The following is a 144,179-nucleotide window of genomic DNA, read 5'->3' as shown; positions in this document are numbered from 1 at the left end:
TACAGCACAGTGCTAACATGGGCAGCGAAGAAGAGAACAGACTGCAGTTCTTTCTGGAACATCTTGAACAAATGCCCTTGCTTATGTTCTAATCATTCACTTTGCCAAAATACCTAACGATGAAGAAAAGGTTGTGAAGGCATTACTAGCAGTATCATATGGCAATGTGTGGGTGTGATTGATCAAGTAGCATTTGTATCACATAGATGATACTTGGCAAACAGCAAATTAAGGTTTTTGGGGGTTTTTTTTCAGAAATAAGACTGATGTTACATGTCAGTAATTTAATAAAAAGATAACGAGAATGATATTTTTTGACTCAGTGAACATGAAACTTAATTACACCCTTACCATGGACATCTGAATATTATGAATGGACAGTGTCTGGTTTAGAAAAAATAGAGAGTTATCACAGTTTAAAGAAACATGTGACCATAAACATTTTGCTCATGGAACATAGCCTATTCATTGGCTGAAAAGAAGCAGGTAGACAAGATACATGAAATAATTTTTTGAGGATCAAACATTTGTTTTCTAAAGTCATGCTGACAGATGGTGAACTCACCAGCTTAGATATTGCACAGTAGATAAGGGTACATAACTTGCTCCACTTCCCTGAGGAATCATCATCCAAGGGGATTTTCCCCTGCATCTGTGAAAATGTGCCTACCTTTTTCACAATACTTTTGCAGAAGCATTATTAGGCCTCATCAGCTGGCATGGAGGGTGAATTATCAGCAGCAAGAAGGTGACTGGCCAGAGTAATTTTTTAAAATGGATTTTAATCTACAAGATATTTTTGAAGATCTGCTTCAGGCCTGGTTGTCAAACACAGCCTTTAAATGGTGCTAGACAATTGTTCAGGCTGTGGATCACATGAAAAAGTACTTTCTGGTGCCTGTACTGGGCCATATGCTCTTTATTCTCTCCCTCAACTTCTCCATCGCCTCTCATCTGTTTCACATGAGCTATGTTCAAGGTCCACAGGATGCTTTTCACAGAATCTTGAGGCCTGGTGCAGTAAGAATGATGAATATATCACACCTGGAATGAATTTAACAATTTGGATAAAACATATTGTCCAGACAAATCCAGTGAGAAGGTGTTCCCCCATCTCCTGAAAAACCTTCACTAGCACTAATGTTCTACATAAACCGTATTTTAGTCTGAAATTAAAACTTTTTCTGAGAGTGTCTGAGAGATTTTTATGAAGCACGGATTTGACATTTGCATTTTTAAATATCAGAGGAAAAAGGAAATTGCAAGAAGTTTTAATTTTACTGGTTTTAATTTTAAATTTCATGCACTTGTTCATAAAGGGTCAAGCTCAAATGCCCAAAAACATATTTTAGTACTCTCTAAGTTGTTGTTAATATAAAATGTGTTTAAAATCAAAATAGTTTCAAATATTTCCTCAAAGTTTATATGCCTAGATTTATTATTTATGACATATATTAGATAAAAGGAATAAATTTTTTACTGTGGGGGTGCTGGAACAATGGAACAGGATGCCCAGAGAAGTTGTGATATACCATCCCTGAAAGTGTTCAAGGTCAGGTTGGATGGGGCTTTGAACAGCAACAAATGACTCTTGATGGTAGAGAAACAAAGTTTGAACATAGAAGAAGTATAGGAGCAAGTTTTCTCTCAGCTGTTGGTGTAATTTCAAAGTTGTACAAAATTGCATTTATCTGTGATTTTCACTACTGTAACAGAAAGCTTAATGAAAACTAAGCAGAAGATATCAAATTTTAAAATCGATAAGAATTATAAAATACATGGGATGGGTTTCAACATGAGACACGATCAAAGAGAAAATCTCTGTATTTCAACGCTTTATCATGTTAGAATTTCATGAAGTGATCAAGAAGAATGCAATATATCATTCAGGACATTATTTCCTGTAGTTCAGCCTGGCCATTAGTACTAATTGGTGTTTTAACTAATGTAGATATACCACACACATTTTCCATTCACTGAAAAAATACTGTTTACCATGAATAAGCAATGAGGATCAAAATTTATTGAAACCATCTTAAAAATGTAAAGTATTTCATGGTAAATGATCTTTGATTAAAATACCTATTCCATCTTAGTGAGGGACAAATAAATTCTTCGGTATCATTATGGTTTAAAATTGTATAAACCAATGTTTTATTCTGAAAATATATATTTTTTTCTATTTTTAGAAGAAAATATTCATAGAATATAGCATGTGAGAATTAAGTAATTTTAAATAAATTAAATGAAAATATTCTGCAGATAAAATTAAATAAAAAGCTGTATTTTAAATGTGATGTAGATATTAAACAGAATTTTTATACCAGATATTTGAATGATTGTGCCAGATATTTTGCACAGGAAGAGACGTATTTAGCATTTTCAGTCTTTTTGAAGGTGTTAATGATCTGCTATGCTGATCTCTGTGTGTGCCTGGGTGTGTGTGGAAGGGGGTGCATGGGAAGGGGAGTGTGTATGTTTGCTTAACTATTGAATCATTTGAAAGTAACTGTATTCAGAAACTTGAGGATAATAAATAAGTGCTTTTATTGTTGTTTTGCACTGAAAGTTTATTGCACCAAGGACTTCAGTCAACTTAAATACAAGCTGGTCAGCTCAATACCCCCAAATCAATTTGTCTTAGTGGGCAATTAGCAGAATCAGTCCTACAGTGAATGGAATTACTGCTGTTCAGGTTAATAGGCATTGCTTCCCCTCTCACATTATTTTGGATTAATTTGGCATATTGATACATTTCATTAAGCAATTATAAAAACCCCATGTTTTTGCTTCCAGACCCAAGACCTGCTGAAGTGAGAGTGGGGTTTATCCAATTAAAGGGAGAAGTCTGCATCATAGCTAGTTGTTCTCAGCTTTTGCTTATAGTTAATGACAGAAAACATACAGTTGCATTGTGTGATTCTTCTGAATTAAGATATCTACTTAAGGTGAGATAAACCACAGCCTAAAAATTCCTGCTACTCTGTATTGATTATATATAAATCCTTGTATCAATACGTCAAAGAGACAAGCAGACTGCCTGTGTCTGAAGTTAGATGAGAAGTTGAAGGCTTTTCACTAATTGCTATGCTTTGGAATAAGCTATTTGCTTTCTCAGAGCAGAAATTCATTTGGATTCTCTATAATATCTGTTTTGCTATTGTTTTTATCTTAGTTTGGATGAAAAACCCCCAAACAACAAAAACCCATCTTTCTCACCTATTTTAGACTCCAAGTCTGTTTAGATTAAGGTAGCCTGAATTTTAAAAATTCAGTATTTCCTTTCCCCTTCTTTGTCTACCAAACATGCAATGTTACTATTTTTAAATTATCTGCTCTTTGAAAGAAATTGTGTATACATATTTGAAAATCCATTTCGCTGTTATTACTGAGTATTTTGTATCATATATGAAATGCTAGGGATCATGAAGATTGAAATACCTTAAAAGTAATTAATCCAATATTGCACTTATTTTTCCTTTTAAAATTGAGCTATTTTTTAATAGTAATTCTATAAATTAATTCAGATCTAAATGTATATACACCACACATGCATAAATGCAATTCTTTTGTTAACTAACATATCATACATTTTTTGAATTGAGACCAACATTAGTTTCAAATTAAATACATCAAAGAAATCATTTGCCTAATGGTCTATAAATTCTTTAATAACGCTCCTTAATTGGATATTTTAAAATGATATTTTTAAGCCGTGATTGCTCACCCTGGCAAAAAGAAGAAGGCTGGGGGGAAAGAGATCTTAAAAGATTTAAATGAATTTAAATATCTGAAGCAGGGGCAGTGTAAACAGGATGGAGCCTGGGTTTTTTCAGCAGTGCCCAGTGAAAGGACCAGAGGCAGAAACTGAAACACAGAAGGTTTCCTCTGAACATCAGGAAACCCTTCTGTACAGCAAAATTTTTATCTTCTTGATTTCTATTCATATTCTGAATAGTTCTATGAAAAGAGCATTTATTAATATCAGTGGGAGCCCTGTATACAGGGCAGCAGGAGAATATACCATTAAGAACTGTAGTGCAAATTGTAGAAAGGAATTTTATCCCTTGTTAAGGTCTAAACTGAAGCATTTCTCATCATTTAAAAGAAACTTTCATATGAAATTATTTTACTCTTGTCGTGATTTTCATCATTGTCTAATTTTGATCAGTGCATTCAATTTAGCCCTTTCTCTCCACAGTTTCATTTTTCTTGCACTCTTCTTTGATCAGCTTTTTTCTGTTCTCTATCACACCCAAAACTGCAGACCAATAAATAATGGTCAATCATCTTTGATCAGACTTGAAAAAAAACCACATTAAAGCTCTTCTATTTCAGTGATTCTGATAAATCTCATGTTTAAATTTTTTAATGTATATTACTGCACTTGCTAGTCATATTTTTGGATTATGGTATAGCTTTAAATATATATTATTAAAAAATGCATGTTGTCTATTCTGATGAAGTTTAAAAATGTTGTAGAGAAGAAAAATGTTAAAATAACCTGAACATAATAGACTGTTCAAACCAAAAAAACAACCTGTGATCATCCTAGTCTATTTAAAGTGAATTTCATGTTGTTAACTGAGGAAAGGAAAAAAAAATTCTCATTTCATCATCATATTAAGGATTTAATATAATTATAATTTGTAAATTAGAGCAAAATTTGGCACTAAAAAGTATCAGAGCAGCAGAGAGAGAATAAGAAGTGAATCATTAGGAAAAAAAAAAGTTTTAAATAAGGGATTCATGGCTGCTAAGAGTGCAAAAGAAATTAAAACACAATTAAGGAAATTTAAATCTTTAAAAAAGGTGGGGTCTGTATTTCATAAGTCTTCTGTAAGAAACTCAAAAAAGAGAATTAAAAGAAGCCTTTAGAATAGTAAGAGATCTTTGGAAGGTGTTTACAATCTCAGTAAACAGTGTTATAGTAGTAATTTGAGACTCCAAACTGAGGGAAAGGCTGTTAAGAATCTGGTTTAAAGTTAGAGAAAGTATTTTGTTTTTTCTAAGATAAAAATTATATCAAATCTTCATCATACATCCAGAAGAAAAAGAAAACAGAACAGAAAGAGATCTCACAGCAAAAACAAACCTAAATGGCCACAGATAATATCTCTAAGAAAAAAACTGTTTTGCAAAAACCCACAAAGAAGGAGTGGTGCTATCAAAGAAGAAATACAATATAAACATATCTTTTATAGTGAAGATCTTTCATGGGTAAATGCTGAAGCTGCAGCTTAATCTAATTAGATTGTTTCTGACACAAGTGGAATTCTTAGCATTCATAAAATGGATCCTAGGGAAATAGATAAGGAAATGTCAAAAACTATGCTAAAGTTTTAGAAAAAAGAAAGGATTATTTAACCATAAGCAGAGTTCAGATGATACAGTGAGGAAATTATTCTATCTCAAAATACTAAAAAATTGTAGAATAAATGTGCCAAAACACAATTAAGAAGTTTATGCTTCCCAGCCAATTTCTCAGTAGGAATTAGTAAAGAAATGATTGATCATGGTGAAGTGCTCAGAATATATAGTTCTATTGCAGTACCTAAAACATATGTACATTTTTTACAAATATGTATTAAACTTGTTGCAAAGAACATTTTATATTCAATTAGAGCTTCAATTAGAGCTTCTGAGGAGAATGAACCATTGCCTTTTCTCTTCCTTTTTTGTCTCTCTGTGTCTTTGAAAGCAGAAGCAAAATGTAAGCAATTTGAATATAAAATCTTTTTTTAAAAAGGAGTTGGTTTTGGTTTTGCTGTTTATGAGCCAATTAAGTACTATTTTTTTTAATTAAAGAAAAAAGTGCTTTTTAAAATATCAAAGCAGATTAAAAAATCTGGTTAGGTAAAATCTCTTCAGAAGCCTATATTGTCTAAAATTAATTAAACTGCATAATATGAAATATATTATCCTTTTAATGCAAGAAAATAAACACTATAAACTGGAGACTTGAAAAAAATATAAAAAAAGGATTCCCTACAGTCTGAAAGACTCGTGAATGATTAAAGCTTAGACAGATGAATGTAGACAGTTCTGGATAGACGCATTGTGTTATATAGTGTAAGTCCTCTGAACCAACTTGGCATAAATGAGCTTGATTCCAGTAGCCAAATAAACATTAGCATGTGCAGGTCAATATATTTGAGGTCACAGGCTTTACCTGCTGCAGATTGTCAGATGCTCATCCTGCTGGCACAACAAAGCAGCCAAACATAGGAAGCCCTGTGTAGAATACAATATTTTAACAAATCTAAGCCTAAGTTAACATTCCTTGCCTCTTAGCAAGCCTGTCAGCCTGAATACAATGACAGTGTCATTATTTTTAGTATATTCATAGCACTACTTCTAGAAATTCATGAAGACATTTTTGTCAAATACAGTTTATGTCATTCATTCTTGCTTATAGGCAACATTAACGAGCAGCAGGCTGATGCAAAGCATCTAAACAGGATAATTTGCATTCATATAACATTTTTCTTTTCATATCATGAACAATACTCTACTAAGCCTTCAGAAAAATCACACTGAATTAGATAATATCAATCTAAAGTAAACTGAGCCAATTAAATCGCGGAAAAGTGTGAGGTTGTGGAGCAAATCAATAGCAGAGAAAATTAGAGCTTAGGAACTGTGAATTTGAATAAACCATCCTTCAGCAGCAGTGGAGGTGGTTCTGTTAGAAAGATTTTATGAAATTTCTTTACTGTGAAGGTTGTGAGACACTGCAAAAGGTTGCCTAGAAAAGTTGTGGATGCCCCATTTCTATGAGTGTTCCAGGCCACATTGGCTGGGGCTTTGAGCAACCTGGTCTAGTTGAAAGTTTTCCAGACACGGCAGAAGGGTTGAAACTAGGTGGCCATTAAGGTGTCCCTTCCAACCCAAACCTTTCTATGATTCTATGGATCATTTTCCAAGAGAGGACAATGTTTTACAAATATTGAAATAAGAGTCTGCTGGGTAGAATTACTTCACTTTAAAGGTCAAATACAAGGACAGCAGGCAATCTCTCAATAGAAAAGAAAGGTTATTGAATAATAAAAATGTTGTGAATACAAAGTACTAGCTAGCGCTGTTATAATGGCAGCTATATCAGGGCAGTAGATGAGGCATAGAAAAGGATGCTATAGAGTCTGAGCAGAAGAATATTTAGCAGTTTCCAACAACACAGAAAAACATATGCTTTTCCAAGGTGACCCCAGGATCCATGGCAACATGGGCAGTTCAGTCTCTATGTGACGTGTTTCTGTATGGATAGAAAATGACGTGAGCGTATCTGCCACATTCAGACTCTTGAAAGGACAGATCTCAGCTTTCAGAGTTGTAGCCCATATGGAGACAATACCACAACACATAGAGGTAGATCTGGTGTTATTGTCTTGGTTTGGTCTTCTGTGCACACTTGATGCATTCAAAGACCCATTCAAAGACCTTGGGTATGATCATTGACACAGACTGCAAAGCAAAAGAATCTTTTCTCTCAGTTTGGCATGCTCTCCACCCTCTTAAACATGCAGGAAAAGATTCTTGCATATTTACAAATTCTTCACTTCTTTAGGGTTTTCCTGCTAGCAAAGATTTTGGCAACTAATTTCAATAAAAGTAACACATTCATTCTAAACCTGTTATTTTCAGTAAGTAGTAACAATAGCATCATAGAATTAGTGACAGGTCTGGGTTTTAAGAGACGTTTAAAAATCATCTAGTCCTACTCCCCTGCAGTGAATAGGGACATCTTCAGCTAGATCAGGTTGCTCAAAAGCCCTGTCCACCCTGAATGTTTCCAGGGATGGGGCATCTACCACCTTTCTGGGAAAACTGTTCCAGTGTTTTTCTTCTTCAATTTTAAAAAACTCTTTCCTTGCACCTAATCTGATTCTATGCTCTTTTAGTTTAAAACCATTTTCCCTTGGCCTGTCACTACAGGCCCTGCTAAAATAGTCTGTCCCTGTTTTTCTTACAGGCACCATTTATATATTGAAAGGCTGCAATGAGATCTCCCTGAAACCTTCTCTTTTCCAGGCTGAACAATCCCAACTGTCTCAGCCTCTCCTTATGGGAGAGGTGTTCCTCTGATCATTCCTGTGGTTCTCCTCTAGACACACTCCAAGAGGTCCAAGAGGCCTTTCCTGCACTGAGGACTCATGGGCTGGGTGTAACACTCAAGGTAGAGTCTCACAGGAGCAGAGACCTGCTTACTTCCTTCGAGCTGCTGGTCACAGCCCATCTTAACAGTGTTACACTGTTGTTATGCATTTGCTATAAAAATAGAGAAATCTTTGGACTTAGTTATTAAGAACATTCGTGTTACTATCTATGTCTACTTACTTTAAAATTTTATTTTACATAGTAAAAAAGTCATTGAGTTGTATTTGAAATTCTTATTGAGCTGCATAGAATTGTTAATTTGATTTTTTTCACTAAAGAAGAACAGAAATCTGGATGCAGAGGATGAATTCACCCATCACAATGGTACAAGAAAGAAAATAAATCACCAATAGATACTTTAGGACTCAGTCCCCAATAGATGCTTCAGGACTCAATTGTTCAAGCAAAATTAATTAAGGTTGAGTTGCATAAGCTAACCAAAATCACAAATACCTGGAAAATTATTTTTCAACACATATTATCCATTAAATTATGTATCTTATATTTAAACAGTAAACTCTTTGAAAGTTATTGTTAAAGTAAGACAGAAGGCAGATTTTAAAAGTGATTGGCAGACAAATACCTCTACATCTGGAAGAAATATATATTCATTTGCTAAATATCTTGCATTTGCTCCTGGTGCAATTTTGTTTATTATTTTCTTTATTTGACTTTTTGATTATAAGTTATATATATTTATTTTTTTATTTAATAAAATATTCTCCTTCACATAGCTTCTTTGCTACACAAACCAAACTCAATTCTTCCTCAGCTCATCCGCAACACAAACATATTTTAACTTGGCTATAAGAAAAACAAGTAGTTGATTTTGAATGTGTCAAAAAAAGAAAGAGATTTCTTTCCCCTTTGGATCAGCTCTAAAATGTAGTCATTCATTATGCATACTATAAATATAAAAGTGGAACCCAGCAGTAGTAGGGACAGAATTAAATTGCAGGGTGCCATGTGTGGTTCTGTTTATAGCTGCATTCATATTGATTACATGTAATTTTTATAGCAGACCTCTTTTAGCTATATAGGTAAAGATGGCAATTAGGTGTCTGCTGTTTATGTAGCCATGAGATATCCAGGGTATTTAGATTTTCATGGATTTTTTTCCATTCTCTAAGCCTTTTATCCTTCAGATTAAATGCTAAACATTTTTGATTCTTTCCACAGCACTTGAAAAGTGCATATGAGCTTTTTTGGGTTTTTTCCTAGTAGATTACAATATATCTAAAAATATGCTCATATGAATGATAGTTTTAAATAAAAATAATTTGGGAATGGTTGATAAAAAACTTTTTTGCCCATAGATAATGCGGAGCCAGCAGTACAATATCACAATTCTTAGATAACTGATTAGTAAACTTAATACTTTACTCATGATGAGGACAGAGCCAGAGGAGAATCATGTGTACTTGCATGTGTTCTATTTGAAGCTGAATCTCTATTACTTGTGTCCTCATTGAAATTAGCAAGTACAAGTATTTTTATTGTCACTTGTGTTCATCAAGTCCACTTTTATTTTCAGCTCAGGTGTGAGCCCCATGTTAGAGATCTTCAAGATCCTGTGTGTCAAATCCACATTTAAAACCTACACTGCTTGTTTGAAGCAGTGTAACTTACAAAATAAAGCCACAAAAAGATAAAATCCAGAGCGAAAGATAGTTAAGACAATTTAAAGAGATTCAGATAATAGTAGCATTTCCAGTTCGGCTGGAAAATACTACGTGTTTATTTGTGTGTGTGTGTGTGTGTGTGTGTGTGTGTGTGTGTGTGTGTGTGTTTTTGTGTACATGCAGTCCACAAAACTTTTAATAATAATTATTTATTTCTACACTATCTATACCATAAAAATATAAATTCAAAGCAGTGCTGAAACAAACAGGTATTTCATAGGAATATCTATGGGAGAAAAAAAGGCTTAGGTCTGTGAAGCCCACTAGGAGAATTTATTCTCTGTCTAATTTATCTGGGAAACACCCAAATATTGATTCATATGTGTTACAGAGAATTTTAGAGCATGTGAAATCATGCTTTGTTTCCTAATAGCACAGATCTCTTGGAATGGTCTGCAGCTTTTATTAAGATTTTTGCAAATATGTTAAGAAATACTTTTTTCAATGCCTCAGTCAAAACTGTGACTGTAAGTATGCATATATTTTGCTCCTAGCTCAGTCCCTCTAGGTGTTTTAATCATTTGTCTCAGCAAATAAAAGAGACACTGTTAGGAATATTCTGAGCCCAAAATCTCTCCATTTTCATAGGTTAATATAATTTATGCACAGCTATTCTCTAGATATAGGTTTTGAACTTTGGATTTTTTCACATTGCTGGTAGGGGATTTCTAATCTACTGGAAATACTGTACTTTAAGGCCCAGCATCTGTTTCTTCTGATATATTTGTATATTTTCTCATTGATATCAAGACTGTATACCTAACATGCAAATCTTTTTTGTGGAAAAGGTGAAAGTCCTGAATGCTTTCTTTCCCTCAGTCTTTATTAGTGAGATCAGACTTTGAGGATCCCAGGTGACAAAAACGAAGGGAGGAAGTGCCGGAGCAAAGAAGGTGTACTCTTGCTGGAAGATGATTTTCCCTGCTATCCAATCTAAATCTCTGCTGGTACAATTTGGGGCTATTTCTCCTGGGAGCCTCTTTTTTCCCAGGCCTAACAGCACCAGCTCCCTCAGCTGCTTTTAAGGCTTGTGCTCCACGCCCTTCATCACCTTTGTTACCCTTCTCTGGACACACACCAGCGTCACAATATTCATCTTTTGTGGAGGGTCCCAGAACTGAGCACATAACTTGAGGTGCAGCATCAACACCTCAAATGTGCTCTGCTAAGTCCTGCTGGCCACACCATTGCTGATGCAGGCCAGCATTCCATTGGCCTTCTTGTCCACCTGGGCACACTGGCTCATGTTCAGCAGCTCTCCATCAGCCCTCCCACTCCCTTTTCTGCTGGGCAGCTTTCCAGCCACTCTTCCCCAGGTCCTGCAGAGGGTTCTTGTGGCCAAATTGCAGGACACAGCACTTTGCCTCATTGAATGTCATGCAATTGGCCTCAGTAAATTGATCCAGCCTGTCTAGATCCCTCTGTAGTGTCTTCCTATCCTCCAGCAGATCAACATTCATGTCCAACCCTGTGCCATCTGCAGATTGGCAAGAGACTGCACCTGATCCTCTCTTCCAGGTCATTGATAAATGTATTAAACAGGGCTGGATGCAGTAATGTTTGCTTTTCTCATTAAAAAGGCAAGGAGGATTCCCTGAAAATGAAATCAGGGTCTAACATCTAGTGCTCTAAATGACAGGTATACCTGTAGCTTTGTAAGAAGTGCCTCTGTAAAAAGCTGCCTTTTTTAATTTGATACTATGTTTTTGCATATTGTGTTTCACAGTCTAATTTAAGATATTGAGAAGCTGTTTTTGTAACTAGTAGGTAGCTGCAAGCAGACAAGGAAAGCAGTGGGCTACTGTCAGCACTGCAGCACATTAATTTATCCTGGTTAGTCACACCTCAACAAGACAGCAAGTAAACAGAAAAAAATATTCAAACATAGGAACTGGTCAAACAAAAGCATTTCCAAAGGACTGTGAACCATAACAGATGTGCTAATATCTTGCATGTGTTTGTTTCCTAGCAAGCTTGTGCTAATGATGTATCTATTCTGAACTGTGTATTATTTTGTGTTTTACAGCAGTTCAATAGAAGCTTCTCTAAGGCTCATGAAGTAGAGCCAACAGGTTAACAGAGAGAAAACAGGAACCATTTGTTTAATGTGAACAGTAGGAATTTGAAAAAATACATAAATTAAAAAAAAAACTCATAAGGGAAGGAAAAAGGTCTAGGCCAGTAACAAGGCATGAATACATACACACAACAACAGATTACATCAATTAAAAAATAGTGACCTCACCAGAGACAAAACTAAGTGTACACTAAGTACAACCCTCAAAAAGTCTGCATATAAATTTTACATATCATTTCTATGGGGATAAATTTAGGGCCGGGTTCTAAAACTATATTTAAAAGGTCAGAGGCAGCCTAAATAGCTATCATTTCTTCCTCTGACTTCATCCTTACATTCTGGTTTTATTAGTTCCCTCTTGGCTCTTCTAGCCTTGAGGTGAATCATGATGTAAGGCAAAAGAAATGCTTTTGTCTTTGTACCTATTACCATTGCTTCTTTCCCTGAAGGTAAAGGAAATATAAAGTATCTTTTTCAGGAGGTATTGGGAAAGCAAAGACCTCAAAAAAGCCACTCACCATTTTTACTGATGCAGAATATAAGGAACAAGGAACATAAGGAACAATCTCTAAAATCAGTGTAACTGTTGTTGGCAAGTCAGCTAAATCTGAGTAAGGGCTTATAACTGTCCTCTAACTAGCCTTAGCATGTGGATCAAAGAATGTGTAGGCTTATGGAAAAATCTGCCTACTACTCCTGAAATATCTGCTTTGGGATTCCCTCTTGCAGAATCATATTCCATCTCATTAAAATCCTTTTCTCATAGAATTATAGTTAAAAGTCTTCATACTGTAGAGCCTCTTCCTTATGTTAAGTCCATTGTCAGTTTTGCTGATGGTCTGACTTCTATTCTGCCAGAATTTTTGGAACTTTTAATCCAGTTATGCAGTGTTTAGGTAGATCTGATACACAAATGTCTTCACAGGGAAGGACATGAAATGAATTCCCATTCCACTAAATTACTGCTGCAGTGCAAGGGCACTCTAAATTTCTCCTCATATTTTGGTATAACAGATCATGCTCAATTAACTGTAAAAAGCAATAAAGAGGAATTATTTTTTTTCCCCAAAGGATTTTAATTAGATTAATTTACTACGTTAAACAATTGCTTATGAAATGCAAACTAATACAAACACCTGATGCTGAGAATGATGCAGTGGATCTTCTTCTGCTTTTAGGCCAATAAAAATTTTCAAAGACAGCAAAAATCCTTGACATAGCTTTGACATCTGTTAAAACAGATGTCAAAATTTAAATTCTCCTGAAATCTCAGATCCTGGCCTTTCATCAAGAAGTTTCTCTGGTTGTTTCCTGGAACAATAATAAATGTGTCCTTAGCACCTATTACACCCTTGACTGTGGGGCTTCCTCACTCTTGGAAAATTTTGATAGCCTGAACTTGATCTCATTATTTGGATTTGTCAGGTCAAAAGAAACTGGTTAAAGGTTTTTTTGGAAAACATCAGAACACAATGAGGATGTGTATTCAGATTGCTTTTGATCCAGAAATGCAAATTCAGATATCATTTCAGTGCAAAAAAACCTGAAAAGGCTTTGAAAATTGTGTTTTGGAAAATCTGTGCTGAGCTCTCTTTGTCTGCTTGAAGATGGTGATGTCATTTACACCATTCTGATTAGGCCCTCACATCGGCCTTGCTGGGGCAGCTGTGAATGTTTCTTTCAACACCCAACTATAAATCCAATATTATCAGAATGATGCCCTTTATGCTGACTTGAAGTTTTCTTTGTTATGCTTAATGTCATTCTGTCATCATGCAGTATCTCTGGAAGGTAGGGCTGTTAGCATACATGGCTGTTTTAAGCTAGTGTTGAAATGGTGAAAATCTACATAATTTTTAATCTAAATGTTATTAAGCATTCCTTAGACAAATTAGGGACTCCCTCTGCTTGATGAATGAGGTAAACAGTGGATAGCAAATCACAGAATCAGAGAATTACTTACGTTGGAAAACACCTGTAAGATCATTGACTCCAACCATTGGCCTGACACTGCCAAGTCCATCATTAAATCATACAACTGGCCTCATCCTATAGATCCAGGCTGTCCATATCCCTCTGTAGCACCTTCCTTTCCCAAAGTAGATCAACACTCTTGCCCAGCTTTGTGTCATCTGCAAATTAACTGACTGAGTGTGCATTCTATCCCCTCTCCCAGATCATTGGCAAAGTCATTAAACAGGGCTGATCTCAGTGCTGAGCCCTGGGGAACACCCTGGTGACCAGCCACCACCTGGTTGTATCTCCATTCACCACCACACTCTCAGGCCAGCTGTCCATCCAGTTTTTTACCCAGCAATGAGCACACCTGACCAAGCTATCAGCAGCCAGTTTCTCCAAAAAGCATGCCATGAGAAATGGCATGTGTTAAGAGCTTTACTAATGTCTGGGTAAAAATCCACAAATCCAGGTGATGATCTCAGGACAGTAAAAAAGCAGGGGATCATAAAGAATTTTTTTTTTCCATATTAAATACATATATAGCTCTGTAGTTTCTTGACTGCCAGGGCAATTCCAGATAGAGCAAAATACCAGAAAAACGTGACTTCTGAAACTTCATGGACACTTAGTCATCTGACTAGGCTTTTTAGCTGGCACAAAATTAACTTGGGGTTTCTAAAACCTCCAATATAACCAGTCTTCTTTTTCTGAGATGGCAATAGAAAAAGAGGAAATCTTGAGTTTTGGGGGTTTCAAAACCTCAGAGATATCATATCTGTTTTGGAAGTGAAACTGGGATTTTCATCAGAAAATTACATTTTTCAGTGTAATTAGATTCTTGGCTCCTTACCATGAATGACTGGATTATCACACCTTTGCCTGTTTAGACCTCTGGCCCTGACCAGCCTGTGCTGCAGTTCCCCCAGTCTGACAAACCATGAAATCTCTGTAACATGGAACCTGCTTGCAGCAATATCCTCCATGTAACAGAAAATATTTTAGTTAACATAAGAAAGCTGAAAGTGATGCCCCTTAACACTGCAGAGAGGAAGAAAATAATTCTTCCAATTTCTCTATTAGGTTGCAGGAAAATATATCTCTGCACCTACAGAAAATTTAGTTTAGCGTATCATCTCCTTATGCCTAAGGTAACACCTGTTTTGCCTTGCAATTATCATATAAACAAAATGACATCATGTTCTGGAAAGGCTTAATATTCCAGTCAGAAAATAGTTCTAAGCTTTAGAACAGATTTGTGAAAGTTTCAAGTGCTCTACAGCATTAGATGGACTGTGATGTCAGGCTTGGAGCTGGGACCATGTGTCCTTCTGTCCCATAGATGTCATTTTTTCATGAGGCTGCAAAGAACAAAGTGAATCCTGCCTTTAATCTTGCATAAGAGGTTTCCTGTCAAATGAGCTCCCTTTATCAATACACCCCGAGGTAGAATGCTCTGTTAAAAAAAGGGATAGATATGTAGGATGCCACAGTAAAAGTAGGTTAAGAAGCACATACACAAGCTAGAAAGAATTTTAGAAAGAGAATATAATGGTTGTCACATCTGACTTTTTTTTCCTTACACTCTCAGTGAATTACACAGACTACCACAGAATGTAGCTTCTGGTTTGACACAAGCAGTTCATCCTAAATTGTTCAAAGGACTTTTTCTATCTTCCCTTGCAAAAGCAACTTCAGAGTTACTCTTCTGCCTGTACTGGTTTAGCAGTCTTCTCAAAGTTACTTTTTACCACTCTGTTACTGCATGCAAAGAGCACTTTATTGAATTGAATATATGCTATTTTCTTTTTTCTTTCACATTAAAAAACTTCCTTTAAAAACCCAACAAAACAATTTAGGGGCAAGATTTCATAACAGGCTTACCTGCTTGTTCTTTTGAGGGGATATTCAAGTTTTTGCGAAGTAAAGGAAAAGCGTGGAGTCTTGGTTCTACCATTACTTTAATTCATAGGTTACACCTGCTGCTTGTCATTCTTGAATGACATTCTTGAATGTTATTCTTGACTTTTCATTTCCTCTTCCTCTCTTTACCCAATATCATCTCCAGAATTCCTTTTTTCAATGTTTCTGTGGGGTTTTTTGTGACATAATGATATGAATTTGATGTTTTTTCCAAATATTACCACAGTTGTTTCACACATAGCAACACTGTTGCAAAATATTTTTTGACCCGAACTTTGACTTTTGCCACACTTCAGAACAAAAATAAATCAATTATTTATGTCAATATATGATATATACTTTGTATATGGTTTAAGTCAGAAGTTAACTAGTTGATCTCTGTATAGTTGTGTTGCCCCTACTAAGGATTTCTATTTTTCCCACAGTCCAGTGTGATCATTGGAAGAACAATCACGAGTATATTGAAATGGGTGAAGTTCTAAACTTTTTACTCCTGTAATAGTCTGACAAATATATATGCATCTTAACCTATAAGGATTCTTGCTACATTTTGTCTGCCAGTCTGACCCTCATAGAGAACAGCTGAGCAATATTTTTCTGTTATTCTTATTAATTTGCCAATACCATAATATTACCTTTTATAAAAAGTAACATATTTTTTGCAGGGATATTGCTTTGGGATTGGGAAAGGGAGACAAAAAAGTAAGACAAAGTTAGAAGAATCACCTGGAAGGACCTACTAGCAATAGTATTGCCAAAGTAACCCAGCAGGATTCAACCTGCTTTGCCATAAGAGCTTCTTTAACTCCTCTGAAAACAATTCTTGGAAAAAGATGAAAACTGGGAAGCATATATTCAGTTCTGCCTCTCCTAGGTATCTAACCTATATTAATATTAATGAGACGAATTGGAATGCATAAAGTAACTTAAAATTCTCCTGATTTCAGAAAGTGTTGCGACTGTTCATAACTTTCAACTGAGCCCTTTGCACCTTCACTGTTTAATATGCAAATTTTATTAAAATATCTTTATTCTATTAGTCTTTATTCAATATTGCACTAACATGTTAATTTAAATAATTTTATGATTATATAGCATATTTCTTCCTTCAAACATTAACTCATAAACTTTGATATTTTGTTGGCATTCACAAATAGCAACTTTGAATTCTAATCTCATTCAAATAAAAGGTGAATTTGACCAGAATTTTTAACTACTTTTGGGATAAGATTCAAATTAGTTAAATTTCACAAAGGAGGAAATTTTATCTGTTGCATTAACATCTACCTTGTACTTAAGTTTATGATGAAACACAGTGTTGCATATAAGTCTTCAAGGTATTCCAATAGGCATTTTTTTTTCCTAGTTGCTTAAGTTGCTTGGTTTAAGACAAATTTTAGGAGGTGATCACTCCAAAATGAGTTACCTCTTCTTTGTTTTAACCAATGCCTTTCCACAAATAAAAAATTATGTCCAGCAATGTGCTCTTATGGCCAAGCAGGTCAACAGCCTACTGGGTTACTTTGGTAATATTATTGCTGGTTGGTTCAGGAGGGGCTCTTTTCCTGGGGAGACACATTTCAACTGCCAGACCTAGTTTTGAACTCTCAAATACAACAGAGATATGAATATTGCTGTTAAAGGCCACAAAGTTGAATAGGGGATGAAGCATCTGTTGGTACAAAGAGATGCTGAATGTGCTGGGACTACTCAAGGTGGAGAAGAAAGACACAAAAAAAACTTATTAGTATATAACTGATAAAGAAGGTGGAGGCATACTCCTCTCAGTTGTATTCAGTAAATGTAGAAGAGACAATGGGCAGAAACTGAAATACAAGAAATTCCATCTGAACATAAGGAAAAAAACATTTTTTTTCATGAGAGTGCTGGTCAGGTTGCTCAGAAAGTCATTGCAGTCTCTATCTGTGAAGGCATTCAAGACCCTACTGCTTACAGTCATGGACAACCTGCTCTAGCTGGTGCAATTTTAGCAGGGCATATGGAGTAGGCAGTCTCAAGAGACCCTTTAATCTAATCTCAGCTTTTCTGTGCATCTGTATTTTTATCTATTTTATTCAGAGCACTATGAATTTCACACCACACAGTAGCAAGATTTCTAGTGCTAATATCTGCAACAGTGACTTTTGGGAACCAGTTTCACCGTGATTGTTGGTTTGTGGGGTTTTTCTCCCCTTTACTTCATAAACAGTTCTTGTCCATCTCCCTTCAACTAATAGTGGCAGTTCATTTTAAATTTCAGTGGAGCATGCCTTCATGTTCATTTGCTGTTAAACAGTCTCCACAATTAAATAGTTGTAAAGAAGTGCCCTCTCAAATAAATCTGTTGTATAGCACAAAGATCACTTTGTCTGATATCCTTTAAGGGAAAATAAATGAATAGTAAGCCATAGTAGTTTTTGGAAACTAACTAGTTTTCAAACACCTAACATGTCTAAATGCCTTTTTATTGTTTTTCAAACGAATTCGTAAGTTTGTACACTGTCAAAATGGAAAAGAGATTCTGCAGGCAGCAAGCCCTGTCTCATGTGGAATCTGTCAGACATTGAATTATAGATATAAATAGCTTGCTATGCTTTTGTGTACTCTAGATTGCCAAAGTTTTGAAATTGCCCAGTGACATAGAGAAGGAGATTATAGATTAAAAGCCGTGAAGGAAGAGACAGTTTTTGAGAGGAGGTGAACACAGCAGATAGGAAACTGGTAAAGATATATTAAAAAAAATGAACACAAAGTTTAAAGCTTACACAAGAGCAGTGAAAAATTGGTACCATTTCCTTCCAGTGATGAAGCACAAACTTTACTACCAAATCAGCATTTTTCCGTCATCTCTCCTTAATTTCTAAATTGCTTTGAAGAATGATTTGGTAAATATATTTGAGCAGTAGCCTTCACAGTGTCTGATTTGTGTAGCTTCATGTTTTCCATACTGACATTCATTATTTATTTTATTAATACTAATTATTTAATTAATGACTGCTGTTAAAAGGTATGCCATAGTTTGCATTTTAACAGTCCCCCCTCTTTTTTTTTTACATATTAAAGATCTCAACTTTCAAACACTGGTACGTCTTTCACTAATTTACTCATCACTTTTGTAATGTCTACTTTCACTGTTTACAGATGCAATATTCATTATTAGATATTAAAAATCTATTACTGTTGCTATAACTATTACTATTACTATTACTATTACTATTACTATTACTATTACTATTACTATTACTATTACTATTACTATTATTACTAAGATAGTAATTCCTTACCACTAATTTTATCTCTGTTTATCTCACACCTTTTGACCTTATGTGTGCTTACCTTTTTAACATATATATTGAGTACAGAGTGGAGTTTTGGCTGATGGGTTGGTCGTTACAGTTGGGACTTGGAGTGGTGCTGAAGTGCTGTACCTTTCCCCACGTCCATTAGCAGACTGTACTATCTTGATGTAGCTGATGTTACCACGTGGAATAGGCCAGCAGTCTACTAGTGTTTTCTCTCTGGGATTCATTACTAGACCTGAAAGCCTGAATCAATGTCAAAAAGTTTGCTTTAAAACTGGAACATTTCAACATGTTTTGATTTTTTTTCAACAGCAACAGTAATTGTAGTTTGAACTCACAGAGATTGCATGTTGACATGGGATTCATTGGAGGTCAGTGGAAAGGCTCCATTGATTTTGGCTGACCCATTGTGAAAGAACTGCAATAACTATTCAAAAACTTATTTTGATCTGGTTTGTCCATGAATATCACAACTGAATGGGGTTAGTAAATATGTATTACTCAAGATGAATATCTTTACACATATATAAATATATGTATAGAGAGAATACAAATAGACTAACACACACACACATATGTAAATATTTCTATACACCTACGCATGTTATGTCTGAGATTTAGGAATCACTGTGACAGTTGTCTGATTCACTTGGCTTTTTTAAAATATTTGAATGAATTTTGTTAGGAGCACAGTTTAAAAGTTACTGCTATTACTAGGCAGTTCATATACACAGCTGTTAGTCTTTAAAACTTATATCCCAAATAACTTGTATACACAATTGATGCCTTATAAATAGTAGTGAGGCCTGTCGTCCTTGGTTATTCTTAATTACTAAGATTGAGGTTAGCAATATTGAGAACAAAGAAAATCAGAACAAAGCAGAACTATTATTTTTACCTGGATTCTCTGATTCAAGACTGTGTTTTCAGGCAGCTGGTCCATCTTAAAAGATGGGGAATCTCATCTGTTCCCACTGCTGATTATCCTGGTTTTCATTTTCCTTTTATCCTCCTCACACATTTATCAGGGTGTTTTGCTTATTTGCAACCCCTTATGCCAATCTTATTTCTTATGTTCTCTGTCTTCTATATCTGTTGTTGTGTCATTGTTTGCAAGTTTTACCATGCCTCCCAGAGAAAATGACACACTTCTTTGTCCCTTTGTTGGTCAAACTATTCACATCCTGAAGTACAATGTGCGTATGTATATGTATTGTTCAGCAGTCTTTAAAAATATTTATTATCATTGGTTATCACAAATATTTTCATTGGATGCCTCTCATAAATGACAGGAGTTGGCAAGGGCACCATCTGCTATACTCAGGACGTTAAGGAAAAGTTTAAAATTTTCTGGTCAATGTCCTTCTGGAAAATCTGTCTTTCATCAGAGCATTGATTTTAACAGCAGTTCATTCACTTAAGAACTTTTTTACTTTCAACTTGCGGTAATCAATTTTGGCTTGTTTGGCTATCCAATGATATTTATTTTATTAAACAGAAAGATTTCCAAATCTGTCCCGAAGTGCAATTTCACCCATTTGCTGCACTGTATTATTTGCAAAGCTTTTTAGTTTGTGTATTCAAAATTATTTTTAATCAGTGTTAAAAAAAGATATTTCTAGCATCAAGTAGCTACTGAGCACTTGTTCTCATTGTATTCATATTTTGAGCTCACTGGTGCTTCATGCACCTTATTCTATGTAAGTTCATTTCCTAAGTAACTTGTAAAGACTGAACTGAACTGAATAACCACTGCAGAAAAGGTAAAGTAGGGTGTGGAAAACATGCAGTCTAAATTGAAGCAGAAAAAGAAACCAGACATGAGTTGCTATACTACATGATGCTAAATACAGCATGTGGGCAGGACACTTGGAAAGAACATGGAGAAACACAAAGCCAGAAGCTAGAATGTCACAGTATGACAGTGGTTACTTTTATATTCACAAATAAATTCAGTGCCTACAGACAGAAACTGTAACTTGCCTTTATTTCAAAATGTCACTGGCCCAATTTAGTCCAATCACAGAGTTACTGCAGAAGACCTAAGCATTGACACTTTTCACAGTTTCTAACAAAACAGCTGAACTGGGTTTTTTCTTGTTTTGTTTTGGTTTTTTTTAATATCATTCCACTGTCAGTAAATAAAAATGGTATCATCTCCTCAGAGAAATTTAGTAGTTGTCATAATGTCAATGGAAATAAATCTGTATTGATTTATATTCAGACTTGTAGCCAGATGTACAAAAATTCAGCATCTAAACTGATTCTGTTTGGTCCTCCATTTTTTTCTTACATGAGTAGTGTTCCCACACCACTGTACAGGACTGCTCCCTTAGCATGAGACATTTCAAGGTTGAATGTGAAGAAGTGTATACTTATTTCAAGTTTTACACTGCAAATTCATTCTGCTACTGACAGGAAATTTGGAGAAAGCAAATGCTCACTGAGGCTGATGAGTTATTTCTGTAGTCTTCATAAAACTTGACACCCTCAGCAATTTAAGTCACTGTCTTATTTCTTATTATCTATATGTAAGTAATTGCAAACCAAGACTATAGATTTTTATTCACTAATACTCTACAAAATTGTTTGTAGTGTAAGTTGCACAATCAGATTTGCTGCCTCTTAATTTGTTTTTGTTATATTCTTTCCTAAACATCCATTTTTGACTATTGTCAGGCTTTTGTGCCAGATAATTCTTTGGTCTCTTCCCATACAGACATTTTTATGTTCCTTAAATACGCAGAACTTTCTTGCATGGATTAATAATTTAGTAGATTTTGCATTCTACTATATGGGCGTCAAACACTTGCAGAACTTCTATAAATGTCAAGAAACTTAAACAAATAAAATATTTTAAATCATTAATAGTCAGAGATTTTTTTTTCCCTACAGAAAATCATAGTAGGGTAATTTTTTGACAAATTATTTTCCCTATTATTTTGTGCTAGTTTATTCCATGAGGTTAAAATCCTCATCAATTAGTGGGATAGTGATAGGAAGGAAAAACTGTAAACTCATGAATAAAGGAGAAGTTTTCCCCATCTTTACCCTATTAAGGTGTTTTTTATCAACTCAATGTGGAATGCTTAATGCTTTTTCTTAAAAGTGCTGTGCAAGCATTGTGTAAATAGTTTTCTTTGAGGCTGCCAACTAAAAGCCTTTATTTGTGACTTTATTGTTAGTAACCAAAATATATTGCTCCACTGCTATAACACAAAGTAAGCTTTAGGTTTATTACTTCAACACATTAATTAATTTATTAAATATTAATGATGAAGAAAAACCATTCAAGGCATGTTATATACAGCTTCAGCATTGTTAATGTGTTATTGCCCCATTTATCAGCAGCTATGCATAAGATGTACAAAGTAATATAACTGGTTGATGAGGTATGTTCATACCATATGTTATTAATCTAGTTAATGGAATAACAAATACATGGATGGGCCTGTTAGATGTCGGACTTAACAATATAAATATATGTTAAAATATTTTATCTTCAGACAGGATGATTACACTGCCTGTTTGATCTCAGGTAAAGAGTAGAGCATGAATAAAAATCTTTCTAGAGTTATAATTATGCCAATTTCAGTTTACTGTCCAAAATTTTACACTGAGGAAACATCTATACTTAACAAATGCATAGATATACTTTTTTAAAGAAATATAGGATAAAGTTATAGGAAAAGTAACTAAAGCTTTAAAATAATTTACATCTCTTTGCACACATAATTTTATTTAATCCTTTTAATTTTCTTGTCTTCTATTTATTGTGCTGCATCAGTATGAATTCTCATCTTCCTTTTGTTTACTGAAAAAGATGTAACATAATGTCAATCTTCTGAGATGAATGTTTACTTGAATGTCAATTTTGGAAGTTGAAATTTGCTTTTCTAACTTCAGTATGTGATGGTTATTGGCCTAGACCTCAGGCTGGAAATTTAAAGATTGATCAATTTTTTTGTTCATAAAGCTTCTTGCACAATTCTTAAACCCTGCTCATTTATTTTCCTTTATCAGTTTTGTCTTTAATTAGTTTTAAAAGTGACATATTTATGAAGCAATGATTTATAAATTAACATCTTCAATTTAACATACCGTCAAATTATTTCCTTTGTTGTTTTAATAATTTAAGCTTTAGGCAGTCAATTCTAATACATGGAAAATATGATGTTTAAGATTTCAGATTGCAGCTATCCTTTTGAAAGCTCCTGTAAAACTTTAATTAATTTAAACAAATAAACCATTCAAAAAGAATATCAAAACTAATGCTGTAAATATTTAAAGGGTAATTCTTTGTTCTACATATTCCAACTAATTACTTCTGCCTATCCTATTTTCTACTGGAATGTTGCATGTATTTGTAATGTGACAAGTTTATTACTCTCATTTTATTTACATTCTGCAATGAAATAAAAGTAAAAAACAAAATGTGGGCATGTATTTTTAAAAGCAATGGTTTTCTTTTTCTAAAATACATTGTCTATAATTTTAGATTATTTTACTTTAGTTGGAATATTATTTATTCTTCAATATCATTCTGTATGATTGATAGAATTTTATGTTGCTAAGAATACATTTTATATTTCCAAATAGATACATTAAAATCTCCCCCACTCTTGCATCTGTGAAAGTATCAACACACATGAAATGGAGAGTTAGTGAAAACATGGGTTTGAATGTCTTAGGAAGGCTGTTGCTTCCAAAAGGAGTATTAATGTTGTGTGAGAACTCCTGTAATGGCGGATTCATGTTTCAGCTCCATAATTTTTTTTTAGAAACCTCACAGAGAGTGGAGACCAAGTTTAATATCAACAAGAGATCAATTCCCAAATCATCCATTTTAGTCTACCTTATAAATAATATGCTTTGTTGCATTTTTTATCAAATATACTTTCAAGTCACGTAGAGAATTCAGAATATGGAGGATTCCTGAAATGCCTTGCAACTTTTATGCAAATAGATTATCAAGAAAATCATCATTTCTATTTTAAATACGTCTGGGGCAGGCAAGATGGTGGTGTCAACCTGTTGGAGTTTTTGTTGCTAGGAGAAGTTGTACAAAAGGATTGGGTATTACATTGACCAGTTACTGAATAAAGTGCATGAATACATTTGAAATGCAACTTGGGTTTCCTTGTTCTAGCAGACTACTTATAGAACAAGTTTGCAGATTCAAGCTCTCTCCTTTTCTCTGTTTTTGTTTCTTTCTTATTTTCTTGGCTTCTTTGCCACTTTATACACAATTTTATAACTTTTTTACGAACTAAAATTGTTTCATAGTCTGATAATTATGACATATTTTTTACAAGGAATTTTTGTTAGAGTTAAGAATATGAAGGGCTTAGGTCTTTTTCTTCCCTTATGAATATTGCAATGAAAGTGTTAAGTAAAGGCCAATTCTTTATTTTTATTTTGAACACAGGTAAATAATTACCATACATTAATACATTTTGTGGACCAATATTTGCCAATATGATGTAAGTTGTCACTTCTTACCAATTTACCTTCTATAGCTATGTTGACAACAGTTTCTGTGAAGATCCTAAGTGGAAATAGGGAGAAATTTGCTCAGCTAGTATCAGTCTTAAGCATGTGTATCAGAAGATCTTTGCATACCTGAGAAATTTTCCCATGAAAGGGATTCAGTTATGGAAGAAAGAATTATCCTATAGTTTTACATTCTTCTTGAACACTACTTCAGGAACTTAAATCCCAAGTCCATTCAGATCTATCTCTGCACAGGAATTTGTAGTGCCAGTACTTGAAATGCATCTCTAAGAGAATTCACTAGCACAGAATGAATGAGGGTGGAGGGGGTCTGTGGAGTTTACCAGGTCCAACCCCCCTGCTTAAACCAGGATACCTAGAGCCTGTTGCCCAGGATCATATCTGGGCATTTTTTTAATGTCTTCAAAGATCCAGACTCCACAATCTTTCTGGGCAACCTGTGCCATGGTTTATTACCTTCACATTAAAAAGCCAATTACTGGTGTTCACAGGCAGTCTCCTGTATTTCAGTGTGTGCCCACTGTCTCTGGTCTTTTCACTCAGCATCATTTAAAAGATTCTGGTTCCCTTCTCTTTGCACTATTCCTTCAGGTATGTATGTGCACTGCTATGTTGATAAATGTCAAAAACCTCCCTGAAGCCTAGGTAGACAATATTTCCTGCATCAGGCAAGTTGATTCCTCATAGGAGTTTAAAAAGTTGTCAAACATGAGTTTCCCCTGGTGAATCTATGCTGACTACATTATTTTCTCCTTCTTCATATGCCTGGCTATGTTTTCCAGGAATAGCTGCTTCATAAACTTCCTAGGGATAAAAATGAGGCTTGTACTTTTTTGAGTCCTCCTAGTTGCCTTTCTTGAAGATGGGTGACATTTGCTTTCATGCCTTTCTTGAAGATGGGTGACATTTGCTTTCATCCATGGCGACTTTCCTCAGTCACCATGATCCCTCAAACATTATTAAGAATGACCTTAGAATAACATCTGCTGGTAACCTTGGGACCTGGGAATCCATCTCAACAGGGCCCATGGACTTAATGGAATTCTTATGAATTCAGTGACTATGCCCATACAAATATGCATGGGATAACAGGTACCTGAAGAGTGAGTGAAAAGCTATGGAAGCAGTCCAACAGGACAAAGACCTGAGTTCCCTCTTAAGACAAAGCAGCCTATCATGGAGCTAAGCAGCTTTAGATCCAGGTAGCCTTCCCCTCTGAAAGGACCCAGAAGACATGATTTTACCTTATCCAGTAATAAAACGTATTGACCATTCACTTGCAATATAAAAAATTAAATTATTTCAGCAATTACTGTCTCCTAACTAGACAATAATGTACTGGCTGGGTATTCTCCTAACAGATGAGAGCACCTGCTTGATGTCTCTTATGCATACAGACTATTCTAATTAGGCCATTTGAGTGGGGATTACTGGTCTTTGAACTTTCTTACTGATGAATTTTGAATATTCACTGAAGCAACGACCTGAACATGAAAATTTCATTTCCCATCAGTGCACTCTAACATCCATGGCTGCAAAGCCATTGTTTCTTACCACCTGAGTCAATAATTTATTACTACAAAATGGAACAGCTCCAAGAGGAAAGATAAAGGCTGGATAACATTCTCTCTTGGTAAAGCTATTTATCTCAGACAAAGTGACCAGCTTCTGATCACTCACAGGCCTGAAGCTACAAGGAGGGGGAGATGGAGCAGGTTTCCTTCCACTGCCGTTCTCTTTGTCACCTCAGTGTTCAGTATGGGTATGAAGACATTCAAAAGGATATCTTTGCTGAGTTAGTAAAATTCAGTCTAAAAAAAAATAATTTTTTTAGCAGCTGAAGCTAAAATAACAAATAATATTTAATTTATTCCATGGAAGATTGAAATTATTATTTATTAATTTTGCATGCTATGATGTATATTGTGAAAGTTTGTCTTGCATTGTTCTACAGGTTTTTTACCTAACACACTTTTCCTTATGAAGGCACGGTCCTTACCTAAATACTCTTATATGGAGGAATATGCTTCTGATAAGCAGAGCAGTAAGATGTCTTGACTTTTTTATTTTTACTGATGCTTGGTCCTCTGAAATTAATGATTTTTTAAAATTGAAATGTGTTAATACTGTTCCCATGGGGTAATCCTCAGACTCTTCCTGTCAGAGCTGTCACTAGTCAGCTATTCTCCTATCTGCCTTTAAGTAGTTGAATGTTCTGGTCTAAAAGTAGCGCCTTCTTTGTAGCCATGCTCTTAGTTTCCAGTGTCAGCTTGAATCCAAACACCCTCCTGCAAAGTACCATCAGTTATTTAGTCAACTAAGAAAAAAGTTCCATCCATGCTTAGTAGTTTAAAATATTATGGTATGGTGTCCCTAAACAATTCTCTGCAGTTGAACACTACTTATATCTGCCGTGTTCTTCAACTCACTTGTAAGTCATTTATGAGTTAGGTTATTGTGAGAATTGCTCAGTTTGAAGATGATTAAAAATGGTGTGGGGATGTTCTTGTGGCTCTGGTATGAGGATACTTTTCAAATCCATACAAACTTCCTGCAAATGCAAAAACTTGCATCCTGTATATATAGTGAACTGCATAAGAAATAATGGAACAAATTATTATTTAAATTTTCTAATGGCTAGAAGACATTAGAAAAGTGCATAGCAAGTCTTCAGAGCCTCTAACTTTGGAGGCTTTGCAGAACAGGAAGGCCACTCTGCTTCTGCTGAAGTAGACAAATTGACATTAAAGGAAGAATGAAGTTAAATGTGTTTCAGAAGGGAACCAGTGAAGATGAATATAAATTCTTTTAATCAAAAGACATTTCCAGAACCTCTTCTTTTCTACCTGAATAACCTAATTGTTTGAATATATTTTACACTCTGATAGTATATTTTTCTCAGGTAGAAGACTTTGTTGCATGCAAATGAGGTAAAATATGTATGTATGTATTTATTTATTTATTTCCCATGGCAACAGTAATATTTTCAGTATACTCCTGTCCAGAGAAGAGCTTTTAAATGTTGTTTTTTGAGTTCTTAATTGGAGGAAATGTGTGGACTGACAACAGCAGATAGAGGTGAAATGAAGATGTCCAGTGTACTGATGGAGGGTACGTTTGGAAACTGGGATTTAGACAGCATTAATAAGATGGGAAATTTAACTTTTTCAGCAGCTAATTTATACAGAAGAATGGTTCTACCCTTCTATTACTTAAGTAGTCTGTGTATTCTTCTTTATAAATTTCTAAGAAATCAGAAATAATATTAATTATTAAGCAAATTAGACATAATAAAAGCTATTAGAATTCCTAAAGATTGGAGGCATGTCTCCCTATTATGCGCAGATTTTTGATGCACTGAACTGATGCTGCAATGCAGCACAACCGACTACCATTTGTGCAATAGATGATTAGAAAAGAATGACTTTGTAGATACAAAGTAATCAGCATGTTTCTTCAAGAAATAGAATTTGAACAATGGAAATAATAACTTAATGTAGCCCATTGAACTGCAGAAGAGAATGTAATTGCTAGTTACAGGATATTTTTAAAAATTTCTGAAAATATACCATAATATATAAAATATAAAGATATTTTTGATATCCTTTGTATAACCACATTAGTTTCATCTGTTCCAACTTCCTTGTAATTTTCAGATTCCCCTGATAAATTTAAGGCAGTATCAGGACATATATATGTGAGGTGGATGAAGTGTCAAGGTGAACAGTACCCTATTCTGCCAAAGTCAGATATGTCACACTCTGCAAAGTATTTATGACACCAAGATCTGATTAGCACAGCACTGAAACCTAAGTTACAAGCCATAAAAAGTGTCAGTTGACACTAAAAAAAGCTCACTGCTGAACAAATTGAGCCATAGTGAACATAGTTGTGCAATATATGCATGTGGACGCCAGTTCATTTTCTTAATTTACATTCTTTCCCAAAGCTGTCTTTTCTTTGTGGCTGCATCTTCTCTCAAACTCCCATAACTTTTAGAGGTGTAAATGCCAGCTGAGATGATTAGTCTTACAAGATCAATAGGAAGTATATGGATCTGTAATTTGCTATGTATTCCCCATTGTTCTGCCACTACATGTATTTGGAAAAAGTTCCTTTCTAGATTTCTTGTAGATCCCCTTTAGATACTTGAAGAGTGCTATAAGTTCTCCTCAGTACCTTTTCTTCTCCAGGCTGAACAGACCCAACTCTCTCAGCCTATCTTCATAGGAGAGGTGTTCCAGACCTCTGATCATCCTCGTGGCCCCCTTTGGATTTATTCCAGTGGGTTCATATCTTTCATGTCTTGGGATTCCCAGACCATGACAGCTCAGTTTAGGCAACCCACTTGAGTCTATCCCTTTCTTAATTTCTGTTCTCCATGTAGAGTACTTCAGTATTCAAAGAGGTTTCTGGGAATCACAGTTTATGCAAACTTAATCATTTGCATTGTAAATTCTACTGCTGGAACTGAGCAGTTACATTTCACAATTTTGAGGATCATATAACTGAAGTCTTTTGGTTGAATGCCTGCCTAGCTCTGTTAGTTTAAAATGCAACTGCACCACAGAATGCTAGTGCTGGAAAGAAAAAGTATTTCAAAAACAACAAATAAGTCAATATGAATCCATAAAGTAAAATCACATTTCAACACAATACATCATTTAATAAAAGTAATGGTTTTAATTACTACACAGTATAGAAATATAACCTAAATGAGAAGAATGTATTAAAAGTGATATGCTATAAATGATAAATCATAAATCATAGGGGAACCGATAAAACAATTGCTAAACTCAGAGAGAAATGTCAATGAATTAATATATACTTGTGATGTTTTAAACTCATAAACAAAAACCTAGATACTTCCTTAAAGAAAAAAAAAAGGATATTTTTCCTGTGGTGATACATATTGGCTGATTCTTTACAACCCTACTATTTATTATGTGTAATAGTTCTATTATCTTCAAATTTTTCAGAGCACTATTTGCATACCAATAAAGTAGTCTGCTTCATCTATTGCAAAGTTTTACTGCATCTTGGTTAATAATCACTTCATTGTAGTGATTATTCTGTGATTTTTTTTTTCTACTAATACTCTTTTTTCCAGCCTTCTGACTTCAGAATTCAAAGACCAAGGTATGCAATGTGCAGGAATCCCCTGACAACTCAGGTATATGCTCATGGGACAAGATGACTTTTATATTTTCTTTTGGTATCCCCTACAGGTGTACTGCTGTGAAGACTCCTCCATGACACTGAAGATCTCAATATGGCTCTTGTGCTTCTTTGGCTGAGTTCTGAGTCCTATTGAATGTTAATAGCAGAAATAGCAGTTTAATGGGAAAATATTAATATTCTTTTCAAATAACATAATTTCATTGCTTCAGTGAATATACCATCTCCTTAAACAGTATAACTAATTACACTACTTTGCTTGTTTCACATAATTTTATCTCTTTATTTTGATTTTGGTTTAGGTTTTGTGGTTTTTTTAATCCTAGTAACAGGGAAATAAATGTCAAACTTGTCATTCAAACTAAACCATTATAAATATGCTTTGTGATAATGCAATGAGGCAATGTGTAATTTTCCATCAATTCATAAGTCATATGAAGATGAAAAACCTGCATAAAAATTCCAACTCCATTCCGTGAGGACTAGGGCAGAATTTTTTCTCACTGTTATCATTACTTATTAAAACTTATGTCTTCCAAAAATAGTGGGAAAGCATTAGTGGCATTAACATCTTTCTATTTGTTGTAACTGCAGTGTTTCCTAATGTAGAAACCTTCAATCTCACTTTAGGCACCTGGAATATCTGGAAACATGATCAAAGCAGGCTCCCTAGAAGAATCAAAGGAGACAAACTAGCATATCTGATTAATAAACTAGGAATTCTCTATTGGCTACAGAATTATTGGGCAGCCTGCACTTTTAGATGAAATTTTTTTAGGACACCAAGCATACACTGTTTTCTCACCAGTATTAAGCATTCTTATGTGAATTTTGCCAATAAAGGACCAAAGGACCACCCCTCTCTAGTCTATGATCACAGGGTGTGCACATGCATGGGAGCTGAAGGATCTTTCTGTGGATACTTACTAAGAACAAAAAATAAATAATTTTTAATAAAAATCAAATATACTACTGAAAGCTGATGTTGAATAATGACACCTTCCAAATGACAAATGATTTCTAATTGCAGATTTTGCTCCTTCTTTGAATGATCATTAATCTCTCATGAGTATAAGATATGAGTATGTATTGCTAAATATTAATATTTACCATTAATCTTAAAGTGCAATTATGATTTTCAGTTAGATGGAATAATATTATCATATGTATCCTGTCAGATTATCTATTGGACAGAGCTAGTCTCTTCCTTTTTTGATAGACTACTTTGACTCTTTACCCACACAGATCTTTATATTTTCTTTTTATTAATCAAAATGTGTGATTTCTTCAAAGATAAAATTCACTGATATTTAAATAAACATAAAAATCACTTTATTTAACCTCTTGCACCTTTCCCCCGTTGTTTTGTTTTTGTAGTTTTTTTTTACTGTAGGTTATTAGTATTTTTCTAGAGTTAATGACTAGAATGTGCCTTTTTTTGTAGATGGGATTTATGAAGCATAAACAGCTCAGTGACTTGCTAAATAGGTAATACCTGCCTGCAGCACGAGAGTACAGGAGTCTTTGTTCCCAAGTGCATATTATAATTTTTTACCATCTATTTTCTTCGAGGTATAGACTGTAAACTAAGAGGAATTAATTTCATACATAGAGAAAATATTTTCCATGCACCTTAACTTTCAAAAGAAAAGTACTGAGAGTGTGCCTTGTATTTAAGTAAGGGATAATGCTGACACCAGTGACATTAATAAACATCCGCAAGACACTGAGGCTATTTCTGTGTGTAAAAGTAGCACAGGGACAGGAAGAAGGTTTGCCATTATTCATGCTTAATTGCCAGCACCATCTACAACATTGCTTTCTGTGTGCCAGCTCTTCCCCAGGAAGCTTCTAGGCTTGGACAGCACATCCCCCCAGGCAGTAAAGAAGAAGAAACCCTGTGTGGTGATGAGAGAATTTAAGCAAGACTACATAATAAGGCTTTGCTACCTAAGCCTGGGATCAAAGAAGTGTCCCTTGCAGAAAATAACATGTAACTGCATCAAAATTGATTTCTTTAAAACTGCTGTATCTTTAACCATGAATCAATGTGTTTGTCTATAGAGTTATTTTACTTCCTGCAGTTCTTAGACTGCACTGAAATAAATTTCCTTGAATTTCAGAGGGTCAAACATTTTATTACATCTGTAGGGCAAACCGTATTGCTAGGTACAGACCAGCATCTATACTGGACACAAACCTTGTTTCTTTTGAAATTTTTATTGAAATCAAATGCATCCCTTCTTGATATTTAGAATGTTCTGTATGAGTCATGAAATAATGCCATATGGTATCAAATTTTACTTAATTTCAGACATAGTGAAGGAGAAAATGAAGTTTCTACTTTTCATCTTAAAGTGCATCTGACTTGGTTGCCATGCTGTTTCAATGGTTTTGTCTATGCCATTTGGTTGAACATTTTTGTCCCTGTGAAATGACATATTTTTTATTATCTTTAAAGCCTCATTTTAGTCCAAACCACACTATCTATACAATTTCTGTTCAGAACATAGGCCGCTCTTTCACTGTAGTATAGAACAAATAAGTTATTTTTCTCCTTTTTATTACAGGAAAGTACATGGTTGGAGGTCCAGCCTCTCAAGATATGGAAAAGTATTGAACTGGCATCATCATCTAGTTCATTGAATAGTAGATTCTGTGAATGCAAATACTTCACTGCAGTTTCCCAAAACATTTAGCAAAAATTTTTGGGTTTAGGTTTTATCCCTCCATAAAGGTAAAACCAGTTCAAATCTTTCGTCCTGCTTCAGGGTAACAGTCATTCAACTGAAGGGTAAGGTTTCTCAAAAAGCATAGATTCATTCCAGCTGCCTTTTTTTTCTTGCTGTTATTACTTCCCTTCTGGCAAACAATCAGCTAGTATCAGAAGTCCAAATCGGATTTGTGCTGGGAAAAATCCTTGTACATACATAATAACAAATAATAATAAAATTATTTCTTACAATTCCATAACCTATGACTCATACAGTTAATATGAAATCCCAGATTTGAAGTTCATAAAACAGATATTTATAAAATTAATTAAATAGAAATAAATATGATGATGTTTGTTATCTTAATACAATATTCAAAGCTACAAAGTGAAACTCTTAACATTCCATGTGGGTTTCCATTCCTCTTCTCCCATATTCAAGGAAAGACTGTGCATTCCACAGGTGTATTCTGGATGTGGAAAGAAAATCTTAGAAATGGTGACTTAAATAGTTCTAAAATTTCTCAACAGTTTCATGCTGACTGCCTACCAGCTGCAATTCCTTTGATTTCTGTCTCCATTCCTTTAATTCCTTTTATTCTGAACAGCACAAAGATACTGTGCCACCATTTATAATGTAAAAAGGGTAGGACATTTGCAATGTTTCCTCAGTAACAAGAACACCGCATAGTTCATATTTGCTGAGATAAAGTAACAAAATGCAGTTCAGGACTTTTGCCAGCAAAATAGGATCAAATTCAAAGAGGCAGTTTTCAAAACTCCTTATGCATACTGTCTACCAGGCATCATCATTTTAAGTACTTTTTTTTCTGAAAAGAAATGTCTGTATAGTACTCCATAGCTGTTTCTCATGGGTCAGAGAAATTGCTAAATAACTAAACCTTCAAATTATGAGTGTCATTCAGTACTAACAAAATCATAAAAGGGCTCAAAAAAATGTCCTGAAGATTTTATGAATAAAATCTGCAGAGTGGGGATAAAAACCACACAGGGCAAGTTCATGTTTTTAGTTTTAATATCATCTTCCTTACATGCACAGGTCAGCTACTGTCTGCATTGTAGCAAGGGTGTAGAACCAGCAGTGTGTTTCTGGCCTCGATATGCAAACTTCTGCCTATTAGACTGTGCTATCCTGAATGTCAAAATCTTGCTTAACTTTTTTGTCCCCATTAATAAAGATTTTTTAAGATTTTCAGGGTTTTTTCATAAGAATATAGTAATAATGAAGTAGTAATTTTATCCCTGCTCCAGTTCAGAGAAGAGGTGAGTTCATCTATTTGTATATTAGTATACATTCATTGCATAAATACAACAGAATATGAGATCTAGACAAAAAAGATCAATCTCGCACTTTTTAATTTTATAATTGTTAGGTGCACAGTGATTGGGTTTTCTATTTATCCACTAAAATTAGCAAAAATTTCTAATTCTGGATAAATAAAATTAGCACTTTATTTAAATGCAAAATCTACTTACTGTATTGTAAACAAACTCTTCACATGGTGTTTAATAAAAAACCAACTGAACAACTTTTTCCTTTATTTAAATCTGATTTAGGCTTTATTCAAATCTGATTGTCAGCAAGAAATATCTGCAGTGCAGATATAATTATTTTTTCTCACATTTGTGACACTTGTAGAGACTTGTTTATACTCATGCCACTGTGACTCAACAGGAACTAACTCAGTACAACCCATATATCCTTCAAAGACTGAAAGCATGCTTCTTTAATTAAATATGTATGCGTGCATGCTTGCAATGACAATGTATGTGCTGATTGATTTTTTCTGTGCCCTCACGTCTCATTCCACTTCTATTCAGCTGTTAATTGAATGTGTTTGCCTCACTAACCAGTAGCCTCCTATTGCACCAGTGAACAGAGGTAAAGCTATAAATGTCATCTATCCAGACCTTTGATAAGGTCCTGCACGATGTTCTTCTGTGTTGGAGAGGTATGGATTTGTTAAGTGGACTTTCAGATAGATAAAGAATTGGATGGATTGATGAATGGAAGGATGGATGGATGGATGGATGGATGGATGGATGGATGGATGGATGGATGGATGTTTTAAGAGTTACAGTCAATGGCTCAACATACAAGTAGAAACCAGTAACAAGAGGTCTCCCTCAGGTGTGTGCACTGGGACCAATACTATCTAATATATTTGTTGATGATGTAGACAGGGGGATTGAGAGCACCCTCAGCAGACTTGCAGATGACACCAAGCTGAGTAGTGCAGTTGACATATCTGAGGGGTGGGACGCCATCCAGAGACTGGACAGACTGGAGGAGTAAGCCCATGTAAATAAACAAAAGTTCAGCAAGGCAAAGTGTCAGTACAGATTGGCTGATGAAGGAATTAAAAGCAGCCAGACAGAGAGAAGGAGTTGGAGATACCGTTGGATGAAAAATTTGACATGAACTGCCACGCACTTGCAGACCTAAAATCCAACTGCACCAAGTCTGGCCAGCAGGTTGGGAATGTGAATTTCCCCTTCTAATCTGCTGTTCTGAGACCACACCTTGAGTGTTGCATTCCGCTCTCGGGTCTTCGGTAAAGGAAAGAAGGAAACCTGCTGGAGTGAACCCAGAGGAGGGCCATGAAAATTATCAGAGAAATGGAACACCTCTCTTATGAGGAAAAGCTGAGAGATTTGGTGGTTTTCAGCCTGGAGAAGACTGTGAGGATAGCTTATTGCAGCCTTTCCACATATATATAAATGCAGCCTAAATATACAGGAAAGATGGAGGAAGACTTTTTCTCATTGGTCTGTTGTGATAGGACAAGGAGCAATGGTTTTAAACTGAGAGAATAAAGGTTGTGGATTCCCCATTAGTGGAAATGTTCCAGGCCAGGTTAGAGGGGGCTTTGAGCAACCAGATCTAAAGTCAAGAGTCTCTGCCTAAGGCAGATGCTTAGAACTAGAAATTCTTTAAAGGTTCCTTCCAACCCAAAGCATTCTATGATTCTGTGATTGCAGATATGAGTGAAATCATCTCTGGTTGTATTGATAGAGGCATGAGAATAGTACAGAGACAATTTAAAATCTGTTTACTTTTAATTGAGTCATGTGATCCTTAATATATGTTCTATAACAATGTGTTTCTAAATTTTGTATGTGCAGCATTGAATAACACATTTTCAATACATTCAAAATAATGATGAAGTACAGAATAGAAATGGAAAATCTTTTTAGCCTTTAGGCATTACCACATTACTTATATAATACAAAGAGTTTTTTAAAAAGCCAAACAGTTTTGCAGACAACTGTGTGCTATTATTTTAAGTGTGATGTAGTAATTGATGACACTGTTTTCAGAGATCTGTGTTTTTTCAAAAACAGTCAAGTAGCTATAGGTAAATATGTGACTAATGGAAATTTTAGACCTTTGTAAAAAGTTAAATGATGTCTCTGAAATTCAGTTTATTAACACTCAGATCTTGATCTTTCTGAGGTATATCGCACCTAGTGTACACACAACTACCCCCACTCTCCCCAACAGACATGTCAATGCCAAACAAGAGTAAATTTCAGATTCCAGAGCACAGTGAGGAAGCAGGGACCAGATGTGTCTATGGAGACAGAAGCTTAATTACAGACCTCAATTGTACTAGTAAGATCCTGCTTAATTGTGCATCCTCCTTTGATAATTTAGCCCAGCTGCTCTGCAGCTATAAGAGCCATATGACATAATATGTCTCAGAATACTTTATGCTTTTAATAGAAAGATTGACAGCAATGTGCAAAATAATGCTTAGTCCAGCCCAATATATAGTTATACATGGTAACAGAAATCAGTTTGTATTTATTTATTTTGTCTTCTGATAAATGCAGATTCAGTGACTGAAATGATAGGCTCCTTTAGATTATACCAAAGTCACTTGGTCCTCCAGTAATGTCAAGGCTCTGGTTTATTAAAGGATGAGCTGCTTCAAAATTTACATTTTTAAAGGATCACCTCACTGAAACTAGACAAGAAAACAGGTTTTAGTGTATTTTCCTATAACAGGAAAGGATTTAAGTACATATGTCAGCATAAAGATGTGATTTTACCATATATGAGTACATGCTGCTAAAATCTTTAATTAAAAGCTAACCTCAGTATTGCCAAGCTAAATATCATTAGAAACTTGTGATATCCCTGAAGAAGAATTATAAAGTTCTTATTAGATGAGAAATTGGTGTTTTCCTCTAGCATGCACCACCAATAAATGATTAACAGAAGCCAGTTAATCAAGAAAAAAACCTGAAGTCATGTAAAATTTGGACTTATTTACTTTCCCTGTCTCTTCTTCCAGCCTCAATATTAAAACTGTACCAGGATATTTAGTCTTTTCTGCTTGCTCCTGTGCTTCATAAGTTCCTGGCTGATCAAAATGTCCATAAAGGATGCTGATAAAGCTTGGAGCAACCCCATGTCTGTTTTGCCCTTGAGTTCAGCCTCAGCTCCCTGTAAGAAGGAGTCAGAAAATTTACTTGAAATAACTTTGTTTGCCCTTCCCTCTGTTTCTCTGCATTGAATTCAGATCATTCAACCTCCCAATTATGCATTTTTAAGTCCTTGTTCTCACTTTCTCCAGCTTTCATATTACACAGGGGAAAACATATAGAAGGTGAAAATCATGAACAGAAGTGCCTTAAGGCTATGTCAATACCATTAAGGAAACTATAGCTGGTACTGCACTAGGGACCATGTACACATTTTATCAAGATAGCCTAAGATATGTTTTTTCTACAGTCTGAGTAGCATTTTCTGAAGCTACCTCAAAATGGTGTGGGATACAAAATTGCAGGGATCATTACCAAAGGGCAGTACAGCAGAGTAAAGCACACTGAGGGGTACAGAGTTTGAAACTCATGAAATGAAGTGCTCCGTGGCACTTGATCTCAGTACCAGAGAATGTTTCTTCATCAATTTTATTTATTAGCATGCAAAATGAAAACCCATACAGGAAGCTACTGGAGGAACAAAGTCAGCAATGCAGCTTAATAGAAAGCACCCAAGGATCCATCCCTATTCCTGAATTCAAGGGGCACCATGTATTTAAAATGCAAAGGGTTTGCTCATCTCTTAAGAGACAGAGGAAGCAATCTGCCCACACAATTCACCTAGTCTACCACCTTTTGTTGTCCCTGTGAATTGTTCTTTGCCATATCAGGATGTCCAGAGTCAATCTTCTTTGCTCTCTTCAGTAATGTGGCTGAAATTCACCTTCTTGGTTGGTTTGTTTTGGTTGTTGGTTGTTGAGTTTCTATTTTTTTTTTTGGACAAACTCGGAAACTGACAGTAGCAGAATGGGAAATCTACAATCCAATTTTCTATAAATGCATCCTATATCTTCCTATATCCCTTCTCTGAGCTTTTTGCCTCTTAGGATATTATATTTTTTATTTTGTCTTAAGAATAATTTCTGTTGAATTTTTGTGACCAATGAGCAACTTTGTTTTGCTATTACTGTTCTTATTGTCCCTTAGTAATTCCCACCGGATTTTCGCTTCCAACAGCAATAACAGTGAAGGAAAACTGGGAGGGAAGAGATGAGGTACAGTGTTTTATAAAGACACTACATTTGTTATGAATACACATTTTAGAAGGGATGCTGTAAATTCTTTTCTTGATGCAACTATGTACACATCTTTTTGTTACAGGAAAGTCTGTCAGGAATATTTGAAAATATAAGTTGCAGTCTAGCAGTCACGGTTCATATTCCTCACTTTGATTCCTAACTTCACCCCACTCTTACAATGTAAGCATGGAGGCAATTAAAATGATCCAGATACAGATTTGTTATTGGAAATAATTCATATGTTAGTGAAAACCTCTCAGTGCAACGTCAATGAAGATGATACTTCAGTTGGTAAAAATAAAATGCTTTAAAAAAATCAAATGTTCTGAAATAGGATATTTAAGTGGGATGGTTTATTCAAATAAGACCTCATTTGGATCATTGAAAGTATTAGTTGCAGTAATTAATTATTTAATTAACTATTAAGTAAAAAATTTTAGTGAAACAATATATCTGCAATCTAATTATAAGCAACCTTAACATATCACATTGTTTTATTTTGTTCTTCAACAGCAGAGTATCTAAATCCCTTCTTAAAAAATATATAACTCCCCTCTGCTGTGTGTTCCTAATATACAAAGTATATATTTCTGAAGGAATGAAGATTTAGAGAGAGACATGAGACACAGAGAAAATAAAGGGGGCAATTTGGAGGAAGGTAAAAAGTATGGAAGGAGTAATGGAGCAGAATGTCTGTAGCAAATGGACATAAAATTTGCAGGCTGCAAAATTTCCTGACTCAGTGAAGGGGACACAGAAAAAGGGAAAGACAGAAAAATAGAGTCTCAAATAATATTAAGGAATTCCCCTGTGGCCATTTGCATGAAATCATCCTTTGAAATGTGTCCTTTGAAATACCTGGATTGGAAAGCATTTTATGAGAAGAGGTGGTAATTTTATTCTAATGAAAATGCATATTAAGGTTACATCACCAGTGGATCAGGAGTAAGTTGATGCTTAGTGTCAAATTCTGGAATTGCTGAATACTTGTAAATATTTTTGTTTTTATAAAGTTTACTTATAAGCATTTTAATTTCCTTTTTTTTTTTTTAATTAATCTCTTTATTTGAATAGATCTGTAGTTTTCAGGCTTTTATTCTTCATATTTGTACCATTTTATATCACCTCACCTAATAAAAATATTACCTCTAATCTCCATCTTACACTTCCAATGGCAAAAATATTAAAATAAAATTGGAACCAAATTACATCCTTTAACTGATTTTATTCGGGAATATATAAAAATATCCAAAGCCAAAATTAATAAAATTAATGTTAATTTAATTTTTCTTTACTTTTAATAAATTTCATTTTAACAATAGAAATCAGTACCATTTTATTTCATTAATGTTATCTTCAATATTTTGAGCACTACAGAAGTTTCTTTTTGTGCTATACAGTTAAATAAAGAAAATGAAATAAACACTATTTTTATTTTCCTGCCATACACCAATGGAAGGGAAAACCCCTTTCAGTTTAGATGATGTATTTATTGACTTAAATTGGGCAAACCTTATAATTTTTTTCATTACTGGAAAAATTTGAGCAAAATCAGTCTACCACATACTTGCCACAGCCAAAGCAATTTAAACCGAAGAGCATCAAAGGAGAAAATCACCATATGCAGCAGGTCTTTTTAGGACTCATGAAGAATTTATATTCTGCTTCATTTTCAAGATGCCAATGTTTTGAAGCTGTGTCCTGAACATAGTACTTAAAAAAACACTTTTAGCAGTAGAGGGCTATGATATCCTACATAAATCAGTATTTCAGAACTGATCATATAAACAACTAAATTCAATGCTGACTTTTACTACTGTTCTTATTAAACTTTACTGCTGTTTTGATGTGTTATTGGTGAAGAAAAGAAAAGAAAAGAAAAGAAAAGAAAAGAAAAGAAAAGAAAAGAAAAGAAAAGAAAAGAAAAGAAAAGAAAAGAAAAGAAAAGAAAAGAAAAGAAAAGAAAAGAAAAGAAAAGAAAAGAAAAGAAAAGAAAAGAAAAGAAAAGAAAAGAAAAGAAAAGAAAAGAAAAGAAAAGAGGAGAGGAGAGGAGAGGAGAGGAGAGGAGAGGAGAGGAGAGGAGAGGAGAGGAGAGGAGAGGAGAGGAGAGGAGAGGAGAGGAGAGGAGAGGAGAGGAGAGGAGAGGAGAGGAGAGGAGAGGAGAGGAGAGGAGAGGAGAGGAGAGGAGAGGAGAGGAGAGGAGAGGAGAGGAGAGGAGAGGAGAGGAGAGGAGAGGAGAGGAGAGGAGAGGAGAGGAGAGGAGAGGAGAGGAGAGGAGAGGAGAGGAGAGGAGAGGAGAGGAGAGGAGAGGAGAGGAGAGGAGAGGAGAGGAGAGGAGAGGAGAGGAGAGGAGAGGAGAGGAGAGGAGAGGAGAGGAAGGAAGGAAGGAAGGAAGGAAGGAAGGAAGGAAGGAAGGAAGGAAGGAAGGAAGGAAGAAAGAAAGAAAGAAAGAAAGAAAGAAAGAAAGAAAGAAAGAAAGAAAGAAAGAAAGAAAGAAAGAAAGGAAGGAAAAGATTGTCAGATTGTCCCAGGGTGATACCCGAGGCTCTACCAAGTGAGCAAGCCCTACCCAATCTAATCCACTACATACAATAAATAGAAACAAAGTCCCAGTAGTATATATTGGCTGAGCTCCAGCCCACAAAAAAGACTTTTTAAGTTTGTTATGTTTTCAGAACAACAAAAAGTTTTCTCATTCTTCAGAATAACAAAAAGTTTTCTTATTTAATATTGTTCATTTTTATGCTACTAAATACTTTACCTATTAATTAAGTGAAGGAAACTATTTCATTTGTCATTTCAAATAGGATGCCAAACATGAATGGTTATTTTATTGATGAAAAAGTAAATTTATAAAATTTTGATATTTAATTCTCATTACTGTATTTCTACACATGGCATTAACAAACAACAAGAATTCACCAAGAGCTAGAGGGGAGAAACTTTATGTTCTTCTCACTAGTTTCTCTTGCCCAGAATTGTATGGGAAGTTACATATCAGGGTGGAAGAAGTGTAGCTTTACTGTAAAGCAAGTCTGAAGTGCAAAGCTGCTGGGTGAAGAATGTAAAATCTGTTGCCTCTTCCCCTCTGTTGACTTTTTCTGCATCTTGTGCTTTAAGGAGCAATGCACAATATATCCCATTGCCAAATACATCATGGTATGAGGTGTATTTTAAGTGTTTCAGACTGGAGGAAACCTTTGCACTTATGAAAGTATGTGATGTGAGTACAGAGTCTGATAAATGAATATTCAAATAACTTTAATAAAAACCAAGATATTGCCATGCAATTGGAACTATTTCCTTATACTCCAAATATATATATATTTTTAGGTCTCTTATACTAAATGAAACCTAATGAATTGTATCTCAAATGCTGACTAAATACTTACATATTGATTTTGCAATTTGACAAGCCAGCTATCTTTGATAAATTTTGGTTTGAGCTTAATAAATGCCTATTCCTAATAAAAGAGCTTTTTGTGATTAAAAGGATTTTGCAAAACTTGCTGATGTGATAATATCTTGTGGGCTTTCTCATACTGAGTAATTAGGATTATCATTAAAATGAAAAATTAGTAATTAATTTTTCAGGGGGTACAACATACTTCTGTGATTTTTAAACCTATCAAATTTTGTCACATATTAAAGAAAATGCTTTCTCTTTTGAAATTTATCTCATAAAGTACATGACTACAGGAACAAAAACATTAAGTACACATGCAATTCATTCAGTGTCCATCACAATCTTCCAGTTTTATTGCTCTTTCTTTCTTAACATCAGTAGCAGGTTTTTTCCACACATTGGTTTGGTTGTGCTGATTTTTTTCCTGGTATTTCCACAACACATTTTTGAATCAATTTTTCAGTAATTCTTTACATGAATCTGTATCCAGCTGAGAGCTCTCATTCTGCAGGAATCTTTCTCATTGTGTGTAAATGGTCCTATTTTAAGTGTTGATGGAGAGCTTGGTGAGATGTCCAAATGGGGATGCATAATATTATTTAAAATGCCACAGTGGTTTTTTTTCCCCAAGAGGTGCAAATAGAGCTATAATTTATTACACTTCTGGATTGTTTGGAGGCTGGGTAGTGTGCCATTGGGCAAGCTATTAAATAGGGTCTGTAATAAATAGCATTCTTTTTTAACTATATTGAAACACAAATCTGTGGAACTAATAGTCTCAGAAATGTCAAGAGTTGCACTTTAAAATATTGGTGTCTGACATGGTAGACAATATTTATGTTTTCATCCTATGAAATAAAAGACAATTTTTAGAGGCACAAAAATAAAGAGGTTTTTCAGCTATCCACAACAAAAATCTGAACTTCAGAATATCTATCACAGGTAAAAATTTCTAAGTTCAGGTAATTTAAACATAATCGTGATCTAAGTGACTTATTGATCTATTGGTGACAAGTAATTAACAAGCGATTTGTGAATACACAGTCAAAATCAATAACAACAATACAGAAGATAAAACACTGTACTGGACATTTTAAAAAGTCAATAAACACATATTTCTAAACACGCTTCTGTAGCCAACGACCTTCTCTCTATTTCTCTGTCACATACACACACACACACACACATACACTCATTCACACAAAGGTACAGGTCATGAAGGTTATCAGGGTACCATTGCCCGGGAGTGGGGAAGTCCCTCTGTGTCCAACCTTTTGTGGGAGATGAGGAGATGAGGGTGCCCTGACTTTGAGTGCACCTTGCTGGCAAATGCACAGCTGAGAAAGCACTTCATGGGCTCATGCTCACACAGCCAAGGTGTGGTCCCTGCCTTGTCACCCTGAGTACTGCACCCTGCAGTGACACCTCACTCAGCAGAGCATAACTCCTAGCTCCTCATGCTTTAATTTCTTCCTCATGTTTATTTCAAGCTGTCTCATTATTTGTTTCAAAAGGCATTTTTGAAATTTTGTTTAACTGAAGCAATGAGGACTTCAGAAGGAGATATTTAGGAAGTGCAATTTACTTCTAAGAGGTAAAGTCCTCACACTTTCTGTCTATGCTTTCCAAGATGCCAGATTACTGGCAGAATTTATATTCACCTTGAATTTAAAAAGAATATTATTTTTAGGCAAAACAGAAAGTAGTTGGGAAATCAGATGGCTAGAATAGGACTACATTTCAGATTCCAGACATCTGTCTTTGAAGCTGGGATTCAGCTCTCAGGTGTGCACAACTGTCTACAGACCTCATCTAAATCTCTGTTTTCTGAAGTGAGCTCTGTGACTAAAAGCTGAGTATAGTCAAAGGAAAAACAACGATACAGTTAATGGATTTGATTCAGTTGTGCACGCACAAGGTACCGATCGTCACTTGAGGGCACCTTGGTTATTTACCTCTCTAGTAGCTGCCGTTAAAAGTGAATACAGATCTTATATATGTCCTCTGAGAAAACTGTCAGTCCACGTAGTTGATGTCGATAACTTTAAGGCATACTGTGACATTAGGTTATTACTTGTAGGTCACTAATCCAAACCAGTGGAATTTATAGAGCTGTTAAGCAGATGTGATCTATAGAAATAATACATTGTATTATGTACATGCCCAACAACAGACCTTGGAACATAAAGCTCAAAGAGCTGTAGAAGTGTGAGGATAAAAAAAACAAAAGAAAAAAATCCCTAGAAAACAACAATAAAAACAACATCCAAAACCCCAAACAAACAAACAATAAAAACCCCAAAACAAACAAAAAAACCCAATGAAAAAACATCCCCCTCCCCCCACAAAAAAATACCACCAAAAAAACCCTAAAACAAAACAAAACAACAACAACAACAAAAAAAAAAAAAAACCTGGAACTTGTTTCCCAAGGAGGCTATGAATTTTTTCAAATCTATGGTGAATATGACCTGGGGAATCTGACCAGATTTCACAGTTTGACCTGGAAGATTAGACCAGCATTGGCATCCAATGTCCTTTCCACCCTATGGTCTGTCTGTTTTGTGTATCCACTTGAGACATTTTAGGGAGAAGCACAAACAGGGGACAGCGAAGGCAAGACCCATCTCAAAAGTGACAGCATAAGCAGGGCCAAGAGGCCTGGTTCTGACTTAAAGCAGCTCACTCTAATTTTCTTCTCAATATTATTTAAGAAGTTGTTCATATACCTGTAATCAGAAAGCTGAATTTTTTAACAGAACCAAGCAAAATTCTAGAAAGGTGCTCTGAGATGACAGGAGAGAATCTCTAAGTGCAGTTCTTCTTACAGCTATATCATTAGTATTTTTATGACAACTGTAATTTAAAAATGCATGCACACATTAATAGTCTTGAGTGAAATTATATCTATAAAAGTTATACCCAACATTACATTGGAAAAGAAGGTTAGAGTCTTTATTGCTGTAGGACCTGTTAATCCTACTGATAAATGTGTGATTGATCTGATAAAGTCTGTACAGATTTCCAAAAGGAATTTGACAAGATTCATCTCCAAAAGATGTTCAGTAAACTAAGCAGAACTGTGCTATTCTCATTTTAGCTCCCAATAATCCCATCTAGGCTCCCTTTCTGATAGTCTTATCTAGGTTCTCTTTTCTATGACAGGCTGGACCAGATGGTCTTTTGACTCTACACCTTATTTATTTATCTGATTTTATCCAAAATCAATCAGAGTCTGTCCACTGATCACTTTTTTTTTGTTTAAAGAATAGACTGACTCTGATAACAAATAAGGACCTTCTGTGCTGTAATTTATGATGGCTCCAATCTGAATGCAATTTTTAGCAATGATTGTGAGGTCTAAAACACAGAATCCTTCCTGAATAACCAGGAATCAAGTAGATTAGAAAAACTTTTCCTTCATGTTTCATATATTCCATTTTGATTTTTTCTATATTTTTGAATATTTTTCTATTGACCCTTTAATTATTTTATAGGAGTAGTTTCTGAAATAGTAGGTGGAATATAATAGCCAGAGTAATTGCTATTTTAGGGAGAAATAGAAGTCAACCGAAAAGTTTTAAAAATCCTGAGATTATAGTAATTGCTCTTAAATATCGTGTTTCACCTAAGTATTTCTATGGGGTTTATCTTTTGAACAACTTTAATGGCTTTAAAGTGGCCTTCTTTACATTACATTTAATTCAAAGATTTTCATAAAGTCTAATGAAAGGTAATAATGAAAAACAATTCATCCCATCCCCAAAACCTAGGATGCGCTCTTGAATGTTTTGAAAGATGATACAGCTGATGCAACAAAGAGATAGGAAGGTTATTGCATGTATAGTTTGGATAGTATCAGTAACCCACAGTAGCACATTCATGGTTTTGTAATACTTAAATAGTAAGAGCTGCACACTAGAATACTGTGAAGAGTGCACCTTTAGAAATTAATTCATAATATGTGGGGTAACGATGATGTAAGTCCAGGAAAAAGAATGGTAGTAGAAAAATTCCATTGCGTGTGCTTTGCAGAGGTCTGCATTAAGAAATTTCACTAGGCTTTGAAAAGATTTTCAGGCTCCTGCCTGATGTGTTTCAGTGGGAGCATTTCTGGCGTTCTGTTTCTATGGGCAACTGGAAAGAGAAGATGGCAGTCCTAAAAAAAAGTGCTTTTAAATTTGTCTAAATGTTATTAAGACTAGATGTCTCTTTTTCACAAGCTGATCATAATGTCAGCTTCCACTGTGGAAAATCATAGCTTTGTTTCCAAGCAAGAAGGTTTTGTTATGATAAATTTAGTGATTTATGCGACCCTAAAATATATATATGTATTATTTAAAGGACTTATTATCCTCTTGGAAATTAATTGATAGACTGACAAAGGAAATAAGTTGATGGCAAGTGAGGTCTTAAGATGGTATTTTACCGATACATAAAATGTATACAATGTATTGTCTATTCCCAAGATGTAGAGCATATAGAGATAAACGTATTTACAGAGGGTTTGATTAGAAGCATATCTGCTTGCTCTCAAAACACAACTATCTTCAACCTGTCAAAGGACATCTCACCTCCAGCTGTCACCTTGCATTTACAAAGAAGGCTTTTCCTTTTCAAAGACAGGTGGCCTCATGTGAATGCTCACAAGAGCTGGTGTCAAAATTTGCAAAAACTGCAAGGCCACGTTTAATAATACCATGCAAATCTAAAATTTAATTTTTCATCTCTAGCTAAAATATATTAATTTTATTTTATTTAGGGAGATAAATTGTGTTCTGTTGGGATATTCAGGATGGAAATATAAAAAATACTGAAGAATAAATTGGTTTTGTCCATTTATTTTGATTTAGCCTGCAATGATTATCAGAATTCCATTCTACTAAAAAATCTGAATACCTTTAAGAAAGAGCTTCTGCTGGAAAGACATCTGCCACTAGATATTAAGTCCAAAGGAACTGGATGCTCTAAAAACCGAGAGAACTATTTTCCACTAATAAAAGATCCTATCCCAAAACTCCAAACAATATCTATGTCCACAAACAACTATATGGGAGGAAAAAATGTTTTAGCAGATTACAGAAAGCAAGTAGCTTTTCTAATAGACCTGTAAATAGCAAGAAAGCATTGGCAGAAATATAAGGTTTTATGTGACTGAACATGTTTTTAGGAAGTGACAACAGAAGAAATCATAGGGAATATAGACATGATAATTAAAAATGTTTAAAGTATATCAGCAAATGAGAAAAAAAAGTCCATCTTGAATAATAGTAGGAAGTGAAGTAGGAAGTGAGATTAACAGCCTTAGTTAAGTATTTGCTAGGCTAGTAGCAGATTGGTTTCTAGATTTCATTCTAATAGAAAAATATTTTTAATAAATGTGCAAAACCAAGGCATGTGATGAAATGTTAGAGCAAAAATTTGCTGCAAGAAAGCAAATGATACCCAAGGGGAGGAAGAATCCAGTAACTGGGATGATAAAGATTTATTGGGATGATGGTACAACATTATTTAACTTCTGACTCAAAGGATCTTAGGTAAATATATTAGCTGTGCTTTAAACGACCTTTCTGACAAAAAAAACCAAAAAAACAAAAAAAAAACCAAAACAAAGGTGCAAAGAAAACCAATATTCCCTCATAATCCCTAGCAAGGCTGGGGAATATTGTTACTATTATTATCTAAGACAGGACTCTTGTAAGGCTAAATAAAATTAGCCACAGAACATCCTTTGTCTTTCATTTCTGTGAAGACTGATTCTGTAGAATTTCAGTTGAGGATCTGGCTGATTTATGTATTGTCTGGTTCTTCCATACTCAACAAGGAAATTTAAAACATATTTTACCTGTGAAGAAATTAGAAAAGACCAAGGACTACATGTCTTCCAGAGATACTGAGGGGGAAAATGAGAATGAACCTGGAAAGCTAAAATAATGACCTTTCTGGTTTTCTGTGTGTTCTTTCTTTCTTTCTTTCTTTCTTTCTTTCTTTCTTTCTTATCACTGAATCACTGTTGCTTCTGATAGATTACCATTATGATAGAAGCTGTAGAATTACATGCTGCATTGCCTCCAGAAGGATCACAATGGAAATTCAGTGAATGAAGCTAAGACTCTATGTAAAAAAACCACCAAAATAAAAAAAAAAAACAAAACCACCCTAATTTTCCTCCAAAAAGCTGTTTTATTAACGTCTTAATTATTACAAATAATAATGTTCATGTGATATTGACCAAATGAGGATGCCTTACATCTGAAGTAGTAAAACTAGGCTGCCTTCCTAGTTAGAGAAGAGAAAAAGAAATTGTTTATTTAAGCCTAAAATACATGTTGATATTTGATCAGATGAGTTAGATAACATGCATCTCATATTCTGTTTTATTTTTATATTATCCCATGTGCAAGGATTAGTGACATATGATGCATCTCAAAGATTTAGACAAAGGTTAAGATTATGAAGATATTGGAGACATCTACAAATTTTCAATGTAATTTTGAAACCTTTTGAGGATAATATGAATTACATGTTAGTAAGGTCTCTTTTCTTAATCCTCAGGAAGAAAAACTAGGACAGCTAGCTGAGTTTGATTAGTTACTAGTAGGGTAGTTTAATTTGCTTAGTCTGAGATTAAATTAACACCACCTGTTATGTCAAAAAGTACCACAACTTAAACGCTTAGTGTTACAATGCAATTACTGAGAGATGTCTCAGCCCAAATTAAATCAAACTAGACCATATGCCAAAGTCAATAGTTCAGAATTTATTTTACAATGAATGTGAGGCAGAAAGACAGGAAGAAATAGAAAAGGTAGAGAGAATTCAAGCAGAAGACAGCCACCACCAGCAGTGTCTAGTTGGTCCTTCTTCTTGGGCTTCTAGATGGCAGAGGTTATTCAAAATTTTTTACTATTTATACATTTTAGTAAACAAAGGAATTAATGTTCATTGGCTGCACAGCTTGCTTATTCATTGGTTAAATAATTTCCTCATTTTTAATGCTAATTATTCCCCTTCCCATTCTTTCTTTCCCATTGAGTTGGTGCATTTCTTTGGTGGGTGGCTCCTGAGTCAGTGGTTGTGATCTCCCCTTGACAGATTGCTCTTCATCTATTCTGAGTGGATTGCATCATAGTTCCTCAGTTGGCTTTGCTTGTGGCCCATAAATTCTGCATTTTTGTGTCCATTATCAGTGATCCATTCTTCTCTCCCAGCTTCTCCCTCAGCCTCCATCTAGGAGGTAACACCTGGACAATTGTGACACCTTTATCTTATCTCATGTTCCCAGCTGTTGTGGCTTATCTTCCAGTTCACTCCAGCTGTCCAGGGAAGGATATCTGGGGGAGCCTCCTTGGTTTTTGTTGGTCTCAGACGACATCTGTCTCATAACTTGGGGTGATCTTTGTTTGACCAGAAATACATGTATGAGCAGTTGGTTCTTTACACAGTTTGCCAGCGTGATAATTTTGTCTGAATGCGTTGCCCAGGATGTGCTGACCAGATCTAACCTCTGCCAGGTCTAGAGTTAGCAACATCCTGTCACTCCCTTCTGTGCTTACCTCATGGCAAATTCTTTCTGTGGCCTTAACAGTGCTTGAGACAGGCAACTGGGATCTTGAAGTCCTTACGCTTGGGAAAATATTTTTTTAATGCTATATTTGTGCTGAAATGGTAAAAAAGAACTAATGATTTTTTTATTATTATATTTAGATTGCAACTATATCTGGCTGCAAAAATGTGTAGAAAGGAAAAGGAAAATTATTGAAGCAGTTAGTCACCATGGCATAGAGAGATACATGGCTCTCTTTTCATGCAACCTTTGCTACAACACATGAATAATTTTCTCTACTGGGAATGAATTGTATTGTCTGATATCCCAATTAAATGTATATCAGGATTTTTGTCCTCTTTTAGATCTCTCTCATTTGAGATTCTATCTCTTTTGTGACTCTTCATCATTAACAAAGCTGAAAAAGTAGACCTTTCTGTTATAAAGAATAAACTCATTTCCTATGAGCATTAAATTATACACTGAATGCATTGATCTTTTGCCATACCTGCACCTAATAATCTTTCCTCTCTTCTGCATGGTGATATACAGAACATTCCTGTTCTGTCTCAACTTAGAATGAAGATGAAAGTTCTTAATATATTTTCATTAATTTACAAGTGAATGAGCACAGACTTGTCAGTTTACTTCTCATTGAGATTCAAAAGCAAAAGAAAAAAAGGGAACAAAGATTAAAAAGTGTATCATTGTCTAGCAAATAAATTGCTCTCTTCTTCTGTTAATGTCTCTGCTATAAGTAAGAGTGCTGGAAAGTAAGCCAAAGTATCATTTCCTGACCATGCATTTACCTGTTAACTTTATCCCTGTGTCTGTTTTGGACCACCACATCTAGCTATTTCCAGGAGAAAGACTAGCATAACTTGAGGGGCTATTTAATTGTAAATTCTTCTCCCAAAGCCAGTATGGATGAAAACTGCTTAAAGTTTAGGTTCCCTCTACCTACAAAGTATTCCAAAGGTTCCATTTCAGGCTTTAGAACCCAAAGGCATGCAACAAATTCATCAGAGTTATAAAAAACATTGACCTACAAGTAAGGTAACAGTGCACCACTACCAGTGTTTTGAATTAAAATAGATGTATAATCAAAGTGTCATAGAATCATTAAGATTGGAAGAGACCTTTAAGGTCACCAAATCCAACCGTCAACCTAGCACCACCACCATCCTCAAGTATAACAGGTTTTGGACTCTACCACTTCCCTGGTCAGTCTGTTCCATTACTTTACCATTCCATGAAAAAAAGAAAAAATTCTAATTTCTAATGCAATGCTCCTATGGTGCAATTTGAAGCTATTTCCTCTCATTCTGTTAGTTGATAATTGGCAGAAAGGACAAACACCCACCTCACTACAACCTTCTTTCAGGTAGTTGTGGAGAGTGATGTCACCCCTGGGCCTCCTCTTCTCCAGACTGAACAACCTCAGCTCCCTCAGCTGCTCCTCATTGTGTTCCAGTTGTGTTGCCCTTCTCTGGACAAACTCCAGCACCTCAACGTCCTTCTTGGAGTGGGTGGCCCAAAAATTAGATGATCCTGCCCCTATAGTCAGCGCTGGTGAGGTCACATCTGGAGTGTTGTGCCCAGTTCTGGACTCTTCAGTGCTAGACATCCATGGAGCTCCTGGAGCAGGTCCAGCAGAGGAACACGAGGATAATAAAGAGCTGGAACATCTCTCTTACAAGGAAAGGCTGAGGAGCCAGGTCTGTTCAGCCTTGAGAAGAAACTGACTGAGAAGTGACATCATCCATGTCAGTAAGCATCTGAAGGGAGGGTGTTAAGAGAGCTCTCTGATCATTTCCTCCTGCATCACTTCCTCCAGATCATTCTCCTCCCTGTCAGTCTTCCAGCTAAGGGAGCTAGGTAACCTGACAACAGCTGGTCTTGGTCTTGTTATTAACAAGTCAGGTAAAGAAGATATTAAGTTTCCCACCTTTTTCTCATCCTTTGTCATTATGTTTTCCCCTACATCCAGAAAAGGATGAAGATTCTCCTTGGCCTCCTTCATGTTTCATAGCGTATCAGATATTACTCAAAGGAGACCAAGGGTCAAGAATAACAAAGAGACTGTCTGAGAAAATCAGATTCTTCTATTTATAAATCCATAACTGCCAGAGAAAGAGATTAAAATCTCTGCAAAATTTCAGTTAAAAAAAGTCTGACAGCAGAGAAACTGGAAAGCCACAACAACAGGCTTATCTTCTTTGTGCTCCTCTTCAGAGGCACACCTGATTCACAGACTGGAATAAGCTCCTGTCTCTTGGGAAGCCATGTTTGAGATAGCAGCTGAAAATAACATGACAGCTTGAAGTCTACTAGGCTTTCTAAGATACTTTTAAAAATTCTATTTTTATGAGGAGTCCACTCTTGGCACTGATGCTGCTGTAATCCTGAAGCCTAATAATCCAAATTAATGTCAATGATCCTTCTTCGCCTATATTCGTACTGTATTTTCTACCTGTATTCATACTGTATTCTCCTCACTGCATATTACTGATAAATTAGATGAGTCTTAAGGTTGAGGTTACAACAGTTATTTATGTAATAGGAGCAGAAATTTGGACTATATTAATGAATCCCAGCCCAAAATTCAGGTTTTACTTCTAAAGCATTTAATTCTATACATTGTTTAACATTACTTAGTCGGATGGATTTTTTACCTAGTCTATGCCTCTCTACAGGTTGCAGTCACATATTGGGTGGAGATGCAGCCCATGCAGGGCTGTGTTGGAGCAGATATGCAAACTGTAGCCCATGGAGGAGCCCATGCTGCAGCAGGTGGATTTGTCCTGAAGGACACTGCAGCCTGTGGAAAGTCCAGGCAGAAGCAAGATCCTGGCTGGAATTGTGGTCTGTGGAGGGGAGCCAATGCTAGAGCAGATTTTGTGGCAAGAACTGTGGCCTGCAGGGGATCCAGGCTGCAGCAGCCTGTTCCTGAAGGACTGCATCCTACGGGAGGAAACTCACATTGGAACAGGAGAACAGTGTGAGGAGGAAGGGACAACAGAAAATGTGTTATGGGTTGACTGCAGAAAATGTGTTATTGATTGACCTCCAGTCCTCTTCTGCATTGCTCTCAGGGAGGAAGTGAGAGAATCAGGAGAGACACTGAGCCTGGGAAGAAGCAAGGTGGGAGGAAATTTTGGGTTTATTTCTCACCATCTAAACTCTTATTAATTGGAAATAAATTAAAAACCGTCTTCAAGTTGCTTCTGTTTTGCCCAGGACCATAATTGGTAAGTGAACTTCCTCTCCTTATCTCAACCCATGAGTCTTACATCCTATTTCTTCCTGCTGATGGGAAGTGAAAGAAAAAAAAACAAAAATAAATCAGTCATAGGAAATAATGTATTGCCTGTTTTAAAGAGGTAATTTAAAATTTTTCCTCAGGATTTCTTTTGAAAACTCTTGTCAAAATGGATCAGGTTTTGTTTTAAGTCTAAATTCAAGCTTTCATTAAAGTCATGTAATAGAATTCTTGAGCTTTTGTAAAAAATATTTTAATAGTGAAAAATTACTGACTTGCGTGCTACTGCTGATTATGTTTGTTGTTTCCCAGCTGACCTATCTTTCATGTTATACCTCTGATGATAAGCTGCAAACACAGTCACAATTCAAAAGATCAATGTAGGAGTTGAACAGGTTGGCTGTATCATAGAAAAAAATGTACAGCACGGAGAGTCAGAAAAATTTATAAAAGCCGCTGGTAAAAAATTAGAAACTGAATAACTCCTTTGCATCACAGAAGTTGCATTTCTGGAACATTTATTTTTTCTGTCTCTCTTTTGTTGCTCTTGTTCTTTAATAAATAAGATGAAGAAGCAAGATCTAAGTTGGATTTTCTCCAAAACATCTATGGCACTATCTCTTCTTCAACTTTTTGCTCCTCTAATGAGCTGAAAACATGCCTTTCAGCCACCTCAAGTACTTGAAGTATTTATGATACATGATGTTCATGGAAGGTAAGGAAAGCTCTCCAAAAATTATGAAGGAAGTGCCAGCTCTCTGTTGGGAATTCTGCTCTGCTGGAACTGCAGTTTCCTGACTGTTCTTAGTACTTTCTCAGTAAGCCAAAAAGAAAAAAAAAAAAAAATTATTGTGTGCGGAGGTTGGGGAATTCAGGAGTATGTGCAAAGGAAAAAAGAAAAAGAAAATGAAAGAGGAAAAATATGTTCGACAGAAAATAAACACAGAGGAGAAAATTCCATTAACATGGGTATCTAAAGGAAAGAAATAAATTAGATAAATGTTTGTATTTAAGGAAAGGAATATGCAATTAGAAACAGAACAAATGGAGTTGTCAAAGTTTATCATAATTCCAAGTTCACATGCTGAAGGGTGGTTCGCAGCAGAATAGAACTGGACTTCTAAAATTTGCATATTTACATTTGAATATGCAAGTCAGATAATACTTTGTTCCCTTTGGCTTGTCACTTCTGTTTTATCAGCTTCCTACTTGGTGAGTGGCTTTTGCAGACTGTATTACTATTCTCAGTGTAGCTTCTGTCTTTGTTCAACTGCTACTCAGTATACACAAGGAAGGCTTGAGAAGAATAAAAATCTCAGCCTTTTTTTCCCACCTTCCACCTTTTTCTATTGATCTGAGAGATACAAAGAAGCTATCAGCTAATCAAAGATGAGTGTTTGACCCTTGGTACCAAGTAAAATATAATAATTAATTTATGCGTCTTGTTTGGATAGATTTCTTGAATACACAAATATGCAGACTGAGTTGCTCAAATCTGAAATTATAATGCCCTTCCCATAATTATGAATTCCACTTCTAGGAATAGAAGTAGACTTCTGTTTCAAAAACAGTACATGTAGGGAGAGGAAAAAAAATCTAAGTTTCCTGTGGGGAGCAGTTCAAGTGAAAACAAATAGAGAAGTAGTGCTCTTTCAGGCCAGCTGGAAAATCAGGCCCAGCTGCTGTTTTTTGAGTCTGTGAAGTTCAGCACCTGAAGGAGCTAGAAACATAATTATTATTTATGTACAGGTGAGCTTTTGAGGGTCTAGGGAGCTCTCAGACCTACACATTTGAATTTTTTGCTCCTGGACTCACACATTCTGCAGAACTTACAGTGTTGCTTGTTGACTTCAGGACCTCTTTGTCAATTTCTGCTTCTCACTAACCAGTAGAAAATGGAATATATTGTATTTCTCTAAGCTTCACTTTCAATAGAGCCTCCATCCATACTCACTGCTTCTCGGATCATGAAGACAATAACAGCAGTAACAAAATACTTCTTCCCTAGGACTGAGCCAATTCTTATTTTGCTCTTGCTGAGCTCCATGCAATGAATCACAGCCCTAGTTACCAACCTCCACACAGCTGTCTGTTCATACTAAGCACGTATCTGTTTCCAGCCTGATTGGGGTTCAGTGTTTAATCTTCTGCCACCCAACAGAGCAGATAGATATTTCTTTAGGCAGCTGTAGTCCTGCCCAGCTGGATCAGAAAATGAAGTGCAAAAGACCATACAAGTACTTTCAGCCATTTTTTGACTGTCTGAGATTTTTTTTTATCACATCATACTCCTGTTAAGTCAGAATGATAAGAATGTCTACCTGCAAAACCCAGGCACACTTGATGAGGAGGAGCAGTGTGCCAGCTGCAGTACATTGCAAGCAAAATCTGAGGCTCCTGAGTTACAGAAATTCTAATTGGATACATGGAAATGTAGTAATGATAAGCCTACAGCAAGCAGAAGATATTATTGATGGTGTTCTGTCCAGGAAAACAATTTTTGTGTCATTCCTTCAATAAATTTCTTCTGGTTATTGTTTGATAAAGAGGAAGTGGAAAGAGGGAGAAGCTAAAGTATACCAAAAGATTCCGATAAGCAGCAAAAGAAAAACAATTGCCCAAATCATCCACATTAACATAATACACTGAAGAATAGGCAGCTGTAATGATTTTTAAAATACTGACATGCTGAAGGGAATAACAGCTACCATGTCAGCCGACAGCAGCTGCCAACAGTGTGTGTAATAATTTTTTAGACTCTGTGGTGCCTACAATAGGCAGCAATTTTGTGGGTGCTAGGAATGCACCAAAGAATTTCAAACAAAAAACCTTTTTATTTTTCTCCCATAGCATTCCATCTTATTATGACAGCCATAGCAACGGAGTCAAAAGCTTGATCATAGAAGTGATGGCTGCATATTTATAAGGTCCATAGCTCTTGTTTCCCAGTGGATTTTGTGTCATTTCAGTGAGAAAATTGCCTCCAGACAAATGCAATAATAAATTGGAGAAATCATTTTCTGCCTTTTCTTTCACTGTGGTGAGCCTGAACATGTAGAAAAGTGAAAAGATAATGGTCATCATGAAATGCTTGCTTTGGTAGCACTAAAATAATCTAGACAGTGCTTGTTTTGTGACAAAGCTGAGTCTTCACAGGAAAACCACCCCACCAACAATTAGTGCTTGCCGTGACGTAAGAGAATTATTTTTTACTTCGAAGTAAATTTAAAAGTACTAATGTCTTGTATATGTTAAAATTTGTAAACTGTAGACACATTTCTGAAAGATTTAATTACATACATTTAAATTATCTGAAATTGTTAGTGCAAGATGGAATAACTAATTGCATGTCTATAACATGAGATTTCTAAAACTTGGAGTAGGTGCCTAGATTTTTTGACATTTTATGATTAATGATTAATAATCATCCGTCAATAGATAGATTAACAATAATTTTAAATTATTGAGTTCAGACTTACATTCAGCTGATCACAAAGTAGTGCCAACCATCATTATTTCACCCCTTTCTGGTGATTGGGAAGCTGAGTCAGAATTTCAAGTTTCTCTACTTTACAGTAGAGAAAATTATTCTGAAGATAACATTATAAATGTGTCTTAGAAGAAGGGATTACGGTCACAGTCTTGTTAGATACTCGTCAGTTACTTCTATAAACAAAGAATAACGGAGCGGAAGAGCTGAAGAATATTTTTTTTTCCTCAGGTACATTCAAGTATTAATTTAATTGCATTCCTTTACTCTTTAGCAAACATTGTGTCTAAACTCCTGGTCTTCCGAAACACAACTGCCAAGGGGTGGTAGGTGGGAGAGTTTTCATAACGAAGAGTGATTAAGTATTAAATACCTTAGTGAGATCTCATTTCTCTGGCTACTGTCATAGGTTAATAGTTTGTAATACCTGTTTCCACAAAATACCATATTAATAAAAAAAAAACCAAATAAAATAGAGACTCACCAAGGTGAGATATAGCCCTAGACATTTTGTTAAGTTTTTTTATTTGTTCTCTGAGGGATAGACTTCAACAAAATCATTGTAGACTATGTTTACTTTGTAAAATCTATCTATATGTGGAGTTGCTTTGTTTGGTGCATCATCAGAGTTCTGCAGGACTGCTGTCTTGGGAGTTTTTATTTGCCTTATGCAAAAGGATCATGTTCAAAATTATCTCAATGGGAAAAATCATTGTATTTATATTTATACTGTCTAGATTCAAAACTGTGATTCTTGTTTGGACTGTACTTGTAAGTCAAAGGTATCTAGCCATCTGCTTTCATGATTAGGAAAAACAAGGATAAAGTGTTTCTTTGGTATATTTACAAGAACACAATAAATTCCAGTCTCTGATAATACAGGAAAAATGAATTAGATGACACTGTTACTTTTCTCCACATCTAAGCCTTGCTTTTTGGTATTGTTTTACAATATAAATCTTTCTCACATTTTCCTTATGAGTCAAGTTAGAAATGCCTTTCTCACTTCATCTTACTTTGGTAGGTGAGATTTTAGTGAAACAACTTTCTCTGTCATCGATATATCTCTTTCTGTGTCAGGAAATAGCACACTTTTTATTTATTGCTTTTCTGTTCTATGATCCTTCTGCTCTTGTATGAATAATATACCAAAAATATATATATATTTTTGTATAACTTTTTGGACTGCTTTGAGAAGATTCATTATTTAGCCTGAGTGCATAGATACAGTTATGTAACTAATTGCCAGCAAATCCATGTAAAGGCTTTTCTTGAACCTATTGAAGTTAATAGGAATTTTGTCATTCACTTTGGTGACACCAGAATTTTACTGGAAAGTTGTTTTCTGTATCTCTGGGATAATGTTTCTTTCTGTTGTGAAAGAGAAGATCTAATAAATAATAATGCATAACTGTTGCTTAATGAAGAGCTATCATTTTGAAGTAAAAAGTCTTGTACTAAAATATATTTCTGCAACTAAGGAGCTCTATCTGCTTTAGTCAGAGATTAGATTTTTTGAAATATATTGATAAAATCTTTTTTATTTCCAAAAATTTTAATGACTAAAGCTTAATTCAGGGAAAAGGCTCTTCAATAACAGTCTGTTAATTCATATAGCCCGTGCTGCCTAGTTATACAAATATATATATATATAACATATATCATATTCTGCAATGGGCTAATTATTATGCAGCTTGGTAAAAGTTTATGATTGCTTTTGTTAGTATTAAAGGATATTTAGATATTCAGAAATCAAACAGGCAGACAATTATACCTCATCATCATTCCCATATGAGTGATTGCTAAATCCATCATTGGCCCCATGAAAAGTGTAAAAGAGGAAGCCATAAGGATTGGAGATATTTCCACTTTTGGAATGAAGAAAACAGAAATCATTGGAAGTACACGAGATGAACACTTTGTAATGTAAAGCAGTTGTCATCATTCTCTTACCTAGGGCAATGTGAAGTGCTCTGTGTTCATTGCTGATAGGGAAACCACTTTCAAAACACTGAGGCAACAAGTGCAAGAAAGCAAGAAATCAATCACTGACACTTATTTTTGGAGTCAGCTGCTTGCTGACCATACTTTTATGTCACCTTTTAAACCATGCAGCAGGGAAATTTGGGAAAGGCTGAATGTATCAGGTGGTACTGGGGATGCCTGAAGAGGCGTGTATTCAAATATGCTACATGTAGCTCATCACAGGGCTGAACCATTTATGAGTAACTCAAAGAATCCAGATCATATCTTTACCTTACATGATAGGCATATCTGCCTAAGAGTAGAGATTTTCTAAACATAGCCAGTAATTAAAAATTTTATTATGCCTGACATACCAGTGATAATGGGTTAATTTAAAAATAATGTAAAGGAGATGGATTGTAACTTTGTGTTCGGGCTTCAGCAAAAGAAATACACTGAAATGACGCTTCACTGAAGTCAAATTTATGCACATTTTCTACTGGCACCAATCTTGTAGTAGAGGCTGGTTTTAACAACTTGGCATCCCCAGGGAAAATGCAGGTATATGAGTCACCTGAATGACACAGAAATAGCAGATGTTCAGTGAATACCTAGTCTCTTTACTCTGTCCTACTCTATGTGTTAATTTTAAAATAATTTTTCTTTAAAAAATCAAACCAGCTCAATTTTGTGTTTGTGCATCATACCATGACATCTGCTCTCTCAGATGCTAAGATATGAAATTCTCTGCTGATTTCTACATACTAATCTGTTTTCTAGGATTCATTATACATTCCCTGCTTTGACATTTTAGTTTTAGGGAACTAAAGCATAGAGTTTGATTCCTATAGCTGAAACAGTATTTTTATGTTTTGTGAATTCTTGACCCTTGAAATTCAGTGCAATATTCCGGTGTGTGCTTTTTAACAAAAAAGTGTCTGTTCAAAATACCTTCACTTAACACATATGTAGGGAATTGTCACAGTGCATGATTATTTTTGTTCTGTCCCATTATTCTACTGCAGTCCAGGACAAGCAAAAGAATCAAAGTCTCCAAGTTATTTTTCCTCGCAATTATATCCCATTTACTCTCACACTTTTCTAGGTGATGCAGTATGCTAGTTTATACTAACATAAAAAATAAAAAACAATCAAAAAGCCAATAAGCTACATCCAACCCAAGCAACATTATTCATTTATTTTGCTTTGTGCTAGGCAGCAGAACCCAGCTTCATATTGCAGCTTTAATGAACATGGCAGATTGTTTTTATATTTCTCTGTATGCAATGTTCACAAGTCTTTTTCCATCCGCGCTTAACAACAAAATGCACTCTGTTTAACCTGCATTATTGATTTTCAATTCAGAGGTACTTTCACGATGACAATATGCTTGCTGAAAATTTCAAAACGTACATAGATGACTAAATGATTTTCATTTAGGAAAAGAAGATTTCGACTAGTGGTATATTATCTATATTTATCATTGAAACTTCTACAATATTAGCTTGCAATTTAATTACATATTACATATTGTTTAAGTAAGATATTTGATTGGAATAGGAGTGTTTTGTGCTGACTTTATAGTTCACATTTTTACTTCTTATCAGCATCATCTGGTTCCCTGAACCAAATGTCCTCAGCACATCTGTGGTTCAAAGATGTCCATCAACACCTGCATGGGCTCACTAGCAGTTCCAACATATAGTATGCACTTTAAATAGGAACTTGTGCTTTGGTTTGCTCTCAAAAAGAATCTAGTCTCTGGACACAAAAAGCTTCAAAAAAACCATAGGGAAATTAAGTAAATGGAGATGATCTGTAAATTCAATTAAAAAAAAATCCCATGCTGAATCAAAATGCTAAAGTAGACGTAACCATTAATAAGTAATTCATATATAGTTTTATGAATACAAAATATTAATGCAGTCTTACTTCACTATTGCAACCAAATAGTGAGAGATCAGATTAAAAGACCAACAAATCAGGCTGGTTTCAAGGATTAAACCCACACTGCTACATTCTTTAACAATCTATTTTAACAAATACCGTGCTCATACACAATGTTCACCATCATTAAGGCACATAAAAACCATTAGTCCTCAAAAATATTCTTCATTGTCTGCAAGTATACTTTACCTGTAGACATCACACAATTTTGATAGTTAAAGTCCTTGGTTGCTTATTTCTGCCTAAAAGTTATATAAGGTTTCTTAATAAAAGATATGGTATTGCATGTCTTCCACTGGAGTGCCTGCCCCAATATTGTATATTTTTCTATTTATTTTCTGAATTATCTCTCTCTTTTGTTTCTGTTTTTTAATTTGTATCCTACTGCCTGTATGGTTTTTACAAATGTGTTTCCTCTAAAAAAAAATTCATGTTTTGAAAAGATTTAAGGTCAGATATCTTAAAAATTTATAAACATGTTCTTGGAATATAAAACCAAAAACAAACATACTCAAAATAGGCTACTTAAGATTAAAGGTAGTTGATGACCCCAATGAATTTGAGTTGCGAAGATAGCAGTTTCTAAATAAGTACTTATTGTTTAATTTGATAAATCTGTTACGTGAATTCTGTTTTTCTGCTTTGAAATTATTTCTACTGAAAAGAAGATTTAATGTAAACACAAACTCATCCAGCTACATGTATTAATCTTCTGATATGAGTTTTCTGGATTGAAGTAATGTCTTAGAAATTTGACTTCAGATTAATTCAATCTACATTCATGTTTTGTAAATTCAAATATTTTCCCTTGTTTTAAATTTTGCAAGTAGAAAAGCAAAAGGCAAGTAAGTAGCATTTTCTTATTCTTAAGAAAGAGTTCTCTAATCACCTTGGAACTATTACCTGAATCTCTGTAAAACATTCTCATGCTTTTTTCCCATGTGTAGGTATTTGGGACTAGTTGCCAGATGATCAGGAGCTCTCAGAAGTTTCTGTTGAAACTCAGTGTAAGAATCTCTCATCCTTTATTTAACAGCAGGAAGACATTATTATTCTGCAACTTTTGTTGCCTGTGGTGCTGCCATGACCCATATTGAGAAGAGACAGTATAGTTTAAAATAAAAAAGAAACAAACTTACAAACCCCTTTAATTACTAAAAGTATTGAATTGATCTGGAAGATAAATAAAAGCCTATAGACACCTTTAGGATTGTCTGTAACTTCACCAATTTTCTCTATTGTGCTATTTTTTAAATTGTGAAAAATAATTATAGGTATTTTCTATGAAGAATTGGAAACTCCCAGGTGTCCAGGAGAGGCTGGAAGAACAGAAGAAAAGCCCTGCTGGGCCAAACTAATGCTCCCTTTTGCCCAGACTGGAGTGTCTGACAATGGTAGCGACATACCCTGTTCAGCTTGGTCACTTTCTGAAGTAGATTTACCTCATGCTCCCGGTACAACTTCTGTTTTGGACTTTTTTTTTTTATGATCTCTTCATGAACTTGTTGTCCAATGGATTGCCTGATCAATTTTTTTTTTATATAATTTAGTATACTGCCTACTTTCATAGTGTCCTCCAGCAGCAAACTACTACTAGTTCATTCCCACTGTGTCAAGTACTCTGTCATATTTATTCAAATCTAGTTCTTGGTGCTTTAACAGAATGTTTCCAATTTTGGTTGAGAACAGCTAATCAAGGTTCTCAATGATTTTTTAAACTTTTGTCATAATTCTCTTTATTTTTTTCCTCTCTGAATTGAAGAACACTGTCCTTTACAGCGCTTCCTCAAAAAGCAACATCTTCTTATGTTGTTATTTTATATCCTTTCTCTATCTATCCTAAGTCTTACAACATGGAGACCAGAACTACAAAAGGTGATGAAATTATTTTACTTCTATGAAACTTTGACATGCACATTCCTTGAATAATACATTGCCTTCATGAGAAAAGCCTGAAAATGCAGTGATTCTTCATGAGCCTATGGTTTCAGGCCTGTAACTGTATAATAAACCATATCTTAAATTTAATTTTATTCTAACAGTGTTATTTCAGTACAGATATTTCCTCCTAATAATCCAATTTAGTTTTTTAAATGTCAGTGTCAGGATACTTCATTTTCATTTTACCAGCAGCCTGTTGCAGGAGGAATAAACAGAAAAAAACCCACAGCAATAGTATCAGCATATAAGACTGATCTAAATAAAGAATTATTGTGCAAGGACCTCTAATTTGGTATACACTCTGCAGCATAAAATAAGTTTCTAATAATCCATAACTCAGTCCTTTGTGGTTTTTGATTGAGTAGAGTGGAAAAATCAGCCATGTTTTCAGTCTAATGCTATAACACACATTTTTAAGGCAAGGGTTTTGTTTTAAACTTGATTAATGAAGATAAAATTCTTCACTTTTCATATATTTTCTGCTTTTTTTATAAGACAACTGGAATAATTTTAAGGCAACAAGGATCGGAGACATCTGTTGTCTCTTTATGAAATGTAAGCCATATATTGCAGTCACAAGTTGATAAACAAGTGTCACTGACCACATTCTTTATTGATTGGAGGAAATATTTTGTCTATAAAATAAATATAAAATATAACATATGTCTATTATATATATAAAATATTTCAAATTTGCTGAGAGAGAGAGAGAAATAATTTCTGCTGTTTGCATAAAAATTACTGTTCCTTCATCAGAAGATATGTGTGCTCATGTTAGTTAAAGCTGACATAAGTTGCCATCACTTTTAGTGAGTCATTAACTTAAAGATGTGTGATAACTGGTTTCTAGAGACCAAATAGTTTCCCAAAAATCTTGTATTATTCTTTGAAGGTGAACACAGATTATATAATCCTGTTTCTTTTCATATATTAAAAAAATAGAGGCGATTTAAAGGAACATTTATTGAGACACCCTATTTATTTAAAACAAAACGAAATACCAAGGAAACAGTTCACTTATTCTCAGTTAAATTATCATTTTGTGGCATTCCCCAGTGTATTTCTCTGATATTTTTTAATAACTTGAGATATACTTCCTTCAAGTAGCATAAATAAAATTGTCCAGTCAATCTGATTTTTATATAAAATCAGAAAAATAAATGTTAAAAATTCTCAGTTTTGACAATTATATTCATTTGCTGGATATTTATATAAAAAGCTGAATCTAAGATTACTTTCTGCATAAAATGATATAGTATTTTTTCAAAGCTGCAGCTACCATGGACTTGTCTGTGGTTTCAAGAAGGCATTCTAAATGAGGTCGTTTCAGGTCAGAAAATATGTCATTTTTTTCAACAATACATGAAATTATTTAATGTAACTGTACAGAGAAACAGGCTAGGTGACTTATAAAACAAAAGTGATATCTAAGAAGAATGCTTTTTGAAAACCATACTTTATACATAGTGTTGTTTTCAAAAGAACAGCCAGCAAAATAAACATGGACTTGAATTTTAGAATACTTATCTATGTTCTGTAATATTATCTAAATACATACTAAAAATTTGATTTATTAAAGGAGCAAAGTCTATATTAAGAGAGCATTAAAATCATGAAGCATGAATTACTATGGATTGATTTTTATCAATTCTGAAATAAAAGGAAAATGTCTGATATGATATATATTTGTATTTTCTCAATCACTACAAATCACTGTGGATAGTTTTAGGGGACATATAGTCATCTAGTCACTTTGAGAATTTACAATATTTACATTATTGAGTGGCACAATTATTCAGGCACAAGATCCTCAAGGATGTGGTCATCATCCAAAGACTGTCAGTGTTCAATAAGCGTTTGGACAATTATTAGATATTTTGTATAATTTTTAGGTTGCCCTGTGTTGATTCAGCAATTGAGTTCAATGATCTTTGTGGACTCCTTCTAACCCAGGGTAATCTATAATACATTATTTGCACCTTTCATAAAATCACACACCCAAAGTCAGATCTGCCTTCAAAGAGCTGAATAAAATATAAAGTATTTAACTTGACTATAACACTGCATATTTCACATTTATACAGACAGGCTTTTGCTTAAAAAAAAGAGAATTTTTTTTATCCCTACAAGTGAAAACTAATGGAGCCCCAAAATTAGTTTCTAGGACTAATGAAAAAAATTATAGCTGTTTACTAGAACATGAAAAGTAGGACAAGAGGACAAAATCTAAATCAGATCATAAAAAAACATCCAAAAACCAGCAGCTGTGGTCTGAAACCTTGACTTTCAGGTTTCAGTATGGATGACAGCAGTCTTACAGTGCAGTGTTATAAAAAGAATAGAAGTTATTACAAGGAGAAGAAATATCTCATTTACTCTGGACACGGCGGCATTGACCTTTTACGGGGAGCTGCAGTCAGTTTGACAAACTCTGCAAGGTGATGATCTCACTAGCTGAAAGAATGAAAGAGGGTACACAACATACTCTCAAGGAAACCATTTTTCAAAGTGAGTCTGAACAGAATGAAAGGAACCTTAAAACTTCTAACAAAAATAGGACAAGAATGCCAGGATGGAATTCACCTCATTTAACTTTTTTCCTGTCTTTGACTCCTGAGCTGACATCACTTGAATAATCAGGCTGATGTGCGCTGCTAAGCAGTTCTTAGGGACAAAGTTTCCACTGGTTAAAGCACAATTAGGAAGGTATTTTGTAAAAAAGTACAACCCATGTGTGAAAGGCAGGAACAGCAGCACTAAATTTATAAGAGAATGTTTGCACATTGACACAGTGCACCCATCAACAAGCAACATCTTGAAGCAGTCTGCCAACAAGATCACTCTGGGAGATGGTCCCCACCTCATAAAGTTTATCCATCCCCACCACCCCAGCATGACCTACACCTTTGGGGGCACCTGACTATGGAAGACCAGGGATGCCTCTGAGCTTACACAGCCAGAGTCACCAGGCTCAGCTCCTGGCTCCTCCTCAACTCTGAAGTCTGAAAAAACTATGAGCAAAAAAAGAGGAAGCAGAGATAGACACTCTTCCTCAACTTTTGGTACTTTGCATTATCTTATGCACAGACAATATTACATTCCAGAACTCATTGACACTGATACAGTTATTGAGCAGTAGTTAATACATTTAGTTCATCCTTATCTAAGCCATGATATTCCCTCACAACAAGCATTTAAAAAATATTTTCAATATACATATTCATTATCAAACATTTACACGTGTGCACACAACTAGATATATGTGAATTCCATATACTATGATTTTGTCATAAATTATTTTTTAAAATATATTTTTTCTCAGAATTCATTCTGAATCCAGGAAATAATGATGAGATAGTGAAAATTTTTGTTGCCATACCTTTGAACATGCATATGCTTATCTTAGAGCAAATCCTCAACTGCTTTCAAGATTTGGTTTAATCTGCTAATCTACTTAGCTCTTATGGATTTTACCATTTTTAATTTAAAAAGAAAGGTGGTTTGTTTTGTTTTGTTTTGTTTTGTTTCATTTTGTTTTGTTTTTGTAGCAATCACTTTGCCATCCCTGTCTTGTAAACTACTAGACAATGAGACAAAAAACAAGTATTATACCAGCACTTACAGCCAAACTCTGCTTTGATATTTCAGCTCTACACTGTGCAATAATCAAAGACAAATTCCTACAAATAATTCAGTCCCCTGATAATTTAAGACTGAGTTTGCTGTAAATTAGATTGTATAACTTCTAGTTATACAAACTCTTAAACATCCTTACACTATGCACACAAAAGGTTTGACATTTCATTGCTTTTGGAAACCTATCAAAGCAAGGTTTAAACTTAGATTTTTATTAATCTAATTTAACAAATAGCAGCATTTCAGGAGAAGAATTTGGAGTTGTGTTTAATACAATTAAAATACATATGTCTAGAAGTTTGGCTTAGTTCTAAAACTGTATGCATTATCCTAAAAGCAATTGTGGTCTTACTTCAAGAGCAGTGAAACTGATGAAATCTGATGTTCTATGCCCCAGCATCTCTCCTGACTGCAGTAAACCTGTCTTACTGAACACAGGTATTGCAATATTTTCTCCATGATGATTTAAGTTTCCTTAGCTTTTTCTTTGATTTCATTTTATGGTCCACAAATACCATCTGGACAACACACATTACAGTTCTTTTGTTATTAGGAATCAATCACATTCTTTGTGGTCAGCTGAGATGCATGAGGACCAACAGTTCAGCTTGACCTTTGAAATAAATATACATTTAAAAAATAACCTCACAGATTGCAGTGAAGTAGAGCTTTTGTAACTACAAAATAAAAGAATTTGTCAGAGCTTCACAATTCCATACTAGGTACCATACTGTGTTCTTTACAGCATGCATACAAGTTTTCAAGTTACACTAGTTTTGTAAAATAAGTTTTTCTGAGCAATCAATTCTTTGTAGTTACATCACATGTAATCAATTTAAACATTTTTCCTTAGAATTACAGTTTCATTTCCTTAAAATTGCAGTTTATAGTGCCATTTTAGTGCTTACATTTTTGGGATTTGAGGTTGGCATAGCTCTGTCAAAGTGCTATTACTGCACAGAGAAATTGTTGTGTAGGATATTTTATACAAAAAATATACTGGTTTGGGAATTTCTTGTGTCATTGCATAATCTACAGATTTTAAAGTTTCTAAACAAAAATAAGAAAAACTGATGCACAATAGTTCTTCAAGTATTTAGAATTATCAAATTTAAAAAAAAATTAAAAACAATGAAAAGAGGTGAATTTCTGGAATTAATATAACTGTGAGAAAAAAAAATAAAGATGATTCCTTTATTTTTACATTGGCACACATACATGCATATAATATATTTTAAATAATTGGCAAAACCAAGTTATTTTTATCTGGTGACTCCTATCAAAAATCAGTACTTCTGACATCTTTGTAAGCAGTATTATGCAGCAAGACCCTCTCTTTTAGCAGCTGACTTTCAGCTCTTTGAAGTTAACATAGTTCAGGACAGGGGCTCAATACAGTCTTGTGTTGGTATCCTGAATTCACTGAAGTCACTTCCAGAATTCAATTTGAATTCTGATTTTCAACTCCATCACATAACCCATCCCTGAAAAGAAAAAACCAAAAAAAAAACAAACAAACCAAACCAAAACCCAAAAAACCCAAACAAAAATGAAAGAAACCAAATTTATCCTATGGATAAATTTGCTGTGGAATGGAGCAATGTAATCCTTATACTTTCCAATCCTCAGTGCATACTACTCACAGGACAGGAAAAGTACAGTTGGGGAAAATATCTTTATAATCTCTACCCTCTTTGTTTCCCTTTTGTCCCCAGCTGAATGTAGTATGGTAATTCCTGGCAGTGTGCAATGCTAATGAGACTGCCCTTTCTGCAGTTTTGCTATATTTTTAAAGTAGTTTAGTTTGGGGGGTTTTGTTTTGATTTTTTAGCACAATTTCCTCACTTTTTTTCCTTCACAGTAATCTATTTTTCTATAGTTTTCTGATATGAGAGATATCCAAAGGCTGAAATGCCTTTCTTTCACCTATTAAACAGTCTGTATATTTATTAATAAGTTTCCATGTTTATGTTCTTGCTCTTCTCTTCCCCATCCCAATGGGAGCACAGAAAATGAATGAGTGGTTTAGTTACTGGCCCATCAGCTCACCACAAGATCTTAGAAAAAAATTTTGCCCTGGGACAAATTGCTACAGCACAGAAAGTCTTAGGAATGATAATTGTACAAACTTGTAGTAAAGCCTATAATTAGGTCATATGATGCCCCTAGAAAAATGGTCTTCAGCCCCCAAAGCTGACCTCTTGTGTTAGTTGATTCCTATTAACATGTTTTATTGAAATAATACCTGGGTTTAAAAAGAGCCAAACTGGTTTATTTTCTGTGCAAATTTTGAAAACACATTTTGAAACAACATCAGTTTCACAGTTCAGAACTTGTCCACTAGGTAGCTCTATAGCTATTTCAATTCAAAAATGCCCTTTAGGCCTTTAAAGTTAATTGACATTACTCATAATTTTAAGGCTTCTCATTTAAATTTATTCTATTCAAATTATTCAGGTAGTTTAACATTTCTTGGTATGCCAACCGCATTTTCTTGATGACTGCTAGCAAAAGAAGTTTGATTAATGGCATATGTCCACAAAGACTGCAGCTTTAGGTAAACTAACTATTTCATTCTCTCAAATGACATTTCTTGCTGTTAATATGTTAAATATTGGAGGTGAGGCTTATCAGAACAAATAAGTTCTAAACTAGTTCTGAAAGTCCAGATCTAATTCTGTGATGGGAAAATGACAGCTTAAGAAAATTAGGTCAATGCTGAATACTTTGAAAATTCCCATAATCTGTCTAAAATTCTTAACTGGTGTTTATGTGCTCTGCTTTGCTGCAGAGGTATAGAGCTAAAGAGGCTATCAAGTCAGCCTAGCCTGTACTTTCTCCCTCTCAATTATTTATGATGGCCTTTCTTTGCTGCAGTCCGGAATGGCAGACAGGTAACTGATTGATCCTGGTGCAATCAAAACAAGCCAGGTTATCCTCAATAGTTTAAACAGTTGAAATCTACCAACTCAACTCATTTAGAGTAAGGAAGGCCAGAAAATACTTGCAGGAGCAGGGACATAGAAATTTCCAGGAGGGCCAAAGTAACTGACACCCTGCTCCTTGACCAATATCATCACACAGGCAGGCCCACATCAACCCATTGGCATGTAGGGCACACTACTGCCTTGTAAGGTCTGATTTTCTCCAATTGCAATCTTTGGTGGACCCAAGGCACAGCACAATTCTTAAGTCAATCTGAAAAGCATTTGTGCCCTGTTGGGTCATCTACACATTGTCTGCCCATTCCTGTAGAGCTGTATCCTGTACCTGCTATCCATGGTCAGGTGAGTCACTGTATGACTCACTGAGTGGGTGGGAGGCTGGATATGACCCAGCCATGTGCAATCACAGCCCAGAAAGCCAAATGTATCCTGGGCTGCATCCAAAGCAGTGTGGGCATCAGGGACAGGGAGGGGATTCTGCCCCTCTGCTCTGCCGAGAGCACTGCAGTGCTGCATCAGTTCCGGGGTCCCAGCACAGCAAGGACATGGACCTGTGGGAGTAAGTGAGTCCACAGGAGGGCCACAAAATTGGTCAGAGGGCTGGAGCACCTTCCCTATGACAAAAGGCTGAGAGAACTGGCATTGTTCAGACTGGAAAAGGGAAGGTTTTGGGATAATCTTATCCCGCCTTCCAGTACCTGAAGGGAACTTTCAGAAATGATGTGGCAAGATTATTTACAATAATATGTAGTGACAGGAAAAGGGTGAATAGGAGGGTTCAAATAGATAGCAAGTAGATTTAGATTAGATATTAGAAAAAAGTCTTTACTGTGATAGTGGCAAGATATTGGAACAGGTTGCCCAAGAAAATTGTGGATGCCCCATCCCTGGCAGTGTTCAAAGCGAGGCTGAATGGGGCTCTGACCAACCTGGTCTAATCGAAAGTTCCTCTGTCCACAGGAGGGAGATTGGAACAAGATGAACTTTCCAGGTCTCCTTCCAACCCAAGCCATTCTATGATTCTATGATTTTGGTACTGCATGGGAATGCTATTACTCATCTTTCTTACTGTCTCAGTAAAGCTTGATTTATAATGTGTTGTCAGACTCCATTACTCTTTGCATCCCACCAATAAAAACTGAGAAGAGACACTCCCTCTCTAAGGATGGTGACAAGTACGGAACAGGAGATGTGACCACACCACCACACATACTTCAAACTGTCTAGATCCCTGCAGGCTCTAATCTGTGAACTACTAAATGCCACATGAAACAAACAAGACAGGTTATTTTCTACTTGGAAAACATCTTCAAAGTGAACCAGGAATACTACTGTGGCAAGACAATTATTGCAATATACATTCAGATAGTTTCTCCTACCAAGCATTGGAGTTGAGCAATATTTACTGGTCATTTTTATGTGCTTTTTGTTGCAGTAACAATAAATTTTACATTGAATATATCCTCAGACACATAGTCAAAAATATAAGTATGGCAGGGAACATGCCTAGACTTCCAGGCACATACTGCACTTCCTGGCTCAGCTGTCCCATCATAGCTGCATTATGTCTACTGAAAATAAAATATTTTCTTTTGAATCTTTAGCAATTCCCTTATGGGATGAACACTTCATCCCCACTGGGATGGAATGTTCCACATTTACCTATTTCTACTTCTCCATTCCCTTAGGAGATTGTATATAGAGAATGTAGCGTCTCTGAGCTACGGTAAATAGTTTATGAGCCATATTGAACTCAGGGAAATTATTAGAGTTCTTCTACAACTGTTTTTGCCAAGTTTTTTTTAATATTTCATCAGTGCTGCTGAATTAGTAAATTTAGAAAAGCCATTAGAGATTTATTAAGGCAGCACCAAATAACACCTGGATCTTTACCATCAGTATAAACTGCATAAGATGGATGTAGAGCATTAACAAATTTATTATTTAATGCTGAGTTTATATTTCTTTTTCAATTGAAGGCTCATATTATTTTGTCTGTTTTGGCAAGCTAGTTGTAGTAGAATGAGGCCCATATTTCTTTAAATAGGGTGCTTTTGGCACTTCAGCATTCAGTAGTACATAGAGAAAAATATCTTTTATATTGTCTCTTCAGAAAACAATTGAAGTCTTGGAAAAAATATGTCAGAGTTTGAGACTCTTGGAAGGCAAATAAAATTCTGAACTCCAAGAATATGATATTCAAGCTCTTCTGCTTGAAATGTCACTGCTGGCCCTCTGTATCAAATGCCAGACTGATATAAACAGTTACTGAAATAGAACTTGGAAAATGACATGTAATACTCCAAGCAATTACACTAATGAACTGTCTAGAGCCACTGCTGTCTTATTAGAAAGAGAATATCACAGAGATGGTGATTCAAGTTTTAATAACATTCTGGACAATTTCTGCTTTTGCTTATAATAAAATAATGGAATTATGTGCTAGGAGGAAGTAAACTATGGCACATGCTGATACTGATATAAAAATAGAAGAAGCTGAAATAGTGTCCAGACTGAGTAAATAGCCTATTGATTCAAGCTGCTATTTCCACAGGACAAGGAACCTAAGAAGACTATTTATACATTGGTTTATACTCAGTCTTTTCTTTTCTTCTTTTCTTTTTCTTTTCTTTTCTTTTCTTTTCTTTTCTTTTCTTTTCTTTTCTTTTCTTTTCTTTTCTTTTCTTTTCTTTTCTTTTCTTTTCTTTTCTTTTCTTTTCTTTTCTTTTCTTTTCTTTTCTTTTCTTTTCTTTTCTTTTCTTCTCTTTTCTTTTCTCTTTTCTTTTCTTTTCTTTTCTTTTCTTTTCTTTTCTTTTCTTTTCTTTTCTTTTCTTTTCTTTTCTTTTCTTTTCTTTTCTTTTCTTTTCTTTTCTTTTCTTTTCTTTTCTTTTCTTTTCTTTTCTTTTCTTTTCTTTTCTCTTCTCTTTTCAAGGAATTTGAATATCAACAGATAAACTGCTGGATATATCTGAAAATGGATACCTTACCTTAATAAGAAACAGCAACATATATGTGACACAGAATGAAATGTATCTATCCAGTTATGTCCAGTGTTTCTTTTAACATCACCACATGGAGATTTTTAACATAAATATCCTTAATTTTGTTTTTCAGAAATGTGGTTTGCAAGCCAACACAGACAAAAACTAAATGCATGAAAGACATCTGAGAAGCATTATGTTATGATCTATTGCACTGTAGTATATGTAATGAAAATATGCAAAGGCTGGCAAACCTGATGTGGCTCTTACACTATCTGAATCCAAAATAATGAGAAAGTTTGTAGAAGCCTATATGTTCAAATATCAGCCTCTGTTAGGCAATCATTCTCCCTATAACTTAGCATAACTGATATAACACTTTGTCATCCACAAATAGGTATTATGAAAAATGAGGAAGTGAATTCTTTTCCCTTTAGACTCATATGTGCTCAGTTATATAAATATCTAAGCTTTAACAGTTGAATTGATTTCCTAATTTGTGAAAGTGTAAATGAAAAGATACAGAGTGTGTGCATGTGGTATACTCACTAATCTAATGCTGAATTGTAATGCTGTGACCATGGCTACTGTAATTTGTCATCTTTCTTGTTTCATAAGACATTGCCTATTATTAATTTCTGATTTTCTGAATACAGAAAAAAAAGCAACCAAACACAAAACCCCAACCCAAACCATCAAAGCAACTCAAAGGAGAGGAATCATCTGAAGTGATGCAGTGGGTAATACTCAAGCTATCAGATTTTCACTGTTTTTTTAAAGGTGAAAAGTAATACCCATATCTGCAAAATGCTTTTAAATTGCATATACTTATCTTGTTATATTTATATTAGTGTATCAAAGTTAAATTTTGCAGAAGAGGAAATGTATTTGTATTGCTGACAAACTTGCTACTGTTAAATTTTACCTTACCTAGTAGTCAGTTTGGACTATTTAAGTGAATTACTGTCAACTGCATACAATTTTATACGCATGCATTTTTCTTTCTATTGTAGGTAAAACAGTCTGATTGAAATGTATATATTTCATGTAGGTATGTGTGATTAAATTAACACTGATATATTCAAATCAGAAATTACTAGCCTCATCAAAACTGAGATATCTGGATATGGATATATGGATATTATATGTGTCCCAAAACCATTTGGGACTGTCGTTCTGTGGAACCTACCTAGTAAGCACAGACTCGGTCTGAGACAAGTTAGTGCTAGTGATCTTTGGAGCACAATTAAATTACAATACCAGGCAGCTCTTGTCCCTGATGATTTATTTGTTTGTAATACTGTTATTCTAGAAAATTCAGTCTTGTCCACAGACTAAGCCATTAAGCTGAAAATACCTTCTGCAATTTCTTTCCATTTTAATTCTGCATGTATTAAAGTCCACATGGGAGTGTGAATGCATATTGTATTTTCAGTGTCAATTTCTAATGCAAATGTGCCTGATATTTTCAAATATTCTTTTCAAGCCTTTAGTTGTATAAAGCAATATTAATATTGACCAGATTTTGGCAATAGCATGGTCTGTAAGGTACTGAGAATTATACAGTTAAATTCTGCTGATAATTAGTCCTGCAAATTTAAAATGTGTGCAGACATCCTGTTAAGACCAATACTTTTTGCTATTTACACTGCAAATTCTCAATTATTGTTCTAAAAGACACAATCCTCCACTCAGAGTATCTGTGGAACACAAATCTCTGAAACTTTTATCTCCCAGGGCTGATGTGGCAGTCTGTCAAACACACATTGGAAGACAATTACAATTTTGAGGCATGAATAATAGGAATTAGTAATCAATGAGCATTTATGAGTGATAAAAAAGTAGAATTTGATTTCTGTAAAGAAACTCAGTACTTCACATAATCCAGGCAATAAGAAAAACTGGATGAAAACTATCCATGGAATTAGAGACACATAAGTACTGAATAATTTGGTCAGTCTTGGAAAGTTTTACTCAACCTAGAATTTATCTGTTACTTTTATGAATTATGCTATGAATTTTCTTTAGGTCTGACTTTGATGTATGACACTGATGTATAATTTGGAATACATGTTCTTACTTTGACAGGATAACATGAAATTCCTTTAAAAAATTATTCTGCCTTTTGAGACAGTTATTTAAGGGATTTTATAAGAAAATGTGATTCATTTAATTTTCCTGGAGTAAAATGTCTGGCTACACCAATTTTGTGTTAAGTAAAGGAAATGCAAAATATGACATTTATTGGCCGTGAGATTATTGTCTTTATCATTTAGATAAAGGTTAAGAGCTTATCTGAAAATAGCATTTTGAAAATTCTTTGATATATTTACAAAGCTTCTACCCAGCTACAAGACTCTAAATCTTATTACAAAATTATTTCCTATTCTTTGCAAAAGCTTATATGTTTGAGAAGTGTGTGAAATGAGCTATTAATTCATTGAGATTTATTTTCTGTTATTAACTCACCTGGACAACTTTGTTGAACAAAGTATGATATACGCTGTGGTGTTACATTGTTACTTGATGTGTTCTACAAAAGCTTAATAAGATGTAACTTTAAGAGGTATTCTTTTAAATTTAATTCAGCTATTTCAGCTTTTAACCTTGGACTAGGGGCAATTAAAAACAAGAGGAAGTTGAAATTCTCTCCAAGTAGTAGTTAGAGTAATTACCTAGAATGATATTTTCAGTGACACTATTAATGGTCAAAGATAGTTATCCTATTTTGAGGCCTATAAACCCACAAACTGTCCTTTTTGATGTTGTAATCTGAACTGTTTGCTATACATGAACACTTGGTCCTCAAAGTTGGATTTTTTTAATATTTCCACATATACTTCCATTAAGAACAAGATAAATGGATAAATAAAGCGCTATGGGAACTATTTAGGGGTCAGGCTTTCTCCCTTGCCCTGATTCTGTACTTGCCTAAGAACAAAGCTGACCTTGGGAGTTTAAATACTTTAGAAACTAAGCTGACTTTGGGCTTATCATCTGGTTTAATAATAGTCACAATGTTCTTTGTAGAACTTTCTTCTATCCTATTTATCATAACATTTTTGTCCACCCAATATCCAGAGCAGAAACCCATTGCCCCTCCAAAGTAGAAGCAGACTGTGCAAGATACACTGAATTTTTGCCTTCTTTAAATCAAATGTAACTACAGTGAAAAAGAGTATCAGGTTAGTGTGTAATATTGACTATGTATTTTGCTTTTTGTTTTTACATGGGAAATATATGTCCTTTTAATTTGAAATTATAATAGATCAAGGTTATCCGCTATTTTGTATAACTCATTCTCCTCCTTTCTACATGTCAGCTTTTGCTTTTCCCTGAGAAACAAAACAAACCAAACAAAACCCCCCTGCTTTATTTCTGTATTTTAAGAAATATTAAACAGTTTAATATCAAATCTTGATATACTTGTAAACTAGAAACAGACATTATCAAACCCACCTTAAAATGTAAAACACTATTTCGTTTGTTGGTTTTGTTTTCTTCTAGGAGAACATTTAGTGCATGATAAATACTACAGAATGTCACAAGTTTTAGGGAAAAATAACACTAGCAGAGCTGGTAAAACAAACAAAAAACCAAATATACATACAGAAGATGTCTGATTTTGTAATTATGTTTCTATTCTTTCATTACTGTCATATAAAAAAATGTAGTTCAAAATCTGCACTATAATTTCACTTATATAAGCAATACTGGCTTCTAATATGTATTCAAAGAAGGTTTCTCTGCCTCCAAAGTGTCACTTTTATGTCATCTTGCCTCCTTAGCAGTTGATCCAAAAAGCAAAGTTCATTTCAATTATTTTAGCATCCTTCAGCACCCTGTCAGTAAACAAGCAGTTTGAAGCATTCACTGCTACGAGGAAGATCCAGACTTGAGGATAAAAACTGAATGAATGGTCAGCAGTGGCTGGGGAAGACAAAAATCTGTATCCTTCATCCAAAGTGACATGAATTATGTCTCCTGTATACAAATTACTTGTTCCCTGCACTAGACTGAAACTCTAGTTTACAACACATTTTCATCACAAAATAACCAGAAAATAATAATGAGAAAGTGTTCTCTTACCTCTGCCCCCAGTAATTTCGAGATAAAATCTCACCTTCATGCTACTAGGTTGCTTTATGTGTTTTGTAATTTCTAACTGTTAGGACATCATAAAAATTTATGTTCAGATACCATAAACCGTTGTTCTAAGAGAAGGGTTTTCTTCTGTTCGAGCTCAAAACAGACTATGACCATCCAAAATGGTTCAAATCAGTCTTGAATTGTTCATGCAGAACTACAATCTAGTTGAGCGACCACTGAACTGTTTTTGACTTTGGCTACACTCTGGTTCTGATCCTGACCCTGATTTGCCATTCCCCACCCTGAGTACCCTTGGTGCAGTCACTTCTTGCATCTGCCTTATTATCACACAATTCTTCAGACTCAACTTTCCTTGTTGGGCAGCCGACCCTTGTTGCTCCCTAATATTGTCAAACTAATCTCTGAACTGGGGAAAACTTTCCTCTTGAAGCACAGGGTTATGACCTTGCTTTTTTGCTGAGATCCCTTCTCTCAGCATTCTGAATTTTACTAACTTATGCTCACTGCAGCTAATGTTGCTATTGACCTATTATCCCAGAAATTCTTTTCAAGACTAGAACTGTGCAAAGGCCTAAATGAAAGTACATGAAACAACATGCTATCCCTCCCTCCTTCAGCTGAAAAAACATGCTTATAAAATACTTTAAAACACTTAAAAGAGGATTGTATTCTTTGACTCTGATGTCTCTTCTTGTGCTAAAGAATACTAATTCGCAAGTAGTGCTTCAGGGGTAAAGAAAGGTGAGTGAGATTCCAAGTTGCTTCAGTGAATAAATACCATGGACAAATGTGAGCAGTTATTTACTTTCATAGATTAGGTAGCATGACAGCATACAAAATGTGATGTATTTTTGCTATTGCTTTCTACAGGAAAAAGGTATCATATTTACTATTTCAACTAGTGGCTATGCAGAATGCATAAGCATTTACGAAGTGTGATGCTTAGCTGCTTTAAAAATGTAAAGCAATATTAAAATAACCTTCTCTATATTACCTTCCATTGCTTTTTTAAGATACCTAAATAGCTTATTTGCTTCCTTAACCAGTGGCTGCCCTAAGTGTGCATGAACAGTTAAAAAAGCCTATAAGGATTCTGGATGGCTTTAAATGATGAACATGCTACTAAAATATTCTAATGACTTTATACACCTGAATGCTATTTGGGAACTACATCTGCGCTTTACCTTGAATTACAGATATTGCTGGGAACAAAAACTCAAGGCACAGTTAACTATTAAAAATTCCATGACTGTGGCGGGTTGAAATGTCTTCTGAAAGATGATAATTCCTGACAAGAAATACTTGAAAACTTAGTCTCTTCAACATAAAGCAAGCAATTAAACTAATATCCCCCACTATCTCTGTGACAAATTATGTCAGTATTCAGCCTTCTCTGTATCATATCTCTCCTCTCATCATCCCGAACCTTTACTTCCTGCAATACTTTATGGCAGGACTATGTTCAGTTAAATCTGTGGGGTTTTACAAGTAATTCTCTTCTGTTTTGCTCCTCCAACTACATAGGACCACACTCAGGAATATCCATTTAAACATACAAAGTGTTATTATAATCTCTCTCGGTATACTTTCTGTTGCAACACATATTACGTCTGTGTTTTAGGGATCCTGAACCTGATTTCCTGTGGCTTCAAGTATTCCGGAGTCTGGATTGTGCAAAGTCCTTATTGACCAGACCTGTAGGGCTGGATTGGTAAATTGCATTATTTGTGCATGTGTTCCCATGCAAGGCCTTTTGAACCCCACCAGACTTCTAGTGTTAAATTGGCTATAAGAAGAAACTAAGCTCAGCCACACCCAGCCCCTCTGATCCCTCTGGATCCAGTGGACTGCAAGAGCATTTATTTTCTTCTAAATTCCCATGCCCTTAACGTGACAATGAAGGGAGTCAAGCAGTGAAACAGGCTCCTGGGAGAGGATATACAGTTTCTATCCCTAGAGATTTTCAAAATCCAAGTAAGCGAAGTCCAGAGCTGTCTGTGCGACCTCAGTTAAGTCTGTTATGACCAGGAGGCTGGATTAGAGACCTCCTGAGCTCTTCACAGCCAGATTGTTCTATGGTTTTGATTCTGTGATATTTCCTTATTTTAATGCCTGAAAACAAGAATACAACACAACTGAAATTAATGAATGATTATTATCTCTGATGGGTATACACAAAGCTTTTTACAGGCAGTCAAAGAGAACATAATATTTAAATCTTAGTATTTGCTTTCTTGGCAAAAGCAGTTAATTTCTATAATACTTTTTATTAGACTTGATCAGAATTATTTGCAAAAATTGATGCAGAGTTCTTGGTGCTGGAAAGATTTTAGTGTTTTATGAAAATGTATTGTTTTCAATGCCTGAGCTCTTCTCTGTATGATTTCAACTCAGCAGAGCAAAATGCAGATTAGATTAAAGGTTATGATCCTAAGAATGACTGCAAAATTAGTCAAGCACAGACTATCCCAGGTGAAAATAAATGAATGGCAAGGAAAAAAAACAGGAAAAAATTGTTTTCTCCTAGAGAGAGAGGTTAGTATTTAATTTCTGACAGAGTGTAGATTTTTATAAAGGAATAATAAGTGATACCTAAAACAGTCAATAGTTTGCACTTCCTTTCTTGGGATTTCTTGGGGGTGCCAGTAATTTATTCATTTATTTATTTATTTTATTTCAAACTTATTTATTTATTCATTTACTTATTTTATTTCAAATTCATTTCCCTTTTTTTTGCGATTCCACAGAATTGGGGATGTCATCACTAATATCATCAGCTCCAAAATATCAGTAGGCATAAACACTGAAACCAATCTAGTATTTGTAACTGGAGCAAAGAAAATGTCAGCTTTTTGCTATCTATAAGATTTTGGTGAACAAATGTATACCACAAGATGGAAGATCACTGTATTTCTCTAATTTCCAGCGCTGGAAACACACAGAATGTGGTGTGGATTTCACTGTGTATGATGGGTAAAAAAGCCATTTCAAATTAGTAGATATTTCCCACTCTATTTAGCAGATTCCTTAAAAAAAAAAAAATTAAAAAATTAAAAAAAAAAAAAAAGAAAAAAACTTACTGTGTCATAAGTGCTGTAAGACATCTAAGTGTAAGTGTAGCAAAAAAACCAAATCCATTTGGGTCAATGTATTAATTTGCATTTATCATTGGCAAGACTGATATTATCCCCTTCCCACTTCAAGTCTAGTTTAAAGCTCTGTCAAAGACCTTCTTTTCCCTTTGAGAAGGGCGAAAGACATCCAACCAAATGTCAGTACGCCTGGTACCATCCAATTGCTGAAAAACCGCAAAACTGTGGTGGTGACAGCAGCCATGGAGTCATTAATAGTCTGAGTTAATCTGTTTCTTCATATGTCATTGCATGCAACTGGAAAGATAGAAGAAAAATTCCTTGTTCTCCAGGTTCCCTCGCCAACCATCCCAAGGCACTAAAGTGTCTTTTGATTGCCCTTGGACTACACACTGTAACTTCATCACCACCCACGTGGAAGAGCAATAATGGGAAATAGTGTGAAGGCCAAACCATGCTAGGAAGTTTCGTAGTGCTATCCTAAACCTGGGCCAAGGGAGGCATTAACCTTAGTAATTTTTTTTTATAGGAGTCAATTTGCATTTGGTAATTTATTAGCAGGATTAATCCAAGTGAGAAGGTAGGCAAGTATGTCTATGTGGATATCTATGTATTCAGAGTCATGGACACATAGTTAGAGGTTTTATTTGCCTAAAATACTGCAGAAATGTCACCATCACTTTGTGCACTTTGGATTTATATCACATTATTGTTATTAATTTAACCTACCCATTAATATATGCATTTCATCTGTACTATCACCTTTCAGCTCTGATAACTATCTAAAGCTAACAAAAATAGCAGCTTAGCTTCCTTAACATCTCCCTAAGCTCAGTCAAAGATTTTGCCTGAGTTATCCTGGTTTTCCAGAGTTTGTATTCTTAGATGACTTTCAAAATTCTCTCAGGCTTTTCAATAATATCTGTTCATTTATTTTCTATGTATACATAGAGTATGTTTAAGATTTGGTCTTCTGTCTCTGTTTAGGGATGAGTGACCAATACAAATTTGGAAAATGAAAAGGATAGCGCCAACTTCAATCTAATACAGGATGATGAATGACCACACACCACTGTCTATTCAGTAGAAAGATGTGCAAGACAGTTTAGTAGCTACCTTATCATAGAAGGAGAAAATGGATCCTCTTATCTGTATGTAGCATAAACCCCCAATAATTTACAGGTTCAAATGCATGTTAAATTGAGAATTCTGGTTCAGTATTTTGAGACATTTAAGACTAATGTAGAAATGTCCACACACTCAAAAAATAAGCATTGGTTTATACTAAAAATATTTTACTGTTATCTCTGAAACTTTTGACTGTAAATGAAGTGATTTTAAATGTAATAAAGGATGTAAATGAAATAAATTTTACTGAGAAAATTTTTATTTGAACGGCTGCTATGTATTGACTGTGAAACAAACCATCAGCTAAAAACTACTTTTGATAAAAATTGCATCTATAGTAAGAAGCAAAAAATCTACAGTGAATAGAAACTCTAAATATGAAAGAAATTTACTTATGTGAAATAAAAAATTACAGAGACAGACAAGATATGGATATAAGTACCCATATTTGGTAGAGTCATATTTGAGTGAATTAACTCCCATACTACATGAAACCAGTAAGAAAAAAAGAGTTAATATAAAGAAACAAGAGCTTTATCCTTATCACTGGGTAGAATCAATTTTGGTGCTGCTCAGGAGTAACTCTTACTAATACAGAATATGGATTTCCAAATTACTTTTTTTTTTCTATCTTTTACTGTAAAATGCTAAATCTTGCACATGGAACATCAACAATGCTACCAAAAATGTTTTTGAGAAGAAAAGTTCCAGTTTCAAAATCCTCTTATTTACTCATCACAACATGACTTGCAAGGTTGTCAATTAATTTTACTGCATAACTTCAGAAAAGGACTTAGCTTGTAGGTGAAAATCCTTAAAAATAAGTGCCTGGTTAGGGACTCAAATAGATCTTAGCTGCATAAGTGCCAAGGTATTCCCACACCTTATATTCCACACCTTTTATTAGGAGCAATAGTGAATTTTAAATTCCCTAATAAGTACTTTTATGTTAAGAACATTTTATTTCTAAAAAGATGTAGCTAACACCTGATTAAACCCTGAAGCAAGAAGGTTTGTAGGGGGTTTTTTGTGCATTAAAAAACTGGAGATTTTATTATCTGTCAGATAATTTCTGTTACAAAAATCTAGTCCTCTGAGTTCTGCTAGGCTTTTGGCACCTTTAGTACCACAGTAATAAATCAGAAAACCCATTTGCTAAAAGAATGAAACTTGAAGAATCAAAAGACATCTTTACTAGAGCACCTTTGCACAATTCTAGAAGAATGAGAGACAAGCAAAGAAAACTGAAAAAAAATAGATTGCTAAATGATGGTGATTGTGATCTTGTAGGCATAACTGAAACCTGGTGAGAAGATTCTTATAACTGGGCTGTCAATACAGATTAGTACAATTTATATAAAAGAAGGGTGGAAAGGTATCATTATAAAGGACATAAAAAATATTTACAATCCAAGGAAACTATGGGTTAGTAGTGATTAGTGCCAGTGTATATATGATGAACTGGGATACAAAGACTGGAAGGAAAAAGAAATGACACCATATGATTGATATAGATGATAAGGTTGAGAAGAAAAAGAAATCAAGGTCAGTTCAAACTTTTTGTATGCTCAGAAACCTGGAATATTTTTGATACTTTAATGCGTATTTGTTGGGCAGCATAGAAACCATGAAATGGGAAGGAAACTGTAATAATGTATTTGTATTACATGAAAAGAAAACAAATCTTCTATCTGCTTCTTTTAGAAGGAAACGAAACTTTTTATGTATTTGTCATTCCTTTATCTGAAACTTCTAATGAAAATTAAAATGAATGGTACCATTAAGAATTCAGGCTTTATCAAGGTATATAAGACAGGAAGTCTGTTATGAAATAATATTCAAATCCACTGGAGTAGAATATGGTGCAATTAAAATATAAGAAACAATGCATGCTTTCAGTGAAGAATATGAGTAACAGAGGTTGGTTAATGGGATTTCAAAAGTGGATTCTACTCAGTTAACTTCATTATTGCATTTCCAGCTTTGGAAATGCATTCTGAGCAGGTTGCTTCAAGATGAAAGGCAAATCCTCCAAAGAATGTAAAAGGCCTCAAAAACTTTGAAGAAAGAAAATCTTGTTAATCTTGAACATTTAACATCTAGTTTGTATTCCTAAAATGCAATTATTTTTGTCTTCAAAATGAAGTGCCTTGGATGATGCAGAGAATGAGAAAATTTGCAGTTCCTCTGCTTAAATTTATTTCTTTGCATGACCCAGCTAAAATTAATAAAAGCAGCTACAAAGAAAATAAACAAAAATTTTTCATTCCCTTTTTTCTAGAAATATTTTTTTGGTTAGTACATTGTCTTTTTAAAGCTATATGGAAGACAACTGACTTTTAGTAATTTAAAAGTTTTTCCAGCAGGAAGATGATCTATCACTTAATCCTCAGTAAAAACCCCTGTGCTTTGATGCATGACTAAATATTTTTTCCCCATAATCATCCAGAAACAACAAAAAAAAAGAATTTTGAGCTTACTATTTGCTCTGTTTTTATGCAAGCTCATGCCTGCTGTCCTATTCTGAACAATTGTCTGAATAATTGTTATATGGTCATAAACACTGCAACTCAGCTGGCATAATTTAGACAACAGAGACAATAGAAATAGATTGTGCCATAGGAATAGATCCTGATTTAAACTGAAAAGCATTAAGAATTTTCTAGGTATTTCAGTAGACAAAGCAAATAATGATATTATAAATAAAAAGGTTTAAATGCAAAGATATTAAACAGTAAAAAATTCACACATGCTGATATTGTCTGGAAAATATTATAGGTGAATAAGAAGGATTGCTTTAAAATAGTTTCTTTTTAAATGGCATGTTTCAAAACAAAGGAGTGTATTAATTTCTTTATAACTTTGCTCACATGTACAATTTCACAACTTAAGCAATCTTTGTGCCAAAAATAATGAACTATTTCATAACTCCTGTGAATAGTATTCTAATATGAGGTTTGAAAATATAGCTCAACAATGTTTATTAAGCAAGAAATTAAAAATAATCTTAGAGCAGTTTAAAGAAAGTCAGCTGTATTTAGGTGGTAATCATAGTTTTCAACATAAAAAACACCCAGAAACAACTTTGCATTATCATCTTTTGAGCAAAATCACTGAGAAGCTGCTAATAGAAATGACTATGAAAGATTATGGTAGCATTTGGCAGCCAATCTATCTGAAAGCACTCAAACATCTCACCTAATCTTTAAATAAAAGGTTAAAAAGCACTTGCAATGGTTGAGTTTGACAAGTTAAAATCTTGTTCTACAGATCTCTCCTTTTTTTAAAACCTGTGAGTCTCTTATCCATTTTTACTCAGAGTCAAAATTCTGTAAGGTTTTTTGATATATTTATTAGTTGATTACTATCTCTTATCCTATCTACAACTCAGTCATAAATTAAATACAAAATATAACAAATGAACTTTTAATTTTCTATATGCTAGCTAACAATATGATGTAAATGTGTTTTTACTTGCATACAATTTGTCTTTTTTTCCTATTTTCTTTCAAATAATATTAATACACACTCCAAGATAGGAAAGATAATTAATTTCAGGACTGGTATATATGAAGCATTTTATTTTTTAATGGTGAGTATGAAAATTATTTCTTTTCTCTGTGAAGGCATATGACTTTTGAACTCAGAATTGAAAGAGGAAGCTTGGAACAATTTACTGTACCTATTTCAAGTCAGTGTGCCTCTTGCAAACCGAAGAAACACAGATCCTCAGAAGATCCAGAGAAATACTTCTAAACAAACATTTGCAAAAGCAAATTTTAATGGTAACAGGACAAATTTTTTAATAAGTCAGGCAAATATGGGATAGGGTTGATTATGTCCTATAGTTAAATTTCACCTCCTATCCCAACAAGACTCTTTTTGCATTATCAGGCTTTTTACATTTTCACAATTGTTCGACAGCCACTGGAAGATGAGATCTATACATAGATCTGAAAAATTACTGAAATTTATATATCCTAGTTCATTTCCATAGGCTTGAATTTGAAAAACACTATTTTCACTTGAATTTGTTTTCTATTTAGTGCGTTTTCTATTCAAGTCTACTGCTAAATAAATCAGATTTATTTTCCTCAGTTTATGAAAATGAACCCTTCATTGTGCTGAATATCTGCATATTTGAGCTTGACCATAGCATATCGTTAGGGCTGTCATAATTTATGTGAAGTTTGATTGAGTTTAATTATTAATTTAAAATAATAAACACTAGTAGAAATAATAGGGCTGTTGAAGCTAAAAAACCCACAACAGCTTTAGAAAAGCTGCTGTTCCATTGATCTTCTAGTCTCTGGATTATTTGAGTGACAAGTAAAACTCTCCTACCAACTGAATGATAGAATCATTTTTACAGACAAAATATTTTCTTAACTATATTGCAATCAGAGGGAAATGTCAAACATTATTTATCATCCACTCCATGAATTATTAAATGCTTTCTTCCTCCCTGCAAACAGATGGCAGGCAGCCATTCTGCATGGCAGGAGTCTTTAAAATGACAGGTGAAAAGGGCTCTAGAAGAGGGAAATAATGCTTCATAAAAGTCTGTTTCTACTGGAAATTCTTGGCAGAAATATTAACAGGGTTACTGCTGAGTGATTAGATAGCTAAGAAAAATTAAACCATTTTGTCAGAATTTTTGGGGGGTGTATGGAAAGTAGAGTACCTTATGGGCTGTGGTAGCTAAAGGAAAAGATTAGAAGTATGGAACTGTACCCTTATGGTCTGTAATTTTCAGATTACATGGTACCTTTAGCCTACTGTTGTACCCATTGTAGGCAAAGCCTATAGTGCCAAGCAATTTGGCTCAATAGAAACAGCCCAGAAGATTAAAACTATTGCCTCTAAGCTACTTATATCCACACAATTTTTACTTCAGTGTTTTTTTGTCACACTGCATGTAGTCTAATTTGTAGGACTGAACATCCCTCAAACACTTGTCCAAAGAAGTCGAAAAATCCAGTCATTGATTAAAAGGTTGCTCTTCTGCATTAAGGTGAGCAGCACATTTTAGAGAGGAGCTTGCAGTTCCATTTCCTCTAAAAGGAATTGATTTATATGCTTCAAAACTTTTCCATGAATGCAACATAGTTAGTGGGAGCATTCACTGGATTGAATACAAAATTGAGCCAAAATATTTAGACGCATCCTTATCTTCTTCTAAAATCAATGATGTAATAAAACAAAGAATATTATAAAATAATATCTAACTCTCCTTGGAGGACTCTTATTTCATTCAACTCTCTCCAGGAGCACTACATATTGTACTCTTCCTCTCTTAACATTTCTACCTCCTCCCTTCTATCACATCTACTTCACTATAAAATTTCACCTGTAGGGCATAGTGATTAAACAACCACCTACAGCATTCTGTCATGTTTTATGATGTCATTAGTATTTCCCATCAGAATTTATTAATTACTTAAAATTGCTAACCATTTTTTGAAGGTAATACTTCCAAAAATAAATCAGATTATTATTTACACTGCTGCTAGATGATAATTTTGTTCCATTTTGTAAGCTGTAATATATACAATACCATGTCTTTGCATGTATTATGTGAAATATTTTAGGTTTTATTTTCTCTTAAAGAATACCTTGTAATAATTCAATAAATCTGAGCTACAAATTATTCCTGAAATGAGTGAGATATAAAAAACCTGAAGCTTTTTGTGCTGCTGAATAATAAAGAAGCATTAGTGAAAAAAAAATTGAGTGGTATAAAGATAGTGTTCAATTACTTCATTTACAGAGTATATGATAGTACTTGAGTCTCATACCACATAGGTCTAGTGATGCACACTGAGATAAGCAGTTTGGAGCAAGCACCCTATTCTTTCTTAAAAAGTGCTCCAAATTTTCCATAAAACAGTTCAAAAAAACCACTGTATGCTAGTTAATTAGAGAAAATAAGCAGCACAGCAAGTAGAAAAAAAAAAGAATAGGAAAAAGAAAGCTGTGGAGTCAATATTAAGACAAGCAGCTCACTTACCAGTTGCTGTAGTGAGCAAAACAGGCAACATGCAGATATTAACTCTAATTATTGTAAATTAAAATAAATATTTAATTATTGACTTGAATAGTGGAGGGAAAAAAAACAAAAAAACAACAAAAACTCCTAAAACCACAGAAAAAAGGAAACTGTATTTACACCGTTTATCCCCTTTTGTACCTAATGAATATATTTGCTAAACACAAAAGACTCAACTTCACTCCAAGCACCTGTCCTCTACACCCTGTTGTCATCATGGATTGCACTCAGTTGATTCAATAACTTCAATTATCGAATTCAGGGTTCCCCTGAAGCAGGGAATGATTGGAATCTGACTCCATTGATTCAGAATGCTGTACAATTTCTCTATTAAACTATACTATATTACACTAATACTATATTAAATTACATATTAAAGAGATTCTAAAGAATACTAAAAAGACACTATACTATTCTATACAAAGATACATAGTAAAGAAAAACCCGTGTGTGTCTCCAGATGGTCAGGACACAGCTTGGACCTAACAGGCCAATTAATATAAACAGCCATCACCAGAATCCAGCTAAGAACTCTCTCAGTAAACAATCTCCAAAACTTATTCCACGTGCGTAAAAACAGGAGCAGCAACTAGAGATAAGAATTGTTTTCTCTTCTTCGCTCTGTGCTTCTCCAGGAAAAATCCAGGGAGAAAGAATTATGTCTCTCTCTCTGTTCTGAGAATGTGAATGCCACAACAGGTGGCACTGGGGTGGTTGGTGAGGGTGGTAGTTAGGATGGAGCAGCTTCTCTGGACATCTCCTTCCTTCCCATTCTTTTCCTATGCTCCAACACATGTGCTTCACAGGACTCACTCCCACTGGGGTGCTCCAGTGTGGGCTCACCCGTGAGTTGTGAGTTGACATGTCTTTGGAAGGTTTGCCTACCCTGTTATGTACCCACCTCCTGCTCTATCTTGCTGTTCCCCTTTTTTTGGGTTTTTTTTTTTTTATCTCTTCCTTTTGATCCAGTATTTTCTGATCTTTCTTAAATATATATTACAAAGGCCCCACTAAGTCCTCTGAGGATGGGTCCACTGCAGACCCTGCTGGAACTGGCAGTGTCTTGGAAAGAAAAAACCCTGACCTCTTCCCCAGGATTTTATTCCTGCTGCAGCCAGATGAAAAAGCATTTCCCTATGAATTCAATACACCTTTTAACCTGATAACCCTTGACCATGAAATGGCTACCTTGATAGAGAAGGGAACAACGCTGATTATTGTCCATCTTGAATTAAGGAATGCTTTTAACATGGTCTTCATGGAGAAGCTGAGGAAATTGTGACTGGATGAGCAGAACCTCATGGTGGATTGAAAACTGGCTGAACAGCCGTGCCCAGAGAGTGATGATCAGTAGCAAGTCTAGTTGGAGACCACTAATCAAGCGGTGTACCCCAAGGGTAAATGCTGTTTTAAATCTTCATTAGGAAGTTGGATGCTGGGGCAAAATGAACCCTTAAGTAGTTAGCTAATGACACAAAACTGGGAATAGGTTCCTCATACACAAGAGGGACTTGTGAGTGTCCAGAAGAACTTCAGAAAGCTGAAGAAATGGGCTAACAGGAATCTTACAAGGTTCATCACGGGATGTGGAAGGATAGAATGTAAGAAAATAAAGATAGAAGGTAATCTCACACCTGAGGAGTTGCAGCTGTTCTAATCCCCAAAGATTAGGAACAGGCCTGCCTTTAATAGGCCACAGCTGTGTCCAATAAGAAGAAGAGGGCTATGAAAGAGTGGGTTGGCTGGTTGAGAAGAGCATTGGGGTTTTTTGGCTGTGTTGTGAAGAGGGTTGGAGTTGTTGGCTGTGTGAAGGAGTCAGTGTTGTGAGGAGCTGCCCTTGAGAAATCACTGAGAAGGTATGGACCTTTTGCAATATGATGACAACCTACAGAAAAGCCCTGTGCATATGTATAAGCTGGGGACCAATTAGCTGTGAAGTAAATTTGTACTTTGAAGTCCTGATGGACAGTACTCTGAGCAAGACCAGGTTCCCTTGGCAAAAAGGCTGATGGTATTCTGGGATGCATTAGATAAAATACTGGCATTAGTCAAGGGAGATGATCCTTCCATTCTACTCAGCTTTGGTGCTGTCTCAGTGGATTTCTGTATCCAGTTCAGGGCCCCTCAATACAAGAGAAGCATGAATGTACTTCAGAATCCAGCAAAGGGACAAAAAGATGATTAAGGAACAGGAGCATCTCTCCTATGAATAAAGGCTGAGATCTCTAGGACAGTTCAGCCAGAAGAGAAGGCTTGTGAGGAGATCTTGTTAATGTATATAAAGACATGAAGGGAGGAAGAAGTCAGCATCTTTTCAGAAGTTCCCACTAACAGAACAAAAGCCAGTGGATACAAACTTACACACACAAGTTTCCTAAGGAATATCAGGAAACACTTTTTTCTTCTGTGATAATGTCTGAGCTCTAGCACAAACAGCCCAGAGAGGTTGTGAAGTCTCCATGTTTGGAGATATTCAAAGATCATTTGAACGCTATCATGGGTACTGGTCTTTAAGTTCTTGAGCAGGAAGTGGGACCAGATGACCTCCAGTGGTCCTTTGTAATATCAACAGTTTTGTGAGTCTCAAAATCTATTTTCAAGTGCTTTTTGAAGATGGAAAATTAGGCCAAGATTTATACTCCTGTTCATGGGTTAAAATTGTTTTCTTATGACTGGCATCTTATGAGACTGAACTACTTATTTAATATTTGGAATAGGGGGGGATTGTGTGTTACGAATTTATTAAAACGTAGCCTGGAGTGACAAAAATGAAAATTGGCCTGTAGAGCAGGTGATTTTTTGGGTCGTATACAGAAAGCAAAGCAGTCACTTGCTGACCTTTAGATTTTCACAATCATGTGACAGAAAAGTTAAAAGCTTTACCAATGGGAGCAAGAATCAAGGATTATCTGACTGTTTCCATTTTATTCATTTGTTGACCTTTTCCCTGCTCATGTCAGAATCTTCAGATTATGTTTGAGAAAGAGGCATTCTTTTAATATAATAGCATATAACTGAAACAGAGCTAGAAACGTTTTGGTTTTTTTTTTATGGAGTTCATGATCCCTGGCCACAGCAAATGACCTTGGAATCAGAAAACATCATCCAGCCATGCAAGCAATATTGGATTTGTGTCACAAGCATAAAATATTTAAAGAAAAATAATAGAAGATCGCAGGCAATTGCAGCATAGTATGCATGGACATTTTGGCAATTCTAGAATTTACAGCCCCATGGTTCTACCTGTGTGGGCATAAACCAATCAAGTTGTTCTACTGCAGGTGTCATAACAGCTTTACAGGGTGTTTAAAAAGGAATATGCAACAAGGGCATATTTTCCTTAGGGAAAGCCATAAATAAGAAAAAAGCATTTTTTTTGAAGAAAGAGTAAAATTCATTTAGCCTGTCAAAACACATTTATTTCTCTATATTTCATTTTTTACATTGTGTTATATAGCCACTGTTTGTTGAATGATTTGGATATTTTTTCCTTGAATATCCTTGCCTAATAGCCCATTAGATGTATTTATTACTCTTCAGAAGCCAGGTTGCTTCTGAAAGTCTGCATAATGTGAATTCATTTTGTGTTCTCTGTGAGCTTCTAGTGTTATCAGTCAGGTTCAAAATGATATGATTTTTTTTTGTGCTGTTTAAATTACATAGTCATTAAACTGAGGTTTTCACAATCATGTGTTCATAAAACAAACTAACCAAGCAATAGAAAAGTTACAGTCACAGTATAAATGATAAATTTTAGTAGTGAAAAGAGGTGCAGACCTAAGGTGGGTAAAGAACTCGGCTCATACGTGAGCTGAGGTGTTGAACTCAGGTTTAACACCTAAGTTCAATTAGGTGTTGAACTTAATTTCTGATAGGCCAAGTGCATTATGGATGAGTAACCCAAAATAAACAAGTTCTGAAGTACCCATCTACTCCACCCCTGGACTTGTTCAAAACCAGGTTAGATTGGTTCTGAGAAACCTGTCTGCAGAAGGGAGATTGAAACTGGGTGGTCTTTGAGGTGCCCTCCAACCCAGCCATTCTAAGACTCCATGATGGTTCTGCAATTACATTTGCAGACAGGTAACACTGCTGGTAATAATACTGAAGTCATAATTTCCTGCACTGGAGAGGACAAAGAAAGATGCTATTTGGCATTAATATCTTTTCCTTTCACTGAGGTTCCACACTGCCAGAATAATGCGGGGGAAAAGGAATTCTCTTTCAAATTTAGTTTAAATAGCCTAAAACATTATTTAATCACTTCCAAACACTTTAAATATTTTTAAAAGCTCTAGTGCATTTTTTTTTCGCATCTAAATCTTCTTTTTTTTTATACCATTTTTTCATTAATATTACTCAGTCTATCTCAGCATGAATTTCAGCCCTTCTGACAGAAATTAGTCTCTTTCAGAATCCACACAATCAGGGATCTTAGTGGCTAATTTGACTTATCCAAACCTTATATGTAATGTCCTTTTCTTAGATAAAAGCTTTTGAGACTTACTGGACTAAGTTTCTTTCCAGATCTATGAAAGCAAATGTTGCTATTTGTCCTTGGAGAAAAATGAGAGACAGCAAGCAAATAGGTCCCAGTTTTTCTTTCTTTTTTGTCTTTTTAATTTGTCCTCATTCTCACTACTTCCTTGGGGTTAACTCAGATTAAAATTGAATATATAAATCAAATATGAAATAATTATGGAAATCAATGCATGAGTTCCAGGATATTCATTGCGCCACTACTAAGGTACTATTCCTAAAAATGTTAATGGCCTAATAATCCTCAGAATAAAAGATTCCTCAGTTCTTGTTCCAAACACTGTTATTATCCGTGTGATTTTTGACCAGCCTGTCTGAGTTTACTGCACTGTTTCTGAATGAAGGTAATACAAATGTATATATAAATCTTGTCTGGGATAGCTGTCATGTGTTCAGAGTGGCTATTTCTATTTTACTTTTTTTCTCTCTGTCTGGTTTAGGTTTACTTTTTTGTTTTTTGAGGGTTTCTTTGTTTGGTTTTGTTGCTTATTCTACCATCACTTATTTTTTTCAAATCAAGTAGCTTAAACATAAACCATATACAATTTTTTTATGGTTGATGATAAAAGCCAGGTGTACCTCTTCCCTGCTGAATGTCTCAGGAAATCATATTCTTTGATTTAACACTCCCTTTCTCACACCAGGAAGTTTGCAGTTTTATTCTCAGTGGGAGGAGGGGAAACAAACCGTAGCCCGATATGAGTAGTTCTTGACTGGTAGAAAATGAAAGTTTGACTAGGGTTTTGCAATGAGGATCCTAGTTAGAAATAAGATTTTCCACTTCTTGAATGACTGCTACAATCTTTTGTTAGCTCTTACTGGAGATTTCTTCTTCCCAAACTGGACTTGGAAATTACATGTGCATTCTTCTATGGAGCTTTTGTATTGCCAGCTAGTCCTTAAGAGCACTTTCGAAATGCCAACCACAATGGACTGGCAAATGGAAATAGAATTTCAGCTGGTTTCTGCATTATAACTGGGCTTGTCTACTAAAAAGAGATTTGCTTATGCAGTGACAGGTTTAGAAGTGTAATAAGCAGAGGCTTAAGAGCATTCTCCCTTCACATGAGGTGCTTAGATTCTAGATCATGAGTTTTTTAAACACAGCCCAAATGTCTACCATCTACTTAATTTCTGCCTTATCTTCTGACTCAGGTCTTTACGGTACCCTAGATTCCCTTCTTTGTGGTGTGTGTAAAGACACAAAAATATCTGCATATTTCAAAGCAGTTAGAATTTTACAGCTACTGGTCTCAATGTCAATTTCTCATAAGAACTGTTATTTTTAAAAAAACCAAAAAAACCCCACTATACCACGCCATCACTAGGAGATGCTGGTATTAGGCTTCTGTAGAGAACGTAAAAATCTACTGTACTAGTCTCTAAATTTCTTCATATTTTCATTTCTTTTTGTCTTTTTCCAGTTTTTTTGCAGAAAGAAATATATACCTGAGTTTTGGTTACATTGGGGTTTCTCTTCTTTTCCTTTTACCTTTTCTTTACATTTTTTTCTTTTTTTTTTAATTACAAAGTAAGGGTAAGTGCCAATTTTATGCATGGAGTTGAAAAAGTGCAGGTACAGACAACTCTCTTAGTATGTTTCAGGCTATGCTCTTGCATAACATCAAATAAAGGTAAAGTTATGAGCAAATGAGCAAAAAATAGCCTGCACAGTGTCACAGAGGTCCAACTGAGTATGCACCAGGCAATTTGTCTTACTATTAATCACATCTCATCTACAAATGTGAACAGTCTTGATGAATCAGTAGCCCTTAATAAAAGCCCTACAGTGTCTACTGTGTCACTCCAAAGGGAGCTGCACAATCAATGGAAAAGGAAAATGGTGAAGGACAGAATTAACTGACTGTTGAACACAGCCAAATCACTTTTTGCTTTACACATTTAGATCCTTGCTACAGAAGAAACATATTGTATGCAGTGGAAAAGAAGAGAGATTCACCATGAGACCAGATTGTGCTCTCTCAGTGTTGGAACACACATACAAATTTATTTCTCATAATCTTTTCTCTCCTGTTTCAGAGGAGAATCCAAATTTTCTGGACGTTTATCAAGAAAATACACTAATTGTAGTTTTCATCTCCATGTCAAAAAAAACCATGAGTGAAAGCTGATGAGACTATAGATTTCTTCTCAGACACTTAATGTAATTTGTAAGTGAATTAAAGTCATAAGGTCTGAAAGAAGTAATGGAAAGATTATTTCCTCTATCAATATTAGTTTGAAACATCAGACCTGATGGTGATGAAAGTTCCCAGCATTCTTCACTTGTCTTGTAATAAAAGGGAAAAAATCTGTAAAAAAGGCAGTTGAGCTGAATAGCAAATGCATAAGTGCACTATAAATGCATTAATTTGTCCTTTAGTTTGTATGTTTAATACTGAGTTTAAAAAATTACATCCATTTTATTGATTATTTTTACAGAACTTTTAAAAATTTGAAGATTCATAATAATGAAATATCTGGTTACTGATTTGTTTTTTAGACTGCTGCTAGTGGAGGTATTGGCATAAGTGTACAACAGTAACGGAATTCATTTATGCATATTGGAAAATAATGTCTTTCAGCATCCATATCAGAAGAAGATATTAAAGAAATAAAATGTGATGGAATATAAGATTGTCCTATAAATTAGCCAGCACCCCCTTCTGAAGCCAAAACTGAAGAAATCTCACATTTATATTAGCTTTTGGAAAGAATCTTTGCAGTGTTTCAGTTTCTTAGAAACCACCATCAAGGAATGTGACAAAATTAAATTTATAACAATTTAAAAAAACCAAGAAAACCTGATCTAACATAACAGTAGTAATTTATTTTTGTATTTGGTGACAGCAGGTCAGATGCACAGTGTTGCAAGAAATGAAGCAAAGCAAATGAGAAAGCATTTCTGTGACAGTCTACATTTCATTGACTCTCCCAATTATCATTGAGTAGTTTGATATCCTACAGCTAAAGATTCAAATAGTGCAACCCATTTTGAGTTTTGTTCATAGGAAAGTTTGTACTTCACATGAAATCAAGATGAAAAGATGGCATTTGAATTCAAGTTAAATTTGTTTCATCTGTCTAGGTTTATCTTTCTATATTTTTACATATTGATACCATAGGACTTGGTATTTAAAATACTATTCTGATATTTAAAATACTATTTCTGGAAAATACTCAGAAGTCATTGATTGTTCAGATGAGAGAAGATCACTGAAAAAACAAATAATACTTACATATTTAAATTTTGCCCATATGGCTTTAATTTATAGTGTTAAATAGAGCATAATCCAGAAAACATAAAAATTATAAACATATGCATACATATATATATACACAATAATAGGAAGCTAAGGCCTTATTTCTAGAGATTATTTCTCTTTTAATTCGAAAAACTTGTGTTGTCTTTGACATTTAAATAAAACTAAAATTAAGACATGAAATAATATGCATAGGTAATATCAAAAAATAACTAAAGATGCAAGATAGTCATGGAAAAAACTAATTATCATTTTCAAAAAGGCTGCTTTTATTTCTTGCATAAGCAATAGTCAAATCCAAATTGCTCAGCCAACTAAGATTTTCAATCCATGCAGCACAAGCATAGTAGTGGCAACTTGTTAATAAATTGTTTTAAATTTGTAACATGATGTGTAATTTAAAACTGACATTTGCCATCAGACTACATAAAGTGTCTTATTTCTTAGAGATACTCATAACGCTGAGTACTTCACCTGATCCACCTTCTGAAGTTTGATTGTCTCTACATGATGTATAGACAACCAATTTTTATAGCCCAGCCAGCATCAATTTATGGAAGGCAGGTCCTGCTTGACCAACCTGATCTCTTTGTATGACAAGGTGACCTATCTAGTGGCCAAGGGAAAGGCTGTGGATGTTGTGTACTTGGACTTTAGTAAAGCCTTTGACACAGGATTCTCCTGGGGAACTGGCAGCTCATGGCTTGGAGAGGTTCACTCTTCACTCCGTAAAAAATCTGTCCGGATATGACAAGAGGAAAAGGTCTCAAGTTGTGCCAGGGGAGGTTCATGATGGATATTAGGAAACATTTCTTCACTGAAAGGGTGGCCAAGCCTTAGAAAAGGCTTCTTAGGGCAGCAGTTGAGTCCCTTTACCTGAAAATATTTAAAAGATGCGTAGATGTAGGATTTAAATGCATGGTTTAGTGGTGGACTTGGTAGCATCAGGTTAATGAGTGGACATGATGATTTTAAGGGTCTTTTCCAACCTGAATCATTCTGTGGTTCTGTGGGATTTTTCTTCTACATTCATCTCGCTGTATTCTATTCAATCAGGAAATTGAATTATGCTTATAAAGATTATGCATCTGCAAAGCTACATGCTTGAACAAAGCCATCTGACTTTATGGATGTCTGTTCTATTAATGAGTCACTTTTTTATGCAGAAGAAAAGATCTTCCTAATTATGAAATAAATGAATCTAGATAGTGATTAATTTAGGTGATATTCTCACACAAACTGCTATTTGAAATGATCATTTTTCATTTGTTCCTTGAGACAGTAATTGTGTTAATAATTCTGTAAGTGAGATTTCCTCTTTGTATGCTTCTATGGAAGGAAACTGTGTTGAACAGCTGTTTTAATAAAAGCTCAAATCTTGTTTTGTTTTATTAAGACAGCATGATTTTAATAGTTCAGAGAGTAAGAAAAAATAGTTATGGCAACATAGTTATGGCTGCAGTTACTGAATTTCTTATGACAGGTTTGTATATAATTTCTCATTTGCTAAAAGTTATCACTTATATTCAGATATGTGATTCATGGCCACGAGGAGCACATCGATATCAGTAAGTGGTGAAATACAATTTTATCACATAATAGAGCCAAGAGATGAAGATGAGAAAATGGCAATCCCTCTGTGTGTTTCAGGGGCATTTACTTTGGCCCAGCTTACTTTGGTATAGCAGGTGAACTTAGAAACTGGCTCATTACATGAGCCCCTGGAATGCATGCAGGGATTTAGTTTTTGGCCAAAAGGATTTTAATGATTTCCTGGCTGGAACGACTGTGGGAATCGTAGGAGATAATTAGGAGGTGCACTTTAAAACTATTGTCCTAATCCAAAACTCAAATACTAAAGGAGAATGATTTAATGGCATTAAAACAGCTCATATACACAATTTCTACCCAGTTTTCTGACAGCATCAAATATTAGAGAGTCATGGACTGAATGCACTAGCACGTCACTCACCCTCCTTTACCTCTTGCTCCAGGACTAACTTCCCAGTGCTTTCTAGTAAAGGAGATAACTTCACTAAACACAAGCCTCTTCACACGCAGATTCATAACACTGCTCAGTTTGGAATATATAATGCAAAACATAGCAAAGGTTAATTCTGTTTTCCCTTTTGACTTCTGAAGAACTGTTTTTTGTTTGTGTTCTATGCACACATCAGTGTATTGTGTGACTGTGGAAAGGTTTTGGTAGCACAGGTGCTGCTGTGTTGGACACAGAGAATTCCAGTTGGCCCCAGTGGACCTGTTGAAGGGCGCATCTGAGCCTGCCCATGGTGCTGATGCTACTTCTGGGGAAAGATTTTTAAAAGGAAAAAAAAATATACTGTAGCTGAACAAGAAAAATCTGGCCATAACAAATCCAATTTGCCTTACCGAGCTCATTCTGGAAAAGAGGCAACAGAGACCTCAGACAGCCCTGTTCAAGCTTAGATGCAGACACACCACTGGCCAGAGGATTTAAATGCAGAGAGCTGGGTGGAAAGAGGTCCTGTCCAATCAGCAACCTGGGCCCAGGAGGTTGAAAGCCCCTATGAAAGGGCAGCCGTAATAAACTCACTGCGGTTTGCCAATGACAATTGGTGTGCTGTGTTGTGGGTCTGTCTCCAACCCACAACCCCACAAAACATTTTTCAAGTTTGTTGCAATTTAACTATTTTGGAGATGTAATGAAAAAAAAAGTATTTATTTTAATTTGAATTTTGTCTCATTGGTTAGACAGGAACAGATGAGATGAAAGTTGCAGTTGGAAGTCTTCATGTATTCCATTCAGCTACCACTTTGCACATGATTACACTCACTCTGGATAGCTTGATAAGCAGTTTCAGTCACACAGGATCACAGACACAGTATTCACTGCATGACTGGGTTTTTCACAGAACACTTTTTATATCCCTACCTTGCCAGGATTTTGCAGAACTTCATATAGAGAATTTGTCAGGTTGTCCATTTAAAAGGGAGTTTGTTATAAGCAGGACAGAGGTAATTAGAAGTGGAAATGAAACATTTATTGATTTTACATCAAGATAAGCTATTTATATGTTTAAAAGTAGTGAAGAGAAAGGGTTCTAATTTAAACAAATCTCCTATAATAACCTCTATGATATTAAGACATTTTTTCAATGCTGGAGAGCGAAATAGACTCCAAAAGTGGTTTTGTGTTGCTTTTTTTTCCTTTAGAAGTGTATCACCCCTGAATTAGAAAACTTAAAAAAATTATTTAAGAATTGTTATGGTATAATAAACTAAATTTTAGTCAAATTCTCTTTGCTGTGAGGCATCAGAAAACATTGGACAGATAAATGTGAAAAGCCTTAAAAAAAGGTGTAACTGAGGCAGTTTTAGTTGCTTCAGTTAAAGTGAAAAGTACTATTTAATTATTATTTTCAAATAAACAATGAATTAATAAATGTTGCAGTTTACATTGGGACCTTCCTATTGTTGCACAGTCATGTTTCTCCTAGATTTGAAATTATCTCATCTTTGTAAGACTTGCCATAACTTTTATTCATGTAGAGTTAATAGTTTGGTGTTTGTCATAGGAGATTAGCAGACAGTGTTGGAAGAAAGTTTGAGTCAAGATTTTTTTCAGATGTGTTTAAGGTAAAGAAACAAAGAGCTGCAGGAAAATATTCATTCCAATGCCTCTTCCATATTTTGTGGGGTAGGGTTTTTTCTAATCATCTCAGACTACCTTATCAGGCAATTCACACTGCGAGGCCTATTGTGAGCTTCTAGCTATTTAATTGTCCTGGAACCCTTCAAAGGAGCTTTGAGTAATATGAATTACTATAAACTTGGCTTTGAGGAGCTCCTTGATGATATATGGATGACTGACATTTATTTAATGCTGTACTTTTCAAATGTCATGTGTGAGCTTGACTCCCACATGCATTCATCTAGGTCAGTTCACTCTCAGTTAAACAAATTTCAAAGCTGCTTCTATGTCAGTGACTTTTTCAACTGAATCAGTGGAAGAAAAGAACAAATAAAAGAAACAAACTTGGTATACCAGGATCAAATAGGCTGCTTCCAGGCTTTACCTTCAGCAGCTTTGCAGTTTTCCCTTAACACATTCACTTCCACACAGGTGAAGTTTCTCTGGCGTATTCCAAATCTTTTCTTAAGTTCTTTACCAAAATCTAAATATTCCTTCATTTGCTTTATGGATTATACCTTGAAAGTCTCATGTGATCTTAATTTCTGTAGTATTTTGATTCATAGTCTTCGTTTGCCATCATGGTCCAAGACAAGAGCAAAGGAACTTGAAAGGATTATCAGTAGGCTGCATTCTGCTCTTTGAAGCCCTTATCATTTGTAAATAAATTATGCTGGCCTTAATTGGGTAAGCGGCATACTCAAAGTTGATTTGTTTTCAGTTCACAAATAATTGGAACAGGCATCTTCCAGTAATATACAATACTAACAGTGCTACATAATTATAAAATTCTGATGGTATTTCTTGGGGTAAAGAAAATAATTATCTTTCCTATCCAGACAGATTATCATTTGATTCTCAAGCAAGTTTTTATTTGGACTCTGCTTATGAAATCTCTTCAATCTACCTTTCACTTCCAAGTACCAGTCACAGCATTCATGTTATAAAGTTTCCTGTTACATATGTAGGTAGGCTACTCCATATTGAAACAGATAAATAAATCTCTTAGAAACTCAGTTAAATTGTGTCGGTTACAGTAACATTGCAATGTGATAGTCACAAAATTCTGCAGGACACATGAATCTGAATGAACAGGTGCTATAAATAGAAACACAAACAGATTTAGCAGAGTTAGTTTGTCATATACTTATTTATATATAGACTAGAACTGTTGTAGACTGACAAATTTCTTCATACTGTTATGAAAAATCAACAATGTGCTTTAATCAGCAAAGCATTAACTTTGCCCTCAGGATTTTGTGGTATTTCAATGTACTACTAAGAAAGATTCACTAAGTATTATTTAACATTTTAAAACTATTATGCAATTTTTGTCTCTTATTCTCATGTAAAAAAAAAGTTATATGCATTACAGGGAAAACAATCCACACATCCTAAAACCTAATGAGGCTGAAAATTTATGTCCTTGTCCTATAGTGAAATAAACGGCACAATTACGTTCTGTGAGAATACAGGTACTCAGTAGACTTGTATGCTTGGATGCTTTCCAGGAAACCAGTTCCTTTTTTATTATTACATTTACTTAAAATATAAAGATGAAATAACTCTTCAAAAAATGAGCAATTTTGCATACCAAATGTGGAGTCTGTTTCACTACAAGTTCTTACACACACTTTCAGTAGAAAACGCATAATCTGTGAAAAACTGAGCTGCAACAGTAATAAATTCTTAGATCTCACTGAATCACAGAATACACTGAGTTGGAAGGGACCCACAAGTATCATTGAGTCCAACTCCTTGTTGGACACCATCCCCAAGAGTCACACCGTATGACTGTCCAAACAATTCTTAAACAATGGCAGGCGTGTGCTCTGACCATTTCCCCTTAAATTTTTAAGCATTTATCTTAAAAAAAAATTCCTATTCATATCTAGGAAGCCTTTATCAATTTCTTTCTGTAAGCTTATTCATATTAGACAAGAAATACACATGCCCTTTAAATGCATTTATTTGTGGTGTCATTTTACATAAAATGCACTTGACTATCATAAATTGGAGATGCGCCAGAAACTGATAATCTTGATAGGAGATTTAATTTATTTAAAGTTTACTGAGGTTTGATGAATACTATTCTGTCCTAATGATGCTGTCTGGAAAAGAATGACAGGCTGGAGGAGATGACTTTTGGAGTGATTACCATACTCTCTATTAATAAGTCTACATAAGTGATAATTTTAAGGATCTTTAAAAGATGATTGGATTATGTTCCATGCCAGAGGGTGATGGATAAAGGAATCCATCCAACTGATATATTGTGCTACCTTTGCTTTGAATATTTAAGGAACTTTACCAATCAGATAAAAAATAGAGAATCATATGACTAATTATAAAATTTAAGGAAATCATCTTTTTTTCTTTTGTTTTTCACAATAATTGTTCTTGGTTTGTAAGAAAGAATTACTTCATATCTCTTCAACATAATGTTGCAATGGATTTACTGTAACAATTATGAGTAGCTTCTAGACACTTAAATTTCATTTTAATAATAAAGTTTAATAGTACGCTGAGGTTTTTATTGTGGAGATGAAAATTATCTATACAAGTACTCCAGAAGCATTTATACAATCTGTTCTCAGTTATAGTATCTATAGCTGCTCAGATATGCTATTTATAGCTGAATACAGCCTTGCAACTCTTTTAGCATCAGGAATATTTGACCCTGGTAGACAATAGGTTAGAATGGGATCATGCTGGTGCCTCAATAACCTTTCTGGTATTTAAGTGCTTTAGCTTGACCAATTTGTTATGTATTAGAATGGAAGAATGGTTGAAACCTAAGGAAAATGGCTTGACATTTAGATACTTTAATGTTTTCCATCAATGTTAATATCGCTATGAAGCAGTCATCCCTGATGTCATTTAATAATGAGGTAATGCTTATTAATTACAAATGTTGTTTAATCTGTTCTAGCTACTAAAGGTTATGTGTTCTTGTATTATTTACTATGATTGATTCTAAATCTTCAGAGAAGCAAAACCTTTCAGAAATTAAATGAACTTTAAACAGGATTTTAACCCTAGTCTTCTAGATCCCTGGAAATGCTGTTCAAAGAATGCAAAAAAAGTATTCTACATTAAATATTCTGCATCTGCTGCTTTGAAATCTCTCAAACTCTATTTTCAAATCATGTAAAGATGAAAATGTTCAGTTCAAGTGTATAAAAAAGGCAACATATGATTAATTAAATGTATCTTGGAAAGAGAATTCATGCTGGGCAAGAGTATGAGTTCTTTTCCAGCATGAATCTCTGTAAATCACTGCATGGTTTGGAGACAGATTGAAAGCACTTTTTGATTTTAAAAATAATATAATTTGAAATTAACATCTAGAATGTTAAAATATATGCTTCTGTAATACAAGAAAAGCTTAAAAAGTGAAAAAGAAGGAATTCCTAGTAAAGCAAATAATGGACTTTTTTCCCTACAGATGATATGTATAATAATATGTGTTGTGTATAATAATAATCGTATGTTAAAATATAATGTAATATAAAAATATATCTATAGCAACTTGGAATGCAATGTGATTAAAATAAAAGCGTTTCTAAGTGTGAATTTTGACTTCAAAGCTGTATATGCCATGCAGAGGCATATACAGGCATATATATATATATATATATATATATATAACCCAGTGATTAATTTTCCTTTTCTTCCAATATTTGTCTCTTAGTATTGGAATTTTGAAATTTTCAGATAAAGATTTAGGACAACCAAGACTAAATGTAAATACATTGTTCTGACACTATTGCTTTAACTTATAACTTTGTGAATGAAGAATTCTTACACCAGTAATTTCTAACATAATAACTCAAAATTTAAATCTGTCTGCTGATATAGATACAACAAAGTTCTTCCAAAATAGTTGTGACATACAATTCAAAACCAAGCCATGACTTAAATGAATACATTTATCCCTATATAGAGCTAGCTAATTTTTTTTTTAGGGGATATATTATTCTCTTAAGTTGCAGAAGCTCTCTTGTAGAAAATAAGTATACTACTCCAAAATCCTTTTTAGTTGTCTCTATGTTCCTTAATCTTGAGGTAATATAATAAAAATATGGGTATAAGTCATGTCTGAACACTGAGCTTCTACTTATGTATATATAATAGATATATTTCCTGGCGTCACTGCTGATTTCTAGAGCCTGTGTAAGGGTGTTACTCAGAAGTTGATGTGTAACTCAGAAGTTACACATTTACAGGTTTGCCTTTTATCAAAGGCTAATGCCAGTGTGAAAAGCAAGGTCTCTTGGAAGGCTTTTCAAGGTGTCTGCAGCATTTTCAGGTGGTGGCTCCAAATTGTGTTGATTAACAGCTTGCTATTACTGAAGAAAATCTTTTCATGGGAATTGTAAGGTTAGAAATCATCTGCTCATTTCATTAGCAGAATATCGACACTGAAGCTGTATAGAAAATTTGATAACAACTTCAGCTGATTCTATATATTGTAGTTTTAGATTATAATTACAAAATAGACCTAAGTTCTCTTATCTCAGTGCAGGCCTTTACTAAATCTGTTATCTAGATTTATAGTAGCTTTTTTTAAAACTGATTTTGTTTTGGTTTAGTTTTTTTTTATTATTACTGTGTGATACCATCTAATCTCTCAGGCAACTGCCTAATTCCAGTTAACTTCCTAAAGGTAAACATTGCAAGGATAGCATCTGACATTAAATTGGACTCATAAATGATCTCAGAACGTATGATGTAGCTCATGGCACATCAGAGCTTAGCTTACATAGCACTCCAGAGCTTCAAGAAACCAGGATTTAGTGGAAAGAAATGCTGTGATTTTGCTTCAGATCGAACATCCTACAGTTTGACCTTGAAGGAAAATTATAGGTACATGACTGGACTAAAGGCAAGAAAGTCTGTATCTAATGAGATCTCTCTAAATGTATTTATTTCAGGGTATCACTCAAGTAAACCTATTATTGCTTTCTACTTGGAGAGGTTATGTAGAGGACTACAACTTTTCATTTAACTTCCATTAGATTTTTTTTTTTTTTAAGAAGCCTTGAGCCAAAAGGGCAAAACTTTTCCATCTAAGCTTTGAATGTTTTTGCAATGATACAAGCTAAGGAAAGGTTTCAAGCACAAATATTTTTGTCCACTGACTGGATTAAAACTGACTAATGTCAGTGAAAATTTTTAAGTGGGAAAAAAAGGAATGGAAGTTAACCCTTCTTGAGATGGTCTAATAAGAACTGGAATTGTGCATCCAAATTCTACAGAAGTACTTGAAAAATATTCTTGTCCTATTTTATAAGAATGACACGATGTCTCTAATTTATGGCTCTTTTAAAAAACTCTATGTTCAGTATGGATTGTTTAGTGAGAAGTAAGAGAAATCAGATTGTGCTCTTGCCTTACATAGCTTTTCTGTTTAAGTTTGCAGTCTAACCTCATGCAATAAGCTACTCAAGGAAATCTTTTCTCAAGGGTGCTTTGCATGACCTCTTTATTGCTGGAGCTAACTAAAACGATATATTTGTTCGTTAAATGTAGGAGAAAACAGATGCTCTTTTTTTCTGAAGGTAAAAATCTAAACCATATACTAGTTGAGTATCCTCTTGATTTGTTCAGTAACCACTAGAATCTTTATCTGTAGATCCTTTTGTTTTAATATGGTTTCATTTAGGGTACAGATACATATGCAATTTAGATGCAGAAGTAATTATTAAGTAACCATTAATTAATGGGAAATTTGAAGGAATAGAACAGAGGTATCTATACTTGAGATTGACCTCAGTGCAAAGGCTGTGCTCAAGCCCACGTCAGAATTATATATGCTTTAGTATCTTCTGGAGATTTCTTGTCTTCTATTGATGGAAGATCTGTTGAAGTATGAGGACTCAGGTTTAGTTAGTCCCTACCTCTCTTTAAGTGAGTTTTGGATAAAGAGAAGCATTTACTTTTTATTTTCAATTCAGAGCAATATCTCACTGGCCAATCTAATATGTGTTTCCTACTCTAGCCAGAGTTCATCTTGATAAATATATAATTGATTTGTTTCCTGGAATGAATTGTGAATTTATCACTCGACACATTTCTCTGACTAGTTTGTTCAGCCATACTGCCTATCTCATCTCAGAAGGCGAGACAAAAAATTGTCTTTTTCAGACTAAGAAGAATCCTTCACTGCTCACAATTGCATTTTATTTGGATCTTTCACAATAGTCATATTGAGAATGGGATGGTATCCTTTTTCTACCTGGCAACTTAGATTCTGTAATTCTATTTCTGCAATTTCACGTAGCAAGTCTGTTCTGGGCCTTTTGTTTATTTACTTCTTTTCCATCTAAAGGTAATAGAATAATTCTCAATCAGTGGTACCTCTGGGCTTTACAACCTAACTGCTGTTTTAAAAAAATACCTTTAAATACATATTCCATCTGTCTGAAAGAGTCCTTTTTTATTGAGGGGGGGCACACTAAATTTGTTAGCTGACAACAAATTCTCTGTCTCCCCTGTGTTTATAATTTGCCTTATTTTCCAGTTTAAAATTGTTTGTAGATATTAATTGGCATCTTATTGCCTCTTACAGACTCAAATAGTTATTAATTTTGCACTGCATATCCAGATTTTGCATACTGCTGTGCTTTGTTCTCCTTCATTTACTGTTCCTCAAACAGCTTTCAATCTATGAACCAGTTTTAATGTATGAGGTAATTACAATTAATTTTCATGTAATATTTCTTATGATGCATGCATCATTCTTATTAAAGGGTATATTTTATCTGCCTTCCTTAATTTCCACTTTTATCTGAACCCAGATCAAGCAAGTTTTGGAAGATTTGCTGCTTATTAATCTGTATTGTGCATCAATCATGAAAATATATTAAGTCTTAATAGATTGTTGGCTTTTCTTTATATGCATGTCTCATTTTAGTGCAAATTAAAAGTTTTTAAGGGGATAATGGGTCTTGGGGTTGCAATTTTACCTTGAAAATTTTGTACTGAAATTTTCTTAAGCTTTTAAAAGTGAATATATAATAATTAAAATGAATAATTTTAACATGCATAGGAAATTCATTATCTCAATAATAATTTTAAATGCTACTAGATGCATGTGGAGCATAATTTTTTTGTTTATTCTTCTGGCTATTTTTCCAACCTATGAGTAATATGTATCGTTTGGCGTGGTAAAATTAATGACACTTAATCCAGAATTTACATCTTTTCAGTTTTGTGCATTTTATTTTTAGCTCATGAAAATTAATTTTTCTGAAACTATTTGTTACATAGTAAATATTGAATCTGTATGAGTAGCCAAAGGAAATACTTCAGTACTTAGATATTTTGATGTTCCTTCCCCAGAAATAGGAGCTTCTTGGTATAGGCATCCGAACTGTATACCTTTGCCTCTCTAAATAATCAGTAAAGAGAATGGAACACTTTCACTATACAGATCATCTCCTCATGTAAACTCTTTCAACAGAACAAAGAAATGACTCTCTGAGAGATATTTATTTCTTTCTGCTGATTTTAATAAACAAACTGAATCTAGCATTGAGAGGTGTTTAATATTGACAGAGGTGAACATAATTGTTGGATTCTAGACTCAAAAAAGCAAGGAAAAATTCTTAACTGGTAACAAATGAGTTACAGTTCTGTGAGTTTTCTCATAGGGAAAAAAATCCAAACTAAACCCAAACAACATTCTTTAAGTTCTTAGTGTTCAACGGCAAGCTAGCATGCTTGCATTAGTGAAAATCTTTAACAGCATTAGACTCAGTATTGATCCCTGGAGAATGCTTCAAATTACTGACCTTGAACTAGACATTGTGCCACATTCTGGATCTGGTCACTCAGACAGTTTTCATTCCACCTTAGGGTCTGCTCATCCACCCCATATTTCAACTTTTCCATGAGGACCTTATGAACAAAAGTGTCAAAAGATATAAGTAACTAGACAATATCCACTGCATCTCCCTGCATCTGCTAGGCCAGGCCATTTCATCACAGAAGCGTGCCACATTGTTCAAGCATGAATTCCCCTTGATGAATCCATGCTGACTGCTCCCAGTCACCTTCCTGTCCTTTGTGATCCTAGAAACAGGTTCCAGGTTAGTTCTTTCATTAGCTTTATGAGAATCAAAGTGCAGCTAACTGATCTGAAGGTTCTTGATTCTTCTTTCTTGTCCTCTTTAAGATAAGAGCGACATCTTTTCTCTCCATCCCTTGGGCACCTCTTCCACTCAGCACTACCAGTCAAACATTACTGAAAGCAGCCTTGAAATTGCATCAGTACTTGTGAGTGTATCTCATGAGAACCCAAGGACTTGTCTGTGTCCTGTTAGCCTAAGTATACTTTGACTTGATCCTTTTCCACAAAGGGTAGCGCAAATCCGATAAATTAGAGACATGGGAACTGTTCCACACAAATGGACACTTTCTTTGAAAATATTTTATTCAGGAGGATTCTGTAACTGTCATTCTGTGATTTATACTTGTGCTGCTCTCTCTTTATGTATTCATTTTACCATGCCTTTTATCAAATAGTGTGACCAGGGGTACGTGTATTGTTTAAATTATATGTGTATCATGCAATTGTGCTCCATTCTGTGTGTTCCATTCTGTTCTTAAGTAATTTTCTAATTATTTCTAAGTTTACCCATTATATTTTTGATGCAAATTGAAAATGGAAGAGAAGTTTTGACCAGATAACAACTTTTTTAAATGCAAGAGGATCTACTTGTCAGAGCTGTGTCAACATTCACTTTTTTTAAAAATGCTTCATTAAAAAGATAAAATCATTCTTTCACATTATGGGGGACAGCAATATTGTCTAAGAATTTAATAAAAGAGTAAGCACAACAGCTGGAGTCTCTCTTTATTTCACTAGCAAAGAAAGAAAAATTTTGTATAATAGAGGGTGTATAAGAAAATTGAGATTTGTATGATTTTACTCGAGATGAGTACCACAATTGTTCCACCAGTCTCTTCTGCACTTCATTTATGCATTTTTACTAAAATTTGGGGGGTAGGAGGGGGGGTTTTATCACTTTCTTGGAGTAATCTAAGGCTTTATTTCATCAGTAGTCTCTTGTTACACTCCCAAAGTCATCTGGAGAGGAAGATTTCTGAGGAGTGAGCAGAGCAGCTGTTGCCTAGTAGGAAGGAAAATCAATGACCTGACACTTGGCAGCTGCAAATTTGTATACAGTTTAATAGTTGAAAGGCAGAGTACAAGAAAACAGAAGGCTGTTCACCTCCTGGGTCCAGCATACCTAGGTTTCGTAAATTACTGTGGTTTAATCGAAAAACAGTTCTTAGTGTTCTTAATAATACAGTAATACAATATGTTTTAAAAGGTATCTTTTTTTCTCCTTGGTCTGGTCACAAATTCTAGGTTTTTTATATTCATTAATTCTGTAATGAATGTAAGATATATAAACAGAATGCAAATACATATATATTTTTGGGATTGTTTTCATTGGGAAAACATAATTAATTTTAAATAATTAAGACCTTGAAAGAATGTCTTGACTAATGTTTAGTAATTATAGAAAAAAAAATCTTGCAGGAAACTTTGGTGAAACAATGATAGCTACTATGATTTCAACAAAGCTGAAGAGAGGACTAATTGCTAGAGTAGAAAAGGCCTTAAAAAAATCACTGAGCAAACATTGTCATTTATACAAAGCATACTGCTTCTAGTTGTTGACAAATTATGTGTTCACACTTGGATCAACTTCATTTTTTTACCTGGGTAGATAAACAACAGAATAGAACCTAAACGAGAAGCAAAACTTAATTGCTCCACCCTGCAACTTTGCCTGACATGAGTAGGTGGTAAACTTTAATAACTGTCAAAAATATGTTAACTAAAGTCTCATACCATTGTAGGAAAATGCAGGGGATCAACTCAAATGAAAGCATGATTGCATTTCTATTAAATAACAATAAAATTGGAGAAGTTGAGTTTTAAAAATATTAAAACTGCAAGGAGTGCAGCGTAAGGACTGGTGCCTTGGTTATTGTCATTATTTTTCTCTCAATCACAGAATCACAGAATGCATGAGGTTGAAAAGGACTGCAGTGGGTCATCTGGTCCAAAATCTCTGCTCAAGGAGGGTCATCCTAGAGCACATGGCATGGGATTGAACCCATATGGTTCTTGAATATCTGCAGCGGAGGAGACTCCGCAACCTCTCTGGGCAATCTGCCCCAGTGTGTGGTCACCCTCCCAGTGAAGGAGTTCTTCCTCAGATTCAAATGGAAGTCCTGTGCATTAGTTTCTGCTAAGTTATAAAACTGTCTTGAAATCTGTGGTCTTTCACAGAGGGGGATGAATTTGGCATAGGGTCTGAAAAAGGGTCACAAAGTATTGTGTATTAAATTCAGGGAATTCTTTAATTCTTTAATTACTACATTGTAGTTATATTATTCTTTTCTCAAGATTGACTATGTGTGTCTACCGATGACCTAAATTAGCTCAGGAACAGAAAATGGTTATGACTACTATTATCTTTCCTTTTCTCTTAGCCATTATATCAGTATATTAGGATTGTGACTGACTTTTGAAAGTTCCTATTTTTTTAGTCTATTTAAAAATTTTAAAATTTTTAATGTTATAATCTTTATCTTTGTGACTCCCTTGCAAAATGAAACAGTAAAGATCTGTCAACTACAACAATTTTGCATCTTCTAATTATCCATTTAGCAGTTTTCTCTTCTACTGATGAAAGTTACAATTAATTGCTTCATATGAGTGGACATTGAGCTGTTATTTTTCTGTAAGACCATCGTAGTATCCTAAAGGGAACAGGTTTTGATAAAATGAAAAAGAAACTTAGATGACTTATAACTTTTGAAATTAACTTGACAGAACCTAATTGCAAGCAAAGGCTGCCACAGAGACTTCCTGCGTGTAGTTCTAAATGGTGTACATAAAGTAGATAAATGATGTGTTGTATAAATGAAGGAAGAGGAAACTACATTCATGTACTGAAGTGATGACAGCTATGTAACTACCTAGAGAGATGAGAGATAGAAGAATCATTCTTCTCTGTCATGAAGTAATCACCTGCTATGCAGCAGGCACAGTCAAAATAGCAACATCACTTTCACTCAATGCAAATTGTCTCCTGAGTTCTGCCTATACTTTAGCATTTGCTCATCCTTATTTGGGAGCATTTTGTCATTCTCATTTCTCATGTACTGAATTTTCAATACCTCTCTCTTACTTTCTCATTTGCTGAAAACTTTTTATCATGATGTTCAGACATTAAGAAGGTCAATATATTGCTGCTCTTATACATCTCAACCAGTCACTTTCTGGGGATGTTTTAGTTGTTCATCATTTATAGTTAGCTGTGATATTTATTTCACATATCTGCCAAATTTATATGTGTTGAAAACTTTGGCATTTTTCTGCTGAAATAGGAGGTCTCTTAGATTTTTTTCTACAGGTAAATAGAAATGCCACACTTTTTTAACTGTTGATGTGTACGTGTTTATTCTCCTACCTGAAGCTTCAACTTCAGTAAAAGAATATTATACAGCACTCTCTTCTTCTATGAAAAAGAAGCGAAGAAACTTTCACAACCCTTAAAAAGTCTTAAAATGCTAGAACACTTCATTCAAACACAGATGCTTCAATTCCTTAAGGCAAAGAATAATTTGGAGAATAATTTGGAATATATGATGTCAATAATTTTCTGCCTGATACTTTTATTCTTCTTCACTTTTCAAATCCATGATTCCTCAGACACATTTCACAAGCTGTCTCACCTGCTTTCATTACTTTTTAGACAAATCTCAACAGAAAAAAAGCATACAGCTTGTATTTAAAAATATTGCATTGGGAAAATCATGTGAGTAGCATACAAAAGTACTTCCACTCAGATGTCCATACCAATAGGTTTTTAGGCTTATCAGGCATCACCTATTTTACAGGGGCATTTGACTACTATAATGCCAAAAAAAGAGCTTTACATTGAGGTAGGCTTCCAAAATCACAGTTTTCTGAAAAGACTGAAATACTATTGGCTTTTCATTGTATTGAGTTCAGATGCCCCAGTGCTGGTAGCAGGAGCTCCAGGAACCTCTATGAGGATTGGTCATGCCTGCCCCATGGTGGACATAGCAGGTTCCACTGGCACCAAACAACCCATCTCAGAGTGTGTCTGAGCCCCACAGCCAAGGTGGAGGGACCTCGGGGAAAATGTCTTTAGGAAACCATATTTTAAAACATATTTTAAAAACCTTTTAAAAATGCTGCATGACAGCTTCAAAAGGAAAAGTGAGGAATTTGTGCATTTCACATATGTGCTGTTCCACATAGCACTGTGGACAGCAAGGTGAGAGAAAAGGAGGGAAGGAGATGTCCCTGCAGCCTGCTAATGGGACCACACCAGAACAGGTACGCTCTAGCCGGTGGACAAGAGGGAATAAGAAAATTATGAGGAGAAAGGAGTGGCAGAGAGGAGCTTTTAAGGACTGACCTCAGCTCCCATTCCACATTAACCAGTGCTGTTGGTGTGGGGGAAGGTAGAAGAGTCAGGAGTGAAAGAGTGAAGTTGAGCCTGGAAGAAAAGAGGGAGAGAATTTGCAGGATGTTGTATTTTTGTCTGTGCTTCTCACTGTCTGTGTAAATTAGCAATCAATTACAGTAATTTTCCCAAAGTCTGGTTTGCTTCTGATGGCAAGTGGCCAGCAATCTCCCTGCCTTCATTTTGACTCAAATCAGTTACATTCCTCTAGGTACCTATTGTCAACTGAGCTTTACTAGGATGACTGAGACATCTCACAGGGCTGAAGACAGAGCAGAGGAAATATAGAAGACCCACTTTCTTTTGGACCAGCTCCTAGAAACCAAGGTTGCATTCGGGCAACTTAAACGGAAATTCTTGATTCACTGAAATTCACAAGCAGACTCCTACATTAAGATATATACAATTGCAGTTCTAGGAAACACTGGAGTCACAGCAAATTCTCCTCAAGCTTACTCCTGGAATTAGAGGTAAAATGCTAAAACTCCGTGTCTCATTTTAATCTTGTCCCTAACAAAAATTGAAATGAAAAAACCAGAAATATAGATAGTATTATTTTAGTAGTGAATCAATAGACAGTTAAGATGGAATATTACCAGTGATATTTTTCAGAAGCTATGCTAATTTCTTAAAATGTCTTACTGACATTTGGGATGCAACACATTTTTTTGAACTTCGGAAATATCACAGATGTATGAACCTCAAATAGATACCCAAGGCTCATTTTATAGTTAATGAAGAGAAAGAATCACTTATGAGGTATCATCTATTTTATTCTCACACAGACATTTAACATGGTGGATATATCATAACTAAATATGCCTATTTCTCTTCAGCAGCTCTGACAGAAGCCTAAAGATATCACCTAAGGTGTACACATTTACATAATAGATTACTGAAGTTAGATGGGAGGAATTTCCCTCCACCATTATTGTGGATTGATGGTAGAGTGTACAACTTAATCTCTAGCTGCTTCATCAGATGGCAGCTCCTTCATTTTTCTCCTTCTATTTTTCAATAATTCTAAAGAGAAAGCCTCTGAAATGCAACATTCATATTATGGGTTATTACTGCTCCAGCAGAAAGGCAGTTCTCTATATACATTGATATTGAGAGAACAGAGAAGTAAACAGAGTAATGACATACATATTAACATACATGTTAAATACAAATTATGATTAAACTTCTACCAAACGGAAAAAGATACACAATTGGATGTTTCTATTTAAAAATTCCTATAATTTATAGTGCATTCACAGGCAAAGTTTGATGCCATGAGTAAAATAATGAGTATAGGAAGAAGATTTTTCTGAGATCAATTGCATTAGTAATGCTGAACCATAGTTAAATGCATATTCTTTCAGTTAGAACAAGACATTTTAAAATCAATACCTTAGAACACATAATCAAGACAAATATTTAATTTTGTTCAAATAAAATGATCATTTCTAGAAAGTGTCTTTTTACCAAATAAGATTGTTTCATTTTTAGTTAAAAAAAAATTTAAATAAATCCTCATTAAGCATGAAATGGTCTTTCACAAATTTAAACCAGTGGCTTGCAATTTATTTTGCCATGTTCAATTGAAGTTAAAAGAATAAAAGTCATTGGAAATAAAACCAGACTTATATAGCAAAATTAGAATTCTTGATGACTACAAATTTTCTCTTCAGGTAATGCAATATCTACAAAACTGCACAAATTAGTACAAGATATGTTAACATCTGGAGAAGAGTTAAATTTACCTGCATAGTTTTTTTCTGGAGAATAACAATTACAATGGTTAATTCCAAGAGTTATGTACAGATTTCAACAGTCAAATGTTAATTAATTCATTTCCGAAATGCAACTTAAAGACTAGATAGCCAGAAATTACTTCAGAATACTGAATTTTTTTAACATGAGTATGAGATAATTGTGGGTTTTTTCCTTAGAAGACTAATACTATAGAGTGCTACAGTTTAAAGTTCAAGTTATTCTAATTTTTGCATTAAACATTATAATTGATAGTGCTTGTAGCCATTATTAAGACTATTACTTTTTCTTGGAATATTTTCACAAGTATTAGTGATACTTGGAAGTGTGAATACGAATGGCTGCCCTTCAAGCACTGCAGTTGCTATTCACTCTGAAAAAGAAAAAAAGTAGGACCATACTTGTGACTTTAGAAGTTCCATATAACATGGAAATAAATATTGTTGTATACATGGAACATCATGTCCTTTTATATGTTCAGTATATTTTAGTCAATAAAAGTATTGTCAAATCACAAAAATATGTTCTGAAACCATGCATCTGCAAAATGACTCATTTGTTTCATTTAATGAAGTCTCAAAATTTTGCATCTAATTTAGTGCTCCCTCACGGAAGAGTAGGTATGTGAAGTTTGTCTTGCATAGGTTCTTTATTTTCTAAGTACATAATGGAGGCATTCAGGTAGTTCTGAAAGTTCTAGCTGACACAATATAGGTAACCATTGGAAAATGTTTCCCATTCCTTGCCTTGTCAGTCCTTTGGGAATGGAACATTCTTGAAAGCTAAGTGTCCAATGAGGCAAGAATGCCAGAGCTTAAGGCAGCTGTTCAAACCTACAAGGTTATAAGTTTTAGGTTCTCTTGAGCCTGATGGGAACAATTTGCTTTTGAAAGGGAATTAAATGCTACCAACACACTATTGCAGTCTGGGAATTTTGGGGGGTTACAAGTGCAGGAGGCCCTTCTTAGCTTAACTCTGTGGATAAATTTTCAGAATGGTCTATGCAGACTTGAATACTCTGCAGAACGTGCTAAAATAACTGAGCACATGCTGTGTGCTCTGTTCCATTAAATTTTTAGTGCTTTGCTAAGCAGACTTAGAGTTGGTCCTTTTTCCTTCAGATTCCTGCTACTACAGATGAACTAAAACGGTTCAGAAATACTAATGCTCCCTTGTTAAGAATAGACCAAAATGGTAATATTTATAGCAAAAAATTGGGCTGAGTGAAAAAAATATAAGAAATTGGAGAGTAAGATTACATATAGCAAGATTAAGCTAAACTTTCTCTCTGTTCAACCATCTGGCTTATGAGAAACAGTCCTTGTTTTGCGAGAGTAAATATTACTTTGTGAAACCAGATATGATTGTAATGATGGTGAATTGAGATATTCTTGATGCCATGAAGTATAAAATTCTACTTTTTCTCTCTAATGACTATGCAGTTTCTTTTATCAGGTATATTTCTGGAAAATTAAAGTAATATGTAGCCTGACAGGCATTAAAGTTGATTTGAAAGGGAGGTGGGGGATGTCGGACCAACAGTCCAATGTGGAGGAACAGGACAAAGACTTCTGCATTTTGCCAGGAGGGAAACAAGAATATTCTGCTTTCTTACATGACAAAATCTTCATTTTGTACTTTCCTGTTGGAAGTATTTCCCATCACTCAGTGTTAAATTTCTTTCTCCTATGCATTCAAAAGTATGCGAGGCACAAGCATCTAAAACTCAGCAACTGTGGAACTTGCAAAGATTATCAATTAGTCGTGTCAGAAATGTGCTCATGATTTGGGACAGGTAACTCCTGAATCATTCATTGTATGCCATTGTTCATTGTAAATCTAATGGACTAGTAACTTACAGCCCACTCTTGTTAGGATGTTCATGATAAAATCCAATTTAAAATAAAAAAAGGAATAAGTACTATGATTTTCAAATTGCATGAATAATGACAGTCTATTAGTATATTAATGGACTTTGAATCAAAAGGTGTAAACGTGTGACAGTAAATTGCCTGCCTCCTGGAACGCAGCCTCCTTGTCTTCCTTGCCAACTGTCCCAGCCTTCACACTTTCTGTCACCTGGCTGATGACAAGGGACATTTTACTCCTCAGCTTGGAATTGTCTGATTAATCTTTGCATACTGCTGGCTGCTGAGGCAGCTGCAGATTTTCATACCCTCTGTATAAAAATATATTGCAGAATATCAATCAGATATCTCTATTGAAATAATAAACCTACTAGAAAGTGTCCAAAGGAGGGATACAAAGATGGTGAGGATTTTATTTATAAGAGATGCCCTAGGAAAAGTGCCTGAGGTCACTTGATCCATTCACCCTGGAGAAGAGAAGACTGAAGGAAGACCTCATGACATGAGGTCTCATGACATACAACTTTGACATGAGGGGAAGAGGAGGGGCAGACACTGATCTCTTCTCTCTGATTATCAGTGACAGGACCCAAGGGAATGGCCTGAAGTTGTGTCAGGGGAGGTTTAGGTTGGATATTACAAAGAGGTTCTTCACCCAGAGGGTGCCTGGACACTGGGACAAGCCCCCCAGAGAAGTCACAGCATCTTGTCTGACAGAGTTCGGGAAGCATTTGGACAGTGCTCTCAGGCACATGGTGTGACTCTTGGGGATGGTGCTGTGCAGGGCCAGGAGTTGGACTTGATGATCCTTGTGGGTCCTTTCCAATTCAGCTTATTCTGTGATTCTATTATAACAAGGATTCCACTGATTTACATATATCACTCTCTATACATATGTATACATACACATATTTATATATATGTGTATATTTGCATTTTATATATATGTGTAACTAATAAGTTTGCAAGAGAAAAATATACACATGTACACAAATGCTGTGTTCATCTTATACATCCAAAAAGTTGATTCCTCAAGAGTAAGGGAAACAGAATTATATCTTCCTACTTTCCTATTCATTCCCCCCTTAGCTTTCTTTTTAATTTTTTTTGGTGGGGAACCGCTAGTCTGGCTGAATATCAGTGTGTAGTCTTTATTCTACGGTCTTTTTTTCCTGTTTTTTCTGATACAAAATTGCCATCTATTCTCAGGAGAAAGGCAAATAAAATCCTCTCATAGTTTATGAAGGGCACCACAAAGTGATTATAAAGTTAAGGGTACAAAGTTAAGGGAAATATAATGTTAATGGCTTACACCAGTGTCAATATGTTTTAGAAGGTTTCAGAAAGACTAAACTGATATATTTTTATTCTTTTTAATAGTTATTGTTGTCTTCTTTTTTAAATAGTGATGTATATGTAACATTCTTTTTTGTTGTTGTTGCAGTTAGTGTTATTACCACATTTTTTAAAATTATTTTTAGGTATCTTTTATCAGCCTTAATGATAATTTAATACTAAGTTGTCACACTGGGGTAGACAGAAACAAATCAGAGATGTAAACTTATTGGTAACAAGGACCTGATATTCATGCTATAAACAGGTTTTGTTTTAATATCAGAATAACTTGATATTATCAGTAAGACACTGTAAGTTTTAAATTATTAATTATGATGATGGAGATCTTTTCCTACTGTAATCATTCTATCATTTTATTTTATGATTCTATGTCCCTATACAGATGGAGCACATTTTCTGGACTCCTGGATTGTCTTTTCCAGGTTAGTTTCATAATAAAAAAATCTAATACATGCTCCAAACACTATGTAAACACATTACGTGGGGATGGGCTGTGAGATTTATTTCAGAACAGTAGTTCTCTTCCAAACTAAAGTATTAGCATAAAGTTAATCATCCTAATCATCCTAAAGGAAAGCATACTAGCTTTTACTCACTAAAAGACAGTTCATGTCTATTTTTAATGTAACTTTTTAACTAACTGATGCAGACTTCAGTCCCTGATTCTACAACATGACAGTTTAGAAGTATCAAGAGTTTCATGGAATCAAGAGGACAATGCTTATCTGATGATTCAAATTTTCCTATAAGCTGTTTAGAAACAATCAGAAAAAGCTATTTTTGGCTTGGAAACAAAACAGGTAACAGGTGGTGATTTGTTGGCGAAAGCATTGGGGACCTCATAAGTAATCTGAAGATCTTATTAATTGAGTTCCATTTTTTATTGCACCTTTTTCATAACAGTTTTCAAAAAAACAGGTTTATTAAATTAAAACTCAAGGGGTGTAAAACTATTCCCAATTAAGCTGGTGATAGGTTTTAAAAGTCTGTGGAGGCTTGAGATTTTATTTTTCGTATGTGCAAGTAATCAAACAGGACTTCATATTGTTTCTAACTCAGAATTAAAAGCATTATTGAAAAGATAAACACTTACCCCAAGAACTGGAGAAGTGCTAATAATTTAAACTCCATGGGTATCTTTCTGCCTTCAGGCCATAAAAACCAGGATAACCTGTTATTACAACCATATCTTATATGAGGAACTTGCAGTTAAAAAGAAAGGATTTCACATCCCAAAATTGCACAATGAAATTGAAAATACAATGAGAGAAAACTCATGGGATTTCCCGCCATTCTGGTCAAATTACTCCTTGTTCCTAGTCTCCTGTTAATATATTAATAAAACTTTGAAACAAGATACACAAAGGGAAGAAATATTTTTCAGAGGTGCTATAGATGCTTAATAGGTTTTCATAACCAACACCACATGAAACTGGTAGAAGAAGTTCCCAGATTGTGAAACACGTCCGCTGCAGAAATATTGCAACTTGGCTTCAAATTTTTGAAAGAGAACTCTGAAGTGAAAAGAGAATCTCTGAAGTCATTAACTGTCTTAAGGAAGGCTATGAATTTTTAAATATAAAATATAAAAATTTCGGGTTAATCCTGAACTGAAAAATAAAATATATCCTTCAATTTTGCCTCTAGATAATTTAAGGGATCAAAATCCCCTCCCCATAATTGAACTTGAAATTTATTCACATTTTTTTTTCTTTGATATCCTTCAATACTTAGGAAGTGGGTTTGGAGCTCTGTAGAAAAGTGTTCAGTGTCTTTCACTGATGGAGTTCTTGGAGTTCTTTGAGTTCTTCTTAGGGTCATCACACAACTTCATTAATTCATGCAGTGTGCGGTCTCCAGTTGAGGCAAGTTTTGGTTTTTTAGCCTTAAATTTCTTGAGTATATGCCTGCATGTTTTATACTAGAGACCTCTAGATATTTTTAGAGTAGCTTGGTATCCTTCTGGAAGTCTCACTGCATTGTCATATCAACATAATTTTAGGGAAATATTTAGATCATTCAGTTGAGTATGTGGCATATATTTGGGGATGAAATCCATTCATTATTTTCTCTGGTCAAAATCTTCTTTTATTCAATTCTTTTTTATGAAACAGAAGCACCTATCTACAATGAAGCCTGACAGGAGTTTGACATGAAATTTGAAACTCTGGGGCAGCTTCAGCTGAGAGTGTCTAGCCCATCTGGAGGCTTAAAGCTTGGTGTTGACTACACATATTGCTATGCTGTGGAGGATTCAGGATCTTTGTTCCACACCTCCTGGGTAAATAATGCTGAGAATAGACCTCTGTATAAAAGTCAGCTGGTGGTGACGGTGCCAACAGGCATACCCTGTAAAGTGATGGTGACTGCTCTGTGTCTTGCTGAACTCAGGGCTGTCACTGGACATTAGGAATGCTCTGAACACAGGAGAGACAGGTTCCCCTGTGCACCTCGACAATACTTTGTGTTGTCTCTGCATGGCCCTGATACTTCAGTGAGGACTGAGTTTCTAGCAATTCGGTTTGGAGCATTAACATAAATACCTAGGTTCAGGGGTCTTGAGATCTGTGCTCTTTGAAAAGGAGCTACCAGCAAATTTAAAATTCTCTTGAAGTTAGCCTGAACTTGTAAGCAGACTGAGTCATTTTTTTGAATTCAAGAACATTAATAATGTCTAAACCCCATGTTATGGAAATTTTTGACGGTTTAAATTTATTAATTTCTGCATTTATGGTTTGTTTCCCATTCTTTGACATAGGTCACTCTAGGAATAGAGTTCTTACAGTTTTCTGAGATTTTATGCTTAAATGTGTCTAAAATGGCTTTGGTATAAATAGAAGGTCTTTAAAAATTCTGACAGGTAAAGGCAACTACAGATACACCTAAAATTAAATTAAAGAGTAATGATAAGTTAAATACTTCTGACCCAAGAAAACCAGTCTTCTTCTAATTAATTTCTATGTATATATGATATATTGTGATATTCCGTGCTTCTTTCTTATTATACTGTTATTATTTTTACTTTAAAAATTAATATTTTTATTATAGATATTATTTCTTTTTATTGAATATTTTCACCCTCCCTAGCAGACTAAAGTAGACTATCACCACATATGTGGGTAGTTTTATATTACTTGACCTCAGTGATGGGGAATGTCTTTGGATGCATTTGATTTACTCCTCCAGGAAAAACTTACATTTATCCACTATCTTTCTATTTTGGGCAACCCTGGTGTTTAGTCCTTCTTCACAGTCCCTCTGATAGCAAGAAGGAGGTTTATTCTCTTTTTCTTTTGCCATAAAATGTTTGCATATATATAACTAAAATGGATAGTAACTACAACAGATAATAACTGTTAAAATCCTCTTAAAATTGTATTCCTTTTTAATATCAGAAGTTTTCTTTTAAATTATTTTACTACTTTATTGATCTGTTATGAATAGACCAGACTGCAGGAAGATTAGGAAGAATTTTGTCCTTCACATTAAAGTCAGCCCATAAAACTTTTGGTAAGCAACAAAGTCCCTTTGCTGTGTTCTCTGAAATTTCAGTGGGAAGCTGGAAGGCTAAGGTGCTACTCGAGTGGTAATACAAAACTGGCTTCAAATAGTAATGCAAATTCATTTCAGAGCTTTCTGCTGCTATTACTTGGACTTTATGGTCCTAATATTTCTGAGCTGATGTAATATAAAAATGTAAACAGTGGATGTACTTGAATTCAGGTAGTGCTTAATATCAGGAGGAAATGCAAAGAACAAAAGGATCATTGCTCTAAGGCACAGAATTTTAATTTTTGAAATTAAAAAATACCTGTTCATGTAAGCTAGTATTCAACTTGTTTGATTTTGAACATTGGGAGATTTTTTAGCTTTTCTTTTTATTGTATACTCATAAGAATTGAACTTATCATTAAGTCCTATTCAGACCTTAATTGACTAAAATGAAAACTAAAATAAGCAATATGCCTGAGCCTTCCTTAGTTGTTTCTTAAAAACCAAAGTGCAGAAAAACAAAATTCAGTGTATTTCTATTTGACTAAATGAATCTAATCTCACCCTTTAGCTTATTTTCTAATCATGCCATTTTTACCGGAATATTTCAGGACAGATGATTTGTTTTTCGCTTTCTCTTTTTTGTCAATATCTTTGAAAATTCCTGCTGATTTTTTAAAGTATCCATGCTGCATATGACTCACTGCTGTATTGTGTAAGGAGGGTACAAGAAGTATTAATATCATTCTGATCTCAAGGTTAATATAGTCTTGTGTCAAAAACTGGATAGAATGACATGTCAGCTTTTCAACAGCAACTTATCATCAAATGTAGACAACACAGTATTTCCATAAATATTTGAAGCAAAATAGTACCCATCTTGGTCCATGAATTTACCATTTTTTCACTTTAGTTACATGCATTCTTCAAGTAATGGATCTTTTCATTTATCATAAAGTTTCCTTTTATAATCATATTTCATATCTGACAAGGTAATCATCTTGCTAAATCAAGCAAATATTTGACATTAGTTAATATTTATATATACATAAACTAATACAAATATTTTAACTATTTCTCACATTAGGTTTGGATATTGGCCTCCTACCAATCACATAGAAAGATAGCTTCTATTATTTAAACATCTATCATGAAGAAAGGGTTGCATTACTTAGCACTTAGGGAGGAATACTTTTTCGATTGTCAAAATTATTTCCTCATCTCCAGATCTTTTCACCTTCATCTAGGTTTATACCCATGAAATACTGAGTTCTAAGAAAAAACATTAAAAAAACCAGTTCTCACCAGCACTATTTGAATAGCACCAAGGAGGAAAATTCCATTTTAGTACTTAACTTATTTATCCATGCTTGCTGACCCAAATTGCTTGTATTCTTGCAAGCTGTAGTACATCCTCATAAAATTTGCATTTTTAAAGAACAGACATGTTCTTTCCCCCAAATGAGTGGCTATGTTCAGAATTTCAAGCCACTGAACTAGTTGGATTTGAAAATCGTTTCGGTAGAAACAGATTTGTTTCTTTTAAAAAGCATAATTACCTGAGCAGTAGTTCAGCATAAGATTTTCATAAGATCCAGTTATCACCTAAAAATGAGCCTTAACTGGGACTTAGCTACACACAGCATAAAGGAAATTTCTACCCTGTATGGAACACTTCAAGTATTATCTGGGTATGAAAATTACTTTTTTTTCTTACATTATTTTGTTTGGTTCCATTTTTAGATGTGTTTTTTACTTTTATCTTAAGAATTGCTTGATTAGGATCATAAATTATTTTTATCAGCATTCTTTTCAATTATTTCTGTGTTCCATATCTAAAAAGTCAGATAACATGTAGAATACATTCCATGATATAAAAAATATCAGCAAGATAAGCTTAAAATTAAATTGTGATGCCTTATTTCAATGAAGAAGATTAATCTGACAGCCATTAATACACAATAGAAATGACAGACACACATTAACAACTACAAACAGCGTCCCTAAGATTATGCAAGTTTAAAACATGCTGGGATGATATATTAATCAGTGTAAGCACTGAAAAGAGATGACAAAATTTGCTGATCTCTGCATTCTAACTTAAGCTGAGAAAGTTTTTTTTCCTAATTTATTCATTGAATTTCACCTCTCTGTGTTCTTGAATTCTCTGTGGGAAAATTAGAACACTCTCAAATGTATTAATAATTTTCTAGTGTCCAGAAAATATTGTTTGTGAAATACTTTTGTTTGTAAACAAATTAAAAGTAGTGTGTAAAACAAATTTCAAAATTCAAATCAGTCTTGTCGCTTCAGTTGATATGTGAATTGAAAAACTTAATCAGAGTCTCAAATGCTTATAAATGTTTTCTTCTGTCTGAAATTTCCTAGGCCAAATTAAAGTGCTTAATTTTGCATAAATAGTGATCTATTCAGTTTATCATTAAGGAGTTTTAGAAAATTGATTATATTAAACCATTTCAATTTTATGTTTCTACATTATTATAAAATTTTAAGCTAATTTAAAATTACATAGTTACATTCCTGAGGGCATGTGAAAGCAATTAAGTGCACTGTATGTATCAAATAAAAACTAAATATCAAAGTAGTCAATTTAAAAAATTTTCCCTGTTATTGAACTCTTTCTGGATTTAAATTAAATTCACAGAACTATATTTCATATGCAGTATGTTCTAGGAAATATGAATTTGGATATGACTTTCCTCTTCGGCATTGTTGACTATGTGGGCAAGATAAATTAACTAGCTGAAATTAAATGTTACTAAAGATTCGCCTGTTGTCTTTAGTTTCTCTTTTCACCTGCTATCAGTCTACAACTTACTGAATTTAAATTTGTTCTCACTCAATATTTGTGGGCAATAAAAGATGAATTCACCATTACAGCTGTTGAATTGTGTATAGATTTGCGTTAGAATTCTCTCCCATTGCACTTGTCAAAACTATCTTTTTGTTAGACTTTGTCTGTCTACATATTTATTGCATTACTGTTTGCTGTGCCCTGTAAGGAAAAAAAAAACTTTTTATAGTCTGAGTTGTGCAATGCATCTTCTGTTTTCAAGTGCTATTAAGTGACTGGTGAGCCTTCATTTTTTAAGGACATTCTACACAAAACTTTTAAAACATTTCTTATTCATTTGAAAAAATCATTAGCAATAAAAAATAAAATCTAAAATATTTTGAATTTTGATTAAAGGGTACATGTGTTGAGGTTTGACTGGTTATCTAGGAGATTTCTTTTCACTAGAGTACCAGTCTTAAATATCAAATACACACAGAAATAAAATTTTACAAAAGCCTGTTCCATACATCTATTTCTAAGTGCCCCTTGAAATTTCACAAAGGGTGGTGCTTTATATGTTTTTAATTGCTGTTAAGTCTGTTTTGCCCATGAGGGTAATTAGTAAATAAATGCTCTACCTCTACCTTGACCTTGAGCTTTCTCAGCCTATTTTCCTCTCCTAGTGTTAAGAAGTAAGAGAGTGGTTGTGTGAGTGTCTGGGTGTTAGCCAAGGCTAATCCACCACAAAAGCTAGCAATTATCTTCTGATGATTTTAAGCTACATTTTCTTTTACTCATAACAGTTCATATAATTGTTGCTATTGATACTAATATTTGCAGAAGAAAATAGTTTTTTTTTTTTTTAATCCTGTTGTTTTGCAACACACTTTTTTACTTAGAGATCTTTGAGAGGCTGGAGTATTCTGACATGTTCTTTTGATCTCAGGTCACATACTGACACATACACATAGTTGAGTACAGATAGGGCTCTGTGGTAACTCTTAGCAGTCGAGTTGGAGGTTTAGAAACTAAGAAACATGAATTGTCTCACTTTTAATGTTTACTGAGGCCCTCACGAACTACATTGCCAGAGGCAAATTGCAAATACTTTTTACCTCCAAGGAAAGACCTTAAAGCTGAATTTCTAGTTAATTGAACTCATTTTAACTGGAGCAGAGGTGTCAGAATGGACCAACAAACTGCATTCAGTGAATGAGGTTCCATCTAATCCGCCCCTCTGAGCAGAGGGAAAGACCAAACTCATTCCCTTTCGTTAGTCCCTGAAGAATTGTATTATCTTGCTTCATTTTCTGCTACTATATCAGCTGCTTATTCAGAACCCAGCCTGCCTGTCAGGTAAAGCCTCGACCCTGCTCAAGTCAAAGCCTTTTGAATGGAGGAAGTGTTGACACAGTTTTATCAACTTATCAGGTTATTCTATTATATACACATTGTAAAGTAAAATACTTGCTAAGACAATGCAAAAACAAAGACAGGGCAAAATAGCAAGTGGATCATATAGACTATACAAATACAATACTAATCCTTGCATTATGTAGTTCATTATTACTCAGTCTCCCTTCTTCTTTTTATTTGTTGTGGCAATATAAAAGGGTCCCAAATGGAAGGGGCTCGTTTCCAGCAGTTGACATACATGGCACTAGAAATACATAATTTGTGATGAAATAATAAATGGCTTCCTTTCTGTCACACTAGTCGTACTCCAATAAAAATGTAAGTGGCACTTTCAAAAAATGAAATAGTGGCACAATAAAGAACTAAAAAAAGATAAAAATTACAGTGGTATATATTTAAATAGAGTATAATTTCAGATAAGTAGTTATAATCTAGAATGGTAGTGTTTTTGTTATATGAAAGGCTGTAAATGCAGGTTTTCAAGAAAAAAACCTTAAATTTTGATTATTTTCATCACCCATGATTTACTGCTTAATTGTTCTTTGTCAAATTTGATATTTTTGTCCTTTTCTCTTTACTCTTTAACCTTTAAGAAAGATGTCAGAATCTTCTGTAAATTACTTCAATTTAAGCCAGGGGAAATTACAGTAATCCAAAGAAAGTGGTAGTTAAAATGATCCCATGAAAGAATTAAACACACAGACCTGATTATGAAATGTTCAGAATACATCTTTTTCTCTATGCCTTTCATTCGTGACATCTACAGCACGGAAGAAAATTAATATACACTTCCTGGCACATGATCAAAGGGATAACATTTCTCCCCAACTACTTGCCAAGAAATGCAAATCATGATTAATTTCTGTTGTCTAAGCTTTCATTCTCTTATCAATTTCAAATCTCTGTTTCTTGTTTTAAATTTTGCAAGAAAAAATTGACCAATGCACTTAAGCCAATCTGGTCTAATTATCACCTTGCCATCCCCAGAAGAACAGGAATAAACTCGGTAAGAAGGCCATTTCCAATTGCGTGCACAGACAGTTTTCATAAGAAAAGTGGTCTCTGGATCAGTTGAGAGAGTAAATGTCATTTTTGTTTCTCTTAATTTCCCACTTTAAACAGAGTAGCAACTCAGAAAATCAGTTTTCCAGGGTGAAAAAGAAATAGCAAGATGCAACTTGTTTCATAAAAAAGAATCAATATTTTTTAATATGTCCGTAAATAAAGTTAGACCATAAGATATAAAGCAAAAAATTGAATGGCAATGTAAGGAAGGTTTCTAGAAACAATTAAAAAAAGGCTGAAGCCATATACTTGCATTCAAATGAAACTAGGAGGGATTATAAAATGTGAACACATAAAGAGTAATTAAGAAGAACAAGCAAGTGGCAAAGGGAAACAAAACTAATATTCTTTTTTTTTACATACATCAGGATCACGAATTCTATATGGCCATTTGATGGTCAGAATACAAAAGGTATGCTAAAAACAAAGAAACAGAAAAAGGTCGTCGTTGAGAGGCTTCAGTGGTGAACCTTGCAGAAGAAAAAGGGGAGAGGAGAGTCCCATTAGGGAGCTGCTCTCAGCAGGAGACTTATCTGAAACTGAGTGATTGTGGGAGAGGAGGGGGAATTTATTTCATTTTCACAGATTTCAAAAGGCCTTTGGACAAAGTATCTCACACAAAGCTTTTAAGTAAATTAGGTGGCATGAGCAAAGGCATTTGTTGCATAGATAAATGACTGGTAAGGAGAAAGGAAACACAAATAGGAGTAAGTTGTCAGTCCTTGAAGTGGAGACAGGTCATCAATGCTGGTAAACAGAGGCTTGTGCTGTAAAACATATTCATCACTGACCTGGAAAGCAGGAGATTACTGAAAAGAGAAAGGCTGCTGACAATACTGTATTATTTAAGATTTTAAGCTTGAAAGCTAACTGTGAGGAATTAAAAGAAGACTGTAAGACTGAAGGGCAAAAAAGTGACAAATGAAATTCAGTGTAAATAATACGAGGCGATGTACATGGGAGAAAAACAATCCTAATTTCACATATAAAATTATAGGCTCTGAACTAACCATTACCTCTCAAGAGTGGTATCTAGGGGTGTAAAAAACCATTTCCTGAAATACCAGTTTTATAATACCAGTATTCAGAAAAACAAATAAAATGCTAGGGACAATTAGGAGAAGGAGACAGAACAGGACACAAGCCACCATAATGCTGGTGTCTGACTTTACCACACCTTGAATAATGCAAGCAGCTCTGATTCTAAAAAAGTATTCAATAGACTTGAAAACAGTCCAGAGAAAACAGTAAAATACAGAATAATTTCTGTAGAAGAAATGACTGAATAAGCCAAGAACTTTTAATCTAAAAACGTTAGAGGAAATATGATAGAGATCTATAAAATCAGGAGTCAACATATCAAGATGGCAACGTATTTTCTCTGTTCACATTGGCCAAACCCTGGGCTTGAGACAGTCATGTCAAGGTTACAGTTTAGCTTTTCTAGGAAGGGTTGTGATGAATATTTGTCTCTGTTCTAGGACATGTCTCTGTCTGGGGTCGTAGTGGAACAGGAATTTTGCTGAGTCTAGAGGACTCAGTTTAGGAAAATTCTTCTCAGTCTAGCAGGAATAATGGAATAAACCATGCTCTGTATGTATAGCTCTTAGAGGTGACAGAAGGAACACACAGCAGCATTCTTCTTGCCATTGTAGTACCTGTATCACAGAGGAACCTCTGAAAGGCACTGGAGAGGAAGATTTTGATCAGGCTGTGTATGTCCTAGGCCATTGCAGGTGCTCAGGTAGGCACATCAGAGCTCCAGAGCCCAAGTGCCTAGAGGCAAAGAGGCTGTAGCATCAGCCACTTGATGGGCCCCTGTGCATGCCAGGGCTTCTCTGGCTCACGAGATGCACATCACCACCAGCACCAACCTCCTGTGTGGCTTTCTGAGCACCAAACCCAGCATGGAGGAGTCACAGGGAAGGCTTTATGACGGTGGAGTGCAACTGGCCTTATGTGAGGCTGCTCCTGTACCAAAATTGTCTGTATTTCTCAGCTCCCACTTAGGCTTGAAACACACATGCTGCAGCAGTGTACAGCCTGGAGACAGCTGCTGCTGTCAAACCTCCGACTGCAAAACCTTTCCAAGGCTTTTCTGAGTCTTTTCTCATGCTTATCATGAATTAGCGTTATGGAGACAGCATTTAGATGTACTTTTCCAGCAAAACTGTGAGGGATGGAGTCTGAATTATTAGTTTCATATTGGTTTTAGATAAATAGTCTAAAAATGAATATTAATTTAGATTTTTCTAAAAGAATCATGGTCCTTCTTTCTGAAAAAAAATTATCTTTGTTTACTGCCTTTTTTGCCCCACTGAATTTCTTCAATTTCATGCTCTTTTTCACCCTGTTTCAAAGGAGTGGAGCTAGCATAGCATATTAAATACTTGTTCAGTATTTCAATGCCTGAAATTTCAAGTCGTTTGAACTTCAAATTATAGAATCCAGAGTCTGAAAATGAGTACAATTTTTGTTTTCCTATACTTCTGTAGAATAATAAAGTAATATTGCTATTCTACTCTGTTATGCTGCCTAACAACATGAGGATGCTCTAGAAGAGCAATTTAATGCTTTGTAGGACACAGGGATTACAGTTTTACTTGCTTATTTTTTGATTGATGCTACAGAAAAGGGGTTACTTGAGTCCTTTAGACCTTGAACAGCCTGACTCAAAATAAATAGATGGGTACCAAACTTTACTAGTTGATTCAGATTACCGTGAGTATTCTCAGCTCACATTTTTATTGCATATACATTTTTTCCTCTTGAGTGACGGCAAGAAGTTCTATAAAACTACATAATATCAGTTCTGATTTATAAATGAACAGTCAGAGGTTTTGAAAATGGTTTTGGTTGTTTAAATATCTTCAGATAGAATTGTTGAAGGCATTTTTATTTGTGGGTTATATGCAGAAGAAACACGTTTGAAGAAAATAAATATGCATGTTGTATTTGGGGGGGCTTTTTCTGTTGCTTTTTTTAAATTATTATAGTAGCTAAAGCTGAAGCTTTTTTTTTTTTTTGCAGACTTTGATGTAATTACATAGTTGAGCCTGTGCCCTGTCCTGCAGTGCAAATGGCAGCATGTCAAAAGCAAATGTCCTGCCAATTAATCTAAGCAATATTGAACACTGGGAATTTGCTAACCCACAGGCAGCTGAGGTATAGTTTACTTGCTGTGACATCTGGTACCTGTTATTTAAACAAAAGGACATTTTGTGAATTTCTCATGCTCAGAGAGCTCTGGTGGTGTAACCATTTCAGGTTTGAAAAATGAAAAAAATATAAATAGTACTGTAATTTCAGGTTTTTTCACAAACAAAATATTCTGAATGTGAATTTATTTTATTTTTTTAAGAGAGAATAACTGGAAGTTTTCCATCATAAGCAGCAGCAGAGTTTCACATCCTTCAGCATTTTGCACCCAAATTAAATTTCTGAAAGGAGGTTAGAATATACTATGTGTACCATTGAAGCAGGTTGACAACCTCTTCTTCAAGGACCAAAGAGGTGTTGGATAACTCTGCCTCTTAGTAGATATGAAGCATTTAAATACTCTCACAATAAGAACAGAAAGGATGAGTAGGGATTTCAGGATATAAGCAATTTTGGTTTCATTATAGGTCTTGAACAAAATGTGGAAATTATATAATGATGGTACATCTCAAACAGAGGAGGAAACAGGGACAGCCTGTCATTGCCATCCATCCTGTGTGCCAAACAGGAAGGAAGGGCAGTGCAAGAAAATGGAATGCAGTTAAAGGCATGCACCTAATACACTTATTGGACAGAAACATTCAAGGCAAAGGGAAAGCTTCATTCTGTTATTTCCTAGCTTTTGCATGCCTGAATTTGCATTCTCATAGCACTAGGTTTTTATACACAAGGTCATACAGGTGATGAATTTGAAGTTATGTACAATGTTTATGGAAGTCAAAGCACTTTTGGTTTTAGTATTATTATTGTTATTATTACCCTCTATTTTAAAACATCAACAGACAATGACTCAAGCAGCATTTGCTGTGCTTTGCCTATAAGGACCCTAGAGACTGATGAAGTAAAAAATTATACATTCTCTTAAGAAACACACCCTTTATGATATCAGTCTGCAGACATTCATTGTTTAAAAAGGTGCTACAAAGGCAGCAGCATTTTCTAAAACATGTCCATTTCAGTGGGACATTTCAAGAAACTCACAGCTGAGTTAAACTATTAAAAGATTGAGATTTACCTACAAGTAGTTAGTGGTGTAAAAGGCAATCCCGCTTTCACAGAAACAGAAATTAAACTTTTAACAACACCCATGCACAATTATTTATATACAGGGTGACACAGACTGCTCATCCTTGTGGGAAATCCACACATCTTGTGGTAAATAGATAAAAAAAAGCTGAGCAGCATGTATTCATGCAAATTATACATGGGTAAACTGCACAGTGATTATATTTGAGATGCATGAACTCTCTTGATTGCTAAATATGCTGATGTTTTCATCTAAAAAAAATGAGGTATATTCAGACCAGACTTTGCTACTACAGCATGAATGCCAAAAATATAGAATGGAAATTTTGTTAGATTATTTCTGTGACTTCACAAAGGGGTTTAAACAATTTGACTTTTAAAATCTCATTCAAATTTTATTGAAAAGAGAACTTCGACCCTAAGGTTTCTCTTCTGGTTTCTGCTACGCCAGTATGAATTCTGAGTGCAATTTACACATTACCCTAATTTAGTGAAATTATATGCAATTCACAGAGTTAAAATCAGATTAGTATATGACTTGTTTTCATTCTGAAATACTATGTTAGTAATTTTAGATTTAAAAAAAAGGTCTGATATCTAATGTTGATGAAATATGATGTAGTCATTGACAGCCAGAAAAAATGATGTTGGGTTTGAAGTTATCTTTAAATGTCTTCTAGTGCAACCCTTCCTGGAATGGACAGGGTCATCTTCAATGACGTAAGGATGCTCAGAGTGGTGCCCAATCTGACCCTGAACTGGGCATCTACCACCTCTCTGGGAAACCTGTTCCAGTGTTTCACCACTTTCACTGTAAAAAAATGTCTTCCTCATATCCACTCTAACTTCTCTAGTCTTGTTCTATTACCCTGACCATTTTTGTGGCCCTCCTCTGAACTGTCTCCCACAGGCTGATGTTTTTTCTGTGCTGAGCACCCTGCAGCTGGGTGCAATCAGGTGGGGTCTCACCAGGGCAGAGTAGAGGGCCAGGATACCTTCCCTCATCCCACTGGCCACGCTTCTGTTGATGCAGCTCAGGACACATCTGGGCTGCACAAGCATGTTGATGGCCTTGTGTCCAGCCTTTCATCCTTCAGCACCCCAAGTCCTCAGCAGGGCTGCTCTGTCTGCTCACCCCCAGCCTGTGTTGATACCAGGGATAGTCCCAATCTAAGCGCAACGCCTTGTGCCTGGTCTCGTTAAACCTCATGACATCCCCATGGACACACATCTCAAGCTTCTCCAGCTCCCTCTGGACAGCACCCTGTTCTTCAGGCGTGTCAACCACACAGCTCAACTCAGTGTCATCTGCAAACATGCTGAGGGTGCACTTGTTCCCTCTGTCTGTCACCAATGAAGATATGAAGCAGTACTGGTCCCAGTACAGACAGCTGAGGGGCACCACTTGTCCCTGATGCCCTTTAGGACATTCAGTTATTGACCACTACCCTCTGGTTGGGAACATCCAACCAATCCCCCATTGCTGAACAGACAAGCCATCAAATCCATATGTCTCTGATTTAGAGAGGAGGATGTTGTGAGACGTGGGACCGTGCAAGGTGAGGCTGACATGTCAGTAGCCTTCATTCTACCCTTTTTAAAGATGGGGAGGGGTGTTCATCTTTTTCCAATCACCAGGGACTTCACCTTAGTGACTGCAATGACTGTGGAGAGTGACTTGGTAACTACATCATCCAATTCCCTGTGAGTTTTGGGAAGAAAAGGACAAATTACTCACTCAGCATATAGACCTTTCTAGAATATAAGTCTGATTTATTACATGCTTCTCTTTACTTTTTGCAGCTGTAGTAAATAATCTACATATTATTGGCGTTTTTAGAGTGCTGTGACATTAGGTTTAAAATTTCCTGAGCTAGTTTTCTTTTCTTCTTAGGGTCATATTTTTTTTTAATACCTTTTATACACATTATGTACGTAAACTGTATCTTTTATAAGAGAAAAGGTAACAGACCTGAGTTCTGAAGTAAATCAGATTATTTCTGTAGCTTAATTATATATCTTGTTTTTACAAAAGTGAAGGAATTTTCTTTTGTAAAAGCTCAATTTTTGTATAAGTTTTAGGGTTCAATCATCTTGGAAAATTTCAAAGAACCCTTTTGAAAATGTTACTGGAACTAATGAATAAATAAATTCCTATTTCAATTTAAAAATAACATATATTTATATTGAAGATTCCCAGAGGACAGCAATTTGAACATTCATTATAGACTTATTATTACTACATAAACTAAAATTTTTCTTAAGATTTAGTGAATAAAAAAAGTAGAAAATAAACAAAGTTTCATCAACTCTATGTTACCCAGTGGTTGCCTCACTAAAAATAATTCCCCCTTTAGACAGAAACCCATCAAGAATTGGGTTCATTTCTTTTAAATTTGAAAAATATTTTAATATTATGAAACTTATGACTGTTTCAAGAAATTTATGCTACTCTAGAAAGTGCCTTTAAAACGGAATTAACCCTTATTTTTTAAACCATGACTGAAGTATTTTTTCAAAGTGTATATTTTTAGGTATTGATCTAATTTGCCTATTTGAATCAATCTAAGATGAGTACTTCATTTACTCTTTATTAAAACGATATATAATTTTAAAGTGGTTGGCAGGTGCAAATTTCTGGATCTGTGCCATACATAACGTATTTCTGCCACTTTGGAGGCAAAGATGTAGGAAAGTGTGTGAGGGCATGCAAGGGACTAAATTTTATTAATCTTCTAGTGCCATCTTGTGGGTAGATAAAGAATTGTCTGTTGCATGAAGGAATAAAGCAAAAGTGCCCAAAATTCGTTTATTTTGTGTAGTTGAGTTCCCACAGCAAAACCAGCTTCCATAATGTTTCGGTGTATTTTCTTCCTAACTCTGTTTTTTAAACTATGTCCTCAGAATTTAAAACTACTTTAACTGGGCAGTAAATACTACTTTGAAGATACGGTGTTCCTGAGAATTGTTTTAATCAGTATTTCTTTCTGTCCTCTCAAGCAAACGTTGGTCTCCTAGTCATCGTGCGTAGCAGGAATCTGTGAAAAGTAACCTTCAAGTTATATCCAGCAAAGCAATTTTTATGCTTTAAGACTGTATCCTTTACATGACCTTCAACTTCAGAGATTCAGCAAAATTCCATAATCAGCAACTTCCTACTTTTTCCCCCTTGTTTACCAGTAGGAAAACATAAGAATAAGCTGCTGCCAAATCAAGTGTTTCTATGATGTTTGTAATCTCATACCTTGATTAGCAGAGTGTCCTTATCAGTGACCACCTTTCTCAGTTATTTCCTATTCAGCTCTCTTCCACATTATTTAGTGGTGCCCAAATTCACAGCTAGAGGCCAAGGTGGCTGGAAGAGTGAAATGTGTAAACCTAAGTAATATTCTCAGATTCAAAGCCAACAAACCAAACAAGACCTCTAACTATCCAATCAACCAAACCAAAAAAGTGTGACCAGGAAAACAAAATAAAACAACAAAATCCAGCTAAACAAAAACCTACACTGGTACTTTTTTACAGGAACAGCAGTTCCTCATTAACGTACTGGTATTATTTAAAAAACTGGCCTGGAATTTTGCCTGCTGTCTTTCTTGTTGAAGCTGTGCCACTGTGTTGCCGGCTATACAGGAACTGCAACATTAGGACAAAAAAAAAAGGTCCCTAATTCCATAGCCTTGCTGACAATGGGCTTGTGTAACTAACTGAAGGAACTTATGTTTTAATCTCTGTTTGGGTGGTTTTACATGCATTCATCTACTTCATGTTTTATTACACATTTTGAAATATGTTTGTAGAGCTCTGGAAGTTGTCCAGAAGTCTGAGCATATTTTTCACTGGGAATTTTCCAGATTACCACATTACAAAATCATATTCTGGATTTCTTGTACTCTCACTGACTTGATGGATCCTATATTTTTGCCACACTGCCATAATGACACAATTTAATGACACAATTTCAATAGAAGTGGATGAAAGATACTGGTTTGGAAAGCCTTATGAAGAGCAATGGTTTGAATTCAGCTTTTTCACTTTGTGGGAAAGTGTTCCAGAAATATTTGTCAATCCTTTCACACCTCATGAAAAAATGGCTATCATTCTTGGTTGCGACTTTAAATAAAAATGCCTGTGGCTGCTGGTCTGTGTACTAAATACAGCTGTATACACACCTGTCAGTCCCATTTGGAATGAAGCCATAAATGGCATTTTTATGGTAAGGCTCTGAAGGTGAATGTTGCATGAGGTCATACGAATTTGTTTGAGGGTACTAAGCTGCTGTAAGAGTATCAAAAGACTATAAAAGAAAGGAAATCCAACAGACACGGTCCAGGCTTGCCATAGCTCAGTTTCTGGAGCTGCACTGGGCAGAAGTTTCTCACTCCAGAAGAGATGCTACTGTAAAACTACCCTAGAAGTAATGTGGACAATAAAAGATTATGAGTGGAAGTGAATTTCAGAGCTTAACTATTTCATCTGTGGGAACACATCTTTCTTAGTCATGCAGTAAGGCACATGTCTATTTGAGTGGAATAAACATTGATCTGAGACTGTGTTTTAATGGACAATTGTGATAAAATGATACTTTTGCATTTCCTAGCAACCAAAAAATGAATCTTGGTGATCTCACATAGGCTATATTGTCTTGTGGGAATATTGACATGGAATTGTGTGTGAGCCTTATTTTGCAGTTAGGTATTATGCATTTAGTGAGTAAGACAGCCAAGCAATGTGGATAATCTAAGGCCCAATTCTCCAGATCATTCCTTGCCTTCTATTATTTAGACTCAAACACATGTATCTACACTCTCTCTTATGACCTGCCTAGACTCAAAAACAGTAGCTTTGTGTTCAGACATTACTGGTCTCTGAGAAAAATGTATTCAGTAGCTTTATATGTTTTTTGGAGTAAGTAACAAATATTCACAGTGCGAACTGCAGTCGCTGCCTTGAACAGGGCAATTTTGGTCCTGAGAACATGATTATTTTAGCCTATTAATCTTGGCTTCACAAAGACCTTTGAAAGAAAGTCTTAGAAAAGAAATAATATAACAGATGCATGCCTCTGTTTGCATAGCTGTAATGGAGTGGACTTAATGCGTAATAATTTATGCAAAATATTTAAAATTTAGGAGCCTAAAATTGTGCACACATCCTGAAAGGTGACATACTCTGCCTGTTGCACTACTATGGAAAAATTTGATAGGTGTAGCAAACTGTATCCCGTTATTTCCAGTGAAAAACATGTTGATACTGTACTGGGGGATGCCTGTGGCCATATTTCCAGAATTCATCTACCTAACTGTTTACTTCTGCTCAGAAGCTGGTGATCTGCTATTTATCTCTGTTGATCATCAGTATTTCTAGAGCCTTTAGATGCAGAAGGACCAAATTTAACTGGTACTTTTTTTGACATTTTTGTGCCATGAATTCTCCAACCTTGAAGATGAATGATCTAGTTCAGCTCAATGTAGCATTCACATATACAGTAAAATTCATTCGAGGTCATTTTAGCACACAGGGATCTATATGAGTAAATTAAACAATGTTAGGCCATGTTCTCTGGATGTGGACCCAGTCATTTAGATTGTTGAATTATTGAAACAGTATTTGGGATGTCCTCAACTAGTACAAGTACTTTTGTCCCATATGGTTTATCTCTGTATGTAGCACAGAATTCTTATTCTGCAAAGATTTTTCTTGTTCCTTGTAAATGAGGTGACTTTTTTGTCTAATTCCCCTGATGTGCTATGCCCATTTTGCATAGGCTAGAACAATGAAACTTTGGGTATTATAACCAAGTATAGAGCCTGATGGTGGGAACAGGGAAAGGAAGGCAACAGTGTTACTGAATGTAATCAAGCAAATTACATGGTAAAATAAAAGAACAAAATAAAGGGCTAAAATCTTAACTGTTGAAATGGAAGTCTTTCACAGTAACAGGCAGTGCTTGATGAGCTGAAAATGAGGCAGTAAATGTGAGTGTCTCTAAAATAGGTATTATGTGGAGCGAAGTCACCTCTTATTTTACTTTGCTGGATTATGAGTAGTAGAAGAGTGTTATATGTGGGTTGTGTGGCAAAGTTTTGGTAGTGGAGGTGTTACAGAGAGAAGATTCCAGAAGATCTTCTGTGAGGAGAGGCCAGAGGTTTCCCCCATGTCCAACAGAGTTAATGCCAGCCAGCTCCGAGAGGGACCCACTGCTGGCCAAGGCCAAGCTCATCCAGGATTGTGGTAGTCTCTCTGAGAAAACAGATTTGAGAAGGGGGAAAATCTGCTACACAACATCAACCAAAGAAAGGAGTGAAAACATGTGAGAAAAACTATTCTACAGTCACCAAGGTCAATGAAGAAGAAGGGAGAGGATAGGCTCCAGGCACCAGAGCTGAGATTCCCCTGCAGCCCAAGGTGCAGACCATGGTGAGGCAACTGTGCCCCAGCATCCCATGGAGAGGACAGAAGAAATTCTTCCTCAGCCAATTGGGTACCCTGTGATAGCACAGCTGGATGACAAAAAAAAGGCTGTGACCCTGTAGGAAGGCCACACTGGGAAAGCTCCTGGCAGGACCTGTGGCCCCATGGAGACAATAGCCTGCACTGGAACATGTGTAGACAGGACTTGTGATCTTGTGTGGGGGACCCACACTGAAGCATTTTGTTACTGAAGGTCTCCAATTTGTGGATGGGATCCACAATGGACCAGTTCATGAAGAACTCACATTGAAGAAGTTTGTGATGTCTCCTAGTGGGGAGACCCCATGCTGGATGGGGAACAGAATGAGGATGAAGGAGTGGCAGAGAAAAAATGTGATGAACTGAGTACAGCCCCATTCCTCATTGCCCTGACCTTATTTGGGATGAGGTAGTGAAAATAGTGAGTGAATTTAAGCCCAGGAAGAAGGGAGGAGTACAGGGAAGATGGTTTCAATATTTGGGTTTATTTCTCATTAACTTGTTCTGATCTGATGGCTAAAAAATTGATTTCCCTAAGGTGAGTCTGTTTTGTCCATGATAGTAATTGATGAGCAATCACTCCCTGTCCATACCTCATGAGCCTTTCATCATATTTTTCTTGTCCAGTTGAGGAGGGCAAGGATAGAGTGTCTTGGTGGGGCCTGGCACTCAGCCAGAGACAGCCCACTACAGTAAATTTTGGTTTTCAGGGAATCCAGCAGTACTCAGGGATGCAAAAAAGATTGGTTTTAGTCAACATGATTTGCTTGCTATGCATTGAGTTGCTTGTATTCATGTATATTCAACAAAGAGACAGCAAGAGTGCATAAATCAAGGTTATAAAAGGATTGATTTTATTTGATTTCCTATGGTTTTGGTGATAGGCTGGCTTTGTGCTTTTCAATCTGTTTATTTCATAATATTGATTGTGGTAATGGAACACTTAATATTTCAGCTTTTTTAAAACAATATGAATTCTGTTTATGTGTGGATTTCATTCTTAATACTCAAACTCTGACCAAATAACACTAATATAGATAAAAAATTTCATTTTCAATCCAGCATTACAGGTGTTTAAGTTAATGTCCAATTTCACAATGGTTTTGTTGGAATTACATATCCATATTCCTCTGCTGCATACCCCAATGAAAGTATTTAGAGGACTGGATTTAGTTTATTGTGATCACACTTGGGTGGGCTTTAAGCAAACTGGTATATTTGAAGGTGTGCCTGCTCATGGCAGGAGAATTTGAACTAGGGGATCTTTCAGGTCCTTCTAACCCAACTATTCTACAATTTGATGATGAAGATGATTGAAATATTTTCCATTGGCTTAATTATGGGAGCTACTATTCCAGCTGTACTCATTATGTTTCATGTGTTGTGGTAGTATTCACACTCCCAATAGTGTAAGTTCCACAATAGTGTTCTTCCATATCTTCCAAAAGTTCTTATGATGCCATCCCAGCCATAGTCTTACCTGAAAGCATGGTTGTTTCTGTATCTCTATATATCTCTCTGCTTGTGACTTTCTACAAAATTCCTAACAAATATTGTTATCCTCTCAACAGAAAGTTTATGCTTTCTGAGCTAATGTAAGATAGGAGGTCTTGCATAGTCAAAACCCACTCATAAACATTCTGAACAATCTTTCCACAGTGATTTGCACTACACTGGAACTGCAAAGTTTTACATAATTATACTTTCCCAACAAAAATATTAGCAAGAGTCAGGATAAAAACAATCATGAAATAGGTCACAGATATTAAAAGGAATCTTTTTCCTTTTGTCTACATTAATTCTCATCTTAGCCCTTTTGAGGATCTAGCAATTAGTTTTTGCTTTTCTTTGCTAATGGCTATTTCAGGTACAAGCATCTCTGTGCAATTCTAAGTAGACATAAACCCAAACTGAATCCAACTAAAGTGATTACTTCAAATTATCAGAACTGTGTGACTTTTCAGTAGATAAGTCCAGAACCTAAATTCCATGGTGAATAAATTATCAACTCACTTTTCCACAATTATATACTATTATTATATATTATTTTATATATATGGAGGACTTTCCACTTTCAGTGCTGTAAATGTTGAATTGATATTTTCCGATATAGATATCAGCTCGACATGAACAATCAACCTAATTTCATCTTTCAGAAATCCTCTCTCAGAAGACAGGTAAAAGGAAGGGCAGACAATACTGCCAAATTCTTCAGCGAAAGTTCATATACTCTCAGCACTATGGAAAATTGGATAATTTAAGTTGTTATAAATTTTAGAAGATTATATATATATAAATTTAGAACACATTACTCCTGTTGCCACCTAAGAAATTTCATTTTGGTAGCAGAGCCAATCTATATGTCCAATCCACATATTCAACTTTAAGCAGCATCCACAGATTAGAAATCCAGCTAGGGCACGCTTGTCTTTTATTTGTGCTTTCCCTTATACTTTTTTCCTATCTAAATATAGTGTCTGCCTCAGAATCTTTTTCTTCTGTTTTTCACTTGCCATCATATATACCGGACAAAAGGCATCTAATGGCTTTTGAAAATATTAATTTCTAAAATTACATGCTTCTTCACTTATATATCCCTTAATTTTAAAGATGCCTTTCACAAAGTCAAAGAAAGGAGTAAAGGACTGTAATTTTGTCACTTTTTCAAATATGACTGTGTATTTATGACATTTAGAGGAAAGAATCAAAAAAAATAGCAACAGCTGTTTAGCTAGGAATATTCAAAGTTGTATTAAGTTTCATTTACTAAAACCTATTTAAAATGTGTGCTCCCCATGTTAGGATATATTGGTTATCCATTTTAGTAAAATGCCAAAATTAACAATACTATTCTTCATTTCCTAGTCAAACAGGTACACAAAATAATTGTCATTGTAAATAGTTGCTTTCTACAATATTTCTTTTTTTTTTGTCTTTATGTGGTTGAAAATATTTCCACAAGATCATATTGCCATAAAATCTCATAATATTTCAGAACATGAAGAGGGGCTTTTTCATCACAAAAAAAAAAAAAATAGAACAAAATGAAATAACAAGAGAAACTAAAAAATCATAATTGTAGGATAGTTCTTAATATGCAGTGATCAGATTTTATTGCATCTAATACATAAATTTTCTTCTTGTAATATTGCTTGGATACTGCAATCTTTAGTGCATTTCATAAAACTATGATGAGGTACAGTGCTTGCACACTTTAGGTCCTGAGTAATTTATCATTTGTTTCTCGGTGGCAAATTCCTTTTGAGTTGAATACAAGGCACCAGACAGTGCTCACAACTCCCTCTCTCAATTTTGCTTAATTCTGTTTATGCCTTAATCAATAGTTGTCTATATTTCTCCTGACTACAGGTGAATTATCAAATTTATATTTACTGCTTGTTTGTTATGTTTTTACTACTAAAATACATTTTCTCTTTGCCTCCATATGTTTATCGATAGGGACTGGCAATTATCAGAACATGCCTGAAATGCAATGACATCCCAAGTGTGTTCTGTACACTTGGTTCTATTCAGGTGATTTTGTAAAATAATCAAGTATGAATTGAAGCACCAAACCATGTTGAACCAGTCTTCTGTCTCTCTGACCCAATTACTATGATTTATAGAGGGGAACAGCTGTGAGTAAGATTATAAGAACAGTACCTTAAAATAATAGAGCAGCTTAGGAGATGTGTCTTTAAATCCCTTCCCCAAAAGTAAAAAGATTTTAATTTGGATCTTGCAGGTTCATTTTGTGAGAAATGATTGACACAGTTAAGTGCCTCTTCCATGTCTACATAGCATGGACAATTGATTACTATTTATTTAATTAAGGGGGCTAAACCTTGTACAAACTAACGTGGAAGCTAAATCATTTGATCATATACAGTTCCTGAATGAGTCAAGAAATTTCTTGAGGGTGACTGATGCGGTGGTATTTTCCAAGATTTGAGCTCTAGCTGGATTATTGCAAGTAACTTTTTATTAGCCTATATGAAATCAGGCACATCAAATTCCCAATGTTATGGTTCTTGCAAATAAATAACTTAAAAAGCACTCTAAGACACACCATTCCTCCTCTGAGACTTCTCCTCAACACCTGAAGGCCTTTTCTTGGATGTAACCAAGTGGGATTTGTAGCTCAACTGGGATTTGTAGAATTCTGCAGGGTAAAGGGATAAACATCTGTTAAATTTTGACTTTTGGTGTCTGTCTTTTTGTTTATATTAGGAAAAGATTTTAATTGAAGCATTAACAACCCTTTAGGCCCTTAGACTCTCTTCCAGTGGGAAACAGATGTCATATGTTCCGTCTTGCTATGTCCCAGATGGTAGTTTACTGTCCATGTTCAAATATTTTTCTTTTGGGATCTAAGCAATACTAGACTAATATGTATAATTAAATACATGCACACATGTGCCTAATGCCTGCACAACCAGCTATGATCAGCAATTATGCTAGAAAGAATGACAAAGTTTATGTAAAATTTCTGTAGTCAAAAGGCTGTTGTCAGAGCCAGCTCCAGGCTCTGCAGTGTTATAGGAAGTGGTGACAGAACAGGTGGTGGATGAGGAAGGCTGAAAGGAATTTACTGAGTCTGAAATGATGATGCTAGAGTGGAAAGAAACACTAGGAAGCAAAAGGAGAAAGTCTTTACTGTAAGAGAAGAATTCACCTGCCACTTCAGTGACAGGAGGTGATTAGAGTGAAAGGGAAGGATTACAAGGAAAAGAAGCTTCAGGCTATCTGAGTGAATGGAAGTACTTTACACCTTTTCTGTTCTGGTTGCCCTTTTGTGCAACCCGTGTGTGCACAGACTATTTAAGAAAAATGAAACATGCAGAAAAAAGTATTACAAATTGCTCTCATAGTATAAAATGTTGTGTAGATAAAGACCAGAATCTGCTTCAGGCTAAATACTGAATGAAAATGGCTGGCTGGAAGGATCATCAGTAAAATATATGTGCAGTCAAACAGTCTTTATTGGAAATAGTCTACTTTTATATCCAAAATGTGTATATTCAGGGACCTAATATTATGCTACATCAAGTGATCTCCATTGTTGTATTAATACAAAGGAAGCAGCATCCAAGGAACTAAACCCTAAGTATGCAGTATACTAAGGAGCAATTAAAGATTAACTCCTTGGATTGTACCCACAAACCATATGGACATAGTGGTATCTTGGAAGCTCTGCAGTAATGAGCTAGTTTTGACTGCATCTTCTAAGCAAGAAAACGACTTTTTTACTGGTTGTATTTTCCTCATCTTTTTCAAAGTAACAAAAGTTGTGTGGACATGCAATGTGAAAGCCAGGAAAATATCAATGTCTGTGTACAAGTTCATGTACTGAGTAGTAACTAGAATGTGTGTCAAATTCACATAAATACAAATCTAAATAAAATCATCAGTTAGCCAGTAGAACTTTCATGCTGCAAATTTCTCTTACCAATAGTACCAGTGAGGCAAAATATAACCAAGATAAAAACATCTTTTTTTTTTTAACTTTTGCAGCAAAACAACATCATTGCTTCAGTGTGTCACAAGAGTGTTCTATCATGTTTTTTTTTTCTTTCTTTCTTTCTTTCTTTCTTTCTTTCTTTCTTTCTTTCTTTCTTTCTTTCTTTCTTTCTTTCTTTCTTTCTTTCTTTTCTCAGAAGATAACAAGCTACTAGGATTTTCAAAAGGTAAGAGGTAAAAAACTCTCTTACATAGCTTGCACTTTGGAAATCTTACAAGGAAAAAGTAAGTAGGGTATTAATACTGCTTAGACAGGTTGCAGCTCTGTAGCCTGAAAAGTCTTTCTTTCACGGTCTTGGCAAGAAAGATATTTCTCTACTATATGACAAGGGGGCATAAACTAAACAAGGTTTTCTGCTTTTGGAGAAAGATTCTAGATTTTCACAGAACAGCATCTCATTACAAAACAGGAAAAATGTCTCATCTTGAAATGTAAGTGAAGATTTTTTGACTCTCAGCATTTCTTCATTGATTAAATCCAAGCAGACAATGTCATTAGGAAAAATTGTTCAGATTACAAACTGCATTGGAATCTATTTTGAAACTTGGTACTCTGTCATTGTATATACTCCTAACACCTATCTTAGGATGTGGGATTTCATTCAATATATTTCACTAATAAGTTACACCACACGTGTCTTTTAGATCCCTGAGTTCCTTGCTCTTGGAGACAGATAAACAATCAGCAGCATCTTTTTGATACTATTAAGTTCCTCGAAACATAATAATAATCTATTTATCATGCAAAAACCCCGACCCAGTCCAATTCAAGCAACAGGATATCTGAAGGAATTTGTGAAAAAATATAGCAGATACTAAAATAAACAGCAGTTGCATGTGTAAAACTCGGTTATTTTCAAAGGGGATGCAAGATTTGAAAACTTGAATACATATTGAGCAGAGAGAAATACTGAATAAATTGAATCAAGTTTCATTAACTTCTGCTGCTAGAATGTTTTTTTTAAAGAAAACATTTTCACTATCAACACACTCAACCTAAATAAAATGAGGATGCTGAATGTATTCTTTTTATTTTCACTAAACTTGAAATAAAACTTGCTGCCACTAGAGATCATTGTTGCTCTTTGCAGAAGAGGCTAGCACTGTGTTTATTTTAGTACAATCAGTCTTGTTCTTCATGGACTGCATTTCATAACATCAAAACAGAAGCACAAGCAGAAATTACTTCCAGCTCCAGCATTTCTTCTGCAAAATTTAATGGCACTATGACAGCAAATACAGTGCTAGAACCTTCTGGCCCAACACCAACCTATCACTGATGACTTGAATAACTATAGGTGGGATTGTCCAAATCTTAGCTCTTAAAATTAATATCAACTATTTCCCATCAATCATATATTTTTTTATGTAATTTAGTCCTTTCAAAAAGCTTCTTCATCACTATTTATAGCTACAATGAAACAAGATTTCAGAATATTTCTCAAGCTTCTTTGACTATATTTTTATAAAAGTATCTTTGTCCTACTACCATCTCTTTAGTATAAAGTTTGTATCTGCACCTTTTTCTTAATATATTATTATCCATGCTGTAGTTATTTATTCTTCTCAATAAATTCCATGCTGTAGATATTTATTCTTATGAATATCTACATTATTTCAGTCTCCTGAAATTTCACCTGATTCTATCAGGTGAGAATAAAGTGGAAAATGCCTCTCTCTTTTTACCTCAACTTCTGCTCAAGTGAAACAAAAGAAAATCATAGAAACAGTATCTGCAAAAGAGACAAAGATTAAATCCGGAATCCAGTAATCTTTTTTTTTTTTTGTTTTGTTTTAAATAGGTATAGCCAGGACTGAATGATGCTGGTATTTCTATATATTAGTACTCAAAGATCCTAGAATAAAATGCTCTATCAAACTTCTTTTCTTCTGCAGTATGGCTAGCTGAAGTGTAGCCACCAGGAAGTATCTTTAGGCAAATGTCCTCACTATTAAACAGAAGTTGGACAATATGAAAAATGGCAAACTGCCTCTTCTTCTTCTTCCTAAAAAAGAATTACAAAGTAATCCTCTCTCTCTCTGAGAGGTAAAATTATTTCATGTAATAAGTGATAACCCTTCCATTAAACCGAGGGCTGATGATAAATCACTGGAACCATTATCTGAAAAATAATAACAAAAAAAATCAAACGGAAATTACAAATGATAACTGATCAAAGGGGTAACTATGCATATCAACCAAACAGCTAGATCCTATAGTATATTAAAATAATCCCAAGAGTACCATTGCCAACACTAACTATACTGACTTCTGAAGTATGAAGGATTTTTAATTTAGGACTCCCTATGGTGCTATGTTGTTCGTTTTAATGATTGTTGATTGCTTTGGTGATGTATTTTGAAACATGTCCCTAATCTTTTGTGATTTCTTTTGTCCTCTTGGGATACATTTCCAATTGTTGTAATATGACACATGTACCATTTAATTGTATCATGTTTTATTTTTGAGATTTTGATGTACTCAAGCTTTTCTTAAGTGCTTAAAATATTCTTTACATCAATTTTTGAAAATCATATTGAATATGGAATATGTAGAGAAGATCATCACTTCATAGGGTCGTGTACAACCTCATTGCATCATGCTTAGGTCTGCTCTAAACTGAGTGGCCTAATTACACTTATGTAATACTCAAGTAGGACAAAAGGCCCTTAATGGTGCTTTGTATTTCATGTCCGTGTTTGTCCATGCCCATAAAGCACTGAGGTTCAGGACACAAACCCACATTTTCTTCTTATTTTTCTCTCACTTGTTGATAATACTTCAGTGAACCTCAGGATCTTTGTTAAACAAGGCTTTAGATTATTCTTTGGGAGTTGTAAAAGACTTATTACCTAGCCAGGTTACCAACAAAATGACAGCATTCTTTCACAAAGTAATTTCAAAAATTAATTTTTTTTTCCCTCTAAGGGAAAAAAAAAAAAACCCAGAGAGAAAATATTGCTTCTGTACTGATTTGCTTGTCTACTAAATATTTTTAAACATTTTACTTTAATTTGAACTAACTTTGAAGTACATACAAGTTCCCTCTTATGCTTATACTATAGAAGCTTTCAACCCTAGATATCACTGAGTGTTTCTTAAACAGAAATGTGTTAAGTTGAATTGCTCTGTTAGTCAAGCCAAGGCACTGTGCAAATCCTGAAGATTTTCTGTAAGACTAAATTTCCCCTCACGTCTCTCCCATCATCCGAGATAATATTTCCTGATGTACAGCGAGAAACCAGTTTAAAAATTAGTGTGTTTCCAGGCTGTGCTAATTCTCCACAAAGAAACAGAACTTAAAGCATTTTCATAACTCTTAGAGAAAATCAGAAGGAAAGATATATGAAAAAAAAAAAAAAAAAAGAAGCAAATTTTACTTTCTTACCTTGTCATTTATTAGCATGACCCAGGGTTAAATATAAATATGCACAGAATGATACAGTGAACAAAGACATAAAAGACAATGAAATGGAGACTCAGAACTTCAAAAGGCTGTTACTCTTAATCTAATATTTGTATTTTCATGCCTTTAGTGTGGGTTTAAAAAGACAATAGTTACTGGATGCCAAGATGACAATTGCCATGCAGCAGTAGATATCTTTGACATTCTTTGATCCTTTCTTTAATGTCTTCTTGGATTCCTGAGTCTTTTACCTACAGTTAAGATTCAACAGCAAGGTTTGGTAGAATTTAAGATTCCTCTTCACCTTCACACTAACAAGCTGTGGTTTAATTTCTTACAAATCACACTGCAAATCAACTAATGTCTGCATAACATATTTAATGCTGAAAACAATATTCATGATAGATTAATAAAGCTCACATGCTTGCTTTATTACTTTGTCTTTGCATGGCCCATAAAAACAGTTAAAGCCTATTTATTTTTCTAAATTAACATTGCTGCACTTCTAATGTTAGCTAAAACAAAAAATATAGTGAAACGGGAAACACTTTTTTTCCACGATATAAACCAGCTATATATCTCCCAAATTGTTAAGACAACTATTTTGGGGGGACAATAAATGCAAAGGAAGAAAAGTACAATATATTTTTTTTAATATGAATTTTGGTGCAAGTGATTATGACTTTAACAGATGCTACATTGTTTGATGAAACATTTTAGATTCTGAACAAAGAGTCCTTGAAGACCAAGAATGAAAATAATGTCATACATGTGCAAAATAAATCTGACTTCTCAAGTACAACAGTCATTTACTGCTATCATGAGTGCCATGTAATGCAGTCATCACAGAGTACATCAACAGACAATAGATGCTGATAATTCTTCTTCCTTGAAAAAGAATTATATTCTCATGTTTTATAGAGATTGGTCCAAATCTTTCAAACCTTAATCCAGAATTGATGTCTCAGACTTTTTTCAGGGTAGCAATCCATGCCAATGAAATACTGTTAGCTCCTTCATAAAGATGAATAAAGATACAAGTTCTCAGGCAAAGAAGACAATGGGGGTGAGTAACGAATGAGCAATTTTTCTCATAAGGAATAAATTTTTTAATATATATTTATTCTATTCACACAAGAGCAAAAAATATTTATTATACTGGACTTGAACTTTAGAGTATTTTTTTAAGAGTCTGTAAAAACTCAGATTAAT

This window comes from Fringilla coelebs (genome assembly GCF_963513975.1).
Source record: "Fringilla coelebs genome assembly, chromosome: 2".
NCBI classification, from domain to species: Eukaryota; Metazoa; Chordata; class Aves; order Passeriformes; family Fringillidae; genus Fringilla; species Fringilla coelebs.
This window is presented reverse-complemented; position numbering follows the sequence as displayed.